Source organism: Heloderma suspectum, chromosome 1 (assembly GCF_057233095.1).
Source record: "Heloderma suspectum isolate Gila_16-S chromosome 1, 16-S_ref, whole genome shotgun sequence".
In the NCBI taxonomy this organism is placed as follows: domain Eukaryota; kingdom Metazoa; phylum Chordata; class Lepidosauria; order Squamata; family Helodermatidae; genus Heloderma; species Heloderma suspectum.
Window position 1 is genome coordinate 438,731,357 of NC_139458.1, and position 144,179 is coordinate 438,875,535.

The 144,179-nt window shown below is 50.0% G+C and overlaps 1 protein-coding gene across 1 annotated transcript; it reads right to left on the reverse strand.

Annotated features, from left to right (window-relative positions):
* Window positions 1-2,846: 2,846 nt before the first annotated feature.
* KCNK3 (potassium two pore domain channel subfamily K member 3) lies at window positions 2,847-96,996 on the reverse strand. Its single transcript, XM_084832342.1, has 2 exons — window positions 96,714-96,996; window positions 2,847-4,199 (listed from the first exon to the last, which is right to left on the reverse strand). Exons 1-2 carry the CDS (start codon window positions 96,994-96,996, stop codon window positions 3,295-3,297), a joined length of 1,188 nt encoding a protein of 395 aa, XP_084688468.1. The 3' UTR covers window positions 2,847-3,294.
* Between the last annotated feature and the right edge of the window lie 47,183 nt (window positions 96,997-144,179).

The following is a 144,179-nucleotide window of genomic DNA, read 5'->3' on the forward strand; positions in this document are numbered from 1 at the left end:
CCCGGGGAGAATTCCCCCTCCATCTCTCATCCCTCTGTGCTTTGCCACTCCTGAACCAACCCCCAGGCCTAAGGAGGCATGCTGGAGGCTTGTCTGCAACAAGCCAGCCAGCCTTGTGTTTCTCCTCTGCCTACGTGATGCTGGGCTGGTTGCCTCTCTCTCTGCCACAGCAGCCGGGTCACATGGGCAGAAATATAAAAAGCTTTAGCCTAAGACCATCTTAGCCTAATTTGCTTGCTGATGTGTGAGCCCGTTTTAGCCAGGAAGCTCTGCTGCCCTGTGATCCTCCTTCCTGCTGTGCTTTCTTTTTGTTGCCCCCCACCCCACCCTCTCCCTACTCCCAGCAGCGATGCTAGCAAATGCATGAAAGAAAAAGCAAAGGATGTTTTGGAGAAATGTAATGCTCCTGGCTCCTATGCAAGAGGTCGCCACCATCGACAGAGGGCGAAGAGGTCAGTGGGACTTGCCCCAGGAAGGTAAGGCGTGGGACTCAGCCTCTGGATCCAGTCTGGGTTCCCTCTGAAGTCACACACTGCCATTGATCTCTGCCCAGCATGCCCCACGTGCAAATGACCCAAGGGCTGCTGGTTTTCATCTTGCTTTTTATGTGGCGCGATGGAGCCCTCTTGGGAGCAGGGCATCCTCTGCTCAGGCAGGGCAGGTCGCTGCATCTGCTGGACCCACTCCGTGCACCTCTCCTTCCATTCCACCACCTGCATGGCAAGCACAACAATCTGCCCCAAGGGCACACTTGCTGGGCTTGGGGGATGCCGTGTACCCCTCAGCATCAGACTGTGGGAAGCAGCCCACAGGAGCTGCTTCTGCTGTGAGCCATCTGAGATGCTTTTAAGCAGGAAAAGTGGAGTTGTTTAAATATAAAATAAAATGAATACATTGCAATGGGGAAAATATCTCTGGCTTGGGGAAAACACCGTATATTATTTGACTCCGTCTGGAGAGGCCAATTCACACAAGCATTGGGGTGTGTCCCTTTTGTCAGCTGGTGAAGAGCTGGTCATCAGATTCTTCCTTTTGACACATCTCTAGATGGTGAGTTTTTTTGCCTGCCTGTGAAAGGATGAAGACATATGAAGGAATCCTGGCGCTTGTCCTGCACAAAGAGTGGCCAGCTGAGGCTGGGGTGGCATTGGAGCGCTACCGTTGTTTGCCTTCTCAGTTTCTGACATCTCCAATGAAACTGCCAGGGAACAAAGCATGGGCAAGGGGGAAGAGTCGCAACACATGATGGACAGAAACATGTGGCCTGTCTTTGGGTGGACTCTACCCCTTCAGATAACTGCGAGGGGGACACATGTTTGAATACTCTCCCATATAGCAAAATTGCCTGAACGTCAAAGAAGGAGACCACGTTAGAAGAGTTTAAGGCTGCAATACTATGCATAGTTTCCTGGGAGAAAGACCCACTGAACACAGTGGGACTTAGTTATGAGTAAATGTGCATAGGATTGCTCTATAAGCCTAGTTTTCTCCCTAACACGTTAACTTACTAAGCGCAGGGCTGGGTTTTTTGTTTGTTTTTTAATGTGGGAGGGGACTCAAACATGCCATCCCACACCTGGTGCTTGTAGCAGATACAGTTCAGCAAAAGCCACATCATGTGATGCTTGTGATCATGTGCTTCAGTTCTTGGAGAGAGTTGACAGAAGGACCCATGGCCTGGCTGGCACTGGCCAAACAAGAATGCCCAAAATGGTGGGGTGGATTAATCCAAGGGTCATCAGGAAATGCCCATGGTCAATGGAAGAAGCAGTTCGGTTTCTAATAGGAGAAGCTGGCTGGGGTCAGTTTGGAGCAGTTGTGTGGCTTCTGGCACACAGGAGCCATACCACGTTTGCATGGATATTATGGTTTTCATAATAAACAGCACAGCCTAGGAGAGTCAAATGTTTTTGGCTAGATGGATGGCACGAGCTGAGCATGTTCTGCCCTCACATCATATGATCAGATGCCCGCTTCTGCATCACATTGCGGGGATGCCATGTCGAGACATTGCTAGTGATATGTCTGTACAACGTTCCTAAAGAAGAGCCACCCCCCAAGTCCACACACTGGGGAAAGACAGATTTGAGAGGAAGCTGCAATGGAAACACTGCAGAAGACGAGGAGGAGGAGAAATGGATCAAGAAAGGGAAAATATGGGGTGCAGCAACTTTGAGGTCCATTCAGTGGGATGTAGTGGGTGTTACTGGAAGGAGAAAGTACTCCTGCAGAAAGATTTTTGTAATGGACCTACGTACTGGAAAGCTGCAAGGAAGATGGGTGCACACACCTGTGTTGCACGCACACAAACATGCAGACACAAAAGCAGGGAGTTGCTTCTTTCAGTTTAGTCCTCTGGAGGACAGCAGAGCTGTGAGTGTCCCTTGTGAACAGAACACAGCACATCAAAAGCAGCTTTTGCTGAGCGATGGTCCAGACCTCGCAGCAAAAGTCGCGATTTGTGCCCATGCATGCCATTCATAATTGATGCCAGTTGCACACTTGTTATACTCAGGAACAGGTTCCTGACCCTCTGGAAGATGCAGGAACCCATCTACATCCGGGATTTCCATCATGGAGGGCACACCAGCGACGGGAGGAAGGAGATACCGCACCATGGAAATAGATGGGATTACGTGAATGGAGCGGGGCGGTGCTGGCCTTCATTCCCCCTCCCCGCACACACACATTATTGGACTGGGTGGGAATAATTGCAACATCCTTCCACCAGTCCACAGAGGTATAAATCAAGATGCACATGCTCAGCTGTAACAGCCACCTCCACTCACCCCCCCCCCATACAACACTCCTGCAAGGGGGCAAAAACTTCAAGTTTCACATTTTGTGGAGCTGCTGCAAAACAAAAGTTTAGAACTTTAACCAGCCCAAATGAGCGTCTGAGCATGAGACTCCCCTCCTGTGGAGGAGAGGCTACACAATTCCGACCCTCCCTGGAGGGGTCATCTCCACTTCCCCCCCCCCCCCGATCCACATAGGAACAAAGCTGAACCCACTCATCGCTCCCGCTGTAGAGGCTTGCGTGGCTCAGTTTCCCCAGATGGCCAACCCAGTGCTTGATGCATCTGCCTACATGCTGATTTCCATTGCACACACCTGAGAGGCATGCTCCCCCTCCCTTTCTCTTTATAGGTATATTATCTGTATAAATTCTAAGTCTGGTGGTTGCCACTGCTTTCCACCTGGGTTTTTGGTGCCACTCCACTCACTTCCTCCCGTTCTCTGTAGTTAAGAATAGTGTTTTTGTTTGTTTGTTTAAAAAAGGGCTCCTACTCTTTACACAGAGCTGCGGCGCTTCATAAGTCCTTGGAAGGCGGAGAGGCTGTGGAGTCCCGTGGAGACGGAGCTGATGGCGGAACGCTGGGCATTGCAGAAGCACCTGTTGGACGGAGTCTCCGGGTAGTGCCCAGGGGAGGAATGGCTCTGTTCCATGCAGGTGTCCGAGGTGGAAAGGTCTCTGGGGATGATCATAGGGATAGAGTACTGCAGCTTCTCCCGGCTCTTGTACCAGAGGCAGGAGCACATGGACTGGAAGTGGAGGACCTCAGCGTAGACATTTCGGAGCCCCCCTCTGCCGCCGGCACTCCCCCCGCCCCCCATGCCCCCAAGCGCAGCAGCAGTCGAAGCGGTGGTGTCTGTGGTGTGTATGCTGCTGGCCTGCCCGTTGCGGGTGAGCAACGCCCGGTGTTCCGCGTCCCGCTTCTCGTCCTCGGCATTCATGGTCATGAACCGTAGCACCACCAGGTTGAGGAAGGCCCCGATGACGGTCAGCCCAGTTAAGATGTAGATGAAGCTGAAGGCCACGTACTGGGGCTTGTTCTGGAGGGCCTGCTCCTTCTGGAGGGCCACGTAGTCCCCAAAGCCGATGGTGGTGAGGGTTATGAAGCAGTAGTAGTAGGCCTGGAAGAAGGTCCAGTTCTCATAGGAGGAGAATGCTGCCGCCCCGATGCAGAGGGTGCTGATGCAGGAGAAGAACCCGATGGTGACCATGTTGGCCATCGACACTTCTGGCCGTCTCATGCCAAGGCACTTTTTGATGCGGTGGAGGAGGTACCTCACAAAGGTGTTGATCCTCTCGCCCAGGCTCTGGAACATGACCAGGGTAAGTGGGATCCCCAGCAGGGCATAGAACATACAGAAGACTTTCCCGCCATCGGTACTAGGGGCGGCATGTCCATACCCTGTGGAACAAAGACACAAAGCACAGGCAACCTGGTCAATAGCCCTGCATAGATTATGGACACCATTTGCACAGGGAGGAAAGAGGAAGAGCCTCCCCTCCTCATCTTGGCTTGATGGGTGGTGGGTGCCACTTCCTCCTCATTCAAAATGGTGGCTGGAAAGAAGGGTCACAGCTGGCTGGGGTGGTGCCGCTCTGGCCTGCAAACTCAGTGGTGTGGCAATCTGTGCCAGGGTCCTCCTCTTCTGGTCCATGTGCTCCTGCTTCTGGTACAAGAGCCGGGAGAAGCTACAACACTCCCTCACCACGATGCCACCCATAAACCCCACTCCACACAGCCTGGGCACATACAGAGCCACAACACCACATTTGCAGGCTGGAGCTGCCTCCACCTCAAGCAAGGTGAGGAGATACATACACATGGATGGTGGCAAAGGACTGAGTAGGGAGGAAATCTCGGGGGACCCAGATGGGTTCATGGTAGGACCAACCATGCAGGGAAATGAGGATGAAACTGGGCACTGTAGGGATAATTGGGGTGGGAAGAGAGAAGGTAACATTGAGTCACCTGGAGAGAACAGCTGGAGAAGCTGAAAGGGGAGAACATCTGGGTGGATGAATGTGGTGTGGCTGTGCTACAGGTATGGTCTCCTTTTCCCTGTATCTGTACCCAACTTAACTTTCTTCCAGTAGGGTTTTTCTTCTTATCAGAGCATGGTTGATTTGGTGGCTGGGACATCCATGTGAGACTTGAAAGCCAAAGAGCCTTTACCTACTTTTGGCCAAAGAAGGTAAGGGTCAGATTTTCCAGGAAACTTCTATCCCAGACTATAGCTATCCAGAGTACAGCTTTTATTCGAGCTTCAAATTAGAAGCACCCTTATACTCAAAAAGAAGATATTGATGTTCTCAGTCAGCTCAGTCAGAACAATTACAATTCTAGATCAGAGTCAAAAGGCAACTGGGCTCCTGTACCTGTAATAGTTGTGCAGAAGATGGAAGTAGTAGTAGTAGTAGTAGTAGTATTCCAGAATATTTATAAACTGGTTACATCTAAATATTATCATGCAAGCTACATTTGCTGAAATTCCCTATACGATCCCTATACAATCCCTATACATCCCATCAGCAATGGACCCTCCCGGGCATGCTTAGAAGCCAGATCTTAAGCCCTACAAGCCAGCCAGCTCTCCCCACCATCAGTTGTCCCCTACTGTCAATGGTAAGTTTGGGAACGAGAGGGCTATTGGGAGGGGTTGACTGGTGTGGGCTCATTATGAGCCTAGCTTCAGCTTTAGTGGTTTTGTGGGCTTGGCTCTTAATGAGCTTTGGGGCTCAGGAAGAAACCCTTGAGTTCACCATTGTGTACCCTACTCCCCTTCTGAACTTTGGTGACATTTTTAGTAGAGCCCTCTGGGTCTAGTTGAATATAAGAACTAACAAATGCAGTTATGGTTCTTCACAATTGGCAAATATCTTGCATGGGAAGCCAAAAATATCCCTAGACACACAGTATAGTGCTCAGAAGATTTTCAAACATGCAGGGATATACATGGGAGGAGACAGTCCTTAAAGGTAGCTTGGTCCCAAACCTGCCATCATAACATTTAAAAGGTATTAACTGCTTTTCAGAGTTAATTCTAATCAACCTCTCAACAACCCTGAGAAGCAGTTTGCTCTTGTTTCCATTTTGCAGATGGAGAACCGAGTCTGAGAAAGATCTTGTCCAGGGCCACACCATGAGGCCACAGTAGAGGAGGGATTTGAACCCAGCACTTTCAAATCCAAGTCAAATACAACCACCCACAGGATGAAAGAGTTCTCGCAGTGATCTTATTTTAACTTACTCCCATTCCTTTGACCAATAAGAGCATCCAGCCCTTTTCTAGGTCAGTTACCTGTTCTTTGCAGAAGTCTGTTTACTTGCATAAGATCAAAGAGAGAAAATCTTCATTCTGTCTCAGAATGCAAAAAGATCGTTAGCATCTTTATCCAATGAAACTGACAGTCACAAACTTAAGACAGTAGAAAAAACATTTCCATTATTTCCATCTTGAATATGTACCAAGCAGTATACATATCTATGTAAACATTAGACTAAGAGTGATCAATCCTTTGGCAGGGTGTTCTGCAGTGAGGGTGCCGCTGTAGATAATGCCTGGATTCGTGGAGACCTTTGGCTTGATCCAGAGACCAAAGGCACCTGGAACAGGAGATCCAGCCAGCAGATCCCAGATAATAAGAAATTCATATGAGACACCTGGGCCATGACAAGCAAAGCAATGATCCAGAAAAAAACAACAGCAACAACAACCCTTCATCCCTTTGGAGTAGGGATGGGAGAAACTGTCTGTTTCGCTTTCTCCTGCGATGTGTTTTTAAAAATCTCAAATTCTTTGTCTCCTGAATGTGAAGAACTTTGCGAATGTTGTAAATTCTTATAAAAAGTAAACTGAAACTAAATTCGCACCCATCTGCACAAGCCCAATCCAATAGATTCTGCTATTCCCACGGAGAGGGCCGTGGAATGCCTGCCTGCCGTGTTGCTGTTAGAAACGAGCGGCCTGTCGGAACAAAGACGTGGCAGCCAACCCTCACGCAGCGGCAACGTGGTTGAATAGGCGGGGGCTCCAACCCAGGCTTTCAAGAGCACAGCGCTCACAGCCCTGCACCTGGAGGGACAAATCTGTAGGGATGGCAGAGAATTTCTCCCCGAATCTTCGGGAGGCCGAGCGCCGAGGCATTCGGCCCCCCGAAAGTGTTGGGGAAATTCTCTGCCGGCCCCCCACCCCCCCTGGATGGGACTTACCTTCAGCGAATGTCCCTCTCGGCGGCGGGTCCCGGCGGCAGTTTGGCGGCAGTTCGGTGGGGGCGGGGGCGGCGGCCGGTCTCCCGACAGGCTGCTGCCGCTGCCATTACAAAATAAAAAAGTAAAACAACAACAACAACAACAACACCCGTGATAGGCTACGTGACGATTTACGTAGCCTATCACGGCTAGATTTCCAAAGTCAGCCATGATAGGCTACGTAAATCGTCATGTAGCCTATCACGGCTGACTTTGGAAATCTAGCTGTGATAGGCTACGTTAATCGTTACATAGCCTGTCACGGGGTTTTTGTTTTTGTTTTACTTTTTCTTTCGTGGCTGGGGAGACGGGGTGCCTCCCCCCTCGGCCTGAATTTTGGCCGGGCGAGGCGGGACACCTCCCCCCCCCTCGCCTGAACTTTGGGGGAAGAAGCGAAGCGCCTCCCCCCCACCGCGAATCACCCCTGCGAAAAGGTAAGTGACTTTCGTACATCCCTACAAATCTGTCAGTTTCAGTTTCTCCCACATTCACTTTTTTAAAACTTCAAGATCTTTTTCTCTAGAATATGGAGAACTTTGCGAATTTTAGCTAATTCAAAACCAAACTGAAATTAAATTCTCACCCATCGCTACTTTGGAGCCCCATTGCATTGTTTTTGCTGGATAACCCTTGCTATCAACTCTCACTGAGTTCATGGTAGGGTTGTCAACCAACCAGTATTTTCCTGGACCAACCAATAGAACTGTGTTCTGTTCGTCAGTTGAAAATACCAATAAAACTTGAGACCGTTCCTGGCTTTGCCCAGGATCAAAGAAGCAAAGGCATCATCAACACAGGAACAAGAGAAGAGAGGACCTCTTAGGGTGGACACAAAATATACTATTTAATGAGTCCAGAGCATACAGAAAATGTGCTGACCTGAATAAGTTGCCTCTTTTGCACACCTAAGACACTTCCTTTTTTCTCATCCCACCCATGATCAACCAGATTCTGCCAGGCTCCTGCCACCACCGCCCCATGACTGCAAAGTCCACCTTGGCCCTGATCCTGACCCACCACATCTGCACCTAGCCTATCTCTAGCCATCATCCCCAACTGGCAACCTTTGTGCAGTAAATATGCTTTCGGATTGTTGGTTCCTCAGGCTCCTGCTTGAAACGTAGACCCCATTCTAACACATGTATACATGGAAGAAAGGGCTTGAGCCTCCATTCCAGGCAAGTTTGCGTCACACTTCAGCCTACAATGCCCTCTGCCCTCTACCAGAGATCTGTTCAGGACTCTATACGTTGTGTGCTTCTGGGACAGCACCATACAAGATGGCATCTGGTACAAAATACTGTTTTCCTTAATTGAGGACACACACATTTCCGAGCCTTTTGTCCAGGGCTGGTATTGAGGGTAGGCATGGTTGGGCACCTGCTGGGGGCCCACCCCCCAGCAGGGGCACACTGATAAGACCCCCCTGGGCCCGCTCCTGCTCCTCACCCCAGCAACCTGCTTGTTCCCCTGCCGCCTCTCGCCCTGGCCCAGACGGCGGTGGTGGCGAGGAGGAGGAGTAAGCGCAGCTGGCGGCAATGGCAGCGAGGAGGCTGGCCCATGCCCGGGAGGGTGCCTGGGCAAGGGCCCTCCGGAGCCTGGAGGCGGCACTTTGGGCACGGGACTCGAGGGAGCCGGCCCTTTCTGAGTCACCCCTAGTGAGGCTAGATTAGGGGGCCACTAACGTCCTGCCTTGAAAGACGAACTGCATCATCAAAAACAAGGACAAAAGAGGGCATCCACCGGCATGACGCTCGCATATGCAAATTATATGTAGAGAGGCAAATTTGGAAATCATCATCATCATCATCTAAACAGAAACACAACGCACCTCGCCGTTGTGGAGAAGCCTGACGGGGTGAGCTGTGTGCCTGCTCAGGCTGCTGCCTGGGCGCTGACTCTGGGTGGGCCCCTTCAAGGGCCCTGCTCCGCTCTCCCCAGTGGGGTTCTGGGAGTTCCAACCAGACTCGGACCGCCCAGCCCGTCCAACAGGGGGCATCTCCAGAGAACTGTCCTCTGCCAGTTCTGCAAAACAGAAGGCCGTCCTGCGTGAAGTGACCACCGTAGTCGTCTTGGAGGAAAAACGGATCAGGATTCCCAGGGGCCAGGCACTGGGATGCCTGCGCCCTGTGAAGCTTGGTTTCCCATCTGTCCATTTCTGCCTGGACAGTTCAAAAAGTGAAGCTCTATGTCCAGCACCCAGAGCACCATTGATCCAGACGCACAAGGTCTGAGAACAGGTGGGGAAGGGACATGGGTTAGGGGAGCATTTCCCCTATTTCTTCCCCGCCCCTGCACCTCCGAGATCACTTGCTTCACGCAGGACTCAGACTGTGCTGCTCGGGAGCCTCACTCTGGGCTCCCAGGGGGAGAGAGGGACCCTGTCTGCCTAAGGCTTTGGCAACAACGGGGGGGGGGGGCGACATTGCCCCGACCACATCCACTCCCTTCCCTAGCCACACCTGTCTCTCCCCCAAGGCCAGCTGCTGGTGAAGAAGCCTTGCTGGATAGTCCAGCTGCCATTATCCACAGATATGCTGTCTCTGCCCTTGGAGGTTCTTGCACTCAGAGGTAACCAAATAGGAGACCTAAGAAGCTGCCTTATTCCAAGTTGACCATTAGTCCATCGCGCCCAGTATTGTCTACACTGAGTGGCAGCAGTGACTCTCCAGGGATTCTGACAAGGGAGTTCCCTGCCTGGAGATGCTGAGGACTGAGCCTGGAGAACCTTCTTCATGCAAAGCTTGTGCTCTGCCACCAAACTATGGCCCTTCCCCTAAAAATGAAGTAAGATCCCAGTCCTCGTGGTTCTGAATAAAGACATGATTTGAACTGGAACACAGGAAGCTGCTGTACACAACGTCAGATCGTTTAGGTCCTTCCATTCAAGTTTTGTCTATACCAGCTTTCCCCAACCTGCTGCCCTCCAGTTCTTTTGGCCCACAACTCCCAGAATCCCCCAGCCAGCCGGTCTGTCTGCAGGCCACTGGGGTACTCTACACTGACTGGCAGCAATGGCTCCCCCAGCTTTCCGGCAAGATCCTTTCCTGGCCCTACCTGGGGATGATGGGACTTGAACCTGGGATCTTCTGCACGCAAAGCAGGTGCTCCACCAGTGAGTTATGGCCCCTCCCCTGACTTCAGAGAGAGCTAGGTAGGTTCAACTGAACTGAACGGGGCTTTCTTCTGAGAGGACATGCATAGGATAGCACCTTCAATCACCTAGCACCACTTAGCAGTGATGAAAGTGGAACAAAAGTAATTCGGGGAAGCTGCTGCATTCAGAGTTTGTTCCTGTGAAAGAACAGAAGAGAAAACCCTGTGATCTCTCCTGATGGCCCTAACTAAAACAAATTACAGGAAGATAAATGGAAGATGCTTCTGCTTGAAAAATGTGGCACTGATTCTGCACACAATTTTTACAAGGTTGTGCAGTATGTAACATCAGTGCCTGTTAGTCATGGCCGACTATATGGAGCATGACTTTTCAGAGCAATATTTCAACAAAAGAACAAATTAATCTTCGTGTCAATGCAGTGAAAAGCAGTGAAAAGCAGAGCCTCAGTGCAAATTAAATTTTGTTATGTCTTGTGGTGACTTCTCTGCCTTCCAAAGCCAGACCCAGAGTTACTTAAGGCAGCTTCATCAAACATCAAATTATAATTAATTCAAATCTTCTTTCCTTTTTCTTTTTTACAGAATGGAGTCTGTGAAATCATGGAAGTTGGTGCCTATTTATGTAATCAATCAGTGGGTATTAAAAACTGGAGTCATGATTCACATTTCCCATCTCCTTGTAGAACCACCACCCCTCCACCGTGGAGGGTAGGGACCTGGGAGCAAAGCGGGGGCCGAGGGCAGAAGGCCACAACGAAGAAGGAGTCTTCCCGGAGCAGGAAACGGCCCCTCCTCAGTCCCACCTCTGCCCCTCACTCCAGGGCAAGTGCTCACACAGCTCCCCCCGGCATGGTGTGTGCGAGGCTGGAGGGAGGAAAGAGAGAATCCGTACTGTGCCCATTTCTTAAAGACTGGCTGATCATGTCCAGGACAACCGGAGCCAAGGGGGTTTCTTGATCCCCCTCTGTATGCAAAATAAGCCAGAGCATGTAATGTCAAGAAATGATTGATAAAGGAGGCAGAATCCAGGTTTTCTTGGCAGAGAATCTTGATATACTTGCATAAAGCACGGGGCTGGAGCTCAGGCCCAGGGGACAAATCCAGGCTCCTGAGATCCCAGTCTGGCCTTCTGAGGTTGCCCTTCCCCCAGTGGAGGCAGGTGGCTCCAATGTCAGTGGGGCGGTGAATCTGCTCTGGGTTTCAGTCAGAGCCAGTCAGAACTCTAAAGGAGCCACCCAAGGTGTGGAGCTGTTCTGACTGGTTCTGACTGAGACTTGGAGCGGATTCACCGCCCCACTGATGCCAGAGCCACCAGCCTCCACTGCCTTACCCACATCACCAAGTGGCCCCTGCTTTCCCTCCCTACTGCCCAACCATTTGGTGGTTTCCTAGCATTTGTGACATCTCCACCATCACCACCACCCCGCATTCTAAAAGGCTGAGATACCTTTCTGGTGGCTTTGTTACTGGCAGGAAAAGCCTCAAGCTCAAACAGGCTGGTGTTGGCAGGGGGGGGGGGGTGGCCCTGCCCCCTTTGCCTTCGGCACCATCCACCACTGGAATGCGGCCCCCAAGAGCTTCTCTGAAATGGAATCCAGCTCTCTGCACACCTGATGTGCAAAGCCCTGGGTTGGGAATCTGCTCAGCCCTGATCAGGTGTCATATCTGTGGCTATGGAACAGGGGAATGGGATTGTGGCCAGAGACCCTTCCCTCAATCCCCACACTTTCATCCATGTGGCAAAGGTAAGCAACGTGGTGCCCATGGGTACCACTGTGCCCCTAGACACATTCCTTGATGCCCGCCAAGTTGCCCTGCCCCTCCCACTTAAAAAAAGCAACGCGCTTTCTTACCAGCAGCTGGGATCATTTTGAAATACAGTTCTGTTGGTACTGAAAAATGTGGGTTGAAAGGTGTTGTTTAGTGCGTCGGCTTAGATCCTGTCTCTGCCTTGTACTCAGTCTTTGGGGTGGGTTACTCTTCCTTGCTGATGATGCTAGGGAAAGTGGAAGGCAAAAGGAAGAGGGGCCGACCAAGGGCAAGGTGGATGGATGATATTCTGGAGGTGACGGACTCGACCTTGGGGGAGCTGGGGGTGGCGACGGCCGACAGGAAGCTCTGGCGTGGGCTGGTCCATGAAGTCACGAAGAATCAGAAGCGACTGAACAAATAAACAACAACAACTCTTCCTTTGCCAGGCCTCCCATGGCACTGGCAGCCATTTTGTGGTGGTGCCCAGGACAGTTTCTCAAATTGCCAAATGTGCGTACAGCCCAAAAAGGTGGCCTTCCCCTCGTATACACGACCTGCTCAGAGCTTTCGATGAACACATGGAGGTCAGCAGATGAGACAGGGTGTGCAATCCTATTCCCCACCTTCATATCCAAAGATATGTTGCCCAAAAAGGACACTGACAGCCTGACAGTGTTCTGAGCTCCGCTTGAAGATAAGGCCAACAGACCTAAGCCTGTTATTATACTTCAGTCAAATCACAATCCTGAAGATATGCTGTGGCAACCCCTCACCCCATAAAAGGAAGACCCATAATACTGCCTTATTTCAAGGCTAGAAAAAAATGACATCTTCCTTCCTTCCTGCGGTGTTACTCTATCAGAGAGTTCAAGTATACCTTCAAGTTCTTGACACTTGTTTTGAAAGACCTACGTTGAAAGTGTTGATTTGAACCCTTAAAGGCGTAAACAGCTTATGACCTGGCGTTCTTAGGGACCCCCTGTCTCGCTACAAACCTGTGCAGGCACAAAGATCTGCAGGAGAGGCCCCCTGAGAACCACGACCAGCAGAGGCCCCTTTCTTGGGCATGCATGAGAGGGCTTTCTCCTGTGCCACTCCCACTCTGTGCAATATGGTCCCTCAAGAACTACACTTGCCCCCGCACACTCTTGGCCTTCAGCAAGGGTGTGAAGACACATCTTTTCACTTTTGCCTTTTATGTTATGTAGCTTTGTGAATGTCCTAATGTTTTGCTGTTTTTAACATCCACATTTTTATTGTTTTAAGATTTTATTGTTTTCAATTGCTGTGTACCACCGCAATGGCTTTAAAAGCAAATAAGGTGGTATATAAATATTAATACTAAATAATTAATCATATTCACAAAGAAGGTTCATTAACTCAGCATGTTAATCATGCTAAAATAGTCAATGTGTGCAAATCTAAGCTCTTAAGGAGAATTCCTATGTAGGTTTAGACAGAAGAAAAGTCTGCATTGCTGGGAGTTGCAGGACATTTTTTCTGTCTACATGCCTAGGATTGCACCCTTAGGAACATAGGAAGCTGCATTATCCCAACTCAGACTATATGTCTATCCAGCACAATATTTCCACTCTGGCAGGCAACAGCAGCTCTTCAGGGTCTGCTGTGCAACTGAGCTATGGTCTTTCTTAGAATCATAGAAGGACCCGGCCGTTCTCCTGGGTTTTTTGGACCACTGTATCCAACCCCAGTCCACTCCAATCAACTGCCCGGCACGATTCTACAAGGTTTGACCCTTGCAACATCCTTAGAAAGGGTATCTTATTCTTAAAGCATCCTGACAAATGCCAGCAGAATGACATCCATTCACGTTCAGTCGGGGAGAATTTGCTTGCCTATTTCCACCTCGCCCAGCATTGGCACTGCAAGACAAGACCTGCTTTTCTGGGGCCAGATTTTGTGCCTAGAATTATGTGTTTTGGTAAGGGGCATAAGACTGCATTCTGGCTTTACTATACATGAGTAAGAAGATCAGCAGAGGGTTGGCCTGATCATGAGGTGAGGTTAAAGTCCTGGTGCTCCAAGTGGGGCAGACATATTTGGGGCAAACTCTTGGACAAGGTGGCACTGCCCTCATCAAATCACTTAAGAATCCTGCATGCAACGCACACCAACTTGGCAGCGTCCCAACAGCACCACCGCCAAGGAACAGGGTGGATGACATTCCCTGTCATGATGCAGGGAACCAATGTGTGGCATGACTGGTACATGGAGGGGCGGAGTTCTAGGCAGTGACGTAAAGCCAGGGTATTGGCCATTTTGAGTTGACAGAGTTGCCCAGCGTCAGGCAATTTGTTCCAGCTTCATATCAGAAATCTGGCTGACAAACAAGAGGGGATGCTTAAAAGTCTCATGATGAGTGCTGCCCAGAGCAGATGTATGCAAACGAGCAAGAATTAGTCATGTGGCTCCTCTTGGCTGCCATCTTGGCTGGTCCCCAAAAAACCCAATAGCGCCAATTCCCACTAAGGGCCTCCAAAGGAGCTTGCTAAGCGCCCCCAGGGCCATCCGACCGGTCTCTGCTGACCCTCTGGCAGCTTCCTGGGCAGATGATTAGAAATTTGCTTGTAGGCTGAGCTCAGCGGCGATGAAAGTGAAAATCAGGCAGTAAAATCAGCTTTAAAGTTGCCCTGCAGTTGGAAGGCATAATTACAGATGGTTTTAAACCCTGAGAGGATAATATGACCTCAGAGAAGGGGTGGGGAGAGAGAGCAGTGTGTGCGTGTGCGTGCGCGTGCGCGCGTGGTGGGAGCATCTGCAAAGCAAGAGGGTAGCAAGCTGATGAGCTGATAGAAAAAGCAGTTCCCTGCGGGTTGCAGAGTAATAGAGGACAACACAACAGTACCTCAAGAGAGAGACTCGATGGTCCACACACTGGATTCATCTGAATTCAACAGCCCTGGAAGGACATTTCTCTACCGGCTATCTCCCGAAATCACAGCAACCCATCCTCATTCATTTATTCTTGTTAATACTAAACACACAGAGAGAGACACGTGCACACACAGAAATGCGCGCGCGCACACACAGACCTTTTACAAATAGCGCTGTTTCCCCGTGCAGAATGTGTCAAGGGGAAAATTACTTGCACTGCAACATTACCAGTAAACACATGAAGCTTCCTTTCTGGTCCCACCTGGTCCCATCTCCTTTCCTCTGGCTGGTAGGGCCTCTCTGGGGTGTCAAGCAGAGAAGGGTCGTTCTAGAGCTGGACTGAATTATTCACCTTTTTCCTTTCCGGCCCTGGGGGGTGGACTTGGAAGCTGCAAAAAGGGCAAGCAAAGACTTGCCGCATGGTTGGAGAGTGGGGGCCCAATTCCAGTAATTCCCCGTTGAGCCAATGCTTCACGTGCTGGAGGAGCAGCAGCGAGTCTTGGGCAATGCCCAGTGGGAATGGCGCCTGTGCCGTTCCCTTTGGGGCATTGTAGGGGCAAAGAGACGCACGGCCCCACAGAGCTGGGCAGGAATCTTTGGCCAGGCACTGGAACTTTCTCAGCCCAGTCCCCCGAGTCCCTTTTTTGTGGAGGTGTCAGGGGCTGTGGTGGGGGCCTTCTGCAGGCAGGGCACGTGCTTTGCCCCCAAGCTGCGGCTCCTCTCCACGGGCCATCTGGCTATTGCTTAAGCCATTGGCCCCGACACATAGAGTAAGCCGAACAGAATGATGACGCTGGTAACAATAATACCAAATCAGCGTACACAATGCTTTACAGAGTAACATCGGGAGGAAATGGGTAGGCCTCCGTCCTTGGGAGCTTACAAACTAAACTGGCCAGGTGGGGAAGACAAGAACATGAAAGGGAAGGCAAAAAACAGATGTTGATGCAATGGAGGCTGGTGGCTCTGAGGCCAGTGGGGCAGCGCATCTGCTCCGGGTTTCAGTCAGAACCAGTCAGAACTCTAAAGGAGCTGTCCAAGGTGCAGATCAATGTGACCAAATGTCTGAACACACTGTCCCCCTTCCGCTTCCCTCCCATGTGGGATAAGGAGGACTGAGGGTGGTGCAGTCCGAGGCCCCACTCGGCAAAAGGAGGCAGCACCACCCTCCCCGCCACCCCCACCCTACACCGCAGGACTGGCTTACCACATTTGGAGATAAAGAAACCAATGCACATTATCTATCCATCTCAAGAGTCTCCCCCCCGCCCCCGCACCACCGCTCTAAGACCATTAAGTCCAGAGTCTAAAATGACCTTAGTGTGCCACTATTTTGGGGGCGGGGGGGATCTGCAGGGGCAGGAAGAACTGACACTTCTCCACTACAGATGCCCCAACCCTCTGAGGCATGCATGGCTTGAGAACAGGCATCTGCGGAGATAACAGGGGTCTCTGCCTTGCAGCACGAAGCCAACGGGTCCTGGCAGAAGTGGGTGAAGAGCGCGGCTGTGTGGCGTTCTGCATCACCACTATGGCTCGTGTTTCTTCCTTACATTCTGAGTAGCTGACCTGGGGGTCCTGCCTCCCGTTCCAGCACCAAAGAGGCTGCGGCCTGCTCAGCCTCAGCTCTGGGAACAGACGCACAGCCCCCCGGCAGTTTGGGGCACATGGCAGGGAGTGGCTGAAAGCCCCATTGCCAATGCAGGATTCGTGCCTGCAGCTGGATTTCAATTAATCTCCATCCAGCGTGGCATGAACCACACGCCAAATTACCCTAAAGGGGCTTATTCCTGATATTTGCCCAGGATTATTTGCATCTCATGGCATCTAACGGCTCTGCAACAGGTCTGAGGGATGTCGTCATGCCCAGGAAGGGGGAGTGGTGGAGTGGCCGTGTGGACAGAGGTACTGCTACCATTTTGCCATGTGGACAGGGGTTCCGACTGCCATGAGTGGTCTTCTCTGCCTGCAGCACATGGCTTGGTGTGCTCTTCTCTGGAGCTGTTCTGCTCTTCATTCGACTTTCTGCAACGCACCCGTGTTGCACAGCACTGTAGATCACATGGCCACAGGAATTGCTGTGCTAGATCAGACCAAAACCTACCCTAGTCTGGAATTCTGCTTCCAATGACAGCCAGCCAGATCCCCCCGGAAGGCTCACAACTGGGGTACAATGGCCTGTAGTCTGCCCCACAGCATCTGCTATTCAGATAGACTGTCTTTGGACCTGGAGGTTCCATTTATTTAACATGGCAAATAGCTGTCCATGGAACTCCCTTCCACAAATGTCTCCAGTTAGAATTAAATCCATCTAAACTAGCCACCAGTCTCATATCTTGAGGCAGTGACTTCCATAAGTGTTTGTAGAAAACATAATAAATATAACAAAATATAAGAAATCAATGCATACATTAAATTGTGGACTTCCCTTTTCAAGTCCCAGACATACTGCCAATTTCCCCCCTCTCTCCTCTTATTAAGAGACGGGGGTAGGGGCATTTTCTCTCTATCACAGAAGCCGGGTAGGTGGCTGGACTTCCTAATTCCACTAAGTCCGGGAATTCTGCGAATAAGATTTGCAAGATGATGTGCCAGTTGTGCATCTCATGTGTAATAGTGACGTGCATTGGGATATCATTCTGAAAGATGGCTGTGATCTGAACGGGAATCACGGTTCACAATTCAGGCTATTGAGAATAGTAGTAGTAGTAGTAGTAATATGCATGGGGTCCACAACAATTATCCAATTATTGAGGAAAGCGAAACCTCACATCTGCTGTTGCGGAGGAGTCTCCTAACAAAAAATACAGAGGTGCTCGAACATGCTATACGGTTTAGTTCAAGGTCGGTACAGTTAGGCAGCAATGAGAATGGAAGCTGGCTGTGCGAATCCTCTGGGCGTGCTGGACAGGCGCCTCAGGCAGGCACTGGACGCAGATTCTGCTTTCCAAGACTCAGCTTCCATTTACACACCCACAACTGCAGACTCCCAGCCCGTGGGACAGGAGTGTCAGAGCACGGGCTCACGGGCCCCCTCCACTTCCCCCCAGCCGCCTAGCGTTTGGTTGTTTCCTGGCTTTTGCACAGGCTGAAATCCCCCTCACAAGGCCTAGTTGCTGGCAGGAAGATCTTCACGCTAAAATATGTGGCTATTGGGGGGTTGGCTCCACCCCTTTTGCCTTTAGCCCTGCCCACCACTGGAGTGTGCCCCCCCCCCGAGCTTCTCCACAACTGAGTTCGCCGCGGGGGCTGAAAGACATCCTCCAGCCCTGCCTTAAGACTTCAAGGACACCGTGCTGAAGCCAGAGGGGAGGCTGGCTGAGATTTCTGCTCAGTGGAGGTGGGATTCGGCACCCTCTGTGGCTCATAGAATCATAGAATGATAGAATAGTAGGGTTGGAAGGGGCCTACAAGGCCATCGAGTCCAGCCCCCTGCTCAATGCAGGAATCCAAGTCAGAGCATCAAGGAGGCTCCTTGGCTCTCAGGACCGTCTTAATGACTAGCCAAACAAAAATAGCAAAACTGCATGAGAAGCGATGCGAACAACACAAATCTGCACAAGCTACATCATTTGTGCAGATCACGGACTTTTCTTGGCACGGGTGTGGATTGGTCTTGAGGGAGAAGTCCTGGTCTCAAATTTCAATTGCCTGGACAGCCCTGAACCGAAGCTCTGATTTCCCCTCCGAAGCTGAGAAGCCACTAAGCAGGAGAGTCAACCGAAGAACAACAGGCTCGTCGTCCTTAACCGCAACACACTAGCAATGCAAGCAGTGACTTTCTTCTAGGGGCAGTTTTGAACTGCGTACAACGGAAAGTGTTTCTGGGCATGTCCAAAGAAGAAGCGGCCTGGCTTCCAGGCAGCTCCCTCTTTTTCTAAAAAGGAAGCCCTGCTTGCATAAGGCTCGGCCCGGCCCCCCAGCGGCTCCAGGCCGAGTTCTTTTGCTGTCCTCTCTTGAACCACACAGGGGCAGCACAGAGGCAGGTGGTTTAGGGTGGGGGGGGAGGAGGAGGAGGAGGAGGAGGTCTCCCGCCTGATTGTGTCTCCTTGGGGAGGGATAATCGGCCAGCATGGCTCTGGGCAAATGTGGAGACCTCTCCCCAGCCCCACAGCCCCCCATCCAGGAGAAGTGGGCAGGATGGCAGAGGAAGGGGAAGGGTTGAGGTGCCCCCCAGGCCTGCAGCCTGCCTGTCCTCATTGATCCCCTGCCCCCAGGGAGTCCCATCCAGTTTGCCCAAGTGCAGCGAGCAGAGATGCCTCATCTCACCCAGCCAAGAATGTGCAGGCAGAGAAAGAGAGGCTATAAAAAGAACAGGAGCCTGGATCATGAGTAGCTTGGCTCATCTTCTCGGTCTGACTGACTCAGCAGCAGTGCCCCCCGCCCCACACACACACCATTGCAACAGTTCCAACCTAAAGCTACCGTCGCTCCTACATGTTCCTGAAATGAACATCCACATTTGTTCCTTCCAGCTCAGGCAAAGCATCCCAAGAATTTCAAGCAAAGGACTTTTAGCTCTGGAACCGATTTCATTGCCGGGAGATGCAGCTCAGAAGATTGAGAACTGAGAAGCAATAATAAAAGAGTACCTTTAAGCATGTACAGAGTGTCATCACCTTATTCCCAAGCAAGCATAACTAGCCCCAGCCCCACAGGTGGATTTAGTTTTTTTAAGGAATTTTAGAAATTAAGACCAGAAAAGCTGTGCTGGATGAGACCAAAGGCCTTGCTAGTCCAGCGTTCTGTTCCCACAGTGGCCAACCAGCTGCCCCCAGAGGGACAGGAACACAATAGCATCCTCCCACTCATGTTCCCCAGTGGCGGGTATACAAAGACATCCCGCCTAGAATACCAGACACAGCCATCATGAGTAGTAGGCACCGATAGCCATCTCCTTCTCCAGGAATTTGTCTCATCCCCTTTTAAAGCCATCCAGGTTGGTGGCCCTCACTGCATCTTGTGTACAACTGACACACTGCACACAGCATCAGCACATTGCAGACGCTAAATGTTAGGAAAGTCACATTCAATGAATGCTAGCAAGACCAGGCCTCTTTTCTCTGAAAGCCCCCATGCCCGCTGGATGGTGCTACAGAAATCAAAAGAAAGAATGAAGCCGTGTTCTTGCACTCTGTTTTCAGAAGAGGGGAGGGGATCACAGCCCCAGCATGGCATCTCAGATGCTGTGTCAGGAATAACCTTTTTAAATCATACACATCCCCTCTTTTCCCCAGAGTTCCCAGTACCACATAAATCAGGTTGTCCTTCATATTGGGGAGGAAGGATCTCAGCGCAGGGGTCGTGCACCTGTGGAACTGCATGCAGGAAATCTCAGGTTTGTGCAGAATGACACAAGCTTTGTATTGAACATCCCCCACTGGGTGCCCTCCAGATGTGTTGGTCCCATCATCCCCAGCCAGCAGTGGAGTTCTCCAATCAAAAAATGCATACAAAAATGTGTATATTAGGGGAAAGGGGACACAAAGAAGCATATATTTGTGAGAATAACATTAAAAACTGCATTCCATTGGGGAAAATTTCTTGCAAAACGTGCATGTTAGGCAAAACTGCATAGAAACATGTAAACAATTTCTTGTATGAGCTTTTTGTTACAAAAACATCTCAAACGTTTGGGACAAACCGAACTTAAAGGTGGAAAACTGAGAAACTGAGAGAAACTAACATTTACAGATTTATCCATCCCTAATCTGAACTCCCATAGTATCATACACCGCTTTGAGATTATTTTATGCTGAACAGCAGACAATAAAATGTATAATTAACTAACTAAGGGTACAATCCTATGCATGTTTGGACAGAAAACAAATCTTACAACTCCCAGCATTCCTCAGCCAGTATGGCTGGCTAGGGAATGCTGGCAGTTGTAGGACTTTGTGCCTTTGATCAGTAAATAAGGAAATTTGATGTAATCCCATTTTCTTTTCACAACACCCCTGCAAGGCCGATTAGGCTCAGAGATAGTTTTGGCATTTGCACATAACAATAAACCAGAGTGGCTGACCTATCCTACTTTCATTTCATTTATTTCATTTCATGTCTATACCGCCCAATAGCCAAAGCTCTTGGCAGTTCAACAAGATTACAATCCAAAATTACAATGTAATAAAAACGTAATATAAAATCTTTGACATACTCGCTCAACTTGCTCAAGTCCACTGAGAAAGCTCTGTGGCCACCCAGTGATTCTGAGCCCAGCTTCTGACAGCAGAACTCCACCACTTTAGCCCACACCCTGCAATCCCTGTCGCTTCATCTTTCACAGACTTCATTCTTCATCTTTCACAGACTTCATCTTTCACAGACTTCATTGCTGAAAATTAGAGGTGACCATTGCAAACCAGAATAAAAAATAAAAACAAAACCAGATCCTTGGTTTCAACAAAAAAGGATTAAAACAGCACCAAAATGTATGGGAAATAAACATGCGAGGAGTATATTTAAAAAAAGCAATATTCCCCTTACAAGTTTAAAACACTCACTGGCCGGGAATGATAGGAGCTGCAGTCCAGCACTTCTTCAAGCCCTTGAAAGGTTGTCACAGGGAGGAAGGCCAGGATCTCTTCTTGATCATCCCAGAGTGCAGGACACGGAATAATGGGCTCAAGTGACAGGAAGCCAGATTCCGGCTGAACATCAGGAACAACATCCTGGCTGTTAGAGCAATACGACAACGGAACCCATTCCCCAGGGAGGCGGTGGGCTCTCCCACACTGGAGGCCTTCAAGACGAGGCTGGAAGGCCATCTGCCAGGGATGCTTTGACTTGGATTCCTGCATTGAGCAGGGGGTTGGACTCGATGGCCTCTTAGGCCCCTTCCAGCCCTACCATTCTATGATCCTGTGACATCAGGGTAGCAAGGGCAGAGGCGGTGCAGTATGTCTGCCAGGAGCAACTGGGGCAATCGCATGGAAGGGCTTCTTCACACAGCGCAGGGTGAAACTATGGAATTCGCTACCACAGGATGGAGTGATGGGCACCACTTTGGATGGCTTCAAAAAGGGACTGGACCAAAGCCTGGAGGAGGAAGCTATCGATGGCTACTAGTCCTGATGGCCATGTGCTGCCTCCAGTACCAGAGGCAGTGAGCCTGTGTACACCAGTTGCTGGGGAACATGGAAGGGAGGGTGCTGTTGTGCTCATGCCCGGCATGTGGGTTTCCTGCTGGCCACTGTGTGAGCAAAATGCTGGACTAGATGGACCCTTTCTCTGATCCAGCAAGGCTCTTCTTATGTTCTTATGGAGGATGAGGCTAGAAGTAATGAGTCATCTTCTCTACTTCCCCTGTTTGATCACCTGGAATACTGGTAAACCTCCTTTCGGAGGAGGGGGGGAGTGTGCCTCACACCCACACTGACGCTATGAAATGGCCATGTTTCTAGAGACTCAAGTTTAGTGTTGCAGTGGTTGTTTCCAGCACTGTACACCACACTGGCCAAGGGTATTGAACCTCCAGGCTGTGGGCCAAATCTGGCCCACCTGGGGTCCCAATCCAGCCCTCTGGGGTTCCCCAGAAGGCCACACCCCCTTGCCCTGACCACCACCCCTGACCATGGGGTGGTTTCCCGGCTTTTGTGCAGCATTTTCCCTGTTTTAAAGGGTTGAGATGCCTCTCTTAAGGCTGAGTTCGTGGCAGTGAGAGCTGTAAGCTACAATAGGCTGGTAGTTGCTGTATGTTTGGCCCCACTTCTTTTGCCTTCATCCCCCTCCTCCCTTCCCACTTTTGCCTTCAGAGAAGTCATTCAGAGCTTTGGAGTCGATACACTGATCCCACAATACAATACCTCAAAACCAACCCGACCAGAACAAAGACCCCCTTTACTCAACATACAAAAACAAAGTGAATACAAAAGTTATACACACACACACACATACTCACACACCTATCAGTACACAGGTGAAAATGCACAATAGAGAACTCCTATTTCAGTCTCCAGTCACAACTACAGAGTACCAGTAAAATTCCAGTACTCTGTCTGCTCTCTTGCTCTTTGCCACACAACTCCAAGGAAGCAGTCAACAGCCTTGAACATTGTCCAAGGTCAATAGTGGGCTGGATGAGGGTGAAGAAGCTGAGATTAAATCCAGAAAAGACCAAGGTATTGTTGGTCAGCCTAACCCTGAGACTGGGATTCAACCTTTTCTGGATGGGGTCTCATCCCCCCTGAAAGACTGGGAGAGCTACTGGTTCCAATATTGTCCCTGGATCTTCAGGTGGTGGTAGCAGTGGCCATTCCTGAGTCAGTCTGATCTGGCAACAGTTGCCGGTGCCTTTGCTATATCATGGTTAGACTATTGCAATATGCTCTACATGGGGCTACCCTTGAAGAGCGTCAGAAGCTTCAAGAGAGGCAAAATGCAGCAGCTAGGCTGCTAACCAGTTCACGGTACCAGAACCACATTACACCTGTCCTGAAAGACCTACACTGGTTGCCTCAATTAGGGATGCACAAACCCACACCTGTCTGGGTTCTCCAGACACCCACCCACCCCCTGCCCCTGCTCGCTTGTCCCCGGACCACGCTTGAGCCCTGTGGTCACCAGTTTTTGAAAAATAAAATGCCGAACACAAAGTGCGCATATTTGTGTAGGGGCGAAAATGCGCACTTTTACGAATGCGCACATTTGTGTATGTGTGGAAATGCTCATTTTTGCAAAAATGTGCATTTTAATGCATCCGCAAATATGTACATTGGCAAATATGTGCATTTTCACACATACGCAAATGTGCGCATTTTTGCAATTGCCATTTTATTTCTCAAAAAATGGCAACCGTGAAGCTCGGCGAGGCTGCCAGGGTGAGTGCAGGCCATTTGCTGAGCAGGAGCAGGGGCTCGGCAAGCAGGATTTAGGGGTGCGGGCAGGGGCAGTTCCCGGATTCCTGGATGGAATTGGGTGCCCGCTCCATCCCTAGTCTTAACCTTCAAAGCCCTAAACCTCTTAGGATCTAGCTATCTAGGGGACCACCTGTCTCAATGTGAACCTGCACAAGTACAGAGATCTGCAGGAAAGGCAGTTCTGAGGGAGCCAGTACCCGCAGAAGCCCGTTTGTCGGGCACGCGGCAAAGGGCTTTCTCCTGTGTTGCTCCCAAACTATGGAATACACTTCCTTCAGAGTTGCAACTACTCCCCACCCTCTCTGCATTCAGGAAGAGGGTTAAAAGCATCTTTTTAACTTGGCTTTTAAAGTGGCTGTTATGGTTTGTAATGTTGCTAATGTTTTACTATACTTTTATTTGATTGTAATGTTTATGTTTTGAAGAGCTTCGGCTATTGGGCGCTATAGAAATGTAATGAATAAATAAAGTCTTTGTAAACCGTCTTGCTCAATCCCAGAAAGGCATCATAAAAATACACTCAATCAATAAACAATTTGTTTCTGTGCGGGAGGGTGTAGCCAGAAACTGGGATGACAAAAGGGATTAATGCAAGCTCAGCTCAGCCAAAGGGCAATGGAGCATTTGTCCCAATGGAGAGACACCAACCCCATTGCTTGGGGGTGTCCCCAGTGCTAAAAATCAAACTATAAATCTGTTGTCCTTCCTGAACAGAGACAAAGCAGGAACAATACCAGGCAGGGGTGTCACAGGGACCCTCCTGGTTTCGCCATGGTGGATTCCTTTCCTCTAAAGGGCAGAACACAACGGAATGTTGCTATCCCTTATTTCAGGCATATGCTACTTGGAAGAAGAATACGTAGCTCCATCCATGTCATGGACCTTGGACCTGGCAGCTGATCTCTGTGGCTCCTTCGGGATCAATGTTCCCTTCTTCCCCTAATCCCTCTGGATTTAATAGACTTTTGAGATGGATGAAACTGGCTTGGAGAGCAGAGCACAAGGAGGTCTGAGGTTTGCTACTGAGATTTCTTACACTTTTGTTAGCGCTTGCAGGCCCCCCTCACTCCTTTCCCAGCACCACGAAAGTAATTTACTTCCCGGGCACGGCTGGAAAAGGGGTTTTGAATCTGGCCATTCCTTATCCCAGTCCAGTGCTCCCCGGCCGCTGCCCCAAGCTCCGCCTGGTTGGCATGAGATTTCCCTCCCCCTCCGCGGAAGGAAGAGGCTCACGGTGCCTCGGAGGCTCCAAAGACCCTCAAGGATCCAGGGAGCGAGAGCCAGCTGTGTCCAGCCGTCCAGCAGCCTGGTCTGCATCCAACCCAATGGAGGCTATTATGCTTTGGCCGGAGGGACTGGGGGCATGCGGGGGTGGGGGCAGGAGATTACTGTAAATATCTGAAAAGGGTTTAAATAGGTTTGATGTCTTGCAGGAGTGAGGAGGCAAACTATGCTCCGCTCCGCAGGGCCCACACAGAGCTGCTTGGAAGTTACGAAGACTGTGACAAAGTTTCTCAGCCTGCCAAGAAAAACATGCCCTCCGTCTTCCCCCTTTATCCCACCCACCCCCTGCAGTCTCATAAAACGAACAAGATTGATCTGGAGCAGAAACCAGCTCTATAAGGGCCCTCACAGTGCGCACACCATTAACGCCACATGCTCCTTAGCTCTCGCCAAGCACACCGTTCCTCTTGCCTCGTTATGGGCACCACCAGCCATAAATCAAAGTATCTCTTTCTGTCTCTCTCCCTTTTCTGTCTCTTTCAGAGCTGACTTGTAGACTGCAATTTCCTTCGGCTGTGAGAACAGCCTTGCTTCCCAGAGTCACTGCTTCCCAAGCACACCGTGCCCCCTTCGAATTCTCCAGTCTCTTCCTAGCACAGCGTTCCCCAAGCTTGCAGGGTTGTTGTGAAGATGATACTTTCTATGATACTACAACTCCCATCATTCCACTGTGGCTGGGGATGATGGATGGTGTAGTCCAACACATCTGGAGGGTGCCAGGTTGGGGAAGGCTGTCCTAGAGGTTACAGATTCGTCCCCTCAGCTGAACATAAGAACATCAGGGAAACCCTGCTGGGTCCAGCCAAGAGTCCATCAGCTTCAGCATCCTCAGGTTCCCCCACTGACCAAACAGAGACCTCCAGGAAGCCCCCATGCGGAACAATGCAATAGCAGCCTCCAATTTGTTGCCTATGTCTTTACAGAGCCCCACCAAGGTGCCTGGGGCTTTCCAGAGTGCAAGAGGACAGCTCCCTGCCCCGAGGAGCTTGCAATCCAAAATTAGACACACAGGAAAAACCAAGGAAGGGGCGTGGAATGGAGTCTCCTAGGGGTCAACAGGGAACCAATGTGTGCAGATGTGTCAGTGGCTCACGCTTATGTGGAGTGACAGTCTGGGCACTAGAGGGTTGTGCCAAAGGCTTAGGGGAGTGGCGGTGATGCAGCCCGGCAATTTTAGCCCCTGGACTCCATGATCTTAAGGGAGGCCCCTTTAGACAGCCATGTGCATTCCTTCCGTTATGAAGCTCACCACTGACGTTTCTTTCTCTCTCTCACACACACACACACACACCGCCACTCCATGCCTTACAATTGGTTTTATTATTACATTTATATCCCGCCCTTTTTCCTCTTGCAAGGAGCCCAAGCGGCTCACGTGGTCCCCCTCCTCTCCATTTTATCCTCACAAGAACCCTGTGAGGTAGGTGAGGCTGAGAGTCCATGACTGGCCGAGAGTCACCCATTGAGCTTTGTGGCCAAGGGGGGACCAGAACCCAGGTCTCCCCAGTCCCGGTCCAATGCTCCAACTGCACACTGGCTCCCGTGGTTCCACATTCCTGATAAGTCAGGACAACAACAGCAACAGCAACAGCATCGCCATTTGCCAAACCTGATTTGCCATAGCATGACCTGACATGCGCAGCTCTGCATTTTAAACTCACTGAAGTCATGGCACCATCATGACTACAGAACTAAAAGGGAGTTTGCTTCTGCTGTTCGGATGCCCTCCTCCCCTGCCACTCTCTGAGGGGCTGTTTGAGCGGCCCCTGGGCAGCTGCCCCGGACATTGGCTCCAAGTTCCAGCCCTAGAGGCACCACTGGGGAGTGGAGGCCCCAGGGGGAGGGGGCGGCCCTGAAGGTAAGGAGCCAGCCAGAGATTTAAGGAGGGCTGTCGCATGATCACAGTGACGAGAAAGGTGAATAAATTGGGCAGCTGAATAGACGTCAGGGGACCAGGCGAGACAGTGGAAGGCTAGAGAGGAAAGGATTGCAGCAGTCTAGGCCAGGGGCGGACAGAAGGTAGATCTGGATCTATTGGGTGGTTTGCGGGAGATCAATGGTTGGGGCAAAAAATCCCAACTTCACGTATACACTGATGGGATTGGAGCTAGCGGTGACCCACCAAGAAAGAGATCTTGGGGTTGTGGTGGACAGCTCAATGAAGATGTCAGCCCAGGGTGCAGCTGCTGTGAAAAAGGCAGGTTCCATATTAGGCATAATTTGAAAAGGAATTGAGAATAAAACTGCCAACATCATACTGCCCTTATGCCCTTTTCTATGGTGCAACCACACTTGGAAGACTGTGTACAGCTCTGGTCACCGTACCTAAGAAAGGATCTTGTGGAGCTGGAGAAGGTGCAGAAAAGGGCAACCAAAATGGTCAAGGAACTGGAACAACTCCCTAGCAGGAAATATTACAACCTCTTTGACTGTTTCGCTTAGAAAAATGGTAAGTAACAAGAGACATAATATAGGACGTCCCATGAAGCTGATTGCTTGGGAGATTCAGGACAGATAAAAGGAAGGGCTTCTCCACACAGTTAAACTATGGAATTCACTTCCATAAGATGTAGTGATGGTCACCAACTTGGATGGCGTGAAAAGGGGATTGGACAAATTCATGGAGGAGAAGGCCATCAATGGCTACTAGTCTTGATGGCTATATTCAACCTCCAGTATCAGAGGCAGTATGTCTATGTACACCTGTTGCTGGGGAACATGGGTGGGAGAGTGCAGTTCAAGATGTGGTGGGAGTCCAAGAGGAGGTGAAGTCTGCCCAGCTCTGGTCTAGGCAAGAGATGACAGGGCAGGGGCCAGAGGGTTTGCTGAGGAGATCCATGCAGGGTTACTGAGTGAAGAGACGAGCAAGGGAGAGGAAGAGCTCCCTGCCAAAGGGAAGGCAGCTGCTGCCAACTGCGCCTGCCCCCCATGTGCACACCTCCCCACACACCCCATCCCAGCTGTTGCCATGAAGGATAGGAGCATGACCAAGGAACGGAGATTTATAAAGTAGCCCTCCAGCACAGAATGAGGTCAAAGCTCAGCTGCCCTGTTTTGAAATGAACAAGCACCTAACCCTCATCATTTCAGAGAAAACCACAACATCTTCTGATAAAGGCCAAGAAACCAGAAGTAGGAAGTGGTGGGAGAGCAGTTTCCTTGCTCCTACATACCTGTTCACCAGAAATTATGCCCCCCCCCCCCGCCGCCACAAGCATTTGTCACAAGCATTTTCTGCAAGAGGTCCAGGCAACAGGCAAAGAACTGAGCCTCAGCCCGTCTGGATCAGAAGCTCTGTCTCCATGCTGTTTCTGACAGGGCCCCATCAGATGCTTCTGAGAGCCCCAAGGAGGGCGCGATGGCGTCAGCCCCTTAGAACTGGTGCTGACACAGCCTCAGACCACGGAGGTCCCATTTAGTTAATGTCATGGGTTAATCGTTAATAGAGTGACATCCCATGAATTTGTCCACTCCTTTCTTATGTAGCGGCAATTACCACATTTTGCACCAGTCAATCCGATAAGCAGATTGCGTTTGTTGTTTGAAGAAACGCTTTCTTCCTCTTAAGGCTTCTTGATATGATATACTAGCCTTTCCTGACCTGGCATCCTCCAGATGGGTTGGACCACAGTTCCCATCAATCCCAGCCAGCATGGCCAACACATCTGGAAGGGAACAGGTTGGAAACTGACTGTATATCAAGGCGGAATTCTCCATATCTGCATTACCCAAACACAATGGCCCAAAGACTGTAATTTATTTAATGACTTGTATGTCTTATGATGTGTTGCTCACCTTGAGACGGCACATGCATGTTAAAACACCTCCAAGGGAAAAGGCAGCCATCACTCGCAGGAGGCCACAGCCCAGCCGTCTCCCGGCTTGCCATCGCCCAGCCCAGCCAGAGATGCCGTCTTCCGAGAAGACAAAGCCGACCCTTTAGCCATATTGACTTTTGCGGCCAGAAGCCCCTGGCCCACCCCTGTGCAGCTATTAATGTCCAGCGGCGCCTGGCCAGGCAGAAGGGCAGCGTGGCGGCAGGCCACTTTGTCTGCCTCTGCTGGATGCTCCGTAGCTGGAATCTGCCCGGCTGTGACTTCAGCACGTGGCCCGTTTCCTCCAACGATTCCTTATTAATAGCAAATGCTCTATTTTCTTCCTCCGAGTTGTGAGGTTTCAGTGCCACTTTGAGGGTAAACAGTTCTTTGCAAAGAACATTAATGAAGGGTGACAGTTGGGGACGAGAGCCAGGGAAAAAAATAAGGGCAGCTGCGCTTGTTTGGGAAAATAATAGGAATGTCAGAAATGTCAGGTCAGGGGACCCCACCAGCATCGCGCAGGCTGTTGCAATCCACCAATCCCACCGGGCCTCAGCCATGAAGTTCATGCCTCTTGGGTTAGAAATACACAGCACAAAACAAAAAACACTTGCCCGTGCTCGAGGTCTTGCGCCGTGACGGTGGCGTGCCCAGGGGCACCGTTTCAGAAAGGGCAGGAGGAGCCCTGGGTGTCCTCCACCCCCGGGGTCATATCATGTGATCGCGGCAGGTCTGCCAGGGAACAGACACAAAGGAGCGCCTCTCTTTTGAACGAGCCGGCTTGCTGGCTTTGCATACGGAGCACCTCTTCTTATCAACTGATAAATGGCCCCATGTACTAGCTGGGCATGTGAAAGGTAACTGAGAGGTAGACTGCCTGTGGACAGGGAGGTTCAGCACGAACAGAACTCCCCCCCTCTGCCTCCTCCATTGCCTTTTGAAGCCATCTAATTTGGCAGCCATCACCCCATCTTACATATGCATCAAAAGGCCCTAGAGAGGCTGGAACACTGGGCCGAACCTAACGAGAAGAGATTCAACAGAGACGAATGTCAAGTCTTTCATTTAGGTACAAAATAATCAAAGACACAAGTATAGGATGGGGGAGACCTTGGCAGCAGTACATGTGAAAATGACTGAGGTGTCCTAGTGGATCACAAACTGAACATGAGCCAGCAGTGTGATGCAGCAGCTAACAAAGCAAATGCAATCTTGGGCTGCATTAACAGAAGTGTCCAGATCTCAGGAAGTAATCGTTCTGCTCTATTCTGCATTAGTCAGGCCACATTTGGAGTACTGCATCCTGTTCTGGGTGGCGCATTTTAACAAGAACATTGAGAAGTTGGAGCATGTCCAGAGAAGAGCAACCAGGATGGCAAGGGGTCTGGAGTGGAATCCAAGTCCTGTGAGGAACGGTTGAAAGAGCTGGGTCTGTTTAGCCAGGAGAAGAGAAGATTAAGGGGAGACACGAGAGCGGTCTTCAAATATCTGAAAGGAGATATGCAGGAGATGGAGCAGAACTTGCCCTCTGTTGCTCCCAAGGACAGGACTATAAGCAATGGGTGGCTCAGCGATTGGAGAAACTAAGAGTGGGAGCTGTTCAGCAGCGGAACAGAGTGCCTCAGGAGGTGGAGCTATTTCAGCAGAGGCTGGAGGGCCATCTGCCAGGGAAGCTATAGCTGCCCCTTGCAGTGCAGAGCCTGCACTGAAGAGGGGGCTGGACTAGATGATCTCTGAGATCCCTCCCAGCTCTATGATTCTAGGATTATGCATATATACATGTATGTAAAAATTATATAGCCCTTCATTCTGTTTATAGAGTTCCAAGGACGATACAACCCACTGAATCGCAACATAAAATAAAGCAATTAAAGTAAAACCAAAACAACAGCGAAAACCCTTAGACAAGAGGCCTGGGTGAGCATGACCTTGGTCCTGGAGACAGAAAGATGTGGGTGCCATGTAAGGCTCTACACCAGGGGTGGGCAACGTGTGGCCTTCCCGATGCTTTGGCCCACTACTCCCTTCAGCCCTAGCCAGCATAGCCATGAGCTGCCCACCCCTGTAGAGAGGGGATCCCATAGTCAGGGTACCAATGCCAGAACGCTCCTTTCCTTTGTTAACACATACTGCACCTCTGGAAAAGGCACTTGAGGGAGGGACTCAGTAGAAGAGCTGTCAGCATTTGGGAGAAAGGTGAGCACCAGTGCCTTGGTCTTGGATTGGCCCTGGAAGCAAAGAGGTGGCCCGTGGAGTTCTTAGAATCATAGAATGTTAGGGTTGGAAGGGGCCTACAAGGCCACCAGGTCCAACCCCCTGCTCAATGCAGGCCATTCTTCTAAAATGGCCACACCAGCCGCAAGTCTGGTGGCCGTATTCTGCACCAAGTGACACTCCCAAGTCATCTTCAAGGGCAACCCTAAATATAATGCATTGCATTAGTCCAAGCAGGACTACCAGAGCACAGATCACCGTGGCCAGACTATACACAGGTACAGGTGTCCCCAACCAGTCGTGTCCGACTCTAGGGTGCGGTGCTCATCCCCGTTTCTAAGCCGAAGAGCCAGCGCTGTCCGAAGACGCTTCCGTGGTCATGTGGCCGGCATGACTGAACACCGAGGTGCACGGAACGCTGTTACCTTTCCCGCCGAGGCAGTACCTATTTATCTACTTGCAATGTCTTGCTTTCGAACTGCTAGGTTGGCAGAAGCTGGGACTGAAGACGGGAGCTCACTCCGTCACGCGGCACTCGGGTCTCGAACTGCTGACCTGCCGACCTTCCAGTCTGCAGTTCAGCGTCTTAACCACTAAGCCACCGCGGTCCCTTAGTGGCCAGACTATCCCTGACCATAAATCGATATCCTGTGGCAGTGAATTCTGCAGTTTAACTATGCACTAAGCAAAGAAGTATTTTTTCTTTCGCCTGTCCTGACTCTCCCACCAATCAGCTTCATGGGACGACCCCCAACTTCTAGTATAATGAGAGAGGGAGAAAAACGTCTCCCTGTCCAATCTCTCCACACCCAGCACAATTTCATGAGCCTCTACCATATCCCCACTTAGTTTCAGCTTCTTTGTAACACAAATAGCCCCAGATGTGTTGGCCTTTTCTTGCTGGGAAGGTGCTCCAGCCCCTTGATCACTTTGATTGCCTTTTTCTGCACCTTTCCCAGCTCTAGCATATCCTTTTGAGATGGGGCAGCCCAAACTGCAGCCAACTTGGCTAGTGTGCTGTTGGGTTGAGAAATGTAGGGGGCAGGGTACGGGCTTGGATCGGGAAGGGAGTGGGCAGCTGACCAGCTCTCTGGGCCTCTTCTCCAGAGCCCTGAGCACCAACGCTGAGGCTCCAAAGGCTGGATCTGCACATGAACATGGGGGGGGGGTGGAGCGACGTCCCCGGGGAACAGAGCCTCTCTTGCCAGCTTTCTGTCTCTCTAATGCAAACAACATCCTTTGCAAGCCCAAATGTTGCAATCCAAAGCGTGGCCATATCCCGAGATGAAAGGGAGACGCCTTCTCTGAACTGAGCCACGGTCATTTCGCTGCCAGGGAAAGATCATGCTCTTTTTTATTTACTCTCCTGGGAAAAGATATCCAGTCAAGGGCCTCTGTGTTTTCTTACACAAAAAAGAGTCAGAGGGAAGGGGCGACTGGGAGGCGGCGGTGCGTTGCATTCACAGGCGCAGCGCATATGCTGCACACCGTCCACGAGTATCCAGACTCTCCCCTCCCTCTCTTCCCTTGGCCTAAGGACAGCCCTGCAGCAGGAGTTAGGGTGACCATGTGGCCTCTTTTGCAGAGGACAGTCCTCGGTTTCAAGGCTGCCTCTATGCGTAGGCACCCTCTCTTTGGAGGACTGTCCTGTCCTGTTCCAGCTGAAAAATAAAGAGCCGCAAGAAGGGCGAGCAGAGCAGGACCCTTGAAGGTGCCCGTCCACGGGTTGCAGCACCTGGGCAGCAGGCTGAGGAGGCGGGCACACCGCTCACCTGGCCACAGTCTTCAGCACTACAGTGAGATTTATGGCATCTCTCCTGAAATTATCATAATGATTTCTAAATTTCCATCTCTGCACATACCTTAGCATGCAGGCTTGTGTCCTATTCTGTCCTCTTTGTTAGTGATGCTTTTCCTCTTTGGGGGCAATTCGCAAGCTGCACAGAATCCCATTAATAAACTTATGGCAATGCATGACCAGTGCCTGACTCAGGAGTCACAGATCAATGGACAATGAAATGGGGTCAGGAGTTCAAGCAACAGGAAATCTGGCTTCATCTCCCAGCTTGTGATGTGCCACAGACTCCCTGTACAGCCACGGGCATCTCACTAGCAACACACGTGGCAGCTGATAACAGTAGTGAGAAAAGAGGGAGGGTGTGGCCACCGCAATCAAGGTAAGAATGGGAAAGGTGTGTGTGTGGAGGGTGCATATAGGGGAGGGATCAGCAGACAGACCTCGTAATCCACTCTGTGGAACACCTGATTCCTTACTAATCCCTCATTTCCCTGAGATGAGAGCAGGATGCCAAGGTTCTACCAGGAAGGTTTTCAGATGCTCGATCCCGCAGGCCCAGCTGCTCTCTGCCTGAGCATTTGGAAAGGCAGGATGAGACAAAGTGACATTTACCGCTGCCCCTTTGACCACACGCCTGACGTGATATCCCTGCAGCCTGCACAAAAGTCAGCATGGGAGGGTAATTGCTAAGAAGAGATCATGTGCTGGAACTCCAGCCTGTTTGGAAGACACACACTCTGCACACTCTCAGAGGCACTCTCCTCTGTATTATCCATTCACATGTCCCAGAGCTGAGCTCAAGCATTGATCACAGTCCTGGCAAGTCCTCCCTTAATCCAAGATCCGGATTTTGGGACAGGACTGATTCGCAGCCATCAGCCCTGCGCCTGGGGAAATCCAAGCCGAGGTCTGCAGGCCTGGAACCAAGGAACATGTTTTCTCTGGAGCTTTCAGATCTGTACTGGATCTCAGCAGATTGATATCTTCCAAGTATGCTGCATCATGGGATGTGTAGTGTTTGCTGTTAAATTTAAATCCATTCGTATCATTGCAACGTCTATGTAAATGCACGTGAGTGACAGGAGACAGAGGTCTGGAGAAGAGCTCAGGGGGCACAGCAGTGCTGACACATGAGTGGTTTGAGCCCCAACACCGCTCTCTTGAGCCATTCAGCCCTGTGAGTTCCTTCTTGTCTCAGTGGAGGCTGGGGTTCTGATGACAGTGGGGGCAGTGAATCCGCTCCAGGTGTCAGTTAGAACCAGTCAGAACTCTAAAGGAGCTCTCCAAAGTGCAAAGCAGCTGGCTAGGACCTTTGTAATGCAAAGCATATGTTCTAACACTACACTACAGGACTCTGCGAAGCTCCTTGGGTGGCTCCTTTAGAGTTCTGACTTGGTCTGACTGAAACCCAGAGTGGATTCACTGCCCCACTGACATCGGAGCCACCAGCCTCCACTATCTCGTCATACGAACATCAGACCATTAGTGCAGCGAGCCCAGTACTGTCAGCCCTGACCCACGGCAGCTTTCCAGGGTCCCTGGCAGAAAGAGGAGTCCCCTGTCACCTGCTCCCTGTCAGGGATTAAGCATGGGACCTTTGGCACGCAAAGTCGGTGTTCTGCCATTGAGCCATAGAATGCCCCCGCCCCCCACCCCCAGTCCTGCCTGTCTGCCTCTCAGTTTAGTTCAGCCTCCCCCAACCTGGTGCCCTCCAGATGTGCCAGGCCACAACTCCCATTATCCACAGCCAGTATGGGATGATGGGAGTTGTAGTCCCACCCATCTGGAGGGTGCCAATTTGGGGAAGGCTGAACTCCTCTGTCCTGCTTGCCTGCCTCATCTGATGCAACTGTTCCTCCAAGCTGCAACCCACAAAGTCCCAGCGGCAGCACCTTCCTCCAAACATCCAGACCTGTCAGGTCAAATCGGTCATCCCCTCCTCCCTCCCCCCTCTCCCAGCCCAACATCTCCTCTGCACGGCTGGGGGGGCCGGAGCCTTCTGCCAGGGCTGATGGTGTCATGGAAAAAGCTGCAGCTGGCCAAAGGGAGAGTTTGTGCAATTTCTCTTCTTTTTTGCACTGGCTCCTGGCCAGGCCCACTCCACACTCCAGAGCTGTTCCGAGCCCTTTACAGCAGAAAATCAAGGAAAGGCACCCTCCCCACTCCCGCTCTGGCCAGGAGGAAGACATCCCCCCACCCCTCAACTTGCTGCCTGCACCATTCCCCACCCCACCCCCAGCAGCTCGTGTTTGCCAGCCAGGGCCAGATGCAGGGGGCTCAGAGCAAGAGATGCAAGTATGTGAACCGAGAACTACCGGAAGTACAAGCTGGGTTTCGAAGAGGCAGAGGAACTAGAGATCAAATCGCCAACATTCGCTGGACCATGGAGAAAGCAAGAGAATTCCAGAAAAACATCTATTTCTGCTTCATTGACTACGCTAAAGCCTTTGATTGTGTGGATCACAACAAACTCTGGCAAATTCTTAAAGAGATGGGAGTACCAGACCACCTTACCTGTCTCCTGAGAAACCTGTACGAGGGTCAAGAAGCAACAGTAAGAACCGGACATGGAACAACCGATGGGTTCAAAATTGGGAAAGAAGTACGACAAGGCTGCATATTGTTGCCCTGCTTATTTAACTTATATGCAGAGTACATCATGAGAAACGCCGGGTTGGATGAATCACAGGTCGGAATTAAGATTGCCGGGAGAATCATCAACAACCTGAGATACGCAGATGATACCACCCTAATGGCAGAAAGCGAAGAGGATCTAAAGAGCCTCTTGTTGAGGGTGAAAGAGGAGAGTGCAAAAGCTGGTTTGAAACTCAACATTAAAAAAAACTAAGATCATGGCATCTGGCCCTATCACTTCCTGGCATATAGAAGGGGAAGAAATGGAAGCAGTGACAGATTTTATTTTCTTGGGCTCCAAGATCACTGCAGATGGTGACCGTAGCCATGAAATTAAAAGACGCTTGCTCCTTGGGAGGAAAGCTATGGCAAACCTAGACAGCATAGTAAGAAGCAGAGACATCACCTTGCCGACAAAGGTCCGTCTAATCAAAGCTATGGTTTTCCCAGTAGTAATGTATGGCTGTGAGAGCTGGACTATAAGGAAGGCTGAGCGCCGAAGAATTGATGCTTTCGAACTGTGGTGCTGGAGAAGACTCTTACGAGTCCCCTGGACTGCAAGGAGGTCCAATCAGTCAGTCCTAAAGGAAATCAACCCTGAGTGCTCATTGGAAGGACAGATACTGAAGCTGAAGCTCCAATATTTTGGCCACCTAATGAGAAGAGAAAACTCCCTGGAAAAGACCCTGATGCTGGGAAAGACTGAAGGCAAAAGGAGAAGGGGACGGCAGAGGATGAGATGGCTAGATAGCATCACCAATGCAGTGAATATGGACTTGAGCACGCTCCGGGAGAGAGCGCAGGACAGGAAGGCCTGGCGTGCTGTGGTCCGTGGGGTCACGAAGAGTCGGACACGACTGAATGGCTGAACGACAACGACAACAGTTGCATCACAGCGAGGAGCACATGCCCAGATGACCTGTTCGGCCTGTGGTCCAGGGGCTGACTGCTGATGGGCAACTTCAAGGCCCCTGCTGCTCTCCCTTCTTAGAGTGCTTTGTCTTTAATCCAGACTTGGACTAGACATCTCTTCCAACAGGGGACAACTTCAAATAGAGGCCAGCCTTCAGGTTTTTTTAAAAAAGGATACATGGCCACTCTACATTAGGGATGTACAAATCCACAAAACCCGAGCTCATCAACATTCTCCAAGTTCCACCCTGAAGCTTGTTCCGACTTAAGTTTGGACTGCAAGCTTTGGGGTTTTTTTTCTTTTCTCATGAAAATCCATGCATATTTCCATGCACATTTTTCCAAATGTACACATCAGCTGTGCACATCTTTGAAACGTACGCATTCTTCTCCCATTGATTAAAGCATATTGGTGCTCATTTTTCAAAGGTACGCATTTTTCATGCACATGTTTCAAATGTACGCATGCTGTCAATCACATATGCTTTTTGGGTCACGAATCACATTGCAAGCTCAGTAATCTACAGACTTTGATTGCGGATTGTGTCCAAGCCTACGCTCAGTCCAGAAGGGGCAAACTGGATATACCTTCACCAAAAACAAACCGAAGCCAATTTCTCATACATCCTATGCTACGCCCAGTGATGTCGCCAGCAGAGGCCCAAATGGCCTTGGCGGCAAGGAGCCCTTTCATCTGCTTCAGCTGGTTGCCAGCTGTGGCCATTCCTGGCCAGAGTTAGTCTGGCATGGTGGCCCATGCTCTGGTAACCGCCCAGTTGGTTTACCATAACGTGCTATACATGGAGCTGCCCCTGAAAAGGACCCACAGCTCCCATCAGTGCTGCTGGAATTTAAACGGGGACTGCCAGGTTGGTTCACCTCACTCCAGTCTTAAAAGAAGGTGGGCTGGTTGCCTGGTTGCTTCCAGGCTCAATTCAAGGTGCTTAACTTTAAAGCACTAAATGTCTCAGCATCCAAACACTTGGAAGAGCACCTCTTCCCATACCATCCTGCCTGTTTCTTAAGATCTCCTGCTGACATCCTAGTCCAAGTGCCTTCCTTATCAGGATGGTGCTGTGCAATCACAAAGCAGAGGGCTTTCTCAGCGGTGTGGTGCCCTGGCTTTCGAGTGTCCTTCCTCAAGAGCAGAGGAAGCTGCCATAAAGGAGACTGAAGCAGTTCCCTCAGGAAGCAGATGCTGGGAGATGGCAGCAAGGTGTTGAAGGAAAGAGCTGTGGACCATGCAGCCAGCCCTGAGCCCCCTAAGCAAGCCTGCTGCCTTCAGGTGTGGGGGAGGATGCTGCCCCAGGGCCAGTGTCTAAGAAAGATTCAGCTGCCAGTCCAGTCAGCTTTTGTGCATGGAGTGGGTGGGGGGCATCTTGTTTTGCATCACAGGCAGCAAAGAGTCGTGGGCCGGCATTGCTCGAGAGGCGTGCCTGGTACCCAATTTACAATCTTTCTGGCACAAACATGGAATCATAGTATCATAGAATAGCAGGGTTGGAAGGGGCCTATAAGACCCTTGAGTCCAGCCCCTGCTCAGTGCAGGAATCCAAGTCACAGCATCCCTGAAAGATGGCTGTCCAGCCTCGTCTTGAATGCCTCCAGCATGGGAGAGCCCACCGCCTCCCTGGGGAATTGGTTCCATTGTCGTATTGCTCTTACAGTCAGGAAGTTTTTCTAGAAGTTCAGCCGGAATCTGGCTTCCTGTCACTTGAGCCCATTCTTCCGTGTCCTGCACTCTGGGATGATCGAGAAGAGATGCTGGCCTTCCCCTCTGGGACCACCTTTCAAGTACTTGAAGAGCGCTATCCTATCTCCCCTCAGTCTTCTCTTCTCAAGGCTAAACATGCCCACTTCTTTCAGTCTCTCTTCATAGGGCTTTGTTTCCAGTCCCCTGATCATCTTTGTTGCCCTCCTCTGAACCCTCTCCAGTTTGTCTGCATCCTTCTTAAAGTGTGGTGCCCAGAACTGGACACAGTACTCCAGGTGAGGCCTAACCAGTGCTGAGTAGAGGGGAACTAGTACGTAAGATGTATCTTTTTATCCAGGCATTTTAATTTGTGTAACCCCTCCGTCTGCTTTTGCCATCAAAATTGTGATTAAAATTCTTATTGCTCTCTTTAATTATGGCTGCTGGATATTAGTTTTACAGTGCTGTGTTAAGTTTTAAAATAATTTGTTATTTATAGCCCACAGCGCCCTGGACTCTCATGTGACAAACGGTGGTATAATGTAAAAATGTTTTAAATAAAGGAGGAATCCAACCAGGCGATTATTTGTGGTGTGATAAATAGATAAGACTGTCCCTGTATTCAGCCTTCCCCAACCCATGTTGGGATCATGCTGCTGGGATGATGGGTGCTGTAGTCCAACACATCTGGTTGGGAAAGTCTGGTGTATAGGCTGGTTGCTGGGGAACATGGGCGGGAGGGAGCTGCTGCACTCATGTCCTGCTTGTGGGTTTCCCCTGGGCAGCTGGTTGTCCATTGTGTGAACAGAATGCTGGACTAGATGGACCCTTGATCTGATCCAGCAGGGATCTTCTGATGTTCGTATGTATATATCATCTGTGAAGTGTTAGAGAGAGTGCTATTAGTTACTAGGGCTGTGCACCGCTTCGGCCCAAGGCCCGAACCCTGAGTCAAAGCGGGCTGCTTCGACTCACTTTGTGCCCCTTCCGAGGAGAAGCAGAGGGGGCACGAAGCAACCCGGGGCGGACTGGGGGCTCTCTGAAGCGCACAGTGTGCCTTGGAGCTTCGCCCCCCGGCCCAGCACCCCTGGCGCTTCCAGGTCCTTACCTGAGCCACCATCGCTGCCGCCGCTGTCATCCTCACCACCGCCGCCTCCGCCACCACCTCCGCCATCCTCGCTGCCGCCGCCATCATCCTCATCGCTGCCGCCACCTGCTGAGGCCTGGACGTGAGCGGTGACTCTTACTGCAGGGAGTCGTCATTTTTAAAATGGCAACCTCCAGGAAGTTCCAGGAGGTTGCCATTTCTAAAATGGCGACTTCCTGCAGTAAGAGTCGCCTCACGGGTCCAGGCCTCAGCAGGGGGCAGCAGCAGCGAGGGCAACGGCGGCGGAGGCGGCGGAAAGGTAAGGGGGTTTGCGCGGGGGGCGTCGGTGGGGACCTGAAGCAGGGCTCGACATCCAAAGCCCACTTTGGGTTCAGGCCAAGGCGGGTCGGGGGCCCCTGAATCTTCCCAAGCCGTATCAGGCTCTCCTCGGAAGCTGCGAAGTGGCTTCTGAGTCGGAGCGGGGGGGCCTGCACAGCCCTGTTAGTTACTACTATTTTATGCGGGCATTGAAAACAAGGTCCAGCTAAACCATAGCACAGGGTGCGGGGAGGTAAAGTCATGTGCCTCAGGAGAGATTGGAGCATTGGGAGGGTGAGTGTGCGTGGCAAATTCCGAGCTTTCCCTTAGAAGTTCTTCAGAACTGGACACTGTTCTTGTGAAGGAACATTTAATTGAATGTCTTACATTCATCCTCCTTGAACATTTTTTAAGATCCACTGGCGTATTCTCCATACTGTCTTGAGCTGTTTTAAGCTGCCCCTTTTCATTCCCCCTCTCTCCTTCCTTTTCTTTTTTCTTTTTTTGGATGAGGGATTCTATACTGTTCTTATTGTTCTATGCTTATTTTTAAAATGTTTAAATAAAGCATTATTTAAAAACAACAACACCCACCACCACCAGAGCCTGGTTTTAAAAAAGGTCTCTGTCCTGTGTCAGCAACACTATTATAGATACAACGAGGACTAAAAAAAGAAAGTAATTGCAACAACTACTCTTAAAATAAACAGCTTTTTTGCAACGTGGAATCAGGTGACCTGAGGAGAGGGTTCTATCCTGTACCCTTAGCAGCAGTTGTGTCAAACGTGCGCACACCCACACACACCCCAGGTGATCAAGCCAAGGAGCATCTGTACTTGACTGCCAGCCTCCTTCCATGCCCTTTTAACTGGAGATGCCGGGAACTGAACCTGGGGACTTCGGCATGCAAAGCAGGAGCTCTCCAGCCGAGATGCATGCAGCCCCTCTCCCAGCCAGGACTGGTAGGGGTGTTCGAGAATTTTGTCTCAGTTTGGAATTCATGTGAACATGCCCTTCTCCCAACCCGAATGCAAACACGAGCAGGACAAGTGCTTTCTTTTAGGAATGTCCACAAATTCCTGAATTAGCAATCACGTTTAGCACACTTTGAAATGCACATTTTCATGGTTTAGTCAAAGGGGAAAGTGCACATTTTTAAAACATGCACAAAGAAGTGCACACCTTCCCCATTTGGAATGTGCACATTTCTCATTCGAATGGGCCAAAAGAACAGGTTGAAAATTAAGGTTTATTTTGCTGCCTCCACTGCGTCCTCAAGTAGCCGTCCAGCGGAGCTCTTCCGGGTGGTCCGGCGGTTGTTAACATCTTCCCCGGTAAATGGGGCCCCGGCCCCATTGAGGACCCACTGTGACCTTTTTGCATTGCACTTTGGGGGCAACATCGCTTGTCTCTGCAGTGACCTTGATGCTGTTGTTAGTGCAGTACCAGTCGAGGTGTCTGATGCCACCATCTGCCTGACTTTGTGGGATCAGTTCCAGTTGTTACGGCCTGATGATGTGGACAAGATGCTTGCAATAATGCAACCAACCACGTGCCCTCTTGATCCCTGTCCCTCCTGGCTAATAAAAGCTAGCCGAGGGGGTATGACTGGGTGGGTCCAGGGAGTGATAAATGCTTCCTTACAGGAAGGGGTGGTCCCTGCTGTCCTTAAGGAGGCAGTAGTACGGCCACTCCTGAAGAAGCCCACCATGGACCCAACGGTATTAGACAACTACCACCCAGTCGCAAATACCCCTTTTCTACAGAAGGTACTTGAGAGGGTCATGGCGAACCAATTGCAGGCACTCTTGGAGGATACTGATTATCTAGACCCATTTCAGTCTGGGTTTCGTTCTGGTTACAGGTAGGGATGTACGAAAGTCACTTACCTTTCCGACGGGGTGATTCGCGGTGGGGGGAGGCGCTCCGCACCTCCCCCCGAAATCCTAATCCGGCCGGCTCCGCTTCACGGACATTCCACGGAGCCGCCGGCCAGGGCTGCCCACAGCTGGACATCCAGCAAGCAAAACAAAAACAAACAAAACAGCGTACGCAAATGGCAGCGGCTACAGTGGCCGCCATTTGCGTTCCCTTTTTTTTGCTGTTTTAGCCTACATAAATATTTACATAAGCTATTACGGCAAAAAAAAAGGAACGCAAATAGCGCCCACTATGCTATTTGGCTCAGTCTTCTCCCAAAAGATGGTCTATGACCCCCCTGGCAAAGGCGAAGTACAGGCTGAAGGGGCAGGATTGCAGCTTGAGATTGATAGGCATATGGTCAAGGAACACCTAATGACTTTGAATGAGTTCAAATCTTCAGGGCCAGATGAACTGCATCCTAGAGTAACAAAGGAACTGGCAGAAGAACTCTCAGGACCACTGTCTATTCTCTTTGAGAAATCATGGAGGACGGGGGAAGTGCCAGATGACTGGAGGAGGGCTAACGTTGTCCCTATCTTCAAAAAGGGTAAAAAGGAGGAACCTGGGAACTACAGACCAGTCAGTCATACATAATCCCTGGGAAAATTCTGGAGCAGATGATAAAGCAATCCATCTGGAAGCACCTTGAAAACAATGCTGTGATTACTTGAAGCCAACATGGATTTGTCAAGAACAAATCCTGCCAGACAAATCTGATCTCATTTTTTTGATCAAGTAACCTCCCTTGTAGACCGTGGGAATGCTGTAGACATCATATACCTCGACTTCAGCAAAGCTTTCGACAAAGTGCCCCATGATCTCCTGATAAGCAAACTAGCTCAAAGTGGGCTAGATGAAACAACGATCCGGTGGATCCACAGTTGGCTACAGAATCGGACTCAAAGAGTGCTTCTCAACAGGACCTTCTCCAACTGGGGAGAGGTGACAAGTGGGGTACTGCAGGGCTCAGTCCTGGGCCCAGTGCTCTTCCACATTTTTATTAATGACTTGGAGGAGGAGGTGCAGGGAATGCTGATCAAATTTGCAGATGACACAAAATTGGGAGGGATAGCTAATACTTTGGAAGACAGAAACAACATTCAAAGTGATCTGGATAGACTGGAGCGCTGGGCAGAAAGCAACATTTAATTGGGATAAATGCCAAGTTCTGCACCTAGGAAAAAGAAACCAAATGCACAGTTACAAGATGGGGGATACGTGGCTCAACCACACTACAAGCGAGAAGATCTTGGAATTCTTGTCGATCACAAGCTGAATATGAGCCAACAATGTGATGTGGCTGCAAAAAAGGCAAATGCTGTTTTAGGCTGCATTAACAGAAGCATAGCTTCCAAGTACCGGGAAGTACTAGTTCCCCTCTACTCAGCAGTGGTTAGGCCTCATGTGGAGTACTGTGTCCAGTTCTGGGCACCACACTTTAAGAAGGATGCAGACAAACTGGAGAGGGTTCAGAGGAGGGCAACAAAGATGATCAGAGGACTGGAAACAAAGTCCTATGAGGAGAGACTGAAAGAAGTGGGCCTGTTTAGCCTTGAGAAGAGAAAACTGAGGGGAGATATGATAGCCCTCTTCAAGTACTTGAAAGGTTGTCACAGAGAAGAAGGCCAGGATCTCTTCTTGATCATCCCAGAGTGCAGAACACGGAATCATGGGCTCAAGTGACAGGAAGCCAGATTCGGGCTGAACATCAGGAAAAACTTCCTGACTGTTAGAGCAATACGACAATGGAACCAATGACCTAGGGAGGTGGCGGGCTCTCCCATACTGGAGGTGTTCAAGACGAGGCTGGACAGCCATCTGTCAGGGATGCTCTGACTTGGATTCTTGCATTGAGCAGGGGGTTGGACTCGATGGCCTTGTAGGCCCCTTCAAGCCCTACCATTCTATGACTCTATGACTCTATGATTTGCGTTCCCCTTTTTTTCGCCGTAATAGCTTACGTAAATATTTACGTAGGCTAAAACAGTGAAAAAAAGGGAACGCAAATGGCGGCCGCCATAGCCGCCGCCATTTGCGTACACTGTTGTTGGTTTTTTTTTAGCTTGCCATGATAGGCTATGTAAATACTTGCGTAGCCTATCACAGCAAAGAGCAGGACGCAAATGGCGGCTGCGGCAGCCGGTCGAAAGACCAGCCGCCACTGCCGCCGGAGGCCAAGCTAAGTTTCGTTCCAGGGCTATTCTGCGAGGTGGGGGGGTGGGAGGCCATTCCGCCATGGGTTTGGGGGGGCTGAATGCCAGTGCATTCAGCCTCACTGAAATCCGTGGCGGAATTCTCCGCCATCCCTAGTGACAGTACTGAATCAGCCTTGGTCTCCCAGATGGATGACCTTCATCGAGAGAGGGACAGGGGGAGTGCAACCCTGTTAATTCTGCTCAATCTCTCATTGGCTTTTGATACCATTGACCATGATATTCTCCTGGATCGACTCCATGGGATGGGTATTGGAGGCACTGTGCTACAGTGGTCCTACCTACGGGGCCGATTTCAGAGAGTAACGGTGGGTGACTATTCCTCGGCCCCTTGGCAATTGAGCTGTGGGGTGCCGCAGGGTACCATCCTGTCCCCAATGTTGTTTAACATCTATATGAAGCCACTGGGAGCGGTCATTAGGGGATTTGGAGCTAAATGCCATCAGTATGCTGATGACACGCAGCTCTATCTCCCTGTGACAACTGAATCAGGAGAGGCTGTGCAAGTCCTGAATCAGTGCCTAGACTCAGTAATGGGCTGGATGAGGGCCAATAAACTGAAGCTGAATCCTGGCAAGACGGAAGCCCTGTGGGTGAGTGGTTCCCGGGTCCAGGAGAGAGGCTCATTGCCTGTTCTGGATGGGGTTGTACTCCCTCTGAAAGGTCAGGTCCATAGTCTGGGGGTACTCCTAGATCCATCATTGTTGCTGGAGGCCCAAGTGGTCGCAGCAGCTCAGAGTGCCTTTTACCAGCTTCGGCTGGTCCGCCAGCTAAAGCCTCTCCTGGACAGGGATAGCTTAACCACAGTGGTCCAGGCATTAGTAACCTCAAGACTGGATTACTGCAATGCGCTCTATGTGGGGCTGCCCTTAAGGCTGGTCCGGAAGCTGGAGCTAGTGCAGAATGCAGCAGCTCGGCTGTTGTCGGGCGCTGCCCCTTTTCAGCGTGTAACTCCTTTGCTGAGGGAACTGCACTGGCTGCCTATTTGCTACCAGGCCAGGTTTATGGTATTAGTACTAGTGTACAAAGCCCTAAACAACTCGGGACCAGGATACCTGAGAGAGCGCCTCCTTCCCTACCAACCTGCCCGGTCACTGAGGTCATCAGAGGGCATGTTCCTGGTGGTTCCACATGGACCTATGGCCTGGTTGGAGTCCACCAGGAGAAGAGCCTTCAGTGTGGTGGCCCCCTTCCTGTGGAATTCCCTGCCTTTAGAAGTCAGGCAGGCACCAACATTGTGTTCTTTCCAGTGCCTCCTGAAGACGTTGTTCTTTCAAGAGGCCTTCCTTGCATGACCAGCCATGGTTTGTTGAACCCCACTTCATTGGGATTTGTCTTTTTAAAAAATGTTTTAACTTTTTTAACTCTTTTAACCATTGTTTTATTCTTATCATGTTGTTCAGCACTCCGAAATCTTCTGATGAGGAGCGGTATATAAATATTGTTAATAATAATAATAATAATAATAATAATAATAATAATAATAATGAGGGAGCAACCCAAAAAGCACTTCAATGTGAATTTCGGAGAATTTCAGCAAGCTCAAAAATCTCTGGTTCTCCCACCTCTAGTTTCCGGTCATCCTATGAACTCCTTTAGCTGAAATACCAGGGACACAACCTCAGACTTCATACACAGAAAAAGCATAGTTCTGAAAAAGAGGGAGCTTGGACAAGTGCAGCTTCTTATGCAGGGATGAGAACAGATGCACATCCACAAGTAGCTCCAGAACAATTGAGATAAAAAATTCCCTCCTCAATTTGCAAGTGGAGAATTTGGGAGGCATTTCGTTCAAGAGGGGGCCAGAATTTTCCCAAAAGTTTTCACTGGGGCACTTGCCACGGCAGTGAGCGGCAGCCGTCTCCCTCTCCCACCTTGATAAAAGCATTTAGACTGTAGTCTTGACCCTGCTTGCAAAAACCCCTGATCACTATAAAACAGCCTTCCCCAACCTGGTGCCCTCCAGAAATTTTGGACTGCAACTCCCATCATCCCCATCCATGATGGGAACTGCAGTCCATCGCAGGTTGGGGACAGCTGTGCTACATCACAACATAGATTCTAGGGACTTTGTGAGAGGGGAAATGTGTCCACCAGCAGCCCTCCAGGAACAGTTCTCTAATGCCCTTCAAAAACCATCCAAATTGGCAGCCTCCAGCACACCTCTTGGCAGTGAATTCCATAGTTTCACCCCGATAGGGCCTTTTAAAATATAAGAGCAAATTGGACCTCCAATTTTAACTTAGAATAAAACAAACAATCTCCAAACCGGATATCAGGAGTTGGGGAAACACCTCTGTAGAGAAAGCAGTCTCTCTCTTGCCTCTTGACAACCATCCTTTCAACTGTCTTTTACAACTGCTTGCTAGTGAGCTCTTCACTTTCCTCCTGCTTTCCAAGCCCAGTTTGGGTTGAACAATCCCAGTTCCTTCCACCTTTCCTCATTGTTTTGCCTAGGGATGTCAGAGAATTCCGCCACAGATCCCAGGGAGGCCAAATTCCAGTGAGGCCCCCCAGAATCCGTGGCGGAATGGAGCAACCTGCCCCACCACCCCGCAAAAGCCCTGAGAAACAGAGCCTACCTGGCTGCAGCTCCCTGGCTCCCTCCCTGCGGCTACCTGGCTGCAGTCCCTTCGCTGAGCCATGATAGGCTACATAAATATTTATGTAGCCTATCACGGCAAAGCGCGGGGACGCAAATGGCGTCCGGCAGACCTGCTGGATGTCCAGCTGCGGATGCACCCGGCCGGAGGCTCCATGGAGTCGCTGTGGAGCGAAGCCAGCCGGGGAGGATTCTGGGGGGGAGGGACGGAGCACCTCCCCCCCCACCGTGGATGCCACTTACGAAACAGGTAAGTGGTTTCGTACATCCCTAGTTTTGCCTCTCTCTCTCTCTCTCTCTCTCTCTCTCTCTCAACCTCTCTCTCACTGTCACTGTCTTCCAAACCTCTGCCAAGTTATCGCTAACGTTTTCTCAAGTCTGGCAGGAGGCCTGGCCAAGCCTGGACGGCGTGCATTGGCCAAGAGCGAGCACCTTGAAGGCTGACGTCGCTACGTCCTCTCCTCCCTCCCCCAAGCACCCAATTATCCACCATCTTTCGCAAAGGCAACATTGCACTGATACCTATTCTATGTAAGACTCAGACAAGCTAGATATTCGGGTGAGGGGAACAGAAAAATCCCTCTCCATATAAACAATTGGGCAAGGGAAAGGGCATGTTAGGAAACATCTTTCCAAGTCTGCATAAAAGAAAAGAAAAAAACTTGTGCACGCTACCAGCCTGGCCAGTTGGTGCAAGGGAGGTCTCCCTCTCCCCGCCCCCCCCCCCACCATTACAGGGCAAAGGAAGCAAAAGCTGGTTTTCCAGCTCCCACCTAGTTTTCCAGCAATGTTTATATTTTTAAAATTTTAAACAGAGGCGCCACAAGCTTTGAACGGGGTCCGGGCAAGCTGCTTTCCCTCCCCTGCCCCCCCCCCCGCCAGCCCTCCTTTTTCTTTGCCGGGGATGGCACTGGAGCTCCTCCTCCTCCTCACCCCCCCACCTGCAAGAGGAACGCAGCCGGCCAGGTGAGGCTGCAGAGAGGGGTGCATGAGCATTCCGTGTATGTCCACAAATCAGGCAGTCGTGTCCCATCCGCCACCCTGAACGTGAACGCAAGCAGGGGAACGTGCTCTCCTCAAAAGTGCACAATCCCCAAACTTGCGTTTGTGCTTGAAAAAGATGCACCTTTTCCCCCCTTCAAAATGCGCACTCTTCCCATTTGAACGAATCAGAAGAAGAGTGCAAACAAATGTGGGAAAGAAGGCAGGGTTCAACTTGGTGTTCGGAGACTCTGACCCTGTCCCCCCATCCATAGCCACACCCTCGTGGTGCACCATGTCAAATGTAAGCTTCCACCCCCCTTAATGTCTGAGTAGCAGCGATCTGAACCAATCCAATGCAGCTTGGGGAGGGGGGGCATGGCCACTGGGGGCACAGGAGCGGCAAAGGGGAGCTTTTTCCTCAGAAACCTAATGTTGGATTTTCTCCTTTTGCCACCAAAATGTCTCAGGCTAACACTGGCTCTAACCACTGCACTGCATTGCCAACTACGGTTCTTCTCCTCCCCCGTGCCACTTGAGCCCCCCTCTCTTCGTACAATACTGTCATCATTTGTCCTTCCTGAATGTCATGGTCTTGCTCTGAGGCCCCTTGCCAAGGCCAACGGGCACCCTCTAGCCCCCTCCTCTACATGAGTGACCCCTCCCACCTGGCCTCCGCCAGGCCCCGCTGTGCAGCCTGTGAAAATCTCATTCCAGGCCCAGCATTACGGGCAGCCTGCGGCTGAGCAAATCCAAGGTTGGATCTCAACATGAATAACCCACTCAACATCCGTCCAGCTTCGGTACAGAAATATTTGAAAACCCAGAAAATGTATTGGTTTGGGCACTGGCCCGCCATGACCCTTCTGCCCTCCTATCCCGGTATGTAGCAACCCTTCTGACAATACTTATTCATCCTGCTCCACCACCCTCTGCTGCCCAAAGGCCTCCTGTTCCCTCAAATGACTCCGCCCTCTCTCCCTCGCTGCCCCATATGCCTGGAGCGGCCTCCCAGGACCCCAGCAGGATGCCACCTCTCTGGCTTCCTGCAAACCTCTCCTCAGAACCCACTTTTCCCATGAACCCTTTGGCACAACCCTTCTGCATCTGAACCCACCCTAGGGTGGCTGCTCATGCTCTGCCTGCAAAGAGGACAAAAGAGAACACCAATCTGCATGACATTTGCATATGCAAATGTATGTGTATTGGTGCAAAGCTAGAAACAATCACTGTAATTTATATAGAAATACAAGATGTCTTACCATAGTGAAAAAGACTGACCGGGGAGATGTGCTCTCTAACACATCTGGAATGAACCAGGTTGGGAAAGCATGATGTATCAAGTCAAACTGGGAGAGGTGCGTTTGACGTGTCTTAATTAAATCAATACAATGTCATGGCTATTTTTATGGGGGGCATTAATCACTTGGTGTTTTAATACGTGTCGTTACCTGGCCTTGTGATGGGGCAGATTGTAAATCCAAGGAAACACACAATAAGAAGAGCCTTGGATGAAATCTGGATATCTCTTCTCTGCCCCCCCCCCCTGCCCTTTCTCTTGGGTTCAGTTTATATTTCCAAAGGCCAGAATGACGCATTTATGGCCTCGTCCCTCCTGACTTGCCCTCTCGCTTGGCAGGACAAAAGAGCAATAAACACACAAGCTATAGCACCTGCTGAGTTTTCTTAACAAGATGAGCCTGGTGCAAGATTCCATGGCATGGGGGCTTCCCTGGTGTATGGAAGCAAACAACCCCCCTGCCACCACTCTGGGCACAGACAGTTCTCCAACCAGGGTGGTTTTTCTGCTGCACTAGAAGAAATGTGGTTTAATGCCAGTAATCAAACTTTCCACTTCTACTTCTGGTTAGGAAGACACACTGCCACTCTACAGCTTTGGTGCATGGCAGGTGCATGCCTGACCATCTTTGAACATCTAAAAGGGGGAGACATGTAGGTTGCCTTTGAATGCACCAGACTTCCCCAACCTGGTGCCCTCCAGAGGGTGGGCCTGCAACTCCCATGGGGGGTGGCCAGGGCTCCCACTTTACAGAGAACAGTCTTCTCTTGGAAGGATAAAAAAAAGTCAGAAGGTGAGGCAGAGCCAGGGCCTTGAAGCTGCCCATCTACAGGTAGCGCCCGGACGGCAGACCGAGAAGCAAGTACGCAGGAGGTCACCTGGTTCACAGTCTTCCCCACTATGGTGAGATGTCTTATATTTCTATTTAAATTCTATAGTAATCATCCCTAAATTTTTATCTACATATATTGGTTAGCACATGCAAATTGTATGCAAACTGGAGTCCTCTTTAGTCCTCTTTTTTGGTAATGCATGCCTACTTTTTTGGCAGTGCATAAGCGGCCACTCTAATCCCAGGATGGAAGTTGGGCTGAGGTTCAACATCCCTGATGAACAGGATTATGTTCTCAGCCTGCGATTCTATCCCCACTTTCCTGGGAGTGAGCCCGTTGAACTGAATTGGACTTACTTTTGAGTAGACATGGACTCAATTGGGCTTACATTTAAGTAGGATTGTGCTGTAAACCTCCCTCCATATATTACAGTCTCCTCTCCTTGATGCAGCATTCAAGCTTCCAGGGAGTTTCTCATCCAGGATGTATACCCACGGTGGAAGTGGCATAGTTTTCATAATACAAATGCTTCATCTACTTTCATACCATTTTATGGATCCCTCAAAACTGCATTCATTCAGATCGCTGTCCTAAGTGTCTGCCAAAAGCAAAACAACAACTACAGTAAAATAAAAGCTCCATACATATGTGCTGAGAGATCTACATGCAGGGCCTTTGATTTGAACTGTCTTCCTGCTTAGATTAGGCGAGTTTATAATGGAGCAGCTGAAATCTTGCAAGAGCTCAATGTGAGGTAACAAATAGCTTAGATTTAGGAAATTCTTTCAGTTAGGTCAAAAAGGAGTTAAAGCCTTGTAAGAGTCTCTGCTTTAAGCCCTGAAGAACATGCTTGCTTATGTCTCTACAAAACGGCTCATCTCCCTGGTAAGCTAATTAAAAGGAGAGCCTGAACTGCTAGATACCCCACTGTAAGCTAATTAAAAGAAGAACCTGAACTGCTAGATCATTTTAATTGGCTTGCAAACAAACTGAATTGGCTTGCAGAGTGTTCTATTTTGATCTAACAAGCAACGCAGCTCTAGGAAGCAATTGACTTTAATTGCCAATAACATGGTTCAATAAAGATGTTTGAAGATAAACATAAAGAACCAGAGATCAGGAGGAAGAGAGATCAGCTTTGCAATTTGATTTCATCTTTGCAGCCTCCACAGCATTGCAGAGGGTTAGATTCCTATGTGCCACCGGCACAGTCTTCAGTGGGCAACGCTTTGATTCTGCACCCAACATTTGCCACTGTGTTCTTCAAAAGCTGTGCTAAGGAAGTTGTCAAGTTCCCACTCATTCACAAAATCACTGGATGACAGCATTTTGAAGCATGGATTCAGGACTCATCCTGGCCAGTTTTTATGTAGCCAAGAGGGCGGGAGGGCAACCAATTTTCTGTGCCCCATGAAGGCAGAGTTACTTTGGGCCCAGTGGTACATTTGGCCCCACACACCACTGGAATGCAGCCCCTGAGAGTTTCTCTGAAAAGAGAGAGGTTCAGCACCCCTGGGCTACAGGGCTGCTCCTCCACCAACATTTGGCCCCAAATCTGTGCTGCTTCTTACCGCACTAACTGCTCTTCCTTCCTCTCCCCCTCCATTCTGAGCCTTTTGCCCCCAATCTTTAATGCTGCTTGCATAGCGAAAGACAGGGAGAGATGTTTCCACCTGCCAGGTGATGGTTGTTCACTGTAACACACCGGAGGTCAGCGTGAAGGGATTGGTCAGTTTTACTCATGTTCTCATTTTTCCAGTGCTAAGATTGTTCTTTTTTATTTTATTTATTACATTTATATCCCGCCTTTTTTCCTCCTTAAGGAACCCAAGACGGCATACATAATCGTCGTCCTCCTCCATTTTATCCTCACAACAACAACCCTGTGAGGTGGGTTGGGCTGAGCGTCTGTGACTGGCCCAAAGTCACCCAGTGAGCTTCCATGGCCGAGTGGGGACTAGAACCCGGATCTCCCAACTCCCAGTCCAACACTCTTGCCACTACACCACACTGGCTCTTATTCCACATCCAATTATGGGGCGGGGTGGTGCAGTGGGGGGTATGCCGGATGAAAATTTGCATGTATTTGGGGGCCACATGTGTTGTTAAAAATCAGCATTATATACACATTTTTGTGCCCATTTTTGGAAATTCACTTATTTTTATATGCATTTCTTTGTTTTATGTTATCTATTTATTTATTACGTTTTTATCCTGCCTCTCTTCCAAGGAGCCTAAGGCAGCATACCTGACCCTCCTCCAGTCTATTCTATCCTCACGGTAACCCTGTGGGGTAGGTTAGGCTGAGAGTCAGTGACTGGTCCAAAGCCACCCAGCGAGCTTTGTGGCCAAGTGGAGACTAGAACCCAAATCTCCCGAGTCCTGTCCAGCACTCTCACCACTGCACCACACTGGCCTTGCAGACTGCATCACAAACTTCAGAAATGTATGGATTTCAGTGACAAACTGCATTCCGGTTTGGGTTTAGGTTTGTGAAGTGTGCATTTGGTGACTTTACCTTGAAATGTGGACCTCAGGTATTCCTCACCTGCCGTAGCATGAAAGGTTCTTGCACTCAAGCCAAACTCTTCATGGTGGGGCTTGATCAAGAGTCTGCCACTCCTCACTCAGATCACAGAGCTCGGTCGAGCGGCGAGGTGCAGCCGTTGCTAGCCGAAAGAAACCATCACTTCTGCCCAGTGAAGTGGGACTGAAACCTCAGGCCCTGCCCGCGACAGCTGACTTTGCTGCAGGCACACACTCCAGCAACTGCCAGTCTCTGTGACTCGCCACCCGCGCTGCTCACACAGACGCAGGAGAGCTCTCAAAGTCAGTTGCTCGAGTCCCGGCTCAGAAGCCAGCCGAGGCTGGCAAGAGGCCGCTTGCCGAGAGGAGACGCCACCTTCACCATCCATTCCTTGGCATGTTTGGAATATTGGATCAAGTGCTAAGTAGCACTTGTGCTCTGCATCCCGGGAGCTCCGGTCCGAAGGACACTGTTCACGCCAAGGCGCAGCTGCAGCCCATGCCAGTTTTGCTATGACAGAGCGACTCAGGGGCAGACAAGAGCAGCAAGCGAAGGATAACTTAGATTCCCACACTGAGCAGGGGTTTGGCCTCGAGGGTCTTGTAGGCCCCTTCCAACCCTACTGTTCTAGGATTCTATAACTGGGTTGGGGGGACGGGGAAGAAACTGAGTTGGGAGAAGCTAGAGCAGCCTTCCCCAGCTCGGCTCCTTCCTGATGTGTTGGACTAGATTTCCCATCTTCCTCCACACTGGATGGGGATGATGACAGTTGTAGTCCACCACCTCTGGAGGGCACCAAGTTGGGGAAGACTGGAAGCCCCCGCCTTCTTGTACTACAAATGACACTTCAAAATGGTGGCCAACCTCACTCCAACCACCACCCCTGTTCCTGTACATCTGGGCTCCCACCTGGAGTTCCACAGGGGGCTCCTGGGCATACCGGCAGCTTCCCAGTCCACCTGCAGAGGCTGCAGCTCCCACCTGCCTTGCCCTTGAGGCCTTCTCCCTTGGAGGGCGCAAGCAGACCTTGCTGGAGCGGAACCTCAGCACGCCTGTGCTAGTTGCGAAGGAAGGGCTGGGCTGCAGTGACTGTTGCAGGGAGGCTGCAAGAGCCCACATGGGCCTCGCCAGCCAGGCGGACCGATTTCCACTGGCACAGCGCTTTCCTATTGTCTTTAGATCTTGAGGCCACAATCCTCCACCCACATACCCAGAAGAAATCCCATCCCCATTGAACTCAATGGGACTGCCTTCTGACCAGATATATACAGCAGCCTTCCCCCTCCTCAGGCCCTCCAGATGTGTTGGACTAGCTGGCTGGGGTTCCTGGGAGTTGTAGTCCAACACATCTGGAGGGTCCCTGGCTGGAGAAGTTGATGCAGCGGACCGCACTGTAAGAAGTTAAAAAACCAAAAATCGAGGTCTGCCTTTTCTGCTTGACAACAGGCACTCAGGGGGTGGCTTAGAATAAAAACCGTTAAAACTGCACCCTGATAACAACAGGAGACAACATGACTTGCTTCAGCAAAACCACCAGCAAGCCCGAGACCACGGCCGGGCATTGCGTCTCCTCACGGAACAACGAAAGAAGAAACTCTGGGCAAGCTGTTGCATAGAAAGGCCCCCAGCGATGAAGCCATCTGGGCTTGCTTCAGACGGAAGGGTGAGCAAAGCCAGCCCCATGGACCCCAAGGAGTGATCCGCTCCCAGCAATTCCAGGGGTGGGTTTCTGAAGAAATTCAGCCGTGGATTACACCCCCAGATTTGCCAGTGTCCCTTTGCAGAAGTTTCCAGCGAAGTCAGCGCATCATCAGGCTGCATGACGGCCTGGCACAGCCTCCCCTCATCTGGTGCCCTCCAGATATGTGGGACTGCAACCTCCATCATCCCCAGCTAGAATGGCCACCCATGCTGGCTCAAGATGATAGAAGTTGTATTCAGATGTTTCAAGCACAAATTCATCCTGTCCTTTTTCTGCATTAGCTTGCAAGTTTTGGGGGTACTCATGAAAATCCATATGCATTTTCATGCACAATTTGAATGCATTTTTGTACACAATTTTTTATTTCAAATCTTCCTCGCAAAATTTGGAAGTATGGAAACCAATGGATAGCTGCGTTCAGGTTCATGTATTCATTTGGGAAGTGTGAATTAGGTCAACTTATCTTAAAATGTAACCCCAACGAATTTGGCCCCCATCCCTGCGCCCAAGTGTGAGGCCAACCCAGGTTCCCTTCCAGGTGTGCATGGAGAATTGCATCTGGAATTCCCAACATTCTCTGCAATGTTACAGGAAGAGATCCTGGCTGGAGTCACTTGTTCGGATCCTTGGGAAGTCAAGCAGGCCCACTCATTCAACCACTTCTGAAATACCATCTTTGCCATAGAGAGTTAGCAAGCCCATCAGTTGCGAAGCACATTTCCCTTTCAGACAGTGTGTTTAGCAAACATTAATCATCATATTCCTCCAGGGAGGTCAATTGGCAAATATTTTCTCTCTTGTGTGCAGATAATTAATCAAATAAAAATATGACTGGGCACTTAGAAAGGGCTTAGCAACAGCTGCAGCCTGACCATTTTCTGTGCACGCATGCATACACACACACAATCTACAGAATTTAACAAAAGGTCACACATTGAATATATAGCACTTGTGAGGACTTCTTTAAAAAAAACAGAAATCAGGGATGTGCCTCAAATTTGGGTGAAGCCTGAATGGAATCAGGACACTTTGGTCCAGTTCTGTGGGGCCCCAAGGCAAAGTGGGCTTGCCTCAGAAGTCAACAGAACTGCAACCACTCTGAAACGAGGCATCGCTACTGACCCATCTTTCAGACAGGTATGTACCCACAGACTTTATGTCTCCAGACAGTGTCTTTTGGTTTCATTTCTCTAAATGCTGCAGGGGGAGGAGGGAGGGAGTGCAGCTGAGTGATTGACAGGTCCACCTTCTAAGCCTAGGGCTCGTTTTCCCATGGTCTCCAATCACTGTGCTTTGGGGAAGGGGAAGGAAGGGACTGTGCGATCGCTGTTTTCCCAATGCCACTATGAAAGAAGCCTTAAACTGGTTTCCAGGCATTCTAGCTCCCTAGCCCTAGTCCCTAGCCCCTTCTGAAACTTCACAAGTCTCTTGCTTAGGGACACCTCTAGGCTGCCTGTAATTGTCAAAACAATGGGCCCAATAATCATCGGAAGATAAGCGCATCCTCTTCTTTTGGAGACCCTAAAAATGACTGAGCAAAATCAGGCCTGAGTAACAGGCCCTGAGCGGCAAGGACTTTAATTTGATTTGAGTGGGGAGTTTTTTACTGGATTGCAGAATCAGAGAATGATCCCCGTGGGCGGGGCTGGACCAAGACGTTACCAATTTATTTTGAAAATCCCACAAGCGCCTCTCCCCCTCCCTGGAAAAACAAAATACAACCATAACAGTTAAATAACTAGAAATGTGCTGCCCTTTCATGACACCCAAATTCTGCTGCCTGAGCCGGCCATCTTACCCTGTCTCATGGCAGATAGGGCGTCCAGCTGGGGCTTAAAGCCTGCCGATAAATCACTAGCTCATCCCCTCAGATGCCAGTCCACGGACCCCAAGCTTGCCTGACTCGGCACGCACCAAGTCAGGCAAGCATGGGAATCCCCAATCCTTTGCTGAGCCGTAAAATGACAGCTTGGTCTTTTTTTGTAAAGGCTGATTTTACACAAATGGTGGCCATAAAGTGACCATTTACATAAGATTATAGGCATAAATGGCCATTCGTGCCTGTAATCTTGCATAAACAGCCACTTTACAGCCACCATTTGTGTAAAACTGTCCTCTACAAAAAGGGCCGAGCCACCATTTTTATGCAAAATGGCAGCTCGGCGAGGGATCAGGAGGCCGTGCACCACTTGCAGACCACCCAGTGACTCACCACACATGGCGAGCAGGGGCGGGCAGCCAGTGGGGGTCCGGTGAGTGGTGCAGGATTGCAGCCTATGGTGAGTTAGCCCGTTCCTAACGGCTGGCCCTGCCCAGTAGATCAACTATAAGCCGTGAGGCAGGACGTCCTATTCATAGTGGAGTCATGTGCAGTTGAGGATGTCACTCCACGGTAGATCCCCTGCTTTGCATGCAGAAAGTCCCAGGTCCAGTCCCTGGCACCTTCAGGTAGGGCCTGAAACGCTTGAGAGCTCCTGCCAGTCGCGGTCAACACTACTGGGCTAGATGGACCAAGGGTCTGGCTCCGTATGAGGCAGCTGCCTGTGTCCCTATGTGCAAGCATATCCCATAATACCAGCAGAAACTCCACAGCACCATCTGAGCACAGTGGTCAAGAGTGTATGGGAGAGGCCGCCATGAGCCCTATATGCCCACCTCCACAGTAGAGACAGAGTCCTGGTACCGATCTGCTGCTGAACTCATCCTGCCTTGGAGCGCTGCAGTAGCACGGTGGGCATCAAGGCTCCAGGGATGCGCCCTTTCCCGGGGATCTTGGTGTCCCGGACACTCCGTGAGCTCAGGCCAGGCTGCGGCAGTAACCCTGTGCCGCCGCCACCACCAGGCAGGATTCGGTGAGAAGGGATGACGTCAGCAGTCACCATTATCTGCCAGCACTCTTCAGAAAGGAGAGAGCTGCCAGTTTTTGAGGGGGGCAGGGCTCGTGTGTCTTTGGCAGCCACAGGGGGTCAGAAATTCAACAGGTGAAGCCATGCCCAGCGCTGCATCTCCATGTTGCGGAAAGCACTACGTGCTTTATTTTATTTATTTATTTAATTTATTAATTGCCCATCTGGCTGGTCACCCAGCCACTCTGGGCGATGTACAACAATAAAACAGTTTAAAACAATACGATTCTGCATTAAAAACATCACATTTCTAAAAATACCCTAACCCACCCCAAATGCCTGCCTGAACAACCACGTTTTTAATGCGTGGCAGAAGCTCATTAAAGAGGGGGCATGGCAGAGTTCCCTAGGGAAGGAGTTCCATAGAGTGGGTGCTGAATTTTTGCCGGTCACACTGCCTTTGAAAATGTAGGAAGCCACCAAGAAGAAAAGATGGCAACTCTGTGGGGAGAGGGCAGATGCCAGCCAGGCAGGATTTCTGCCATGGCCGGGGTGATCTGCATGATCCAGGACAGCGTGCCCGCTGCCCTCCCCCCTCTGCTCGTTTCTGTGATTTGCCTGAGGCTCTCTTGCACTTCCCACCGGGAATGATCCAATGAACGATTCATTGGCAAAGTCAGCACCTCGCCGAAATCCAGACAACTGCAGTCACTCCAGCACGAAAGCCATTTGATAAATATTTAATCGAGCCCATAAATCAAGCTGCTGCAGCAGCAGCACAAGATGCTCTCAAAAGACTCCGTCTGCCTATTAGACGTCGACGGATAGGGTGAGGTGCCACACGCGGCTGCACGCAGGGCTAAAGCGCACGCACGCGTGCGTGCGCGCGTGCACACACACACACGAGGCACAGACTACTGTTATTTGGGGGGGACTGGGAAGAGGATGTGGGACGGGAGAGGCAATGGGGTGCCCAGGAGCACCGATGTGCTCCTAGATACCTTCTTTGGTGCCCACTCCTCCCAATTGTTATTTTAAAGACAGGCAGACAGACAGACAGACATGCTTATTGGCAGCTGGGATTGCTTCAGGCGGAAGTGGGAGCCTCTAGCTGCTGCCATCTTAATTTCCCAGGAATGCCTCTGGGCAAGTGACTTGTCCTTTGCAACTAGCCATGCCTGCCCACGGCAGCCATTTCAGGGTTGTGCACATGACAGTTTCTCACATTTCCAAATGTGCCACAGGCCCCAAAAGATTGCCTACCCCAGATGTAGGATGTGGCAAGAAGACTGGCGATGCAATCCTATGCATGTCTGTTCAGAAGTAAACCCCACTGACTGCTCTGGGGCTTACTCCCAGGAAAGTGTGTGCAGGATTGCTGCCTAATGGGCTTTTCCTTTTTTCATTGTGTGATACCACAAGCATCACCAGTTCTAAGATTTCATAGAATCCTAGAATTGGAAGGTACCATGGAGATCATCTAGTCTAACCCCAGACTCAGTGCAGCTACAGCATCCATGACAGATGGCCCTCCAGCCTCTCCACAACCCTCCAGAGAAAGAGAACCCACCACCTCCTGAGGCAGTCTGCTCCACTGCCAAACAGCTCTTACCACTAAGAAGTTCTGTTTAGTCGAAATCTGCTTCCCTGCCATTTCCACCCATTAGCTCTAGTCCTGCCCTCGGGAGCAAGGGAGAATGAGTCTGCTCCATCCCTTGCACGACAGCCTTTCAGGCATTCAAAGACTGCAATCAAGTCTTCCCTTAATCTTCTCTTCTCCTGGCTGCCACTCAGAACTGGACACAGTACTTCAAAAAATGTGGCCTGATCAGTGGAGAATAAAATGTAAGTATTACTTCCCATGAATTGGACACTGTGTGGCCCAGCATTGTATTCACCTGTTTAGCAGCCACACACTGCAGGCTCATGTTCAGCTTGTGATGAGCTGGGACACACGGATCTCCCTCACATGTCTTGCTGCCAAGCCAGGTCTCCTTCGTCCTGTACTCAGATCTTTGATTTTATTTTAGTTCTTCCTCTTTTTTGTACGTAACTATAAACTCTACATCTATCTCACTTGCATTTCATCTTGTCATGTTTGGGCCCAGTGTTCCAGCCTGTCAAGATCCGTTTAGGGAATGGCCATGTCCTGCTCTCCACCCAGCACTGATAAGGCCCCATCTGAGCAGCATCAGTGTATCTCCCTGCCCGGTAGGGATGCTGGAGAAATTCGAGATGGACTAAAATGAGTTTGGATTTCTAAGAATCTGATCTGCAGAATCTGCTGTGGACCATCCGCTCAGACCGCACCGGGTCCATAGACTTTTGGATCATTTAAAAAAAACTTTCCTGAAATTTACGCAAGTTTAACCATAGGAAAATACCCAAGTTTCTGCTGAGACCTATGCCATTCTGGAAAATATATGCAGGGAAAAGCTGAATGGAGTGGGGGACAATATGCTAAATGTTATGTATAATGTAAATTATATAAATTGTTGCGAACCCTCTTACAAAATTATGTGAGTGATGGGGAAAAGAATTGAATCGTCTGTGAACGGGCACCAAAACAAACCACACTGCACGATCCACGCAACACACATGGGAAAAAATCCAGACATCCCTACTGCCAGGGCTGGCCAGAAATGTAAGAGTCTTTGGCTGGAGAGAGGCTGGTGGAATTGACTTCCGCTAGATCTGGAGCCGGCGGCTCGCTTAGGTGGAGGAGGGGCATTCCACAAACGGCGATTCACTTTGTTAGGGATGGAGCCTCATATCCAGAGGCAGGAGACCCCTGATTACCAGATGCTCAAGGCAAAGAACAGAGGAAGACCCTCAGCTTCGTGCCCAGGTGCTTCCAGGTTTCACGGTGTCTTCTGCGTGGATGTCAGGACTGAAAGGGAAAAGGATGTCGGAGGAGGTGGAATTTGGTTTCCGGCTAGCAAGGCAATTCATGCAGATTGGGCCACTTTCATCACTGACTAAAAGTGTGCAGGTCATGCACTGAGCCACGACTAGGGATGTCTGGATGTTGTTAAATCCATTCCAACACCTGCTCATTGAGGGAATCGGAAGGGGGTGGTGTATGAATATTTCGTTCCTGTTTGCAAATGCTTGTGTGACCCCAGATATTTTCCCCTCCACCTCTGATGCAGATCCCTTTGAAGCAATGTCCACTAAAAGTGGGCTTTGCAGATGCAGAGAGCAGGGGACTCACACAGCAGTGAGCAAAAGCACCAATCCAGGAGTGGGGGATTCCCTGTAGTAACCGATGGCTGCGAGAACTGGACCATAAGGAAGGCTGAGTGAAGGAAGATAGATGCTTTTGAAGTGCGGTGCTGGAGGAAAATTCTGAGAGTGCCTTGGACTGCAAGAAGATCAAACCAGTCCATACTCCAGGAAATCAAGCCAGACTGCTCACTTGAGGGAATGATATTAAAGGCAAAACTGAAGTGCTTTGGCCACATCATGAGAAGACAGGATCCCCTGGAGAAGATGCTGATGCTAGGGAAAGTGGAAGGCAAGAGGAAGAGGGGCCGACCAAGGGCAAGATGGATGGATGGTATTCTGGAGGTGACGGGCTCGACCTTGGGGGAGCTGGGGGTGGCGACGGCCGACAGGAAGCTCTGGCGTGGGCTGGTCCATGAAGTCACGAAGAGTTGGAAGCGACTGAACGAATAAACAACAACAAGGAGTGGGGGGCAGGGTAGCTGCTTATGCACTGCCAAAAAGGAGGAATTTTATCACCAGGAAAGAGGACAGGAGAGGGCAGCAATGTGCGTATCATTTACATATGCACATTTCTATGTGTCGGTACAAATTTAGAAATAATCGCTATAGTTTAAATAGAAGCACAATGCATCTCGCCGTCATGGGGGGGGACTGACCAAGTGCCCTGTGTGCCTGCCTGCTGGTCAGTCTGCTGCCCGGCGCATGAGCCATTTCGAGGCCGACCTGCTGCTCTCCCTCCCCATGGTTCTTGGACTTTGAACCAGGCTTGGACCAGGCAGCCCCCACATACAGGACTGCCCTCTGCCAGATCTCCAAAATGGAGGACTGCCCTCTGTGAACTAGGCCACCCGGCCACCCTAGTGTCTGCCACTGGAGGCTGCTGGCTCCGATGTCTGTGGCACAGTGAATCCGTCCCAGGTTTCAATCAGAACCAGTCAGAACTCTGAAGGAGCCAGCGGAGGTGAGCAGCTTCTGCTGGCGTCTGCTCTGTTCACCGGGTGAGACTTAAGCACAGGGGCACTCGGATGTCCACTGTGCCACCTTCCCTTCTGCCCTCGCAGCCCAGCCCAGCATAGCCGAGGCCTCCCCCCTCCAGCTCTGCAACTCCAGCAGCCCAAAAGCCTCCCGCTCTCTCAGAAAATCCCACCCCTCTCCGGGGCTGCTCCTGCTGCCTGACACCCCGTCCTTGAACGCCAGCCCCAAAGCAGCCTCTCTCTTCCTTCAACCCCTCCTCAAAACCAGAGCTGAGCCATGGCGAACTTTCTGCTCCAACTTGGGGGTGGGGCCGGGTGGGACGGCCGAAACGTGCCCTGAAACTGCCCCCTGGCCCACTTTTCCCCACCACAGCCTGTTGCTTGAAGGCACCAGGGCTCCCCCAGCTCCCCCAGGCAGTTCCCTCAGAACAAGGCGTCACGGCTCCCTTCTTGGACAGAGGACTTTGAGGGCTGGGGGATCAGTGGCTGCCAGCCAGCAAGAGAAGTCCCCAGATGCTGGTGAACTGCTTTGCCAGCATTCGTGCCCTCCGCCCATGAAAGCTCCACAATGGCCCCCTCCCCGATTTTGCTGTTGATGAATGGGGTGGCAAACCCAGAGGGGGCATTCTGGGGCGGTGACCAGTGCCCCCTCCAGGTTTAAGGAGGCCATGGGCAAAGTGCTCACCGGTGGTCCCCTTGTCTGTTGCCGGGCCCTCGTGGACACGTCTGGCACTGGTGGCTGGCAGCCACGGCAGCAGCAGCACAGCTCTGGCTGGGTGGCTGGAGTCACGCTGGCTTGGGGACCTTGTCAGAAATACAAGACATGGCCAAGATGAGGGCCTGCATCGGCAGAGGGTCGCCCTGCCAGGCGCTGGGGCCCAGCAGATGCCCAAGCATTCCAGGCGCTGAGGATGTGCAGAGCCCATCCCTTCCATGAAGCCGCTGGCTTAACTCCTGACTTTCTGGCCCCAGCTGAAGCTGCCTGAATATGTAGAAGCAGATTTCTCCATTTGCATCTCCTGCTCCCTTCCCTGCTCTGCAGTCTCCTTGCTGTCAAAATGTAGACTGCAGCTTCCTCAGGGCAGAGATCTGTTGCCTGCAAGCCACTGTTTAGATCAGAGCTGGGCAACTTGTTGGACTACAACTCCCATCTTCCCTCACTATTGGCTGTGCTGGCTAGCTAGGGCTGATAGGAGTTGCAGTCTGTCAACATCTGGAGGGACACAAGTTGCTCGTACCTGTTAAGCTCCTGAAGGCAAGGATCCTGTCTTCTCTTGGGCTTGGTGAGGCACCTCGCACATCAGTCAAATAATAATGAGGAGGAGGAGGAGGAGATAATAATGCCATGATAATAATGCCACTGTATCTGCACACTGTGGATACAGTTAGTGAGCAAGGGGCGGCCTGTGGCAAACCGGTTTTGTGGGATCGGTTCCAGCTTCTTCCTCCTGATGAAGTGGACAAGGTGCTTTCATCTGTACAGCCGACCACCTGCTTACTTGATCCTTGCCCATCTTGGCTCATTATGGGCTGCAGAGAGAGACTGGGTGAGGGGATCAGGGCGGTGGTGAACGCCTCCCTTGAGGAGGGAGTGATGCCATCAGCCCTCAAGGAGGCAGTGATAAGGCCGCTCTTAAAGAAGCCCTCCTTGGATCCCCAAGTTCTGAACAACTTTCGCCCAGTCTCAAATCTGCCATTTTTGGGCAAGGTGATTGAGCGGGTGGTGGCGGTGCAGTTGAAGGCACACTTCGAAGAAACTGATTATCTAGACCCATTTCAGTCGGGCTTCAGGCCTGGGCATGGGACAGAAACGGCCTTGGTTGCCTTGGTGGATGATATGAGGAGGGCTCTGGATAGGGGTGAATGCTCCTTCCTTGTTCTCCTCGACCTCTCAGCGGCTTTTGATACCGTTGACCACGGTATCCTCCTGGACCGCCTGGAGGGGTTGGGCATTGGAGACACTGTATTGCAGTGGTTCCGGTCCTTCCTCTCCGGCAGGTACCAGAGGGTAGCACTGGGAGAGGAGGTTTCGGACCTGTGGCCACTTACTTGTGGGGTGCCACAGGGTTCCATCCTCTCCCCGATGCTATTTAACATCTATGTGAAGCCGCTGGGGGCTATCATCAGGAGGTTTGGGGTGCAGTGTCATCAATATGCGGATGACACGCAGCTCTACCTCTCATTCAGATCTTCACCAAGGTTGGCCGTAGAATCCCTGTCCAAATGTCTGGAGACGGTGAGTGGCTGGATGGGGAGGAATAAGCTGAAGCTGAACCCTGACAAGACCAAGGTACTTTTGGTGGGAGACAAGAGGAGGCTGGGGGAGGTTGACCTGGTGTTGAATGGGGTACGGCTACCCTTGAAAGACCAGGTCCGCAGCCTGGGGGTCATTTTGGACTCCCAGCTGTCCATGGAGGCTCAGGTGTCAGCTGTGAGCCGGACAGCACTGTATCAACTCCATCTGATACGACGGCTGCGCCCCTTCCTTCCCGACCATCTGCTCCCATCGGTAGTACATGCCCTGGTCTCCTCTCGTTTGGACTACTGTAATGCGCTCTACGTGGGGTTACCCTTGAAGACGGTTCGGAAACTGCAGCTGGTACAGAATGCGGCGGCTCGCCTGATTAAAGGCAGCCGCCGGCGAGATCACATCACTCCAGTGCTGAAGGAGTTGCACTGGTTACCAGTTGTTTTCCGGGCCAAATTCAAGGTGTTGGTTTTGACCTTTAAAGCCCTATATGGTTCCGGCCCAGCCTATCTTAAGGAGCGCCTCCAGCAACACCAGACAGGCCGCTTAACAAGATCAGCCTCGGATGGCCTTCTCTCTGTCCCATCAGCCAGGACAGCTAGACTGGTGGGGACGAGGGAGAGGGCCTTTTCTGTGGTGGCCCCCACTTTGTGGAACTCCCTTCCTAGGGAACTCCGTCATGCCCCCTCTTTAATGAGCTTCCGTCGTGCATTAAAAACGTGGTTGTTCAGGCAGGCATTTGGGGTGGGCTAGGGTATTTTTTTTAAAAAAAAAAATTATGGTAAAATTTTATTGTTTTAAATTGTTTTATGATGGGTTGTACATCGCCCAGAGTGGCTGGGTGACCAGTCAGATGGGCGATTAATAAATTTAATAAAATAAATAAATAAATAAATAAATGCCATGTACACTGATAATGCTAAGGATCCGTTATGTCTTATTATGACTGGGCCAATCCATATTTGCCTTACTCAGGAGGGTTGTGTTGCAGCATCTCTGAAAAGGTCTCTCTGGGAATCTGCATTTGATTGCCTTGGATGACTTTTCCGGCTTACCAGAGGAGAACCATATTCCCTGCAAAGCTGCCAGAAAGGTGCTAAGCTGTATGAGAGACAGAAATTCAATGCATAAAGCTCCCCGCCCTGCCACAGAGATGCTGACATGGGGAGGGCTGCACCTGTCGAGTTTCTACAAGTATATTCATTGACTGATTTGATTTGTACCCCACCTTTCTAAAAACAAAGATGACACTCGAGGTGGCTTACAGACACAATTTAAATTGATTAAAACAATAAAACAATATATAAAAATGCAATAAAAAGATAACAATTACAAAATGAAAAAAATAAAAATAAAGGTAAAAAAACAGCACCCAACAAGGCTGTTCAAGGCAGAGGAGCCCTGCCAGAAGTAAAGGTGAAACTGTCACTACTGTCCTGACACATGCAGAGGAAGGAGCATAAGGGTGACAGCAGGGAGCTGTGCGGGTGGGGAGGAACCCTGCTGCAGCTGTCCCGCTTGGCCCCTGCTTGGCAGCGGGGGGGAAGGTCACCCGGCAGATAATTTTCCATTTTGGCAGAGAGGGAAAACGTGACATATGCACATTCTTTCAGATCTGCTCTGAGCCCTCACGCTGCCTTTCTTCTGTCAGGTCCGGAGCTGATCCTACTCATGGTTATTTATTGTTAACATGTTAACAAATATTGCCACTATAAGAACAACACGCCACTTGGGTCCATCCCCTTTTTTGTGTTTCAGCCCTGGTATTTTCTTTCTCCTCTTTTCTCTCCTCTCTCATGCTTGGCTCATATATCATTATAAATCATATATATCTCATCCATACACAGGCACATACAGCTAAAAGGAGTGTCTGTCCTGCAAGCATAGATCTACATTCCTGGCTGCTGTTGAGAGCCCTGAAATATGCAAAGGAGCAAAACGCGTTCCATTTCATGTGTGCGGTGGCCCTGCCCTGTGGGCCTCAGAGGAGCCCTGCTAGGGCAGATCTTCGATCGCTTTAGTCCAGCATCCAAAAGAGATGCTGCTGAGGTTTGCCAGCCTCAGGTCCAGAAAGGAGAACAGGGGGCTGGTAATGCTCACCCCAAAGGAGAGGCGAGTGTTCAAAGACCCCAGGATTCTTCTCCAGCAAAAATTCAGGTCCAAGCCAGGACAGACTTCCCAGGCTGGCTTACCCGGATTTGAAAGGGTGCAGCCAGGGAAACTGGTGGTGGAACTCAAGTGCCCAATCCTTGCAAGGGATCCTCTTGCCCCACATACCTTTGCCCCTGGCAGCAGATTCCCTGGGTGCGGTCTTGGCAAGCAGCCCCTGTCCAAATGGGCAGAGATTATGACTGTTTGCATCCATTTTTGTAAACAGGATTGTTCCAAGGCTATGCCCAGAAAAAAGGCTGCTGGGAGGCAGAGAGGGCTCATTTTCTGAGCTTCGGGAAATTATCTAGGTTCTCTCATATTGTTTGGGGAGGGGGGATTCAGGCCCTTTCAGAGCTAATCTGAGGTGGGCAAGGAAGAGCTTGCCCACAGATAGCATCTTGCAGTAGCCAAATGGATGCCTTTGCAAAGTCCTAACTAGGCCAGCCCTACCATTAGGTAGCGTGAGACAGCCAACTCGGGCAGCTGATTTTGGGTGTTAAGAAATGGCAGCAAGTTGTTCATTATTTAATTAATTATATTTTTTCTGCCAAGGGTGGGGAGAAGTACTTATGGGATTTTCTGCCTCAGGTGAAAACTAAATTGGCTAGCCTTGACCATGCACCTTGGTTTGGGGAGAAGGCCCCATTTACTGCTCCATCTCAGGCAGCAAAATGTCTTGAGCCAGCCCTGGCTTGGAGGTAGTACTCCCTCCCCCCCACACACACACCATTTGTACCCAGTATTGACATGAAAAGGTATACTGATTCTGAACATGAAGGTTTAGCTATCATGGCTACATGACTATGTTTCATCTTTCTTTACTGCCTTCTACATTAGTGGCCATCACCATATCTTGGCCATTATGTTGGCCTGTTTTGCTGTCTCCCACATTCAGATCTTTAAAATCTCAAGTCCTTTCTCTCCCAAATATGAAGAACTTTGCAAATTTTGGTAAACTCTGATAAAAAAAAAATGAAATTCCCACCCATCTGCACCAGCCACATCCAATAGGTACAGCAGTTCATGGCACGGAGCGGGCCATGATGTGCCTGCCTGCCATGTAGCTGTAACAGATGAGCTGCCTGTCAGAAAAAGAGGTGGCAATCCTCAATCAGCACTAACATGGCTGCATCCACAGGGATCCAAACCCAGGCTTTTAAGAGCACAGCACTCACAGCCCTGGGCCTGGATGGATGAATGTGTCAGTTTCGGGTTCTCCCACATTCATTTTTTTTAAAAAAAATCTCAAGTTCTTTTTCCCCTAAATATGGAGATATTTGTGAATGTTGCTGGATTCTTATCAAAGCTGAACTGAAACAAAATTCTCACCTGTGGCTAGTGCAAAGACTTCCTGCTGGATTGTGCCTTTAAGGAAGCAGTCCTACGGCCGCTAGTCAGTGGTTTTCCGGAACCGACCTTGGAGCCTGTGCTCTGAGGTCAGTTCCCGGAGAACTTCCACGCTGCCTCACAGGCAGCATGGAACAGCCCCGCACTCCGTGCTCAGAAGAGGAGCATGGAGGGGCCAAAACAGGGCATTCCGGGGGGAGTTCTAGGGCGGGGAAGGCAGAAATGCTGGTATGACGCATCCTATGAGTTGTCTGGCAGCCTCCTCCCCTGCTCTGCCTTTCCGTGGCTGTCTAGCCAGTAGCCACAAATGCAGGGCAGGAGAAGCATGGAGGGAATTATCCCCTCTGTGCTTCTCCTGCACTGCATTGGATAGGTGGTCACCTCCGAGTTCGGAGGCGGCTGCCTATCCCCATAGGATTGCACCCTAAAATACCCCAGTTGAAGAGCACCCACTTCGTATGCTGGTCCTGGCTCAATCCATGGCATCTCCAGGTTAAAGGGATTAGGTAGTAGGCGATGGGAACATAAGAACATCAGAAGAGCCCTGCTGCATCAGGCCAAGGGTCCATCCAGCCCAGCATTCTGTTCACACAGTGGTCAACCAGCTGTCGACCAGGAACCACCCAAGCAGGACATGAGTGCAACATCTCCCTCCCGCCCATGTTCCCCAGCAACAGAGAAGGATCTCTCTCTGCCTGAGACCCCAGAGAGCTGCTGCCAGCCAGAAGCATTGATACTGGGCTGGATGGACAGAGAGTCTATGGCAGCTTCCCATGCGCCTTACATCTCTGCTCTCCTGGAAGTCTGACAGAGCTCACTTTGTCCATTAACATAGCTGGTCTGGCTATGTGCTGCAGGCGACGTCTGATGATAGACGGCCCGAAGCATTTCAGAGTAATGCAAATAACAGCCCACGTCACGCATTTCCTGCAAAGGGTTGTCAGCCAAAGAGATCCTTGAGTTGGAATTCTCAAGCTTCAAAAACCCACATCATATCAATTCAACCCATAGCTACACAAATGGGCGCCCTTTAATATTGTGCGGTGCCATCAGGCAGACGCAATGTGAAAAATACACATGCACACTCACACAGACCATGGTTCAACTATGGGAGGCGGCATTGATCCTCTCCCATGATCCAGCATCCTCTCCTTCTTGGGGATGAACCACACCCAACACTGCCAGAGAGAGAGAACGGACGCCTCACATGCAGGCACCATCTGGCTGCGTGCAGAGTGGCCGATCTCTCCCGAAAGCGGTTCAGGCCGAGGTCCCAGCTGACGTCAGTGGCATTAGCAGCTACACCCTGATGAGAAAATCTGCTTAGGCATGGGCACAAGGGAGGGGAACGTGCACACCTGGGGTGGCAGGAGAGTGTGAATGGGTGGGCGGCAGGTACCATGTTTGGGATGCCCAGCTTGGAGCAAGTGGGGCACGGGCAAAGAGGAGGGGAGGGTGGGCCATCTCCGCCAGTGATGGCTGAGGAGTGCACAGCCTAAAGGAAAATCCACATCAAAAAGCAGGCTTGTTTTTCAAACATCCCTGCTTTGAGAGAGATGGGCTTCCCTGCACAAATCTGAATCAGCAGAATTTAAAATGGAAGTTCTCCCTCTCCCCCGCCCCGAAATCTTCTATGTTTGTCTCTGTTGTGAAAATATCATCAGCACAAAAAATAGTTTTCCATTCCTCAGTAGTAACAACAGTCTGAAAGATGATGTAGGAATATTTAACATTTAAGGGTACCAATATTTCTCTATTTATCAGATTTATATAAAGTGTAGGATTACTAGGGCAGTAACAGACAAGAAGAGCATTAAAATACAGTAAAACATCAGCAATCCTTAAAACAGCAGAGTAAAAGCAAGGTCCAAAAGAATCAGAGCTCCTCAAATAGTAAGTGCCTGGGAAAGTAGGAAGTGTTTTTGGAATGTGGGCATCAGTCAAGCTTCCCTGGGGAGAGCATATTCCATTAACAGGGTGCCACAGCAGAGAAGTCTCTTTTCCTGACCACCATTCGCCACCCACTTCAGATGACGTGTACAAAGTACAGTAAATAAACATCTGGATGTCAAAGTAATGACATTGCCTTGAGTTCTGCGATGGAAGAACTGCAGGATAGAAATGTCATTAAGTCAAAACAGCCACTTTGGGCAAACATTGTCACAGAGGTGCACGTTGTCATCATCATTCTTATGTATTTATTCCTGGTGCCCCTACACTGACTCTGCACTTTATATATAAAATGAAAACAAGGTGCAGGCTGAGCCCTCAGGGTTACAATCTAACGAAGGGAGCAATCCTATGGCCGCTAGACAGCGGCTAGATGGCCATAGGATATGCTGTTTTCCGGGAACTGACCTCGGAGCCTGTACTCTGAGGCTGGTTCCCAGAGAACTGACCTCCGCCCACTTCCGCGCTGCCTCGGAGGGAGTGCGGAAGAGCCCCGTCCTGCACACTCACAAGAGGGGCGCAGAATTGCTGAAAAGGGGAGTGGCTGGGGGCGTTCCAGGGCGGGTGGAACTGCCTGTATGATACATCCAGCGTGTTGTACAGCAGCCTCCTCCCCCACTCCGTCCTCCTGCGGCTAGACAACCGCAATCGGCTGTCTAGCCAAAAATGCGGGGCGGCTGAAGCACAGAGGGGGCCATCCCCTCCATGCTTCTCCTGCCCCGCTTTGGATAGGCAGTCGCCTCCATGTTCAGAGGCTGCTGCCTATCTGGATAGGATTGTGCCCTAAGACACCAAATACCCAGGGGAAGGGAGGGGAAGTCATAGGAAAAGGTAGGCAGCCAAGTTCAATTTGAAAGCTGGGATCTCATCCGGCCTTTAAAACTTCCATGGAAAGAGCCACTTGGCTACCAGGAGACAGAGCCTTCCAATGGCAAGAAAGACTGGGTGGTCATGGGCCATGGGGGGCATCTTCCTGGGTTTAAAAGAGGGCTTTGTGGGCGCGTGTGAAGGGGCACGGAGGGAGAGAAACAGGTGGACAAGTGGGAGCAAGAGGAGGAGGACCTTTAGGCATTACTGAGATGTTTAAATGGGGAAGAAGAAGAAGAAGAAGACGGAGGAGGAGAAGAAGAAGACGGAGGAGGGGGGGGGAGCCAGTGCAAAGAGCAGAAACATGGTAATCATGGCAAGCAGAACAGATGAGGTAGGTAGAGGAATTCCGGGCAGGGTGAAGACCTTTGAGAGAACAGACAAGAAAGCCAAGCGAAAGAGTACTGACATCGTCTATGACAGAGATGATGAGAAAGTGAGCAAGGAGACTGGCAGGGGATTTTTTACTGAAGTTATAGAGACGAAGGGGAAAGGTGGATGATTTGCAAGATCAGTTTAGGAACTCCAGAGAGGCAACGTTTCTTCATGCATTGAAGACTCCAAGGGAAGGCACGGGATGGGCCAGGCGGCCAGACTCCCAACAGCTGAGCACAGCAAGGGAGACCCGGTGAAGTCACGCAGTGGAGGAGGAGGAGAACGACCAGGAAACCGGGCGCAGAGGTCATGAAGCGACTGTGTTTGCAGCTCCTGGCGTGATTTGGTTTTTCAAAAAAAATAGAAAGGGAAATTTGTGGGGGAAATTTGCTCCCTCGAAATTCATAATGCGTATATACAGTATACTGTAAATCACTAACATGCAAAAAGCTCCAATGGGAGGCTGCCCACTACATGACAAGTCGCAACACAGCATGAAAAAGACGTTGAGTGTGGCACTGGAGGGGCAACAGGGTGGGCACAGACCTGTGGGGCTGCACCTCCATGGCAAAGCAGGTCCCAGGATTAATTCCCAGCAGCTCCAGAAAGGGGTGTGTGTGCGGGGGGGAGGGGCTGCCTAAACCCTATGGAGCTGCTGCCAGTCAGTGTAGACCAGGGGTGTTGAGCTTCAGGCCCAGGGCCAAATGCAGCCCACTGAGGTTCTCCGGGCTGCCACGCCCCCTTCCCCTTGGCCACTGATCACCCGGTGGTCTCCTGTTTTTGCATTGTTCCCCCTTCCCCCCTTCTAAAAGGTTGGAACCAGTGGAGGCCAGTGGCTCCGATGTCAGTGGGTTGTGAAACTGCTCAGGGTTTCACTCAGAACCAGCCAGAACCCTGAAGGAGCTATCCCAGGTGGCATCGTAGGTATCACAGGGAGCTGCCTTATACTGAGTCACACCATTGGTCCATCCAGCCTCATACTGTTGACACTAACTGGCCACGGCTCTCGGGGGTTTCAGGCAGGGTTCCTTCCTAGCCCTGCCTGGAGATGCCAGGGATTGAACCAGGACCTTCTGCATGCAAAGCAGGCGCTCTGTCACACTGAGCTCCAGCCCCTCAGAACCCTACCCCCAAAATGGGCTCAGCACCTTGGAGAGCTCCTTTGGAGTTCTGACTGAAACCCGGAGCAGATTCACAATCCCACTGACATCACAGCCCCCAGCCTCCAGCAGTGGAAATGCCTCTCCTAAGGCTTAATTACTGGCAGCTAAACTAGGCTGGCGTTTTTTATGTTTTGGCCTGACCCGTTCAGCCATTGGCCTCACCCACCACTGGAATGCACCCTTCCCCAAAACTGGATTTAGCCATCAGGCTGAAAGAGGTTCCCCACCCCTGGTGCGGACAACACTGAGCTCTATGCACCATTGCTCAGGCTCTCGCTATAAGGCAGCTTCCGAAGTTCCTTGTCATACCTCTCGCACCATTATACTTGTGAGTGAAAAGGGCATGACTGGCCAGTTCCAGACCGGGGTCAGACTATGTGTTCCTATCAGACCCCCTTTCTGGCTGCAAGGCTCTGAATGCATTAACAGCCCCGGAGATCATAACAGCTTCCAATCCTTTGCTGTAACTCAACAAACCGGACAGGATTTGGGTGCCGCTAAAGCCCAGGGATCTGGACTGTGACGGACAGCAGCAGCTGCCAGCCACAGCATGCCAGCTGGGTTAACAACACCACACGGATGTCCAGGTTCATGCCATGGCTGGAGGGAGAGCTAAAATTAAGCCAGCAGGAGGGGCCGCTTGGCATGGCCCTCGGCAGCTGTGAGCGAGGGACACCACTCTCCTCTCTTGGTCTTCTGCCCTCATCGCTTCTTGTCTCAACGGATGTGCCGCCCAAGACTCAAACCAGTTTCAAATGCTGCACTCTCTGTGGCCTGGGTGTAGGGATGTATGAGAAATTTGTTTCAGTTAATTTCTTATCAGGATTTACCCGGTTTACACTTTCTGGGCCAACCATGGACTCAGACGCAATCTGCGGCTGACATCCGTACATTTCCCACCTTGCAATGTGATTTCCAGACCCACCCACCCCAAATACATTTGGCAGCACACATACATTTGAAAAATGACCACAAAAAGGTGTACTTTAAAAAAATGCACACAAATATGCTTTAATCAATGGGAGAAGAATGTGTACATCTCAAAGATGTACACAACTGATGCACACATTTGGAAAATATGCATGAAAATATGCACGGGTTTTCATGAAAACAAAAAAAAGCTCACAATATGATACAGACTCAAGTCAGAACAAGCTTTGAGATGGAATTCAGACAGCTTTGGTGAACTCGAGTTTTCCTGATTCATGCATCCCTACCTGGGAGCTGTGTTTCCTAAATTGTGCCAGATGCATTGGGGCTGGTCAGTCTTCTTCAGTGAGGAGGGAAACACTCTGTACATGCTCAAGTGAGCACTCTTATTACAACTTGTGTTCTTAGCACGTGAACAGGTTCTGGGGCTAATGCCTGGTCTTATCAACTCTCCTGGAAGCCTCAACCCTCACGCAGTCCTGGATGCTCACTACTCAAGGGTAGAGACAAGTGAGAATTGAATTTCATTCATTTTTTGATAAGAACTTTCCAAAATCAGCAAGCTTCTCCATAAACAGGACAGAAAGAAATTGAGATTAAAAATATTTGAATGTCGGAGAAATCAAAACTGGCATTCGTCCATCCAGGCCCAGGGTCCAGGGTTGCGTTCCTGTGCATTCAGCCACAGCTGTGGTGCTGAGCGAGGGATGCTGCCACCTCTTTTTCTGACAGGCCCCTCATCTTGTACAGCTGCAGGGCACACCATGGCCCTCTCCATGCTGGGAATAATGGGGCCTATTGAACTTGGCTGGTGCAGATAGATGAGAATTTCATTTGGTTCCTTGTTGGATAAGAACTTATCAAATTTGGACATTTCTTTAAACAGGACAGAAATAATTTGGGATTTTTTAAATGTATCTGGGAGAAAGTGAAACTGGCAGATCCCTATTCAAGGCTAGGGGTAGATAAATCTGTCCATTTTTATTTCTCCCACTTCAATTCTTCCCCATCCCATTTATGAAGAAATTTGCAAATTTTGGTAAGCTCTATTTGTTATCTTACCCCAAAAGGAACTGAATGAAATGCTTACTCATCCCTGCTCAGGGGTCTATCTTCCTCTGAAGTTCCGTGTCCCAGCCGTGGCGCTGAAAATAGTTCCTGAGGCTTAGCCTCAGGGAGGACTGGCTCCAGTTAAGCCCCAGATGCCCCTTTCTTGGACCTCCTCTTTCTACCTTCCTTCTAGGGGTGCCCTGTTTTCCCTGACAGAGCATGAAAATAGAAATCCAGCCACCTCTGCATTTCCCTATTATTTGAAAGATCCTACCCTTTAGATCCTCAAGGCGGCTTTCAGACATCATTTAAAACAAATATAAAATTCCAACAGTAAAAAACCTGAGGACTCTATATGAAGTTAAAATCCCACAACTTTGTCGGGGCTTCTACTTCCAGATTCCTTGCGGGATTATGCTCAGCTCCTTTCCATGGTGTGTTTTTCTTTCCTTTTCTTTCTTTCTGGGCCAGTTCTATATGATTCATTATAAAAGCCACTAGATGGAGCTGTACTATTGCTGCAATAAAGCCCCATTTCATCAGTACACCATAAATTTACCATGATTCATAGCAGGAAGAGGGAAAATGCCCAACTTTTGTCATCATGAAAAAATCTGCGATGGAGGATGACAACGTCATGCACAGGACCCGCAAACTTCCGTGAGTGACCAATCACGAGCACACAAGAAATGTCTCATGTAGAAATGGCCTCAAACAACACAGTCTTTAAAAACCCAGAAACAAACAAACAGGTAAGCAGCAGCTAAGAGGAGATCAATCATTTTCACCAATTGCTACCTTTCTATGACAGCAGTCCTGTGTTTCCAACACCTGCAGGACAATTTATTTATTTTTATTTATTTAAAATATTTCTTGGCTGCCTTTCAGGGCAGAAGCCCTCCCAAGGTGGCTTACAACAATAAAATACATAAAGACAATTAAAATATTAAAAGTGATTATATATATATATATATATATATATATATACACACACACACACACACACACACACAATAAAAGCAACAATAAAAGCAAGGAGAAATTCACCTGATGGATTTTTTCCAAGCACACAACGATGAAATACAGCTGCACCTGTTGAATTTCCATCAGCCCATGATCGCTATTAGCTGTGATTGCGGAATGAAAATTCCATAATCAAAGACAACCTATCTCTGCATAGCAGTTGCTGTGGGGCAACCAACAGTGGGGCTTTGGCCACTGCATTTTCCTGCATTGAGCAGGGGGTTGGACTCGATGGCCTTGTAGGCCCCTTCCAACCCTACCATTCTATGATTCTATGACTGTGGGAAAGAGGGGACTGGACCAGATGGGTCTTTAGATCCAGCAGGGCTTTTCTTGTAGCATCCCAAAACACTACACGAGTGACTGCTAAACTGTAACTCCTTATTAGTAAAGCAACAAAATACATTCCTTAATCAGACATTTGAAAAGGATGTACTAAGTGTGACATTGTAAATGGCGCATTATTATCCACTATGCCAACTTTTTCACAGCCTCCTGCTTCTCTGCCTTTAACAGCAGCCTTATGTCAGCCTCAGTTAAGCAGGGTGTTCATGCTTATCTGTATGCCATGAAAAGTTTCACCAGCTGATTCAATTATGATTAATTCAATTGCAAGTCACCTTGAGGGCCCTATTTGGCCCCAAAGGTGCCTCATAAATTTATAAATAAAATAAAAATAAATAAGTTGCTGTTACAGGTGTAGGAAAATGTCCACCTAGTTTTCTTCTGGTCAGTTGGCAACCCTGCCAGGATCATACTGTTTAAAAACAACAAACCCAAACTAGATCAATATTTGCCCCCTTCCACCCAATCTTCTCTCTGGGAACAGTAATTCCACCGCAACTCAAAATGAGTTGGCTTATAAGTCAAATCTAGTAGGTTCACAGTTCTGAGATGTGTAACAACCCGTGCTTTCATTCCAACAAATTTCAACAGTTTTTGTAATTGAAGCCAAGATTGATTACGAGTTCATTTGTATTTTCTGCACATGCACGTTCTGCACAAATAAGTATCCAAACTCTGCCCCCTGCACAAGCTCAGCCATTGGTCACTGGGACCCTTTGCTTTCCAAAGGAAATGGAAAATTCCCACGTGCAATGCACTGTGTGCAGAATTGCTTTACTTTGACCCTTAAGTGTCCTCTTCCATGAGCAACATGCCAACTCCTCCCACGATGTTGATGGAAACCACAGCTTCCACAGACTCTCCATCTACCGACTGCTTTGCCCCCATGCTAGTATACTGCTGTGAAGAAACCACACATGGTAACAGACAATCCGAGAAGGATGTGTCATAATGCATTATGTTGTGAAAAGAGGCAGGAAAGAGCACCATACTATGCATGGCCCGTTCCCATGCACATGGCACACGCTGCGCTTCCATGATACACCCGTGCAAAATCATGAAGATAATTTTAAAAATGCATAATAACAGAGGACTTTGTCCAAATTTATAACTTTGGATCCATAACATGGCAAGGAAATTATGGGTTATAATGGGGCCAGTTCACCCACCACTATCCGGGGCCATGCTGGCATACAGGCTAAACTTCTCATCTCTAAGTTTCTCAAAGGACATATCTTCCAACTCCTGCAGTTGTATTTTTGAACACTGTGGTCCTGGGATATCATGATGTAAAGAGAGCGGCTCTCTGGGAGGTTTACCTATCAGCGCTTAACAATTTTGGGAAGTACAGGATGAAACAGCAGGCTCCATTCCAGAAACTGGAAGGAGACACATCATAGTTAATGACCCTAAGAGAAAAAGGACAGGAGGAATTTGCAGAGTTTATTTCTCCACCATGAGCCCAATTGCATAAGAAATCCAAGCGGTCTCATGCAAAGAACAATGTGATTCAAGAGTTGCGTCCAGTTATCCTCTGTGACATTGCAAAGGGCCCTGGGGCACACCTTCTAAGCCTGTTTGGTGGGGCTACATGGGGTGAGCCAATGGTCTGAAGCAGCCCTGCATGTCCACAAGCAAGGTTAGCTTAGGTGACTGCTAGGGCTAAACTTATGGAGAAGAACACAGCTGAGTTCCCTAAAGGTTTCTTAGAAGTCACCAAAGTGATGCTTCATCTTTCCCACACAGAAGGGCAGCTGGCCATCTGGAAGCTGGGCCTTCAGGCAGCTTCTTGACAAACACCTGGAGAAACGGATTTATTCTTGGATCCTCTCCCCTCGACTTGGGCTCTGTTCATTAGCTTGCCAAAAATATTCATGCTACGACTGAACCCGGCTGCTCTGGCATAACCACCCAGGCTTAGAATCATACAATCATAGAATCATAGAATAGCAGGGTTGGAAGGGTCCTACAAGACCATCGAGTCCAACCCCCTGCTCAATGCAGGAATCCAAGTCAGAGCATCCCTGACAGATGGCTGTCCAGCCTCCTCTTGAATGCCTCCAGTGTGGGAGAGCCCACCGCCTCCCCAGGTAAGGCTTCACTAGGTGTGTCTTTCCTGAACATCATCATAACAGCAAGAGCTCACTAGGAAAAGCAGCTGGTATGAAGCAGCAGAACTAGTTTAAGGTGAGGGGGGGTGCACTGCCACCACCACCACCAGGCCCTCTGCAGGCTGGATGATGTCAGCAGCCATCATTTAATTAGGGATGCATGAGGAATTCATTTCAGTTTGGTTTTGATCAGGATATTCCCAGTTCACTGCTTCTGAACCAAGCGTGGACTCAGACACAATCTGTGGTCAAAGTCTGTATATTTCTGAGCTTGCAATGTTATTTGTGGACCCAAAAAATGCATTCAACTGCATGTGTATATTTGCAAAATGCACACAAATATGCTCTAATCAATGGGAAAAGAATGAGTACATTTTAAAGATGTGCACAACTGATGCGTACGTTTGGAATAACATGCATGAAAATATGCATGGATTTGTTGCCAAAAAATGCTCACAGTCTGATATGGACTCAAGTCGGAACGAGCTTCAAGATGGCATTTTGAGAACTGGCAAGTTCAGGTTTTGCTGATGTGCACATCTCTACATTAAATGAGTTTGAATTAGTTAATGCCATTTAGAAAACAAAATATCCGTGAGGTGCACGCCCCTAAGTCCCCTTAGCATACATGCCAAGTGTCAGATGTCTACGGCCCCATCCACATGGCACCGCTTTCACCCTTCACTCCCTCGCAGCTGCGCAGCATCTCAGCTTTGAATTAGCTTCTGCTGGATACACTCGCGATTTACTGTGGGCTTTTATCTTTGCTGTTTTAAAGATAAAAAAGATTTTAAAAAATTATCTTTGCTGTTTTAAATCTGTATTTTAAACTCTTGCACTGCTGCTAGGTTTTATTGTGGTTGTATTGTTATATTGTGGTGTTAATGTTCTGTATATTTTAAATTGTTTTATTGTGTGTTGTTTGGATTTAATTTTTGTGAACCGCCCAGAGAGCTTCGGCTATTGGGCGGTATAGAAATGAAATAAATAAATAAAATAAACTTCCCTAACAGACTCCACCATGCCCTCTTTTTGCCATTATATATTAATGCGCAGCTGTGCAGTCCGGTGAGCATGGGGGCGTGATGCTTCAGTGGCTGTTTTGTATTTAGAGGCTTCTGTTGGGTCTTTCCATCCCTTGTTAGGTAAAAACTGAGTGTTTTGTGCTCCTTCATTTCCACGCCATCTGCTTGGCAGTTCCCCAGCCCGAGACTCTCACAATGGTTTGCACTCACAAGTGTGAGCAGTACATGCCTACCCATTGCTCCAAAATGGTGGCCAGAGCAAAGTTGGTCCTCCCCCAAGAACCCCCCAGCCCTGGGGCACTGAGTCAAAAAGCTACCACTGAGAAGATACGAAGCTGCAAAAGTGTGACTAAATAAATGAAAACGCCTCTCTGTGCCTCTGTAACTGCGCAGCTGGGAAGGGACGGGGGGAGTAAAGGGGTGTCACCGAGTGCCGCAAGCACTGTGCATGCCTACAACACACCCACCACAAAATGCAAAGTCAGTTTGGGGAAGGGACAGATGGCAACCATGGGAAACCTGTGGCAAATGAAAAACATCGCAGGAAAACACCTCCTTGGAAATCCACATTTTCTGGGAGGAAACCATGGATGGCTGCAAAGTGTCATCTGTCCCAAAGGACCTCAACTCACAGCCACCCTGGAGTAAAAGCCTTGTGTAGATGGGGCCTAGGTTTTATGGTCTTGGTGCTGCCACACAGGCAGGCAGGCAGGCAGACAGACCGACAGACAGACAGACAGACATCCTCTTTTATTATTAAGACTATCGGAAGAGCCCTGATGCTGGATTAGACCAGGGGTCCATCTAGTCCAGCATCCTGTTCACACAGTGGCCAACCAGCTGCCCATAGGAAACCCACAAGCAGGACAGGAGTGCAACAGCACCCTCCCACCCATGTTCCCCAGCAACTGGTGTACACAGGCATACTGCCTCTGATAGTGGAGATAGCATGTAGCCATCAGGACTAGTAGCCATTGATAGCCATCTCCTCCATGAGTTTGTCCAATCCCCTTTTAAAGCCATCCAAATCGGTGGCCCTCAGTGGATTTTGTAGGGTGGCTTTCGGGTTGGGGGCGGGGATACTGCTCAGACTCATGGCACATGTTACGGGGTCCCACCATGTTCTCCATGCTCTTTATCATCTGTATGGAGCTGCTAGAAGAGGTCATCAGTGTGCTGATGACTCAGCTCTATTTCTCCTGGTCATCTGAATCAAGTGGTAGAAGACGTGAACCACTGCCTGAACCTGGTTGTGGGCTGGATGAGGGCTAATAAACTGAAGCTTAATCCCAACAGAATGGAGGCGGTGCAGGTAGATGGCTCCCTAGATTGCAAAGATTAAGGTGCCAGATTAAGACATTTCTTTTCTCTTAAGCATTTTAGTAGTTTCATATGTGATTTTTTTTCACTGTGCTGTTTTATTAATTTTTAATTTTATCATTTGTATTGTATATTGTAGATCTTTATTATGTTTTGTATTTACACTTTTTGAAGGGTGCTATATGAATACCTTAAATATATATGGATACATTATGAAGCCACCTTCCATTGGGTCAAACCCTTGGTCCATCTAACTTCCTGCAGAAGTCTTTCTCAGGCCCTTTGGAGGTGCTGCTGCTGCATGTTAGGGATGGATGAATCTGTCAGTTTCACTTTAGCTTCCCCATTTTTCCAATCTTAAGTTTGTTTCATCCTATCTCCGCATCAGCTTGTGAATTTTGAACAAGTCAGCACAAATGTTTGTACACTACTTTGCATGAATTTCTCCTAATATGCTTGTCTTTATACATGCTTTGCCTAATACGTGCATTTTTAGCAAGCAGTTATCTCCCTACCATAATGTGCTTTTGTATGTTATCTTTTTACATGTTGTGCATGCACTTTCCCCTAATGTCTGCTCTCTCTCTTTTTTTAATGGAGAACTGCATTGCAAAATTTGTAAATGTGCAAATATCGTAATCTAAGTGTGTTTCAGTTTGCATATTGGTTCAGGAAGTGGGAGCAAATTTCTCCCCCATACAGCATCGAAACCTGGGACCTCATACATGTAAGCCATGTGCTCTACCTCTGAGTTATTGGACAGGCTTATTGGTACAAGATTGTGCTTGTACTGTGTGACTCACAGACAGAAATGTGGGCCTTCCAAATGCTCTGATCATAGTCATTTCTTTTTCCTTCCACCTTTTCCCTATCTAGCAATCAATATTCCATATGTACATTCATTTCAAAGCCAAGGGTCCCTGGTGGGACATCATTTTCCCTCTCAGACAAAAGCACAGAAATGCTGAGCCTTGTACAGAGAACAGGTGCTGGCAAGGAAATGCACAAAGGCAACACTGGTGATGACAATCAGAACCGGCCAGGCAGCAACATTGCAGAGAAGAATCTGTCGGCTTTCGCCCAAATGGGTTAGAGGCTGGCAAGGAGGGAGAGAATCTCAGTTTGGCAAGAAGGAAACCCTAGAGCCTTGTTCAGACAATAATGTGTCTGTGTCATTGCTTATGGGTAGAACTGTTTGTCCTCCATGATTAAAAATAATAATTAAAACATAATAATATTGTGACTAAATGATCAACATTTTGCGCCCAGAAAAAGTGAATTCTTATTTATTTATTTATTCATTCATTCATTCATTCATTCAATTTCATTTCTATACAGTCCAATAGCCAAAGCTGTCTGAGTGGTTCACAAAAATTAAAACCACAGAGCACAGCATAAAACAGTATAAAATATGAAAGCTTAAAACCACAATATAACAGTACATCCAGAATAAAACCTAGCAGCAATGCAGAGATTTAAAATACAGATTTAGAACACCAGAGCTAAAAAATTAGGAAGCTAAAATGCTAAAATACTGGGAGAATAAAAAAGTCCTCACCTGGCACCAGAAGGAGAACAAGGTAGGTGCCAGGAGAACCTCAGTAGGGAGGTCATTCCACAGCCAGGGTGCCACAGCAGAAAAGGCCCTCTTCCTGGTAGCCACCCACCTCACTTCCTTTGGCGGGGGCTCCTGGAGAAGGACCCCTGAGGATGATCTTAGGGTCTGGGCAGGCACATATGGGAGGAGATGATCCTTCAGATAACCTGGCCCCAAGCCATCTAGGGCTTTGAATGTTAATAACCGCATTTTGAATTGGGCCCAGACATGGACTGGCAGCCAGTGCAGTTGGAAAAGTACTGGCGTAATGTGACCTCATTGGCCAGTCCCTGTTAACAATCTCGTTATCCTATTTTGGACCAGCTGAAGTTTCCAGACCATTTTCAAAGGCAGCCCCACATATAACACATTGCAGTAAACCAGACAAGAGGTTATCAGAGCATGGATAACTGTAGCTAGGCTATCTCTGTCCAGATAAGGGCGTAGTTGGTATACCAGCCTAAGCTGATAAAAAGTGCTCCGTGCCACTGAGTTCACCTGTGCCTCAAGTGACAGTTCTGGGTCCAAGAGCACCCCCAAACTATGAACCTGATAATTAAAGGGGGAGTGTTGTCAGGGTGGAAACTGAGCTGATAGAACCCCAGAGCAGTTCTGATTCTGAGGAGGATCAGCAATCCGTGGGAGAGGAGCCAGCTCATCCCTCACAGCTGGCAGAGATTCCTCCTGCCGGCATTCCTGAGATAGTGATCCTAACAGTGAGAAAGTGCAGGACAGGGCTTGCTAGATGCTCGACGCAGATGCAGGGAGCGACAAGCGATGGAGGGCGTGGAAAGGAGGCGTAGCACCCGTTTGGCGCGCAAGCAACGGCCGCCTCCCGTGGACCCAAGGGAAAGAGGGAGGATCTCTCCCTAGCCCATAAGTTCAGGGTCTTCAAGTGACTCTCCTTCAAACGGGGATCAACTGCCTACTCGGAGCATAGGCTACTCTGCTGTTCCTTGCTTAGTTGCTGGTGCTTAGCATCTGAAAGAGTCATTAAGTTGTAAAAGGATTAAAGCCTTGAAAAGAATCCTTTTGTCTGTGTCTTGAGTTGGCTATTGGAGTCTGCTGAAAGAGGCCGCTAGGGCGCTCCTGACAAGTGCAACCCCCTCCAGAACAGGTTGAACATCACCTAGCTGGGCAGATGAACCACCCACTTAACAGTACCTCCGTCTTGTCTGGATTGAGTTTCAGTTTATTGGCCTCATCCAGTCCATTACTGTGCCCAGGCCCTGATTCAGAAACTGATTCAGAAACTGAAGAGAACCTTGCCTCAGCCCCTCAGGCTCTTCACTGGGTCAAGATAGTCTGGCATGTTCACTGTGACAGACACCAAAGTCCTTGGCAGGCCAAATCACAGTTCTGGCACACTTGACCCAAAAATAGACACTGGGACCTTGTTAGATGTTCATCTTCAAGTGGAGGTTTCCTCAGCCGTCAAAGAATTAGATCAGGAAATGGCTGGGGAGATCAGCAGAGCCCCGTGAGAGGAGCCAAGGGTGACTTGGAGCGGGCGGCACAGTGGTGTGGTGCAGTAAAGGCCAAAGCAGGGATGCCAGAGATTGTGGACATTCTGTGAGGGGGGGGTCAGTTTTATGAGCTACAATGCCCCAGGGGCTTGCTTCACCCAGTGGAGGCTGGTGGTTCCGATGTCAGTGAGGCAGTGAATCCACTCCGGGTTTCAGTCAAAACCAGTCAGAACGCTAAAGCAGTTCTAAGGTTTCCTTAGAGTTCTGACTGGTTCTGACTGAAACGTGGAGTGGATTAACCACCCCGCTGACATCAGTGCCACCAGCCTCCACTGGCTCCACCATGTCACTCTTCGGAGTTGCCATGGCCTGGCCGTCTCACAGACCAACCACAGATAAAAGTGGGATGATGCAGCACTGTCCCTGCTTTTCCGACATGCTTGCTAGCATTCCTGCTAGTTAAAAATTCTTCGGCAAGAAGGTGTGTACCAGACAGGGATGATGGAGCAGTTGGACCCATCACCCAAATGGTCCTGGGAGATAAGGATGCTCAATTGTACAAGCTCAGAGGTGACTCCATGAGATCCGTTGGACAGGAACACCCATCATTCCCAGCCAGCGCAGTTGTGGAGGGCGCCAGGTCAGGGAAGACAGCTCCCAATCATAGGAAGCCCCCTTTGTTCCATCAGAGTGCTCCTATGGCAGTCGGCAGGTCGCCAGGCCTTAGGCGGACAAAGGCTCTTTCCCAAAGGCATATCTGTGGATTCTTTCCACTGGAGCTGATGGAGACTGAACCTGGGACTGTCTGTGTGCAAAGCAAGCGCTCCACCCATGAACAAGGGCCCTTCCCTTACAGGACCCCTAGAGAGCCATCAAGGACGATGCCTTTCCCCCCCAAACGTGCATGACTTTGAAAGGGGGCAAGACCAATTCATGGAGGGGGAGGGGCGTGGGGGGTCTGCCAGTGGCTACCGGTCCTGATGGCCATGTGGAACCCTGAGCTCAGAGGCAGCATGCTTCTGGATAACGGATGCTGCTGGGAGCGAGAGTGGGAGTGGGCTTTGCCCTTGAACCTTGGCTGTGGGCCTCCTGGGAGCCTCTGGTTAGCCACTCTGCAGAGGAGGACATTGGGCTGGACAGCCCTTTGGCCTGAGCCTTCAGTCCTTAACTCGTGCGGGGCCAGCCCAAGGCATGCTGCTGCCCGAAGCAGAGAACAAGGTGGCGCCCCCTCCCCCTCCATGCATAAAAGGCAACCAGACGGGCAGATGAATCTGTCTTCAACACGGATGATGAGGCAGCATCTTCCACTGCGCTGAAGGCTGCAGGCTCATTGGGGGGGGGCAGAGCAAGGGCACATGGGTCTGCCTCCAACGCCTTGCTGCCCCCTCCCAGCATCTGCCTCCTGAAGTGAATGGCTCACCCTGCCTCATGGCAGGGCCAGCCCTGAACTCTTGGACCAAGTATAGCTTGCACGGCACAGCTGCATGGGCATGAGGTAGGTGGGAGACAAGGTGTGTCGGGCTAGCCTGGCAAGACACAGCCAATGGGCAGGATTTGGGGGCTGCCAAATGAGTAATGACACTGAGTAACATCAGCTGTGGTGGTTGGACACAGAAAGAGAAGTTGAGGGGGCTGTCAGAACTGCCCTGGCCTCGCCCCTCCTGGCCTTGCACACACCACAGATCCACGTAGTGCCCCGACCAGGCCTCCCCAGGCATCGGCCTCGCTGCTCGCAGAACAGGTGAAGGCATAACGGAGGGGGGAGTGCTCTGGGCCCATGGGAGGCAAAAGGCAGATCACCAGGCAGAAGGCGCAGCAACATCCAGAAGCCTCTGCCACCGTGGCCAATGGTCAGGAATGCTGGGAGCTGAAGTCCAAAACACGGGGAGAGCCGCTTTCTGCCCAGCCCTGCTCCAAACAGCACCCGCCGATGACATGCAAGATGGCTGCAACATCAAATGACAACATCTTGTCCATGCGAATGCACCATCTCAAGCTAGGAGCACAACACACACCAGGCAGAGCTTTCACACGCCACCTCCCATTCAATACTTGTGGAACCGGTGCGCACACGCAGCTAGCAGACTTCAAGCAGAGAGAAACCAAGCACAGAGAATCAAATGATGTGTGTTCACCACATGTAGGAATAAGAACATGCAAACATCAGAAGAGCCCTGCTGGATCAGACCCAGGGTCCATCTAGTCCAGCATTCTGATCACACAGTGACCAACCAGCTGTCAACCAGGAACCTACAAGCAGGGCATGAGCGCAACAGCACCCTCCCGCCCATGTACCCCAGCTCACTGCCTCTGCTTCTGGAGGTAGCACATAGCCATCAGGACTAGTAGCCATCAATAGCCCTCTCCTCCATGAATTTGTCCAACCCCCTTTTAAAGCCACCCAAATTGGTGGCCATCACTACATGCTGTGGTAGCCAATTCCGTAGTTTAACTATGCGCTGTGTGAAGAAGTCCTTCCTTCTTTTCTGTCTTGAATCTCCCACCAATCAGCTTCATAGGAACACCTCGGGTTCCAGTATTTTCAGAGAGGGAGAAAAATGTCGGCCTATCCACATTCTCCATACCATGCAAAATTTTGTACACCTCTGTCATGTCTCTGTGGTAAGTCACTGCCACAGCGAACTTCCACAGAGCCAGGATCAGAAGGAAGGCCACTGAGTTTAGAGCCAATTGATAGGTTGCCTTTGAAATTTGGATAGAAACAATGGGATGGCAGGGCTGACTTGAAATGACAAAACGCACTGGTGGTGCCCTCAATTATGAATGGTACGTATGCATTGAAATGAACATAAAAATACAGGAAAAGCCATGCAGGATCAGGCCAAAGGCCTGTCTCCTCCAACAACCTGTTCTCACAGCAGCCACCCGGATCCCTCTGGGAAGCCTACAGCTAGGGTGCAACAGCACCCTCCCGCCCATGTTTCCCAGTGACTGGTTCACCAAGGCATACTGCCTGGAGATACTGGAGGTAGCCATTGATAGCCTTATAAAGCCATGCAAGTTGGTGGCCATCACTACATCTTGCAGTAGTCAGTTCTGTAGTTTAACTATGCGCTGAGTGATCAGCTTCATAGGACGACTAGTATTATGAGGTTCTACAACCATAGGAGAGGGAGAAAACGGTCCCCTTGTTCACCTTCTCCACACCATTGCGGTGGGTTTCCTCACAATAAAAATGGGGGTGGAGCCCCAGCCCTTTTCTTTTTGCCCCTTCAATGGAGGGGCCCCACCCACAACTGACGGTGAGATGCATGTGTATAAACCCTGTCTTCCAGTTTAAAAAGTGAAACAGGAATCAGCCCTCGGGAGGTCATAACCTCAGTCTGTCCATTTAAAAGTTACGCTCCGGGTTTGATTGCCCAGGCCTCCATCGCTACTGCTTCTTTGCTAGCCCTGCACTTCTTCCTTCACTTCCCCCACTCAATAATCCCACCTAATCTCTTTCTCTCTTCACATTTTGTTTCACATCCAGCCCTCCCTCAGCTTCCTGGATTAACCAACTTGACCAATTTACATGCAAGGATAGGATTCTGAAACATCAAGAATGTGGCTTGAACTGGGCAGCCTCTGCAACTGTGCACTGAGACGGAAGAAAGGAAGGACCAGCTGGAGCAAAGGCTGGTCCAGCACATCATAGTATGGCCCAGATGGGTTAACTTCCAATGGGTTAATTGTAATCATCATCGAGCCCCTTCCAACTCAGAAATTCTAGGTTCTAAGACTGGGGTCTGGGCAGGAGATTAATAGCCCTGGTATCTGTCTCCTTTGTTGGGGATGTTATAGGCTGATGGCTCTTAATGGCTGGCCTTATCAGTAGCCAGGAAAGAGGTGAATGAGGAAATGCTTTTCTCCTCCCTCCAGGGGAGGGCAGGATTCTTGTAAAAGAAATCAGATGGATGTGCCTGCAGTTTGGGAGGGGACCAAGGAGGGCACCGGAGGAGAGCTGAGTGTTGGGGTTGGCTCCCTAGAAGATCTGATGTGGGAGCCATGGATTTTGGACTAGCCGCTAGAGTGTCCACGACAGGCCTCCACCTATGCTCAACCTGTATAATCTGTAAAGAAACGCAAATATTAGAAAATGGCAAAAATGCTCCAGCGGCCTCCTTGTGGAGGAAACCAAACCCGGGTATGCCCTGCACTCCTGAAACTTTTTGTGGCTCAGAGAAGTGGGGTGAGCATAACAATCCCATAATACCACCTCTGTGCATGGGGGGAAAGCAGCCTTCCCCAGCCTGGTGCCTTCCAGGTGTGTTAGGCTACAAGCCCCAGCAGGCCCCAGCTGGCATGGTCGTTATCTGTCTGGGAATGATGGGAGTTGCAGTTCGGCACATCTGGAGGGCCCCAGGTTGGGGAAGGCTGGTGCACAGTAACAGCAAAACATTTCCCACCTTGAGGAGCTTGCGATCCAAAATTGGATCTAGCAGGAAACTCCAAAGGGAAGGGAAGATGCAAACATCAGAAGAGCCCAACTCAATCAGACCCAGGGTCAATCTAGTCCAGCATTCTGTTCACACAGTGGCCAACCAGCTGTCGACCAGGAACCCACAAGCAGGGCATGAGCACAACAGCACCCTCCCTCCCATGTTCCCCAGCAACTGGTGTACATCGGCTCACTGCCCCTGAGACTGGAGGTAGCACAGAGCCACCAGGACTAGTAGCCATTGATAGCCTTTTCCTCCAGGAGTTTGTCCAACCTACTTTTAAAGCCATCCAAACTGGTGGCCATCAATACATCCTGTGGTAGCAAATTCCACAGTTCACTGTGCGCTGTGTGAAGAAGGACTTCCTTTTCTCTGTCCTGAATCTCTCACCAATCAGCGTCATGGGATGACCCCACTGGGTTCTAGTATTTCGAGAGAGGGAGAAAAATGTCTCCCTATCCACATTCTCCACACATGTATGATTTTGTAGGCCTCTATCATGTCTCCCCTTACCCTCCTTTTTTCCAAGCTCAACAATCCCAGCTGTTGTAACCTTCTCTCACAGGGAAGATGCTCCAGCCCCTTGATCCTTTTAGCTGCCCTTTTCAGCACTTTTTCCAGCTGTACAATATCTTTGTTTAGGTGTGGCAACTAGAACTGGACACAGTATTCCAACTGTGGTCGCGCCATAGATTTGTATAGGGGCAGTATGATATTGGCAGTTTTATTCTCAGTTGCTTTTCTAATTACGCCTAACATGGAGTTTATATCAACCCTGAGTGCTCATTGGAAGGACAGATCCTGAAGCTGAAGCTCAAATATTTTGGCCACCTAATGCGAAGAGAAAACTCCCTGGAAAAGACCCTGATGCTGGGAAAGACTGAGGGCAAAAGGAGAAGGGGACGGCAGAGGATGAGATGGCTAGATAGCATCACTGATGCAATGAATATGGACTTGAGCACGCTCCAGGAGAGAGCGCAGGACAGGAAGGCCTGGCGTGCTATGGTCCATGGGGTCACGAAGAGTCAGACACGACTGAACAAGAACAACCTAATTTAGCACTTTTGAAGCAGGACACAAACCAAAACTCAGTTATCCTTCCAAATTTGCACTTGTCTGAATTTTGCAGTGGAGTTGTCCAATTAAAAAATGCATTGTTGTTGTTCAGTCGTTCAGTCGTGTCCAGCTCTTCGTGACCCCATGGACCATAGCACGCCAGGCCTTCCTGTCCTCTGCTCTCTCCCGGAGCGTGCTCAAGTTCATATTCATTGCATCCGTGATGCTATCTAGCCATCTCATCCTCTGCCGTCCCCTTCTCCTTTGGCCTTCAGTCTTTCCCAGCATCAGGGTCTTTTCCAGGGAGTTTTCTCTTCGCATTAGGTGGCCAAAATATTTCAGCTTCAGCTTCAGTATCTGTCCTTCCAATGAGCACTCAGGGTTGATTTCCTTTAGGATGGACTGATTTGACCTCCTTGCAGTCCAGGGGACTCGTAAGAGTCTTCTCCAGAACCACAGTTCGAAAGCAAAAAAAAAAAAAATGCATACAAAATGCATATATTAATGAAAATTATGTTCAACAATGCATTACTTAAGGAAAATTGCTTGCAAAAATGTGTACTTCAAGCAAAATTGTGTACAAAAATGCATGTAGTTGGACAAACGTGCAGATAAATGTATATGAAATGTCTTGCAAATGTTTTTGTTTGTTTGTTTTTTAATTCTCAAAGTTCAGGATGAACCAAACATAAGATGGGGATGGGAATCCCAGAGTTCAAGATAAACTGAACTTGAGACTAGAAAAATGAGAAACTGAGCAAAACCAAAATTAACAGATCCATCCATCCATCCCTAAAAATGATTGATGCCCAATGGCGGGGGGTAAGTGGCTGTGGGGGACACAGAGAATCCCTCCACCTCTTGCCACGCTTGCTTACGTGTCTTCAGAGCTATTGTGAGCTGACCTGCTTTTTAAGAGAATAAATGCCAACAGTTTCAGGATGCTGAAATCATCACCAGATTCCATACACAAAATTCCTAGGCCACAGATATCCTAAACTTGTTTGCAACATACAGTCTTAGGGAACAAACTATGTATTTGCAGAAACGTATGTCATGGAGCCCCAGCACCATTTTTAAAATGAAAAAAGCAGCCGGGCGGGGGGAGGCATGTTGGATGAAGAAACAGCTGGGGGAGTGCTATGCCTTTTTTCTGCTTGCACTTTCTCTGCTCCAAATCAGCCCCAGCTCTTCCCACTCCATCCCAGGGCTTGAAAATGGAAATTCACCTGTATTTTCAAGGCCCCCTTGGAGCATGGAGCTGCATGTGGGGAAAATCTTTCATGGATATCCCCCTGCTGCTTCTCTTCTCAAATCCTCTCACAGTTTGTGTGTGTGTGTGTTTTTAATTGGGAGTCAAATATCCATTAAGATGCATTTCTGCATAATGTGTGGCTAGCCTGCTCCTAAGCATCTTTACACTAAAGGAAGCCCCTCAGATTTCAATGGGGCTTTATTCTTAGTAAAAAAATATGGCCAGGACTGAAGCTGTGCAGCATAATTCTATGCATATTAATTGGAGAGAAGTCCCACTTGTTCAATGGGGCTTCCTCTCGGGTCAGGTGTCCTCACAATTGCAGCTCAATATCATTTTCTTATCTCAGACTCAAGTGATCACTGATTTGAAGGCAAGGCAACCTCTCTTGTGCTGTTGTAGATCTGAAGCAGACCTAGACTGCATCTCTCTAGCTCAATATTGCCACTCAAGGCAACTGCAGCATTTCTTCAGGATCTTTCTCGACCCTGCCACCAGGGAGGGATCCTTTTGCACAGAGGTACTGGGGATTATGGTTGTTGCTGTTGTTACTGAACAGTACATGCCACCTAGTGCTGTGCCAAAAATGTCAATTCTTCCAATTTTGGCATTTTGTGGGCAGGTGGGGGCAAAGCAAAAACTCTGGCAAAAGAGGCTGAGAGAGGTGAGACTTCTGGAGTATTTTCTCCTTGGGGAAGGGGACAGGGTTTCCATGTAACTTTGTAAGTGTAGACGGTTGCTGAGGGGTCTTCTTTCTATATTTTTAAAACACGCCCTGCTCTTGCAGGAGCCCAGGACTATTCTCCAGCTGGGAGTTCTTCCTGAATGCCTATGGGAGAGGGCGAGGTCACATGGTCTTCTGAGAGTTCAGAAAGAACTGCCAGGCTGGAGAAGAGTCCTGCTGGCTCCGGCAAGTGCAGGGGGTGTAGAAAGAAAGAAAGAAAGAAAGAAAGAAAGAAAGAAAGAAAGAAAGAAAACCCCTCAAGAATCGCCTACACTTAAAAAGGTATGTGGAAACCCTGTCCCCCTCCCCAAGGAGGAAATTCTCCCCCTCCCTGCAAAAGAGGCAGAAAAGAGAATGCCTCTTTCACAGGGAGAGAAAACATTCCCAAAAAAAGGGGGCAGGATTCGTCACACCACTAATTCCACCTTTCCACCAAAAATGGTGCTCAAGGCAGCTAGCAGTAACAAAATCAAGATTAAACTTGATTTTAATCACAGCTAAACACAACAATATAAAAAACAGCAGCCAGCCCAGTCAAGCCCCGTTCAACAGCAGACCAGTTTAGATGCCAAAGGTCTGCCTGAATACAAATGCCTTTGCCTCCTGGCAGAAGAACAAGAGAGAGGAGGCCCGCTTAGCCTCCCTTGGCAGGGAGCTCCAGAGCCTGCGCACGGCCCTCTCTCACATCCCCACCAAGCGTGCCTCTGATGGAGGTGGGACCAAGACAAGGACCTCCCTGGAAGATCTTAAAACCTGGGCAGGCTTGTATGTGAGAATGTGGTCTTTCAGATAGCCTGGTCCCAAGTTGTATGGAGTTTGACAGGTCATAGCCAGCACTTTGAATTGTGCCCAGAAATGGACCAGTAGCCAGTGAAGCTGTTGCCACAAGGGAGTCACGTGCTTCGTATAACTGGTCCCAGTCAACAGTCTGGCCACGGCATTCTGGGCTAGCAGACATTTCCTAACAAATGTAGCCCCACATAGAACCCGTTACAGTTGTCCAATGGGATGTCATAAAGGCATGTGCCACTGTGGCCAGATCTGATGTTTCTGGAGATGTGTACAGTTGGTAGAGTAGCTGCTGTGCTAACTCACTGCTGGCCACTGCTGCAACCTGGGCACCCAGATTATGGGCTGATTCCAGGTAGGGATGTATGAATCCCTTACCTTGTTCCAGCCCATCAGCGGTGGGGGGGAGGCAATCCATCCCTCCCCCAGGAATCCTCCCCTGCCAGCTCCACTCTGCGGCGAGTCCATGGAGCTGCCGGCCAGGGCCACCCACAGCCGGACATCCATCCACTGCCGGGCTGCGGCCACAAATGGCAGCTGCCATAGCGGCTGCCGTTTGCATCCCTGCATTAGCCGTGATAGGCTATGTAAGTATTTACGTAGCCTATCATGGCTAAAGTAGCAAGGGAAATGGTGGCCACAAACAGGGGCGGCCATTCACGGCCACAGACCAGGGACAGCGGATGGACCGGACGGCTGACGCAAGGTAAGATCCATCCCGGGGAAGTTTCATGGGGTGGCGGGGGAGATTGCTCCGTTCAGCCACAGACTCCGGGGGGCCGGATTGGAGTCTGTGGTGGAATTCTCTAACATCCCAAATTCCAGAAGTACACCCAAGCTGTGAACCTGAGTCTTCAAGGGGAGTGTAACCCCATCCAGCACAGGCTAAGCCTTATTCTCTGATCTGCCTTTTGATTGACCGAGAGCAGGCCTGGATTAAGCTTCAACTGATTTGCCTTCATCCAGTCCATTAGCAACATCAGACACTAATTTAGAACTTGAGCCACTTCCTTGGATTTAGATGGGAAAGAGAAATAATAATAATAATAATAATAATAATAGATTTATATCCCACCTTTCTATGAAGTATCTAAGGGGGCTTGTAAGCAAGGTAAAAATACACAGACTATAATAAAACACCAACAAAGAAGACAGTATCAAAGAACATCAGACTTTTTTTTAAGACTAAAAGGCAACAGGATTACAGAGGGGGGCTGGGACTTTCTGTCTGCCAGTCAGGAGCTCCACCCCAAGCCAGGGTCCTCCCCTGACGACATGACCTTCCAAAGCACATCTCAGGGTGGTGTGAATTTTGCCATAAGGCACCAACCAATTCATGCCTCAGCTTGAAAGCCCCCACAGACAGCAGCGTGTACAGCTACATCCTTTATTTGTGTTTCACGATCAACATGAGGGATTTGCAGAAGTGAAACAGCAAATCACTTCATTCACTCTCTGGCCCCCACCACAGTGTTTCACTTTCAGTTTCAGTAGAAAGAAACACCGATCAGAATGAATTGCCAGCTGGGTTCCAGCTCCTCCTTTGCCCTTCAGAACATAAGAAGAGCCTTGCAGGATCAGACGCAGGGTGATCCTACTAGTCTACTAGTCCAGCATTCTGTGCGCACAGTGGCCAACCAGCTGTCGACCAGGAACCCACAAGCAGGGCATGAGCACAGCAGCATCCTCCCATACATGGAGGAGAAGGCTACCAATGGCTACTAGTCCTGATGGCTATATGCTAACTCCAGTATCAGAGGCAGTATAACTACGTGCACCAGTCACTGGGGAACACGGGCAGGAGGGTGCAGTTCCACTCATGTCCTGCTTGTGGGTTTCCTGTGGGCAGCTGGTTGGCTATTGTGTGAACAGACTGCTGGACTAGATAAGCTTTGGTCTGGTCCAGCAGCGCTCTCATGTTCTTAATTTGTCAACCCTCCATTTAAAGCCATCCAAATTGGTGGCCATCAGTACATCTTGTGGAAGGGAATTCCACAGCATAACTCTGCACTGTGTGAAGAAGCCCTTCCTTTGATCTGTCCTGAATCTCCCACCAATCAGCTTCATGGGATGGCCCCATTGGGTTCTAGCATTGTGAGAGGGGAGAAAAATGTCTCCCTGTCTCATTTCTCCTTCCCCAGCCCTGTAGCCCAAATCCTGAGGCCAGCAGCACATCCAGTTTGGGACACTCGTAGCCCAAGCACCACCTCCTCCCTGCAAACCCACTGGCATGCTTAGAGACCCAGCACCATATCCCACGCCTGGTTGAGATTGGTGGATAGGTAAATGGGGCAGGGTCTTCTCAGTGGTAGCACCCACATTGTGGAATTCCTTAAACCAGACTATCCACTCAGTTCCCCCTCTCTGCCATATCAGGTGATTCCTATTACTTCAGTGTGCTTTTGGCCTAGACAGTAACTATATTTGTTTGGTCCTCTTAGTGGGGTTTGTTTCCTGTTTGTTTGTTTTTATTGACTTGGGCTGATCAGATTTTTATCTTTAATGGGGATGTATTTTCTAAATTGATTGTTAGACGGTCCACTTCGAAAGCTGGGCTAAAAATGTTTTAATTCATGAACTCCATTCACCAGTTCCCGGAGCAGCTACTCTGCATAATCCCAGTCCCGGGCCTTGGCAGCTGTTGAGCCGCTGCAAGAGATCTTGAGCTGTGTCTCTAGAACAGCCTTCCCCAACCTGGTGCCCTCCAGATGTGTTGGACTATCCATTATATTATTATGAATAATAATTATTATTGTTATTACTATTCTGTATTGCCCACTGGCAAAGCCCTCTGGATGGTTTACAGTAGATTAAAGCTTTAAAAATACAATATAAAACATAATATAGCAACCATTTACATACAAAAAAAAATTAAATCACTCAAGCATCCCAACAAATAAAGGTATTTATAGCCCCTCCCCTCAAACAGCTGGCTGGGGGTTCTAGTCCAGCCTGTCTGGAGGGTGGGGAAGGGTGCTCTAGAAACTCACATTGCTTCACTGAGGCCCCACTGCAGCCACAGGAGGCACAACGGAATTCGACCCTATCTCATTACGCTTCTGCTCATATTTCCTCGTGGCTTTCAGTGAAGTTTGGCCAACAAGCTGACAATAACAAAACAAGGCAGCAAGAGTGGTAAACTGAGCAGAAGGTAGGGTTCAAACCTGAAAGGCCAGGATTCGTCCCCTCCCAGCCACCAGACTTGGCCAACAGGAAGTCTGCCTCTCCAGGGCAATGTATATGACAATTCCTGCACATGCCTGCAGTGGGGGAAACTTTTACCTGTGGCTGTGGCCCGTTTTCTGCGGCTGAGGCAGCTGGGATCCCAGCAAGGGCCCTGGGGTCATGTGCTGAAATGGCAGTGGGAATTGGCCTTTGGCCTCAGTTTCCCAAATGATCGTGTTTTGCAGCTTCCATGATTGACTACCGCAAGGTGCCTTTTACAAGGGGCTTGAAGCCAACTAGCACAGTGATTGTCTCCTTGTAGAGGATGGGAGACAGGGTCACATTCAACCTATATTTTGACAACAGCTCTACCAATTCTGAGTCCAGTTCCAGGACCTTTAAAGCCCTTCCTAGCCTGGGACCCAATCCTTCAGGCGGGACTTTTCCCTACATGATCCCAGCTGCAGTTTGCATTCTGCAACAGCCTTGTTGCCCCAGAGATGTGTTGGGTCACCATAATCCCCCAGCCAGCTGTTCGAGAGGGGGTGGGTGAGCTAGAAATATTTCAAAACAGGATTAGCAGTGGCCTCCCTCACAAGGGTTTTGTGAACATGAACAAAAAGAGATGTTGCAAAATGACGTGAAAATAGTAAAAAGTGAAATATTTCAAAGCAAAGGGAACATAGTAAAAACAAAGCCAAAGTAGAGAGAGCAAATGCCGTATAAGACTCTGCAGAGCAGAGCTTGTAAGAGCCTGAGATTTGTGAAATAATTTGGAAACACTGCAAGCAGCTTCAAGGCTGCCTGGGCTCTGAGGGTCTTTGGCCAGAATTCCACTCCTGTTATATAGCAGCACCATAAATCAGGAATTAATCTGATTGCAAGCAAGAGTTAGGAGCTTACACTGATCTCTTCCTCTGCACGTCAAACTGTGCCCAATTGCATTGGTTTGTCCTAAAAAAAAAAAAAAAGCTCTATTTGTAGCTGGCTTAATATGTTGTAAAGAGAGATGTATAATTTCTAGTTTTTAAAAGCGTCAAAGTAAAGCTTTTTGGCCTCATTAAGAACAGAGATGTTGGAAGGGATGGGGAATGTTCATGGTGTTCACTCAACGGCCAATATGATTCAACCCATGTTACTCAAAGGTAACTCCCACTGCATTCAGTGGAACTTACTCCCAAGTAAATGTGAATAGAACTGCAGCTTAACTACATAGCTATCTATTTAAGAGAATAATATTTACAGTAGATATTTTCTGACTTTATTATATGAATGCAAGAGAGAAAACTTGAGATACAGTTTGAAAATCGATGTTTTTCTGTCCCTCTGCCATTTTCCCACAGAAAGCCTCAGTTTTACAATTAAGCTTGGGGGGAATCCAAGGTAAAACAAGATAACACAAGCATATTTACAAAATATGCCTCATAAAACTTCAAATGTGGTACAGTTCTGGACCAAAGAAGCCTGGCTTTTAATTTAAGCTGCTTCCTGTCCACCTCAGTTTTCCATCTGCAAAATGGAAACAATCCTACAACATCTGGCATCTTTGCTACATCTCGTGGCACCATAGAGATGGGCACATTTATTTATTCTGGCATAAACTTCTGTGGACACTGCCTCATGCATATGATGAAGTGGATCATGTCCATGAAAGCATATGCCAGAAGAAATATATTTGACAGTCCTTAAGGTGCCACAAGAGTCTTTGTGGGTTTTTCTGCAACAGACGAACACGGCCGCCCCTCTGGAAATTGTTACAAAACAGTTAGGAAAGCTGGATTATGGAATGTATGGTGGGATACGACTTGGACAGTGCAATCCTGTGCATGTTTCCTCAGAGGGAAGTCCCACTGAACTTAATTGGGCTGACTCCCTAGGAATTATGTCTAGAACTGCAGCATTCATATGGGACGTAAAAGATGTCCGGAATGTGTAAGGCTGTTGTGTAGCATGGAGCACCTTCTTAAGCTTAATCGAGGGGGGAGAAGGTGATTCCCAACTATTCATCTCACCGTGGAGGACCCCCCCCCCCACTCCCAACATGGTGCTACTCACACTCTCAGGAATCCTACGCATTGCAGACACTGTGAGATGAGACTCCCCCCCTTCCGGCCCCCTCCCCCGCTTAGGTTGTTCGGAAACTGGCAGAAAGACCGATTGGGTTTCCCCCCGAATCACAAGCTTGTCTGCTCCTTTTGAGAACCAAAAAGTGATTCCCTTTGCCCCTGAAGAAGCAGAAAGAAAAAATAATCCCTAGAGAGCAGCATAATAGTACGGAATGGGCTGGGGGCTTCCATGTGCCTCCCCCTAATATGCCAGATTAATTAACCTGTAGCCTCCACCCCTGTGTTTATCGCAGCAAGGCAGGGGCGGCGGGGCGGGGTAGAAAGTGCTTGACCGCTCTTTAAACTGCAGTCCAGTGCCCACTTCTTGGGGAACAAACCCCACTAAACACCGTGGGGCTTACTTCTAAGTAAAGATGCGTAGGATTCATCTGCAAAGCTCTGAAATACATTCTGTGAAAAAGAGACTGTAATGGCACAAGCCGACTGTAATGGCACAAGCCCAGGTGCGTTTACTCAGAAGTTAAATCCCCCCAGTCAGTGTGTATACCAGATTTCAGTTCAAGGACACGATTCTCGGCACATTTACTCAGATGTGGGTGCCCTTGGGTCCAATGGGGCTTACTCCCTAATAAGTACACTTCGGATTGCAGCCCAAGTGTGGCAAACCACCCTTCTTCCTTTATCTTGAAGAGGGCCCCCCAAAACAGAGGTTTTGGTGAGGGGGGTCACTCCCTGCACTTGGACCCTTGCTGTTTTTTCTACCATCACCCTAAATAATTTACCCCACAACTGATCTCCCCCCACCCCAAGGATCGTGCAGCAGTAACTGCTGGAAGGAGAGACCACATCACACTTTCAAATACTACCAGCAAACTCATTTGGTTATCTAATGGCGCGGGGGGGGGATAGAGGAGGGGGCTGCTTTCAGTGAAAGACCCTTTGTCTCTATTGTTCCCTGTGCAATCACTTGAGGCTTCCTTCCCCCCCCCCTTCACAAACCGGCTGCGGAGGGGGCGGGGGGAATGAAAGCCAACACCACACTTCGCGTGAAGCGGGTTTGATTAAATAGGGCAGTGGGGATAAAAGGAGATTTCCTTCCAGGCGCTGCAGACAGCGTGACATCTCCCCAAGGTTGGCTTTTCAAGGGAAACGAAGGCGCCAAAGCAACGGGAGAAAACCGGGGGCGGGGGGCTGTATTAAGCGGTCGAATCAGCCTTCCCCCACCTGGTGCCTTGCAGATGTGCGCGACTACTGATGGGATGGTAGCGAAGGGAGGATTCATCTGTCTATTTGATGTTAAAGTGAAATGTGATGGGACACACACACACACCCCTCCGGACGCAGTGGAGGGTACCTCTGCCCAGTGGCAAGCGGTGTCCCCGCCGTCTTCAGAACAACTTGCACAACTCCTTCGGCCCTTACCGACCGATTCCCCCCGCCTCCCCAGCCCCGGCTGCCTTAAACACAGCAAAAAACAAAACCCAGAAACTGATCCGGCGGCACCAAAGCAAAACTGAAGACAAACTACGGGGTGGGGGGGCAGAGAGAGAAGGGAACGGCTCCCTCCTTCAGGCGAGCCCCAGAACCCCGCGAGGGAGAGCGGGGCGTCCGGTTCTCGGGGGGGGGGGGCGCCGCCGGCTGCGCCCAAAGGCCGCGGCGATGGGCGCCGCCGGGCCCCTCCGCGGCGCCTTACCGATGGTGGTGATGACGGTGATGGCGAAGTAGAAGGAGCCGGCGAACTTCCACTGGACGCCGGCCTTGTGGGGCTTGAGCTTGAGCACGACGCCCTCGAGCTCGCAGTAGCCGGCCTCGGACAGGTTGTACTTGCTCTTGAGCTCCAGCTGCCGCCGCTCCAGCCGGGTGCGGTCGGCCGTCTCCGCCTCGGACTCGAGCGCGTCGAAGACGGCGGCGCCCACCAGCAGGTAGGTGAAGGTGCACAGGATCAGCGCCAGCGTCCGCACGTTCTGCCGCTTCATGGTCCCGCCGGGCAGGCGCAGGCGAGGGCCGGCTGCTGGGGGCGCCCGCGGGGGCCGGCGGCGGCAGGCGGCGCGGCGGGCGCGGCGGCGGCGGCTGGCGAGGAGGCGGCCGCTGCCTGGCTCATGGCTGCTGCTCCGGCCCGGCCCGGCTCGGCTCCGGCGCTGCCGCTCGCGCCGCGGCCCCGGCTCCGGCTCCGGCTCCGGCTCCCGCGACGGCGGCTGCGGCTGTGCCGGCCCAGGCGGAGCGCGCGCGCGCGGGAGGGCGGGCAGCGCCCGGCTCGCGGCGCCCTCGGGGCGGGCGCGAGCGAGCGGGGACGGAGCTGTCCCTTCAGCACCACCCCGGGAGCACCCCGCGCCGCCGCCCGCTGCGCGCCCGCCGGCCTTATAAGGGCCCCGGGGCGGGGCCAGGAAGGCCACCCTCGGCATGGACGGGGGGGGCTTTCGGGGGCGCCCCCTCTGGGGCCCGAAGGCGCCTTGTCCTTCCCTGCCCAGCCCTCCGTGGCTTGCCCCCCATATCCCACCGGTGGCTTTGCCCCCCGCCCATATCTCCATGGCTTTGCCCCCCACCCATATCTCTCCACGCTTCTGTCCCAAGACATCCCTGCCCCGATCTTCGCACCTCCAGCACCACCCCCCTCCACTGTCCAAAGGACCCCTGGAGCAATTCTGCCCTTTCTCCCTTGCTGCCCCGCATGCCTGGAACTGCCCCCCAGGACAACTGAGTGATGCCAGCTCTCTTGCTCCCGCCCCATCCCCCCTCAAGCCCACCTTTTCCATGGAGCCTTTGGCTCAAGCCTCTCACCCCGTATGGTCGCTAAGCCTAAGTGGGTGGAAATGAAACAAGGTGGGTCGCTCGCCTGTTTGCCCCCTCCTTCCCCTCCTTCCCCTTTCTCGTTATCTGATGAAGTGGACTGGAGTCCATGAAAGGCTGAGCCACAATAAACATGTTAGTCTTTAAGGTGCCCCAAGCAAGACTTTTTGAGGTTCTTCCCCTGTTGTTTCCCCTCAGCCAGATTTGAGACTGTAAGCCCCTTCGGGCAGAGACTTGACCCCTTGTACTTTGTAAAGGGCTGTGCACGCTGCTGGTGGTAAGCAATGCATTAATGAATGAGGCAGACATTGCATAAGCACCTGAACCATTGCAAGGGGGAGCAGCCCACAGCTCAGGGTTAGAGTCCATGCTTGCATGCACCTTTTATAATTTTATTTGAATATTTATTTATTACATTTCTATACCTCCCAACAGCCAAAACCGTCTGGGCAGTTTACAGCAATTAAAACCATAAAATGCAAGACAATAAAATACAATATAAAAGTTTAAAACTACTATATATATATATATATATATATATACCAAATACAACCTAGCAGCAGTGCAAAGATTTAAAATACAGTACCAGATTTAAAACAGAAACTGAAAAGCTACAATGCCTGGAAAAATAAGGCCTTCACCTGGTTCTGAAAAGAGCATAATGTAGGTGCCAGGTGAGCCTCTCTGGGAGGCTCATTCCACAACTGGGGTGCCACAGTAGAAAAGGCCCTCTTCTTAGTAGCCTCACTTCCTTTGGTGAGGGCTCCCAGAGAAGGTCCACTGAAGATGATCTTAGGGTCTTCGTAAGTATATATGAGAGGAGACAACCCTTCAGGTAACCTGGCCAGAAACCATTTAGGGCTTTGAATGCAAATACCAGCACTTTGAATTGGGCCCGGACATGGACAGGCAGCCAGTGCAGCTGGAAAAGTACTGGCATAATATGTCATTGGCCAGTCCCAGTTAACAAGCTCGCTGCCCTACTTTGGACCAGCTGAGTTCCTCTAGTGACTATACTGGATCCAGGACCACCCCCAAACTATGAACCTGATCCTTCAGGGGGAGTGCAACCCCTTCCAGAAAAGGTCAAACATCACATAGCCAGGCACATGAGCCACCCACTAACAGTACCTCCATCTTGTCTGGATTGAGTCTCAGTTCATTGGCCCTCATCCGGGCCATTACTGCACCCAGGCACTGGTCCAGAATGCCCACTGCCTCACCTGGAGTTTATGGGAAGCAGAGATTGAGCTGGGTGTCATCCGCATATGGGTGACACCTCAGTCCATATCTCCAGATAACCTCCCACAGCGGGTTCATGTAGAATAGCATGGGGGATAAAGTAGAGCCTTGTGGCACCCCATGGCCTAACTGCCAGGGGACAGACAGAGCAATAACCCCCAGCAATAATCCTTCTGGAATCAGCCATCCAAGTATGAGTGGAACCACTGCAGTGCAGTACCTCAGCCCAGATAGATATCCAGAAGGATACCATGGTCGATGGTACTGAAAAAGGTGCAAGAAAATCAACAGGGTCACACTCCCCCTGTCTCTTTCCTGGCAAAGGTCATCCCACAGGGTGACCAAGACAGTTTCCATTCCAAAACCAGGCTTGAAGCCCGATTGAAATGGATCTATTTCTTTCAAGCATCTTGCCCAGGAAGGGGATGTTAGCCACCAGCCTGTAGTTGTTAACATCCTCCAAGTCCAGGTTAGGCTTTTTCAGGAGTGGCCTAATAACTGCCTCGTTTAAAGTTGCCGGCACCATTCCCTCTCTCAAGGAGTTGATAACCTCCTCGACTGAGTTGGACATCCTCTCCCTATTAGATGTAATAAGCCAAGAGTCAAGCACACAGGTGGTTGACCAGACTTGGTCAAGCACCTTGTCTTCATCCTAGGTCTCAACAACTGAAACTCCTCCAATAAAACTGAACCGGATGGCACTCTGGACACCGTTAGTAATGCATTAACTGTTGTGTCCAAGTTGTGATGAATGCGAGTGACTTTATCTTCAAAGTGTCGTGCAAACTCATCACAAAGTGCTTTTGAGGTTTCCACTAGGGCTGTGCACCACTTCAGTCAGAATCCTGATTCCGGAATAGCAAAGTGAAGTGGGCTGCTTTGGAGGTGCCTCTGCATGATCCGAAGCAGATCAGAACAGCACAGAGGCTCCCTGAAGGGAAGTGGCTCATCGCCAAGGTGCCTCAGTCCGCCTTGGAGCTTCGGAGCTACAGAAGCCATTCCCAGACAGCCTGTCTCTCAGTGTATCAACTTGCAAAAGATGGGGGGGAGAATGGAGGGGGGAAGGGGAGAGGAGGGAGGGGGAAATGGTGAGCTGTGAGGAATGGCAGCTCTAGTTGTCAAATTAGGGCTGAACGTAACCCAGCAGTCTCCAATCAGTGCCCGGGGTGGGGGGTGGGGGATACTGGATATATTGGAGAGATCACCCTGCTTTCATTTCATTGTGTGATACAGAGCACTGGTTGGAGCTAGAGGTGGTGGTTTATTGTTGTTAAAGACAGTTGGCTAGATCTGTGGGGTGTGTGTGTGTGCTTTGTCTTTCTTCTTCCTTCCCAATTCAACTATTCTCTTTCTTTCTTTTGTAGATTCTTTATTAAAAAAACAAACATTGAAAAAGTACTTAGTTTGAGTTTCCTCCTTTCCTTGCCTGCTTCTTTGTCTCTACCCCCCCCCCATAGGTTTTACTTTTCGTTCTTTTCTTGATAGTTTGTTTTAAAACCTGAAAAATTTAAAGAAGTACTTTAGTTTTCCTTGCCTTGCCTTGTTCTTTAGCTTTCCCCCACATACACACACACACCCTTCTCAATTCTCAACCAGTAGTTTCCCTTTATTTTCAGTCTAGATTTAGAGAGAGACTCTGTGAGTGTGTGTGTGTGTGTGTGTGTGTGTGAGAGAGAGAGAGAGAGAGAGAGAGAGAGAGAACTTTCCTTTCCTTGTTTTTGGCTCCCCTCCACCACCCCATCCTTCTCAATTCCTGTATTCCCTCCCTTCCCATTTTTAAGGGGTGTACAAAACCCCTTTACCTGGAGTCCGCTGGGGGGTCTGTGGGGGGAAGGTGATCCGGTCCTCCCCCCCCGCCCGGAATCCTCCCCAGCCGGCTCCGCTCTGCAGCAAGTCCACGGAGCCACCGGCTGGGGCCAGCCGCAGCGGGACTTCCGGCCACAGCTGGTCTTCGGACGCAAATGGCGTCTGTCCTAGCGGACGTCATTGGCGTCCCTTCCCCTTCCCGTGATAGGCTACATAAAGATTTACGTAGCCTATCACAGGAAGGGGAAGGGATGCAAATGGCATAGTGCATGCCATTTGCATCCCTGGTCTTTACCATGATAGGCTACGTAAAAATTTACGTAGCCTATCACTGGAAGGGGAAGGGACTCCAATGGTGTCTGCTAGGCAGGACGCCATTCGCATCCGAAGACCGGCTGGGGTTGGACCTGGCCAGACCTGGACCCGGTGGCGCCAAGTAGGATCCAGCCAGGTCGGACTTCATGGGGCGGCAGGGTGGGGTGGTCTGTTCCGCTATGGACTCGGGGGGGGGGGATTCTAATAATCCCCCCCCCCAGAGTCCGTGGCAGAATTCCCGGCCATCCCTACATTTTTGATCACTTTTCCCTAAAAACCCCCCAATACACACACAGTTTCTCTTCTGTTAGGATTATAGATAGTCGTCCCCACCCCTTGCTTGTAAGTACTTTGGTATTTGCTTTTCTTTTGTTCTCGTCTGTGTGTGTGTTAGGGATGGCGGAGAATTCCGCCACAGATCTCAGTGAGGCCGAATGCCAGTGCATTCGGCCCCCCGAAACCCATGGTGGAACGAAGCCCCCCACCACCCCACCCCATGAAAGGCGCGCGAAATGGAGCACTCACCTGCTGCCGTTTGTGCTGCTCTGCGAATGGCAGCCGTGTTTGTGGCTGCCATTCACTTCACCATTTTAGCCGTGATAGGCTATGTAAATACTTACGTAGCCTATCACGGCTAATGCAGGGACGCCATTTGTGTCCCTGAGGAGGCTGTGATAGGCTACGTAAATATTTACGTAGCCTATCATGGCAAAAAAAAAAGGGAACACAAATGGTGGCGGCTATGGTGGCCGCCATTTGCGTCCCTGCACAGCCCAGCAGCGGCCGGATGTAGCTGAGGGCTGCCCCGGCTGGCAGATCCACAGAGTCGCCGCAGAGCAGAGCCGGCCATCGAGGATTTCGAGGGGAGGGACGGGGCACCTCCCCCCCCACCACAGATGTACGAAACGAAACAGGTAAGCCGTTTCGTACATCCCTAGTGTGTGTGCACGTGTGTGTGTGTGTGCGCCTGCTTGTGTTGTGGACAAGCAAACCGTGTGTGGCAAAGCACTACCCTGTCCACATTTCAAAAAACAGTGAGTGGGCAAAGCACTACACACATTAATATATATTATTTAAATTTTATACTAATACACTGTGTGGCAAAGCCCAATATGAGGCAACTTTGACGACTTGGCAGGGGCAGAGGTGGGCAAGGTGCTGGTGGGACCAGCAGCACCGGTAGCCAAACTGGGTCATCCCCAGTCCACATAGCGCATCCTGGTGTACAACCTCCCTTATGGACTGTGGGAATAGTGCTCTTCAAGTCCTTGAAAGGTTGTCACAGAGAGGAAGGACAGGATCTCTTCTCCATCATAGGGATGGCAGACAATTCCGCCACAGACTCCAATGAGGCCGGATTCTAAGAATCCAGCCCCCAGGAGTCTGTGGCGGAACAAAAGACTCGCCTCCACCACCCAGGGGAATCCGCTCCGGTCGGATCCTACCTGCCGCCAGCCGTCCACTGCCACCTGTCCCACCCGCTGCTGCCTATCTTCGGACGCAAATGGTGTCCGGCATAGCGGACACCATTTGTGTCCCTGCCTTTTGCCGTGATAGGCTACATAAATCTTTACATAGCCTATCATGGCAAAGGCAGGGACGCAAATAACACCCACTACGCCATTTGTGTCCCTGCCTTTTGCCATGATTGTTGTTGTTATTGCTCTAACAATCAGGAAGTTTCTCCTGATGTTCAGCCGGAATCTGGCTTCCTGTCACTTGAGCCCATTCTTCTGTGTCCTGCACTCTGGTATGATGGAGAGGGGTGTACAGATTGTACTCACCATCGTACGCTGCGGAGTCTGCGGGGGGGGGGGGAGATGTGATCCAGTCCTCCCCCCAGAATCCTCCTCAGCTGGCTCCACTCCACAGCAAGTCCATGGAGCTACCGGCCGGGCCTGTTCACAGCCAGACTTCCGGCTTGTTGTTGTTCAGTCGTTCAGTCGTGTCCGACTCTTCGTGACCCCATGGACCATAGCATGCCAGGCCTTCCTGTCCTGCGCACTCTCCCGGAGTGTGCTCAGGTTCATATTCATTGCATCGGTGATGCTATCTAGCCATCTCATCCTCTGCCGTCCCCTTCTCCTTTTGCCTTCAGTCTTTCCCAGCATCAGGGAAAGAGTCCTCGAGAGTGAAGTCAAGTGGGCCTTAGGAAGCATTACTAACAACAAAGCTAGCAGAGATGACAGTATTCCAGCTGAGCTATTTAAAATCCTAAAAGATGATGCTGTTAAAGTGCTGCATTCAATATGCCAACAAATTTGGAACACTCAGCAATGGCCGCAAGACTGGAAAAGGTCAGTTTACATTCCAATTCCAAAGAAGGGCAATGCCAAAGAGTGTTCAAACTACTGCACAATTGCGCTCATTTCACATGCCAGCAAGGTGATGCTCAAAATCCTACAAGCTAGGCTTCAGCAGTATGCGAACGGAGACCTACCGGAAGTACAAGCTGGGTTTCGAAGAGGCAGAGGAACTAGAGATCAAATCGCCAACGTTCGCTGGATCATGGAGAAAGCAAGAGAATTCCAGAGAAACGTCTATTTCTGCTTCATTGACTACACTAAAGCCTTGATTGTGTGGATCACAACAAACTGTGGCAAATTCTTAAAGTGATGGGAGTACCAGAACACCTTACCTGTCTCCTGAGAAACCTGTACGAGGGTCAAGAAGCAACAATAAGAACCAGACATGGAACAACCGAGTGGTTCAAAATTGGGAAAGGAGTACAACAAGGCTGCATATTGTCACCCTGCTTATTTAACTTATATGCAGAGTACATCATGAGAAACGCTGGGTTGGATGAATCACAGGTCGGAATTAAGATTGCTGGGAGAATTATCAACAACCTCCGATATGCAGACGATACCACCCTAATGGCAGAAAGCAAAGAGGATCTCAAGAGCCTCTTGTTGAGGGTGAAAGAGGAGAGTGCAAAAGCTGGTTTGAAACTCAACATTAAATAAACGAAGATCATGGCATCTGGCCCCATCACTTCCTGGCATATAGAAGGGGAAGAAATGGAAGCAGTGACAGATTTTACTTCCTTGGGCTCCAAGATCACCGCAGACGGTGACTGTAGCCATGAAATTAAAAGACGCTTGCTCCTGGGGAGGAAAGCTATGGCAAACCTAGACAGCGTAGTAAGAAGCAGAGACATCACCTTGCCGACAAAGGTCCGTCTAATCAAAGCTATGGTTTTCCCAGTAGTAATGTATGGCTGTGAGAGCTGGACTATAAGGAAGGCTGAGCGCCGAAGAATTGATGCTTTCGAACTGTGGTGCTGGAGAAGACTCTTACGAGTGCCCTGGACTGCAAGGAGGTCAAATCAGTCCATCCTAAAGGAAATCAACCCTGACTGCTCATTGGAAGGACAGATAGTGAAGCTGAAGCTCAAATATTTTGGCCACCTAATGCGAAGAAAACTCTCTGGAAAAGACCCTGATGCTGGGAAAGACTGAAGGCAAAAGGAGAAGGGGACGGCAGAGGATGAGATGGCTAGATAGCATCACCGATGCAATGAATATGGACTTGAGCGCGCTCCGGGAGAGAGCGCAGGACAGGAAGGCCTGGCGTGCTCTGGTCCATGGGGTCACGAAGAGTCAGACACGACTGAACGACTGAACAACAACAAGCCGGAAGTCTGGCTGTGAACAGGCCCGGCCAGTAGCTCCGCGGACTTGCTGTGGAGTGGAGCCAGCTGAGGAGGATTCTGGGGGGAGGACTGGATCACATCTCCCCCCCCCGCAGACTCCGCAGCGTACGATGGTGAGTACAATCTGTACACCCCTCTCCATCATACCAGAGTGCAGGACACAGAAGAATGGGCTCAAGTGACAGGAAGCCAGATTCCGGCTGAACATCAGGAGAAACTTCCTGATTGTTAGAGCAATGCGACAATGGAACCAATGACCTAGGGAGGTGGTGGGCTCTCCCATGCTGGAGGTGTTCAAGACGAGGCTGGACAGCCATCTGTCAGGGATGCTCTGACTTGGATTACTAAGTGGGGGACTTAACATCTGTCCCTTTGTCATGGTCAGATCACTTCCTGCTGAGGTTTAGACGCCTGGCGGCCTTTCCCCTCTGCAAGGGTGGGGGACCTATTAAAATGGTCCGCCCTCGGAGATTAATGGATTCCAATGGATTCCAGAGGGCTCTGGGGGATTTTCCTGCTGGTATGGCTGGTGCTCCTGTCAAAGCCCAGGTCGCTCTGTGGAATGCAGAGATGACTCGGGCGGCTGACACGATCGCGCCCAAGCGCCCTCTCCCTCTGAGCAGAGCCCGGCCAGCTCCTTGGTATACACCTGAGCTGAGGGCAATGAAGCAAGAGGGGAGACGGCTAGAACGCAGGTGGAGGAAAACTCGTGCTGAGTCTGACCGAACACAGGTAAGAGCCCGCTATCGAGCCTACTCTGTGGTGGTGAGGGTGGCAAAGAGACAGTTCTTTTCCACCAGCATTGCATCTTCTCAGTGTCGTCCAGTGGAGCTTTTCCGAGTGGTTCGTGGCCTGTTACATTCTGGGCCAGGGAGAGAGATGGTGGAACCCTCGGTAGCACGCTGTGACAAGTTTGCACGGCACTTTGAGGATAAAGTCGCTCAGATTCGTCATGAATTGGACACCACCATTAATACAGTTCCATTGGTAGAGGCGTTCAGAGCACCGTCTGGTCCAGTTTTATTGGATGAGTTTCAGTTACTGAGGCCTGAGGATGCAGACAAGGTGCTTGGCCAAGTCCGATCGACCACTTGTGTGCTTGACCCTTGCCCTTCATGGCTTATTAAATCAAACAAGGAAGGGATGTCCGGCTGGGTCCAGGTGGTTGTAAATTCCTCCTTGAGAGAGGGAGTGGTGCCTGCCGCTTTAAAAGAGGCAGTAATTAGACCACTCCTGAAAAAGCCTAACCTGGACCCAGAGGATGTTAACAATTATAGGCCAGTGGCCAACGTCCCCTTCCTGGGCAAGGTGCTTGAGCGGGTGGTTGTAGGACAGCTCCAGGCACTCTTGAATGAAACGGATTATCTAGATCCATTTCAATCGGGCTTCAGGCCTGGTTTTGGAACGGAAACTGCCTTGGTCGCCCTGTGGGATGACCTCTGCCGGGAGAGGGACAGGGGGAGTGCGACCCTGTTGATTCTTCTGGACCTCTCAGCGGCTTTCAATACCATTGACCATAGTATCCTTCTGGATAGGTTGTCTGGGTTAGGAGTTGGAGGCACTGCACTACAGTGGTTCCGCTCCTACTTGGATGGCCGATTCCAGAAGGTGATGCTGGGGGATTATTGCTCTGTGCCATGGCAATTGTGCCATGTGTTTCCACAGGGCTCTATTTTATCCCCCATGCTGTTTAACATCTACATGAAACCGCTGGGGGAGGTTATCCGGAGGTGTGGGCTGAGGTGCCATCAATATGCGGATGACACCCAGCTCTACCTCTCTTTCTCATCAAAACCAGGTGAGGCAGTGGCTGTTCTGAATCAGTGCCTGGGCATGGTAATGGACTGGGTGAGGGCCAATAAACTGAAACTCAATCCAGACAAGACGGAGGTACTGTTAGTGGGTGGTTCGTCTGCCCGGCTAGGTGATATTCAACCTGTTCTGGAGGGGGTTGCACTCCCCCTAAAGGATCAGGTTCGTAGTTTGGGGGTGCTCTTGGATCCAGAACTGTCGCTTGAGGCACAGGTGAACTCAGTGGCACGGAGCACTTTTTATCAGCTTAGGCTGGTATACCAACTACGCCCTTATCTGGACAGAGATAGCCTAGCTACAGTTATCCATGCTCTGATAACTTCTCGTCTGGATTACTGCAATGCGTTATACGTGGGGCTGCCTTTGAAAACCGTCCGGAAACTTCAGCTGGTCCAAAATAGGGCAGCAAGATTGTTAACAGGGACTGGCCTGCGAGCTCATATTACTCCAGTACTTTTCCAGCTGCGCTGGCTGCCAGTCCATTTCCGGGCCTGATTCAAAGTGCTGGTGTTAACATTCAAAGCCCTTAACGGCTTGGGGCCAGGTTACCTGAAGGATCGCCTCCTCCCATATGTGCCTGCCCGGACCTTAAGATCATCCTCAGCGGCCCTTCTCCGTGAGCCCCTGCCAAAGGAAGTGAGGCGGGCGGCTACTAGGAGGAGGGCTTTTTCTGCTGTGGCACCCCAGCTCTGGAATGAGCTCCCTAGTGAGGTTCGCCTGGCGCCTACATTGTATTCCTTTCGGCGCCAGGTGAAGACCTTTTTATTTTCCCAGGCATTTTAGCATTTTAGCTTTCTAAATTTTTATCTTTGCTGTTTTAAATCCGTATTTTAAACTCCTGCACTGCTGCTAGGTTTTATTGTGGTTGTATTGTTATATTGTGGTTTTAATGTTCTATATATTTTAAATTGTTTTATTGTGTGTTGTTTGGTTTTAATTTTTGTGAACCGCCCAGAGAGCTTCGGCTATTGGGCGGTATAGAAATAAAATAAATAAATATAAATAAATAAATAAATAAATACTGCACTGAGCAGGGGTTGGACTCGATGGCCTTGCAGGCCCCTTCCAACCCTACTATTCTATGATTCTATGATTCTATGGTGTAGGGCAGCAGAATGTGGAGACCAATGTTTGAGGAGGCTGGTGCAGGCAGCAGCAGTAGCCCTCTTACCAAAGGAGCAGCATCTCCTTCTGAGTGGAAGAGGGGAGCCTGTCGCTGCTCTCAGTTCAAGTCAATGTGCCCACCTGGCAGGATTGCTGTGTCTTTCTGCCTCTATCAGACAAGACAACTGTCGTTGTTCTTAGTTCATGTCAATGTGCCTGCCTGGCAGGGTTGCTGTGCTGCCTGCCTCTGTCAGACAAGACAACTGAGAGCCTGAGATCATCAACTGTGATTCTGAACAGGAAAGTACTGGGGGAAAGGTGTTGTTTGCACTTCAAAGAAACCTACAGTAGAGATTAGGCATAGTGACATCTTCCACTTCAACACCTAACTTCTCTGATTATTATCCCTTCTGAGTTTGGTTTAAGTTTCTGAGAACAGCACATTTTCCTGTGCCTAGCAGAAAAAAACTCAGGGTTGAACCATCTAAAATTTGGCAGGTGGGATGAATCCCATCCACGGGGAGTGACAGTTCTCCAAATTTCTTGCACTTCTGTGGAAACAGTGACAAGTTATAGCTCTTTGCTTTAAGACTTTTTGTTGAAAAAAAATCAAATTTTAACTCCATCTAGCACAAAAACAACTGGGCCAAGCTCTCTGAATTTGGGCAGGTGGGATCCCCTTCAAGGGGTCTGAAAGAACTCCAAATTTCATGTTTTAATCATGAAAACTGAAAATGTTATGGCCATTTCTGTTTTCCAGTGCAAGTCAATGAGAAAATGTCAAAATTGAGTTGGAAACATAGGAAGCCGCCTTATACTGGTCAGACCATTGATATATCTAGCTCAGTATTGTCAGCACTGACTGGCAGAGGTTCTCAGGGGTTTCAAGCAGGATTCTTTCCTTGCCCTACCTGGAGAAGCTGGGGATCGAACCAGGACCCTCTGCATACAAAGCAGGCGCTCTGTCACACTGAGCTATGGGCCCCTCCCAAAGTGAGATATCCAAACCTCACTTTGGATCCAAATCTGGAGCGAAATGGTTGGGGTCTGAATCTGTCCGAAGTAAAGCGGGGTTGCTTCAGAAGGTCCGAATCAGCATCCAAAGCAAAGCGGGTGGGTCCATGCACAGTCCTAGTTTCCACCATCTCTCCCCCTGGCCCAGATTGCAAAAGGCCATGAACCACTCAGAAAAGCTCCACTTTTTCAGAAAAGCTCCACTTCGACACCGAGAAGAAGCAACTCAGGTGGAAAAGAAGCCCCGTTTTGCCACTCTCACTCCCAGAGAGTTAGCTCGATAATGAGTAAGGATGTTAGAGAATTCCGCCACGGACTCCAGTGAGGCTGGATTCTTTAGAATCTCCCCCCCCCCCGAGTCCATGGCAGAACAGAGCAATCCCCCCAGCCACCCCTCAAAATTTACCTGGGATGGAGCCTACTTTTGTCGGCCATCCGCTACCCCACAAATGGCTGCCCTGGTCTGCGGCCGCCATTTCCTCTCTACTTTAGCCATGATAGGCTATGTAAGTATTTAGTAGCCTATCATGGCTAACACAGAAACGCTATTTGCGTCCCTGCCTTTTGCCGTGATAGGCTACATAAATATATACATAGCCTATCATGGCTAAGGCAGGGACGCTAATGGAGCAGCAGTAGCCATTTGCGTCCCTGCGGTAGCTGTGATAGGCTACATATATATTTACATAGCCTATCACGGCAAAAGGCAGGGACGCAAATGGCGTAGCAGCCGCCATTTACATTCCTGCCTTTTGCGATGATAGGCTACGTAAATTTATACATAGCCTATCATGGCTACTGCAGAGATGCAAATAGCGGCTGCAGCCCAGCAGCGGACGGAAGTCCAGCTGCAGGTGGCCTCGGCCAGTGGTTCCATGGGCTCCCTGCAGAGCGGAGCTGGCCGAGGAGGATTCTGGGGGGGAGGGATGGATTGCCTCACACACACCCCAGCAGACGGCCCCAGCGGAACGGGGTAAGTAATCTGTACACCCCTAATAATGAGCTCTAACTTGTGTTTGGTCAGACTCCACATAAGTTTTCCTCCACCTGAGTTCTAACCATCACCTCTCTTGCTTCATTGCCCCCAGCTTGGGTGTATACCAAGGAGCTGGCCAGGCTCTGCACAGAGGGAGAGGGTGCTTGGGCATGATCGTGTCAACTGCCGAGTCATCTCTACATTCCACAGAGCGACCTGGGCTTCGACGGGAGCACCAGCCATACCAGCAGGAAAATCCCCCAGAGCCCTCTGGGATCCATCAGAATCCATTAGCCTCTGGGGGCAGACCATCTTAATAGGTCCCCCACCCTTGCAGAGGGGAAAGGCTGCCAAGAGTCTAAACCTCAATAAACCTCATGACAAGAGGATAGGTGTTATTTTCCCCCACTTTCAGATCACCGTCCTTCTGTCCAGTTGAGAAAGCTAAATTTAATGCAGGCACCACCACCGAATGCCTAATCCGTGGATTGCCACCTCGGCATCTACCTGTTGCCTCTGTGGATCTTAGGTTGCATCTTATCCAGCAAACCCTTTCATTTCATGTCTATTGGACACTGCAACATCTCTGTAATAAGGGATTGTCTGATTCAGCTAATTGCTGGCCGTGCAATACAGCTAATGCTTCTTCTAAACATGTGTTTTGGCAATGGCCACTAGTTGCTTCTTTTGGAGGGGGGGAGGTTATTACATGGATAAACAATAAATTTTGTACTGGAACAGTCTTTAATATTCACTGATGTACACGCTCTTTTAAATTATTTACTTTCTTCATGGAAATTAACAAATGATCAGCATAAATGGATTCTCCATGCCCTCTTGACAGCTAAAAGGCTAATATTACAACATTGGAAGGATAAATGCTCACCTCCTATAATGCGATGGATTGAGCTTTCAACGCTTACAATATTTGGCATATGGATGCCACATTCAAATGGATACTTATTTGAATATTTGGTCCACTTTTGTTGAAACCCCTGTATAATTGCTAGGAATTTGTATAAATTTCATATGAACACATGTATGTATATTACAAAATGGGGGGGGGAATCAGGTACCCATGGGCACCATGTTGGGGACCCATTCACAGGAACCATTAAAGTTGCCTGCAGGTGCCATGGCACCCAGAGGTACAACATTGGAGACCTCTGGAGTAGATGGTCTGGGTCTTCTACATAGACCAATGAGAACAGGTGGCTTCATGGCTGCCCATGTCTTCTGCATCCCAAAGCATGCATCTGTTGCATCTTGTGGGCTGGGCCCTACAACCTGCCCCAGCCAAGCCTGTCTGGCCCAAAACGCGGAGCTGGCACTAACAGCTTTCCTTGGAAACTAAACCCTTTTCTGGGCCCTGCAGCTCGAGTTATCACCAAACTCCCCCAAGTGGGATTCGTTCAGCAAGGTGCCAGACACAGAGCAGCAGCCCAGGCCCTGCACAGCTGGGTTGATCCACTCATTAAAATCCACAGTGTTCTGGTGGCCTGATCTATCCTGTGCTTGCCTTCAGCGCCACCCCTACAATGGCCAGAGAAGGTGCCGCAGGTGATTGGCTCAGCCAGACCAGGTGACCTGAAAAGATGCTGGAGCCCTGGCTGGCTTTCGATGACCGCTGCTCCACGCTGGACTCCTCGGCCTGAGCAACTCCTTTGCACCCGGAGCAATGCAGAGCCCTGTGCCTAGCCCTGCGTGCGCCTTTCAGTCCGTCCCCGGGGTCACATTTCCTGTGATGCGTTTGACCATCAGCTTCCGGCGTCAGACTCAGACGCTGCTGCAGGCCACTGCACAGTGAAGCCTCAGGCCTGTCAGCCCTCTGTCTCAGTGCAGCTACATCCTCACGCAGGGGATATGGGCGTATCCAGAGGGAAGGCCTACGAAGGAACCAGGTTCAGTGTTTAGTTGTTCCACATGACCACTTAGCACCACAGTTTCCCCCACCCCAAATGCATGTTTTCCCCGCTGTATCCATGCATGAGAATATATCTGTTCATGGAGGCTGACACTTCATGCATTTGGTGAGAAGTGGATTCTAGTCGCAAAAGCATCTGCCTCCATCAATCTGCTAGTCTTGAAGTTGCCAGAAGACTTGTTGTTTTGCTTTCCTCATCTGCTCATCCTTGTATAAAGTCTAAACTTAGCATCCCACAGGACAGGAAGTATGATATCCCTTGGTCGTTATAGCTGTGGGTGATTAGTCAAATGTTTGGAACTCATCCTCTTTGCTCACTTGTGCACACGCACCCCATGTCCAAACAGCGAGACATTTCAGGGTGCTTGCCCAGGGCTCCATTCCCTTAGAAGGCGGTCACTGGAGACTCATGGCATTTTGGCAATATCAGGTTCATTTACACATAGGTGCAGGCTGAGCATAAGGTGGGGTTCGCAGCCTTGGCACTGTAACAGAACTCTATTCCCCATCAGACTGCAAGGGGGACGCATCGTGCCATAGGATTTCCTGCAGAGAGCAAAAGCCAGCTCTTTGCCTTCTCCAATACCTCCTTCCCGCTCAGAGTGCCCAAACTGAAAAACTGGCTTGCTTCTGCTGTTCTTGCAGACCGGGGGGGGGGGGACTTTCAGATCAGCTGGTCTTTCACCCTCTCTGGGGGCAGCTCCTGCCACTGAGCTAATCTCCATAATAGCAGGGAATCTGCCAGGCTAAACTTGCCCAGCCAGTTTGACCCATTCCAGCAGCCTCTTTCCACAACCACAGACTCACAAGGCTGTAGTGGGATCTTAGAAAGATCATTTAGACTAACCCCCACCCTCCAATATTTTTGTCCCTCCTCCACCTCTCTCGGGATTCAGGCCCTTCACTTAGTTTTGTTAGTTTTTTACTTTATTTTTAATTTTCAGACTTAAATTCGGGGGAATTAATTAAACAATGAAGATTTTTGCAAATGAATTCAAGTTAGGATACTTTGCTTGGCTCTGCCTACATGTGTCTTGCGAGGGAGATTTACAGTGGGTGTCTCGCATCCCTCCCTGCACTGACCCAGGAGTCCGGTTGCTTGCAGTCTTGTTTTGCCCGCGGTAACAAAAGAAACACTTGAGTCTTCCCCTGAATGGTTGCTTCCAGGGCTCCCTCACCAATTCCCTCCATCACAGAGACAAAAGCAAGTATGGCCATGATTCAGCAGTGATGACCCTCCATTTCTGGAAGGGACCTCAGTGGAATGTAGGCTCAATGTACTTATAACAAATGAGGTGTGCTTGGCTCGTGTGGGATGTTTCCAGGCACAGAGAGACAGCAGTTTGATCATAGCTGCCACCTGAGGAACGCTGCCAAACTCCACAGCTTTCTTGCCTGGCGTCACGGGAGTGCTGTCCTGCTGCAGGGCAGCTTGGCTTCCATGAATGGTGCACAAGATGAGGGCAGAGATCGCATACTTTTTTTCAAGCCAGGGAGCTGCCACCCAGTGGAGGGGAAGGTACTGCCAGGTACCGCCACCAGTGCCAGGTACCACAACCAAGGAGGAGCACAGGGCACCCTTCCCCAGTCTAGTGAGCGCATGATCCAAAGACCAGGCGCTCGGAAGAGGAGGAAATGATTCAGGACCAAGGAGAGCTCATAGGAAGCAGCTGGGCTCCAGGAAAAGGGAGCCTTGAGCAGCCTCCTCCACCCTGGTGCCGTCCAGATGTGGTGAGCTACAACTCCCAGCATGGCTGGGTGGGGATGCTGGGAGTTGTAGTCCACCACCTCTGGATGGCACCTGGTTGGGGAAGGCTGGCTATGAGAGTTTCTCCAGCACTGATCAGGAGCCCATCATGGGCTGAAAAACAGCCACAGGGAAGGGTATGGTGTTGATCCTGCCCCCACCCACAAGAAAATCAGCTTCCAGTTAAAATGGTGGCAGAGATTCACAGGTGCTCACTGTGACGTTATGGAGGTGTGCCAAACTAGACAAGGTGGTGGGAGATCCATGATCCAAATTCCACACTTTTTAGGAAAGTTATAAAGGGGGGGATTGGGGCTGCAGTGCTAGGGGAGGGCTTCCCTCTTTCCCCTGTACTGTTTGCCTGATGTAAACCTTCCTCCCCTTTCTCACAGCTGCTAAGGAAAGAGACCGAGCTCAGTGGAAAAGCAAGCACATCTTTGGCATACCTAATGTTCCAGGTTCAGTCCCCAGTGCCTCGAGATATGGCTGGTGGGTGGGGTGGGGGAAACCTATCTGAAACCCTGGAGAGCTGACTAACTGGAAAGATCCTCCAATCTAGATGGCACCATGGATATTTTGGATAGGGGAGGGGATTACCCACCCCCTTGATGGTGCCATCAAACAGGAGTTAGATGGCAAGAATACATTTTTGGCATCCTTAAGAATATCTGTGGAAGTTATTATGGTACCAAGTTAGTTGGGCTTGGGATTTTAAAAGAGAAACTGTCTCCAGGGTAACTGACTATCCTAGGGGCAAACTGTGATTGTTTGCCCCAGAAGGGCCCTGCAAGGCTGCAAGAAACCCACAACAACAGGCCAGGCAGTACATGAAGGTGTGCTATCCATTGTCCATTTTGATCCAGGTTCAAGCAACTGGGCTCCAACACAGCGGACTTGACATGACCCAGCAGTTTGCATTTATCAAGTGGCCATATGAATTGGCTAAGCAAAGGCAGCCTGAAGTCACCAAATAATTTCTGCAGGAAATAACTGCGTAAAGACCAGGGTCAGTGAAGAAGAAAACTAATATTAAATAATGGAACAATCAATTTTCACAAGGGGAGGGAGGAACCAGGAATTCTCAACAACCTAAATAGTCAATGAGCAATTTCCTTTGTGCATTTGGTCGTTTATTTTAGATTTTTGTCCTGCTCAGAGCTGTTCAATTTATAGAAACTCATAATCAAAACAATGAAATCTCTAATAATTATCAAACAATTAAAAACAAAGAAAGAAAGAAAGAAAGAAAGAAAGAAGTACTTAATGCTCCCACAGTAGTAAAATGTTTGACAAAACCAAAGGGTCATGTATCACTTCTCTATGACATGAGGAAGTGAATTCCAAAGTCAGAGACTGTCCAAAATTTTTTGCATTCCTTTGCTCTTTAGTCCTAATATAGGGATGTCAGCACCGATAGACCATTATAGTTGCACCCACTGGCCATCTATAGCAGACTATAGAGATAATGATGCCCTGCAGAAAAGAATCTTGGAGGTATGCAGGTCCCAAAGTATTAAACATCTAGTTCTATTGATGGCTGGCTGGCTGGCTGGCTGGATGGATGGATCAATCAGTATAAATACAGAAGATGCACATGTGTAAGAGAGAGGTGTGGGTTCTGAAACTTGGTCATGCTTAATTTTCAACACTTGATTTTCAGAGGAAATGATACATTACTAAATTTCAACATTTAATGGTAAATCACAAGGTCACCCAAATGCCTTCTATTGCTACCTCAGAAGGTTTATGATGGTTTGTCTTCCTGTCCCTTATTCCAGGGATGGAGAATGTGTGACCCTCCAGACGTTCTTGGACTGTCACTAGTGATGCTGGAGAAATTTGAGACGAACTAAAGTGAGCCTGCATGTCTAAGAATCCAACCTGTGGAATCTGCTGCAGGGTGGCCCCCTCAGGCCACTCAGAGTTTGTGGACTTTTGGATTTTTTTTTTAACTTTCCCAAAATTTACACATATTTATTCGTCGGAAAATACAGATGTTTCTGCTGAGGAAAAGCTGAATGGAATAGGGGACAATATATTAAATGTTATGTACTAAGGCAAATTATGTAAATTGTTCTGAAACCTCTTACATAATTATTTGTGCATTTTTCCACATGACCAAAAAAAATGCGTCCATCTGTGAGTGGATGACGGAACAAAAGGCACCTGACGATCCGCAAAACACAGACGGAGCGGATTTTACACAGTCCATACATCCCTAACTGCAACTCCCATCATCCCTGGTCATTGGCTATGGTAGCTAGAGCTGAGAGAAGCCGCAGTTCAGCAACACCTGGGGGGGCACACAGTTCCCTGCCTTATTCAAACAGTATAGCCATAAGGTGAGATATAGCAGTAGCGTCAAAATGAGCTGGAAGTGTAGTCACTAAGTACAAATTAGGGTTCTCCTAGTAGCTAATTCTGCATTATCAATAGGCAAACCAGATGTCCACATAGTTACCAAAGCCAAGAGGATGCTCTTGGTTGCCAAGCCCATCAGGATAGTCAGGAACATCTGTTTGGTGTGCACACCATAATCTCACTTCCAGTCCTGTATATTAATATGTCTTCTGAACTGGTGACATTTTGGCCATGGTCCGGAGTTCACCATAATTGGTCATTGTGACGGTGGTCGTGGTTGTTATGCCAGGTATCGGTTGCAAGTAGTGCCCCTCAACTTGCTAAGGTTGCAATCCTATGCATGTTTAGACAGAGAAAAGGCCTACAACTGGCTGGGGAACACTGGGAGTTGTAGGCCTTTTCTCTGTCTAAACTTGCATAGGATTGCACCCTAAGTTGCTGATTGAGCATTCTTATTTGCACCAATATTGTTAGCTGAGTGTTCAAACTACCGTACAATTGCACTCATTTCACATGCCAGCAAGGTTATGCTCAAAATCCTTCAAGCTAGGCTTCAGCAGTATGCAAACTAGGGATGTATGAAAGGCACTTACCTGGTCCCGCAGCTTGCTTCGCGGTGGGGGGGGAGGCGCTTCGGTTCTCCCGCCGAAGTTCAGGCCCGGAGGGGAGGCGCCCCACCTCGCCTGGACGAAATTCAGGCCAGGGAGAAGCGCCCCGTCTACCCGGCCACGAAATAAAAAAGTGAATGTTAAAAAAACACACACACACACCCGTGATAGGCTACGTAACGATTAACGTAGCGTATCACGGCTAGATTTCCAAAGTCAGCCATGATAGGCTACGTAAATCGTTACGTAGCCTATCACGGGTGACTTTGGGGGGAAAGCGCGTACGCAAATGGCGGCGCCCATGGGCGCTGCCATTTGCGTTCCTTATTTGGTCCCAGTATTTTACGTAAAGATTTACGTAGACTACGGTGAAAATAAGGGCAACGCAAATAGCGTTGCCCTTATTTTCGCCGTAGTCTACGTAAATCTTTACGTAGACTACCAGGACCAAATAAGGAACGCAAATGGCGGCGCCCATGGGCGCCGCCATTTGCGTATGCGCTTTCCCCCCCCCCCAAAGTCACCCGTGATAGGCTACGTAACGATTTACGTAGCCTATCATGGCTGACTTTGGAAATCTAGCCATGATAGGCTACGTAAATCGTTACGTAGCCTATCACGGGTGTTTTGTTTTTACTTTATTTTGTAATGGCGGCAGCGGCAGCCGGTCGGAAGACCGGCCACCGCCCCCACCCCCGACGAACTGCCACCGAACTCCCGCCGGGACCCGCCACCGAAAGGGACATTCAAGGGAGGTAAGTCCCATCCCGGGGGGGCGGGGGGGGCGGAGAATTTCACCAACAATTTCAGGGGAGAAATTCGGCCTCCCCTGATTCGTGGGCCAATGCATTCGGCCTCCCCGAGATTCGTGGAGAAATTCTCCGCCATCCCTAAATTGCGAACCAAGAACTACCGGAAGTACATGCTGGGTTTCGAAGAGGCAGAGGAACTAGAGATCAAATCGCCAACATTCGCTGCATCATGGAGAAAGAAAGAAAGAGAATTCCAGAAAAACGTCTATTTCTGCTTCATTGACTATGCTAAAGCCTTTGATTGTGTGGATCACAACAAACTGTGGCAAATTCTTAAAGTGATGGGAGTACCAGAACACCTTACCTGTCTCCTGAGAAACCTGTACGAAGGTCAAGAAGCAACAGTAAAAACCAGACATGGAACAACCGAGTGGTACAAAATTGGGAAAGGAGTACGACAAGGCTGCATATTGTCGCCCTGCTTATTTAACTTATATGCAGAGTACATCATGAGAAACGCCGGGTTGGATGACTCACAGGTAGGAATTAAGATTGCTGGGAGAATTATCAACAACCTCAGATACGCGGATGATACCACCCTAATGGCAGAAAGCGAAGAGGATCTCAAGAGCCTCTTGTTGAGGGTGAAAGAGGAGAGTGCAAAAGCTGGTTTGAAACTCAACATTAAAAAAACGAAGATCATGGCATCTGGCCCCATCACTTCCTGGCATATAGAAGGGGAAGAAATGGAAGCAGTGACAGATTTTACTTTCTTGGGCTCCAAGATCACCGCAGACGGTGACTGTAGCCATGAAATTAAAAGACGCTTGCTCCTGGGGAGGAAAGCTATGGCAAAACTAGACAGCATAGTAAGAAGCAGAGACATCACCTTGCCGACAAAGGTCCATCTAATCAAAGCTATGGTTTTCCCAGTAGTAATGTATGGCTGTGAGAGCTGGACTATAAGGAAGGCTGAGCACCGAAGAATTGATGCTTTCGAACTGTGGTGCTGGAGAAGACTCTTACGAGTCCCCTGGACTGCAAGGAGGTTAGATCAGTCAATCCTAAAGGAAATCAACCCTGAGTGCTCATTGGAAGGACAGATACTGAAGCTGAAGCTGAAATATTTTGGCCACCTAATGCGAAGAGAAAACTCCCTGGAAAAGACCCTGATGCTGGGAAAGACCGAGGGCAAAAGGAGAAGGGGACGGCAGAGGATGAGCTGGCTAGATAGCATCACTGATGCAATGAATATGGACTTGAGCACACTCCGGGAGAGAGCAGAGGACAGGAAGGCCTGGCGTGCTATGGTCCATGGGGTCATGAAGAGTCGGACATGACTGAACGACTGATCAACCAATACTGCTAAGCATTTTCTCTGACCCTTTACCCAAGGATGTGTTTGCTCACTATTTGATCTCTACTAAGCTACATGTGTTGGTCAAGTGTCTTAATACTAGCAGTGGGTGAGCTCCTGTAATGTAGCTGCTGATGGCTGCATATTTTCACATATTGATCAGATGTGACAGTTTCAGTCTGTCTGGGACATGGGCACATGGCTAGCAACATTTCTGGAGTGGGCTTGTGGCTTAAGGTAGCTCAGGCTCCCCTTTTTCTGTAAGAGTCTGCTGTCCTTAAGGCTGATGGTTAAACCAAAAGCAGAACAAAACTGGATTCTGGAGTGAAGGCTATTGTACTACATACTGTGTATGTTTTTATTTGCCACACTGCTGAGAAACAAAGGGCTCCATGTACAGTTTTGGGCTCTGTGTCTATTGACAGTGTCATTGGTGTTTCCAGCGATTACCATGCCAGGCTATAAAATGTCCAAACCAAACCTTAGGACACAATCTTGTCTGACATTTTCTAATACATCTCAAGAACCCTCAAGTTCTATCAACAAATGACTGAAGCTGCACCAGTGCCCACTCATTTTGGTCTGGAGGGCAATAATGTTTTCAGGGGTTCTGAAATACTTTCCAGAAAACCTACCAGGGAGAATGTTTACCTTTGTTGTGTCTGTTTTCTGCCATTATTTCCCTAATCTGCTGCAGCTGCACCATTAATTTGTCATTAGTCCACACTTCTTTCTCTTTCATATTGTGATCCCAGCCAATCAGGGATCACGTACAATCCTTTGTAGGCTATGTGCTGATGTTATCAATTGGTAATGTAAAGTGAGGGCAATACTCCCAAAACTGGAGGGTTGGCTACCCGAGTCAAAGAGGAATGTGAGGACAAACCTAGTAACAATACTAATAGAAATCCTGCAAGAAGCTCCCCTTGGGCTTCAGACATAATCTTCCAGGAAGTTCTCCTCTCTAAGCCTCACTGAAATGAACGGGGGGGGGGGGCACAAGAGTAGCCCCATGCCACTGCAGAGCTCCCATCCATTTCAGTGAGGCAGACACAGGAGAAGTTCCCTGTGGATTGTGCCCTTGAAGACTAGGGCCCCATCTACACAGGGCATTTACTTGGGATTTACTGCACCCCCACAATTATCATAGCACATGATTCGGGATGGGGGAGAAATCCTCCACGGACCCCAGTGAGGCATCTGGCACCCTAGAGTCCGTGAAGGATCAGAAGGCTTACCTCCACCTCCTGGAGGAATCCTCACCAGCTGGATCCTCCCTGCTGGCCGACTCTGGAGCACCAGCAATACGGTCGCCATTGCTGTATCGCTGGCTGGGCGGATTGACTGAGGACGCAAATGGCGTTTACGGCTGCATTTAGCTTAAACTAAGACCTTTACGGCCGCAAATGGAGTAGTGGACGTCATTTGTGTCCGCACTCAATCCGCCCAGCCAGTGATATGGCAATCAATGGTGGCCATATCGCTGGCGCTCCGGAGCCAGCCGGCAGATCTGCGAAATCGACATGGAGCGGAGCCCGCCAGCTAGGATTCGGGGGGGGGATAGATCACCTCCCCCCCCGGACACCCCTCTGTCCCTGAAGGTAAGCGTTCCACCAATCCCTACACATGATACATGCTCCTCTACATAGCAAGTGTGGTTTTTCATGTTTTAAAAACCACGTTATTGTAAACTTGTTTTGTGACAGATTTTCCCATTGCCGCAGCTCACAACTGCATTTTGGGAGTCTGTGTGACTTCAACTGCCCTTGGTGCAGCCTGGGTGGGGAGCAGCCTGACTGTGGGAAGGGAAAGTTCCATCATGAAAGGGTGGACATGGGAGGAGAGGGCTAAACATGTCTACTCGGAAGGAACTCATTGCCTTCAATTGCACTTTTCTGTGTACGAGTGGAGAGAGGGGTCAGGACAATTCCTTTGCTCACTCTTTTTTAAATCCCCAGACTAACGAATGGGTTTAAAAAGTAACGATTATTCTTGCCGAGAAAGGGTGGACATGGAGGAGAGGTGTCAGCTAAACATGTCTACTTGGAAGTAAGTTGTCCTCCATTGCAATTCACTGCACCTGGGGGGGAGGGAGCCTCTGCTCATTTGCTGCCCCACACCTATGCAGTCCTTGACTTTCACTTCTACTGGCAGGACCCCACCCACCCAAGCCCCCACTAAAATGGCTTAAGGTGCCATTTGCCCCATAAAAGCGGGTTTTTAAAACGTGTATACACACCACTTCACTGACTACGTTTGCCACAGGAGGAGCAAACCTGATTTCATGAAAAACCGGATTTAAACAGAATCACGTCAGAAGCCATCTTCGTCTAGATGGGCCCTAGGAGGCTTTGCAAGCAGGGAAGTCGTGTGTGAGTGGCACTCTCTGAGCACAAGGCATCTGTTCTTCTCTCCTGCAGCAGCCCCCAGAAATTGGACCTTAATTCGTAACATAGTTAAAAGCAGCAAAATGGAGATTTGATTAAGGCAGCATCTGGCACCGGTTTGCTTAAATGCTCAGAAGCCATTCATCACCTGGTAGCGCGCCGCCGCCGCCGCAGGGGACCAGCAGCAGGGGAGCAGCCCAGGGAGACACGGGGACAAAAGCCACCTGGAACATGTGAAAGGGCTGCTTGGCCATGCTGGCGTATGGATCATTAGCCCCATTCAAACAGCCAGGCTCAATTTCCAGGCAGTGCCAGCTAACAAACGATGCCCTTGCACAGTCACTTCAAAGGGGCTTGGGAGAGAGAACTACCAAGGAAATCAAGCCCTCGCATTTTTAGCCATAGAAGGCAGAACCTTTGAAGGCTTTTTTCCCCCAAATGTTGATTTTAAAATGTCATGTTTTACAAATGAGAGGCATGACCCATCCTAGCATTGCAGTCATGATTATGCACAGATGGATCTGTGTTGGGTTCCACAGACCCCTGCTGCTTCCCCCCACACACACTCCAGCGTTCACTCTCTGGAAGGGAGGGGCTGGGTGTGCCCCTGTCCTCGTTCAGCTGTCCCTCTCACCCAGGTACAACTGACTGGATCACCAGGGCCTTTCACCAGGGCAGGAGGAAGGCCAGGTACACACAGACTTGCTGTTTCGGATCACAGCCCAGGGGCTGCTGTGAGCATGCAGCAAGGCGGGAAGGGGAACCATCCTGCGCAGATCCCTTTGCACTGCATCACACAGGGTGGGCATGCCAGACATCTTTAAGCATTGTGGACAAGCATTTTCAGTGCAATCGCCTTGCCAAATTATGTACATTCAGTCTGGCTTCTGGTGCATGTCTGAGACAGCCTGCCTTGGTCATGCTAGTGGGTGGCCTTTGCCGGGAGACAGACAACAGGAGTGCAAATCCCTGTTGATTTTCCTCAGACCGCTCGGCATTTTTCACTACCATTGCCCACAGGATCTTTTGGGGCCACCTGACTAGGATGGGAATGGGGGGACCCTGTTTTGCAGTAGTTCCAGTCCTCCCTGGAGGGTAGAATTCTGAAGGTGGTGCTGAGCAACTGCTATCCATCTCAGTGGCCTTTGGCCTGCAGGGTGCCACAGGGCTCCATCTAGTCTCCCATGCTCTTGAAGTCTACTTGAAACCTCTGAGGGAGGCTTTCCCAGAGATTTGGGATGCAAGGTCATCTGTATTCTCATGAGATTCAACACTATTTCTTAGAAACATCCGGAATCTGCCTTCTTCTGCATACGCAAGTGTTTGTCAGTTTCATCAGTACTGCCGTAGGTCCTGCTCTCTGGGTAATATTGGTTCACTTCTTTTTCTCCAGTTTTATGCAAGTAGTAATTTCTGCTGCTGTTGTGTAAGGTTTATCATCCGTGTGAGTCTACTTCGGTTTTATTCTGTTTCAAAATTATGGTTTTATATTATGTTTAACTGTGGCTTTCTCCACATGGAGCTTTTATCCTGCGACTGAGTTTGCTCCTTCACAGAAGTTTGCAGGCTCTTTACATGATGCCGTGATCATTCAAGGCGTCTCCTGCACTAAATGCCCTTTGTTCCATTTTTAAATAGATCACAGATAATGAGCTATCAAATTACCCTGTTGTGTTCTGCTTGAGTTCCCTCCATGAAAATAGGAAAAGTGGCAAGAAGACGAGTGAGATTAATGAAAGATAATGGAAGGCTCAGATATGGGGGAAAGGGGAGGGGGGAAAGGAAGCGCATGAAAATGGGCATCATTGTGATCCTGCATTTAAAACGGGAAACAGAAAGCCCTGTTTTAAATGCAGGATTTTAGATTGGTGTAGAGATGTAGAGTTGACCTCAGTTATTGTATTTTATGGTTTTGAACTTTGTCTTGTAAACCACCCAGAGAGCTTCAGCTAATGGGTGCTATAGAAATAGTGATGGTGATAATGATGTTGATGATGATGATGATGATGACGACGACGACGACGACGATGGGAAGTTGCCTTGTACAGAGCTCAGTATTCTCTGCACCAGCCTTCCCTAACCTGCTGTCCTCCAAATGTGTTGGACTAAAACTCCCAACATCTCCAGCTATGCTGGCTTGGGGGATGCTTGGAGCTCTAATCCAACACACCTGGAGGATACCAGGTTGGGGTGGGGGGACTTCTCTACATTCACCAGTAGCATTAGAACATAAGAATACCCCAGCTGGACCAGACATGAGGGGGCCTCTGTAGTCCAGCATTCTGTTCACCCAGTGGCCAACCAGATGCCCCAAAGGGAAGCCCAGGACATGAGTGCGACAGCACCTCCTGCCCATGTTCCCCAGCAACTGTTTTTTAGAGGTACACTGCCTCTGATACTGGAGGTAGCATGTAGCCATCTGGACTCATAGCCATCTGGACTCGTAGCCATTGATAGACTTATCATTATAGCAGCTCCTGAGGCCTCAGGAAGGGCTAACTGGTCCATGAACTGGGTGTCAGGGTTCCCTTGGCCCCCCTTCCTTCCTCAAGCACTCACAACACACAAAAAGAGAGGCTTCAGTCTCACGCCTTTAATTCATTATTCTCAGGTTAATTACAGGTGCAAATACTGGAAGACTCTCTGGCTACAGAGGAATGCCTCCAGGGCATTCAAAGGGGAATGAACGAAAGTTGCCTGCATTTTGAAAGGGCAGCGCCTGACTAGGCTAAGTTAGAGAGGGAGGTCCCACCCCTCGCCTGCTGCTTCCCTGCGCAGCCTCTCGCGCATCGCTAGCCGGTTCGAACGTCTGAGCGCCGCCCCGACGTTTCCCTCTTAGCTCTGCATCTCCTCCTGGCGTCCCTCAGGGCAGAGACCTCATGCCCCTCATCCTCCCGCCTGCTGCTTCTCACAGAGGGGGGTAAGGATGAAGTTTCATGCCCCGCGATCTGGGAGCTGGTACCCTGAGAAGCACGCCTACCCATCTCTGAACTGGCCTGTGAAAAACCTGCCCCGGTTCTGGCTAGGGATGGTGAAGAAATCCACCACGGACTCCAATGAGGCCGGAGTCTTTAGAATCCGGCCCCCTGGAGTCCATGGAGGAATGGACTACCCCACCACCACCACCCAAAATCCCCCCGGGATGGAACCTACCTGGCAGCGGCTGGTCCAGGTCGCCGTCTTCGTTCCGCAGCCATCCGCTGCCGGGCTGGAGAACAAAATGGCGTCCAGCGTAGGGGACGCCATTTGTGTCCCTGCCCTTGGCCGTGATTGGCTACATAAATATTTACGTAGCCTATCACGGCAAAGAGCAGGGACACAAATGGCGTAGCAGCCTGGCAGTGGACAGAAGTCCAGCTGCGGGTGGTCCCGGTTGGCAGTTTTGCAGACTCGCCGTGGAGCGGAGCTGGCCGGGCAGGATTCTGCGGGGAGGGACGGATCGCCTCCCCCTGCCCCACAGATGCCCGGATGGAATGGTAAGTGGGTTTTGTACACCCCCAGTTCTGGCTGCTCCTCTTCTGAATCTGAGCTGCTATCTCCCTGCACTCAGAATCAGTCCCAACACTGGGCCTTGGAGTCAGGGATAGGCTGGATTCGGATGGACAAACGAGCACTGGTCTGAAATACTGAATCTATGCCAGAGCGTTTTCCAGCAATTTGATGAGGTCCAGGGAATGAAAAGGGAGAGAGAGAGAGAAAGGCTGCATTCGTGGCGGTGAGGTCCCGGTGTTTTGCACTGACGTCAGCGGAGGCATCTCTCCCTCTTTTTCCTCTTCCTTCTGAAAGATGTTGGCAGCAGCAGCACTCCTCGTGCTCTCTGGGGCCACTTCTCCCCACAATACCTCCATGGAGGGGGGCCCCCAAGTACCCCCCACAACAACGCCCCTAGAAGTGACATAGTGTCCTTCCAGGGGCATTGTTGTGGCTGGAACGTGGTACTCCCAGTAGCGTAGCAGGGGCAGCCCTTCCCCCCAACACTGCCCCGGGAAGGGTGTAACATCATGACGTGGCACCCTTCCACAGTGGGAGCAGGGAGGAAGGCTCCGGAATGCGCTAGGAGTGAAGTCATCACCTGGCTGCTTGGCACAACAGCAAAACATCTTTCAGAAAGAAACAGGGGGATGACTTTGCTATAATCAGTGCAAAATGCAATGACAACACCCCTGAAATTTCAATCAGTTTTCACCAGCCTGTCCACTGAATCAGCAGAAAGCGCCTCCCCACTTTCACGGCAAGAGAATGAGGCTGAGGAGGCAGGGAGGTCCTTTGGCCCCACTCTAAAAGGAACAAAAGCTTAATGCAGGCAAGATGGACATGCTTTTTACTGGGAATACAGTCAGAGCCAGAAATATTGGAACAAGGATAACTGTTTTGGCAGTTGGCCTCTGTACACCACCACATTGGAGTTGAAAGGAAACACACCCAGATGGGAGCGAAGTCAGGACTTTCAGCTGTAATTCAAGGGGTTTGACAAAAGTGGGGCACTACCCATTCAGGAAGGACAGCCAGGGGCATACACACACACCCATCGTTGGTGGCTCATAAGCAATGGAACAAACCAAGATCATTTCAAACTTAAGGATTGCCTTTAATACCTGGATGAAAATCCTTTGCAGTCAATGACTGCCTGAAGTCTGGAACCCATGGATATGACCAGATGCTGAGTTTCCTCCCTCGAGATGCTTTGCCAGGCCTTTACTGCAGCTGCCTGCTTTCAGCTGCTTTTTTTGGGGGGGGGGGTCTTTCTGCCTTCAGTTTTGTCTTCAGGAAGTGAAAAGCATGCTCTGTTGGGTTGAGATCAGGCGACTGACTTGGCCATTGAAGAACATCCCACTTCTTTGCCTGGAGAAACTCTTGGGTAGCTTTTGCTGTATGTTTTGGGTCATTATCCATCTGCAATATGAAGCGGCGCCCTATCAGTTTGGCGGCATTTGGCTGAATCTGAGCAGAAAGTATAGCCCTGTACACTTCAGAATTCATCCTGCTGCTTTTATCAGCAGTCAGGACATCAATAAACACCAATGACCCGGTTCCATTGGCAGCCATACATGCCCATGCCATAACACTGCCTCCACCATGTTTGACAGATGATGTGGTATGCTTTGGATCATGAGCTGTTCCTTTCCTTCTCCATACTTTTCTCTTCCTATCATTCTGGTACAAGTTAATCTTGGTCTCATCAGTCCAAAGAATCTTATTCCAGAACTTTAGTTGTCTTCCGTGGTCTTCCAGGCCTTTTGCTGTTGCTGAGCTTGCCAGCTAATTCCTTCTTTTTCAGGATGTTCCAAACTGTTGTGTTGGTCACTCCCACTGTTTTTGCTATCTCTCTGATGGGTTTATTTTGTTTCCTCAGCCTAATGATGGCCTCCTTCACTCGCATGGACACCTCTTTGGACCTCATGTTGGGAGTTCCAGTGAACAGCTACCAAATGCAAATGTAACACTCAGAACCACCTCCAGGCCTTTCATCTGCTTGATTGGTCATGGGGTGCCCAGGAAACAGGCCACACCTGGCTAGGGTTGGTGGACAATTCTGCCACGGATCTCAGTGAGGCCACCATTCGCTTCCTTTTTTTCCCATGAATTGCATCCCTGCGGAGGCCGTGATAGGCTACGTAAATATTTATGTAGCCTATCACTGGGGAAAAAGGGAACGCAAATGGCAGCAGCCATAGCCGCCGCCATTTGCGTCCCTTTTTTTCACCATGATAGGCTACGTAAATATTGACGTAGCCTATCACGGTGAAAAAAAGGGACGCAAATGGCGGCGGCTACAACAGCCACTATTTGCGTCCCTGCACAGCCCAGCAGTGGCCAGATGTCACTGCGGGCGGCCCTGGCCAGCAGCTCCATGGAGTTGGCCAGTGAGGATTTCGGGGGGAGGGATGGAGCGCCTCCCCCCCACCGCGGATGTCACAAAACGAAACAGGTAAGTCATTTCGTACATCCCTACACCTGGCCATGCAGCTGCTTGTCAGCCATTTGTTCCATTGCTTATGAGCCACCAATGATGGGTGTGTGTGTATGCCACTGGCTGTACTTCCTGGATGGTTAGTGCCCCACTTTTGTCAAGCCCCTTGAATTACAGCTGAAAGTCCTGACTTTGCTCCCATCTGGGTGTTTCCTTTCAGCTTCAATGTGGTGGTGTACAGAGGCCAACTGCCAAAACAGTTATCCTTGCTCCAATATTTCTGGCCCTGACTGTATGTCCAGGGGATATGAATTCATCCTGTGCTGGGTGGGGTCGCACTGCTGCTGAAGAATCGGGCTCATGGCATGCAGACGCCCTGGGAGCCCGTGCCTCACCTGAGTGTGCAGGTAGTGTCAGTAAGCCGGGAAGGCATTTTACAAGCTCAGGCTGGTTCACCAGCTGTGACCTTTCCTGGAAGGGAATGACGAGCCACAGTGATTCATGTCTTCGTCACATCTAGATTAGACTACTGTAATGTATTCCATGTGCTCACACAGGGCTTCCTTGGAAAAATATCCAGAAACAGCAACTGGTTCAAAAGATGAGCACTAAAGTCTCAACCAATGCAAACTGCATTGAGCGTGTAATGCTAATTTTTCAGCAATCAATTAGGTCCTGGTTGGTTTACAGTGGGGTGTCTCCATGGTCAAAACTGGCTCAGTTTTGAGGTCATTCGGGGTATGTCATGGCCATCCTGCAGCTACCCTGGAGCTTTTCATGGAAAAAACAGATTTCTTGAGACTACTTTAAGTCTGATTCCTTTCTTTAAGACAGGTTCTCCGCAGTATCATTGTTGTTTGCCCCAACCCCTGCATTTACCTCAGGTATGCTAGCCCTGCCCATGGTTGTGCCTTTCATAATGACCCCAGTCAAGGGGTGTTTCCTGTCCCTGTGTTTCCCAGCACAAACCAAATAGTGTCTACTCAGAAATAACTCCCATTGTGGTCAATGAGGCATATCCCCTGAATGCCCACTTCAGAATTAACAGAGATCCCCCTCAATTGATATAGCACATTTTAAAGTTATATCAGTTAAAGCTATATCAACTTTAAAGCTATATCGATTTGTTTCCTGCCTCTAGGGATGTACAAAAGTCACTTACCTTTTCGAAGGGTGACATTCGCGGTGGGGGGAGGCGCTCCGTCCCTCCCCCCGAAATTCCCTCCAGCCGGCTCCGCTCCACAGAGGCTCTGCTGAGCCACCAGCCAGGGCCTCCCACAGCCGGACATCCGGCCACTGGGCAGCCTGCAGGGAACTAGAGGATCGGCTATCCTTGACTTGATCCTAACCAACAGAGATGACTTAGTGGATAAAGTAGCAGTTACAGGAACTCTGGGGGAAAGCGACCATGTTGTACTTGAGTTCTTGGTTCTAAGGGAAGCAAAAGCCGAGTGTAGTCAAACACGTACCCGGGATTTTAGGAAAGCTGATTTTAATAAACTCAGAACAATGATCAGTAAGGTCCCATGGCAAGCGACTCTAACAAGAAAAGGAGTCCAAGATGAGTGGGAGCTTTTAAAAAAGGAAATTCTCAAGGCACAATTACAAACAGTTCCAACAAGAAGAAAAGGTGGAAGACAACAGAAGACGCTAATGTGGCTTCACAAAAAGCTTAGACATGACCTGAAAACAAAAAAGGACACATACAAGAAGTGGAAGGAAGGCCAAGCAACAAAGGAAGAGTACAGGCAGGTAGCACAGAATTGCAGGGATGGCGTCAGGAAGGCTAAAGCTGAGAACGAACTGAGGTTAGTGAGGGATGCTAAAAGCAACAAAAAGGCTTTCTTCAGCTACGTGCACAGTAAAAGACAGAGGAAAGAAATGGTGGTTCAGCTATTAAATAAGGATGGCAAAATGATAACAGATAACAGATGACAAAAAAAAGGCAGAGGTGCTCAATTCCTACTTTGGCTCAGTCTTCTCCCAAAAGAGGGTCTATGACCCTCCTGGCAAAGGCGAAGTACAGGCTGAAGGGGCAGGATTGCAACTTGAGATCGATAGGCATATGGTCAAGGAACACCTAATTACACTGATTGAGTTCAAATCTCCAGGGCCAGATGAACTGCCTCCTAGAGTAATAAAGGAACTGGCAGAAGAACTCTCAGAACCACTGTCTATTCTCTTTGAGAAATCATGGAGGACGGGGGAAGTGCCAGATGACTGGAGGAGGGCTAATGTTGTCCCTATCTTCAAAAAGGGTAAAAAGGAGGAACCTGGGAACTACAGACCAGTCAGTGAGACATCCATCCCTGGGAACATTCTGGAGCAGATGATAAAGCAATCCATCTGGAAGCACCTTGAAAACAATGCAGTGATTACTCAAAGCCAACGTGGATTTGTCAAGAACAAATCCTCCAGACAAATCTGATCTCATTTTTTGATCAAGTAACCTCCCTTGTGGACCATGGGAATGCTGTAGACATCATATACCTCGACTTCAGCAAAGCTTTCCACAAAGTGCCCCATGATCTCCTGATGAGCAAACTAGCTCAAAGTGGGCTAGATGGAACAGCAATCTGGTGGATCCACAGTTGGCTACAGAATCGGACTCAAAGAGTGCTTCTCAATGGGACCTTCTCCAACTGGGGAGAGGTCACGAGCGGGGCACCGCAGGGCTCAGTCCTGGGCCCAGGGCTCTTCAACATTTTAATGAATGACTTGGAGGAGGAGGTGCAAGGAATGCTGATCAAATCTGTAGATGACACAAAATTGGGCAGGACAGCTAATACCCTGGAAGACAGAAACAAAATTCAAAGTGATCTGGATAGACTGGAGCGCTGGGCAGAAAACAACAGAATGACATTGAATAGAGATAAATGCCAAGTTTTGCACGTAGGAAAAAGAAACCAAATGCACAGTTACAAGATGGGGGATACGTGGCTCAACAGCACTACAAGCGAGAAGGATCTTGGAATTGTTGTTGATCACAAGCTGAATATGAGCCAACAATGTGATGTGGCTGCAAAAAAGGCAAATGCTGTTTTGGGCTGCATTAATAGAAGCATAGCTTCCAAATCCCAGGAAGTACTAGTTCCCCTCTCATCAGCGCTGGTTAGGCCTCATCTGGAGTACTGTATCCAGTTCTGGGCACCACTCTTTAAGAAGGATGCAGACAAACTGGAGAGGGTTCAGAGGAAGCACTCTTCAAGTACTTGAAAGGTTGTCCAGAGAGGAAGGCCAGGATCTCTTCTTGATCATCCCAGAGCTCAGGACATGGAATAATGGGCTCAAGTGACAGGAAGCCAGATCCCGGCTGAACATCAGGACAAACTTCCTGAGTGTTAGAGCAATACGGCAATGGAACCAGTTCCCTAGGGAGGTGGCAGGCTCTCCCACGCTGGAGGCATTCAAGATGAGGCTGGACTAGGGATGTACGAATCCCACTCACCTGTCCATTCCAGGGCATCGGCGGTGGGGGGGAGGCACTCCATCCCTCCCCCCAGAATCTTCCCTGGCCAGATCCACTCCACTGCAACTCTGCAGAGCCACCGGCTGGGGCCGGCCGCAGCCAGAATTCCGGCCGCTGTTGGAAATGGCGGCCACTACACTGGCTGCCGTTTGCATGGCTGCCAAGCCGTGATAGGCTATGTAAGTATTTACGTAGCCTATCACGGTAAAAGGCAGCGACACAAATGGCAGCCACTATGACGGCCGCCATTTGCGGCCGCAGCAGTGCGGCAGCGGCCGGGAGACCAGCTGGAGCTGCCACCGCATCCGCTACAGCATCCACCACCGCCGGAGCCACATCCGCCGCCACGTAAGCGCCGTCCTGGGGGGATTCCGCGGGGTGGTGGGGGAGGAGGCCATTCCACCACGGATTCCGGGGGGGGTGTGGATTCTAAAGAATCCAGACTCACTGGAGTCCGTAGCGGAATTCTCTGACATCCCTAGGCTAGACAGCCTTCTGTCAGGGATGCTCTGACTTGGATTCCTACATTGAGCAGGGGGTTAGACTCGATGGCCTTGTAGGCCCCTTCCAACCCTACTTTTCTATGATTCTATGATTTTATAAAGCACTAATTCCCTAAAGGCTGTAAAACGCTATCTCGAAGCTGTGATTCTCTGTGGTTTGGTTTATTGACATTCGGAAGTAACTAATTCGCACTTTCAACCCTGAGCTGCTGCATCGGATTAGAACGGGGGCTGATTTCCCATCCATGTGTTTCCCATCCCTGACTTTCCCAGCACAAACATATGTGTGTCTACTCAGAAGTAACTCCCATTGTGGCCTGCTACTATTGTAAACAAAGTACATGTGATGGCAGGCAATCAGAGAAAGGTGCACCATTATGTCATGACATGTGGCTGGAAAATGATGCCAAATTGCACATGTCCCAAGATGCACTTTGGTGATGCACATTTGTAAAAAAACAGAGATACTGTGAACTGTCATAATAACAGAACTTTTGCCCAAAATTATTACCTTGGATTTGTAACTTTGTGAGAAAATTGGAAATTATGATGAGGCTAGTTCACCCATCAATACTCTTGACTTTTAAAGCCCTAAGTCAGGGATGGGGAATGTGTGGACGGCAACTCCTATCATCCCTCAGTATTGGCTATGCTGGCTAGGGCTGATGGAAGCTGAAACCTGGTTGGGACCTAGGATACCTTAAAGTCCCATATGACCTTACCCATGCATTGAGCACTACCTTGAAGGCCCCTGCTTCTTCTGCTCCCTGCACCTTCTGAGCCAAGTTGAGGAGCAATGTGCAGCAGGGCCTTCTCCACAGTGGCACCGGAGCTGTGGAACTCCCTCTCGAGGGAAGGTCACCGCCCTCCTTCCCTCTTGGCTTGCAGAAGCTTGGCCAAGGCAACCCTCTTCTAGAAGATGTTTGCTTTTTTCGTGTTTCTGCTGCCCAGCTCAAAGTTGCTGCTAATTAGCTTTTATAGGACATTTTAAAAATTCGGTATGTTTTCATTGGATTTGTAACTATTTGCTTATATGTTTGCTTGGAGACTTTCAGTTGAAAGTCTATACATGTTTTTATGATACATATAAATGCTCATTTAATTTTTTCTTAAATCAAAGCTGTAAATGCAAAATACATAATATCCACAACTGCAAATGAGGTAAGAAATGATCCAACAGCTGCATCAGGACCTTGGCTGAAAAATGTAGGATTAAAAACAGAACGAAACACGGAGCTAAGAAATTAATTTTAAAAACTGAGTTTGAAGAAAATGAATTTGAATTTGTGCAGGCCAATTCCAAGCGAATGGATTGTCCCCCCCAGTGTTAGTGTAACTCCCCCACGTCATATTTAACATCAGTAACAAGTGTGGTGGTGGTGATGATGATATAACACCATCCGTGTTCACATAGTGCTTTATCTAGAGATGCCATCGGTCATATGACCCCATCTCCGTCACGGAAAGAAGCTCTGTTTTTTCCCCAGACCCTCTCTGCTGTTTGCCAAACACGGCCTGTTGGCTTTCCAGGAGGACGTGCAACCAGCTGGTCTCGGCAGCGGCCGTCTCGCCCACCGCCCTGCACAGGAGGCACCTTTTGCCACGGGTTCTCCTCTTCTCTGCCCCATGCAGAACTCACATGCCCTTACTTAGGCAAAACTCCCAGTGGCATCAGCCTAAGAATGCTCTGGAGCCAGATTCTTTTAGTGCCTGGGTGGATCCACCATGCCCCTCTGCCCCCTGGGGTGTGACGAACTCAGACAAGCATCCAGGGTGATCCAAAGAAGTCTCCTTGCGCTCCATTGCCCGAGCACGGGCATCACATTCAGAGAGAGGCATCGAAAAAGTCACCCGCTGGGTGATCCTGTCAGTGTGGTGGGGAAACTGGCATAAGCCAGTAACCAAAATAAAGGACCTCAAGGTGACGCGATGCAGCATCCCCTCTGTTTCTGATGTTCAGGCATGAGTGCCGTTGCTTATGTAGCCAAAACAGCACCACCCGTGTACAAGACAGAGGTACAGTACAAACGATTACTGGGGGCAGGGGGGGCGGATTCTAAGAGGGGGACCAACAAACCGCTCAGTGAGAACTGAGCATGCTCAGTTGGCACAGAACATTGACTGGCTGTTGTGTGTAGGGGCCAGAAAACTAGGGGAGGGCGGGGGGAATGGAATAGCGAGGCTGGAAGGCTGAAGAGGAACTGCAGGAACAGCCACATTTTGTTCCAGGGCCTCTGGTTAAGTCCAGGTAGTCACTTGTTTCCAAGATTCTCCCCCTGTGGTGAAGTGTTTGGAAAGATGCCCCTCCAGGATCACCTCTCCACATCAGGCAGCCTGTCCGGGAACCCTTTGCTGTGCATCCACCGCAGGGCCTCCCTGAGCGTTCTAGGGTGTACGACCCTCTCGCTGAGCACACAGGCGCTGGGCCTCACCGTTGCTCTCTGCAAACCACGAGAGTGAGCCCTAGCAGATGCCCCGACCCTTCCCTGAGCCTGCGTGCTTTCAGGGGGGGTCTGGACCGGCGGACCAGCGCTCTTTCAGGGAGCTTGTCCGCCACTGTGTCCTTTGAAGTGAGGAACCCTCGATGGCACCTCCCCAGGGTTTCCAAGAAAAGCTTGCAAACTATTCATCTAGACTGAAGCTCAACACAGCTGCCAGTGCAAGATGTCGTGTGCCTGAGCTGGGAGGGCCGGCCTCCTCCTCCTCCGCTTTTGTTTCTTTTCTGCACTGTGCATTTTTCTAATATTTGCAGCGGAGCACGGCCTGGAAGCAGAGGAGGGGAATTCAGCTGGTGACGCTTTTCTCAGCTCACACCTGCCAGAATTCCTGCCCAGACATTGCAGGTGAGCCCCACACATCCCCTCTGCATTTAGTCACGCCACAAGACCTTGTTCCATTCAAGCGTCTCCGAGGGACAAGGCCCGGCAGGAGGGAAAGCACCAGTCTCGCCTCCTCTTGTTGGGAACAGAGAGAGGTAAAGGGATGTGGTTGCCTTGCTCCACCTAGTCCCGTCCTGTCTGCTTTGGAAGGCAGTGGGTCTCCAGGGTTCCAGTCAGGGGTCTTTCCCAGCAGTGCCAGCTCCAGGTTTTTGAGGGCCCTTGGGCAGGACACCCGCCATGGGGCCCCTCCCTCGGGGAGTCCACCTGCTCACCGCCATGGTCCCCAGCTGCTCTGGCTCCCCACCCTCTTCCCCATCTGTGCTCCCACTTGCTTGCGTAACAGGCAGAGAGCGTCAGGGAGCGAGGAGGCCGCGGCATCTGGCGCTTCTCCTTCTCACCACCGCCATTGTCTGGGCCAGAGTGAGAGGCAGAGGGACAAGCAGGTTGCAGTGATGAAGAGGAAGAGCCTGTCCTGGGGGCTCTTCTCAGTGGGCCCCTGCTGGGGTCTGGGCCCTGGGCAGGTGCCCAACCATGCCTACCCTTGATGCCAGCCCTGTTACCTAACCGTAACTGTTGATGCCAAAGATTCAGCCCGGGAGCATCTACATGCAGAGCTGGTCTCCTCCCGCCCCCCGAGCTATGGGTCCTAACCCCCCCACATACACACACACGGCAAAGAGAGAATGGAGAGGCTGGGGAAGTGAGGGGCAGTGGAAGTTCCCTTCTTGATTTGAAAGAGCCAGTGGTATATTTAGGCTTCAGGACTGTAGTACAGCGAGAGTACAGTTGTCAGAATTTACTGGAGTTCTGGTGAGTCACCCTCCTCCAAACCATTCTCCTTCTCAGCCCAAATGCACGGCTTGACAACAGTGACCCCCAAGGCCTTTGAAGAACGTGATCCTTCCAGGCCAAGACGTTCCCACAGCCTGGAAGCCATAGATGTCTTTGGACTCAAGGGAGGCTGTTCCTTCTGCAAAGGATGGGCACTGCCGTGGCTCTTTAGCTGGACTCTCTCCAGGCTTGGGACCAAGATATTTACACAGCTCCATGGTCCTTCTCTGGAATCAGAATCTGGGAACAATTACCCCAAAGCCCTTTCACATTTCTGTGAGATGCTGCAAGGAGCCAGTGAGGCTCAAACCAGGGACTGTGGCAATTGGGCTGAGGCACCCTAGGAACTTCAGAGGCTGCCTGATGCCAGGTGAGGCTACTTGTCCTTTGAGCTCAGCTGCACTGACTGGCAGCGAAGGCTCTCCAGGGTTTCAGACAGAGGTCTTTGCCAGCCCTACCTGGAGATGCCAGGAACTGAACCTGGCCCTTTCATGCAAAGCAGGTACTCCAGTTCTGAGCTACGGGCCCTCCCCTTATGCTCTGCACCACCAGGGCAGCTCACAGGAGGAGGAAATGGCTGGCCTCAGCCTTGCTCCTCCACAGCACCCCCCGACAATGGCAGCAAAGTGCACTGCAGCCTTGGGGGCCAGCTGGATCAGGTGATTTGGGCAGCCACTGAAATACCTGCTGGGCTCATATAACTGCTGCCTTAGGCCTGGCTTCCCAGTCTGTGCAGTGTCTCCAGGAGCAGCTGCTTCACAGCCTTGCCTGTGCTGTTGACCTCGTGGAACCCTGCCTGCTTTGGGCTGCTTTGATGGCTGTTTCCGTGCCTGCCTTAGGCCAATGCCCAGTCCCCCTACGAAGCTGCCTTCTTCTCGATGGCGCAGCCCAAGGTGCTCTGTGCCACTGGCAGGACAGGAGCCGGCCGAGATGCAGCCTCTTCTCAGGCAGAAAGCGCAAGCCATGCGTGGCACAGCACCGCCCAGTGTGCAGATCTCTAGATGCTGGCATGCAGCTGCATGGGGAGCAGCTCCACAGCCTTAGGCAGAAAGTGGCAGGATGTGCCATATCTGGGGGGTTTGCATTTGGGTCTACAGGTGCCCACATTCTGTATCAAAGCAGACCACATTCCACTATCCCAACAGCTTTATGCTGCGCTGTTATCATTAGAGCAGAGTTGAGAGTTCTTTTAGAGCATTTTGTATCAAAAACATGAGAGCTGGGGTGTGCGCGTGTGTGCGCGCTCCATGAAGCTGCTTGCCTCTTGCTTTTTTCAGCACCGCTTGGTCTGCGGTCCTGTTCGTGGCCATGCCTGTGCTCCCGGCTACTGCTGGACTGCTTTTCTTCTTTTTCTGGTCCCAAGACTTCAGAATGAGGGCAGGGCACATTCCGCTCGCTCTGATTTAGCTTCAGCCACTACACATGGCATCTTCATGAACCAAATCCAAGTGAGGGTGTGACAAAATCACAATGCTTGCCATGTGGAACCTATAGTAATGTTTACATGTGTTTGTTGTGTTAAATAGAACCCAGGTAGGTTAGGGTTAACTGTTTGGTAGTGGGTGAGTAAAAGGTGGGAGGGGCTTGTGCATGTGTGCGTGTGTGCGCGCACACGCATGCACACACAGGGGATGAGAACAAGTTCATAAAAGGCAGGACCAGACAGTAGGTTAGATAGGGTTTGGAGAGAGGGCCTTATGGGTTGATGAAGATACATCTAGATAGTGGGCTTGTGGGAATAGGAGTTAGAAGGGGTGGAGCAGGCAGGGTAAGGCTGGGAACTGAGTTAATTAATTATAAGATATAACATCTGTTGTATTAAATAAACTTTAATTTGTTTTTAAATTATAGAATCCCACATCTTGTTCATCTTCCTGCGCCACCAATAGTGTTCATCTTTCCTGGTCCTTCTCCTGGTTAGGTAAAGGGAACACATTAGGCATCCTGGGCATCTCTTTTACCTGGTGAATTTAGGGGCTGAAGCCTGTGGGACAGTGAGGACAGCTGTCCCAAGGTGGAGACAGGTGGACCTGAGGGAGGGTGACGTCACAAAGGGCACTGTTGTTTGCGGCCCTCGCTCTGGAGCATTGTGGATAAACCAGTGGTGTCCAGCAGCAGCCACTAGAGCAGGATCACTGTTCAATCCATACTTTGCCCCTCTTCACGAATAGGAATTTCTTTCCTAGGCCCCTTGCGACTCCTGACTGCCCTTCCTTCCCTCGGCCCCTCGCCTCTGCCTGCTGCTCCCTCCACGGCTCCCTTGGCCACTTTTGTCTCAGTCTCTGTGCAATTCTGATGCCACATCCTGGCCCTCAACCCCCGGGAGCCCCTCTGACATCACAGCCACTGAGTCAGACAGGCTTCCTCAGGTCTCAGAGCACTGAACATTTTAAACATTTATTTAATGGTGAGGTCCATCTGGTCCTGCAGGTGTCTGTCAGGCATCACAACAGCGCCAGAACATATCCACTGAATCTGTAGCATTCTAGTTTTCTCTTTCCCAGAGCACCGAGCGAAGCCCCCAATGTACAGATCTCTCTCTACTCGCACGAAGGCAACATGTGTTCAGGCGAGAGCGCTGTCCTCCGCCCTCTCAGCATCCAGGGCGGGTCCCCAAATATCCCAGCATACGCCACGGCCTCTTCATTCTGACAGGCAACGCCAACGCCAAGCCGGCGCAGAAGAAAGCAAGCCGGCCCCCTCCAGCATAGAGGTGGAGAGAGATTTTTCCATGACCACTGGGTGTCGGAGGCATTGTGGCCACTGACTCCCGGGGGGCGGGGGGGTAGACCTCTGCCTCCCAAAACAGCTTTCGTGTTGTTCCTGGACTTGCCACCTGTTGTGTCTAAATATAGGCCTTCCCAGCTGGCCATTCTTGCTTTTTATTGGCAGGCTGTGATCTGCCCAGCTCAGATTTCCTCTGGAAAATGGGAACACAAACAGCCTGAGAATTGTCTGTCCCATGCCAGCAGCATCCTGGCCGCAAGAGAAGCAGCTGGCTGGAGCGGAGAGAGCAAAAATATCCGCCACTTGGACTTGGGGCTTTCAGTGTCCTGGCCGGTTCCCAAAAGCTCAGTTGAACAAGCCCAGGCTGGTTCCAGGCACGAATGGAAGACGGCCAAAGAGCACCTGTTGCAGGAAGAGGTGCTTTTGTTCCTGAGGGCATTGCCAAGGATTGTACTAAAGGGTTGGGGGGGGGGGTGCTGGGAGTTCCTGGAAGCTGCTTTGGAAATGCCACTCTGTGGCGGTCAAGGCCAGCCTGAGATATTTTGGTGCCTGCCTGTGCAGGAAGTCCAAACAGCCCCTGCACCCCATTCTATGTATCTATATCTAGAGATAGATCTGGTCTATCTTCAATGCAAGATTCCCAGCAGGGCCCACCATTTATAATCAGATGGGAGAAATACTATAATTAATCACGGGGCGGGGGGGCACATTGGCAGCATTAGATTGTTGACACTTCCTGGCACTTAATACCCAAATATCAAAAGACCGTCCAACAAGTCTAGCTTGCGCGTCATCAAAACTTGAAGTCTGATTTTGAAGCCAAACTCCAGTTTCAGAATCTGAACTCTTCACAGCTTTTGACCATTTCTTTTAACATGTTGTGGCTCTACTTGGAATATGCATCAGGCCTTCACTTCTTCTTTATTATTTCACCTATTCTAGAGTTGAGCACAGCCACTAAAACTGATTCTGAGGTGCAAGTTAAGCCCGGAGCAACTCCAACTTGGAGGATGGGGCCGTGGCTCAATGGCAGAGCCCCTGCTTTGTCTGCAGAAGGTGCGAGGTTCAATCCCCAGCTTCTCCAGGTAGGGCTAGAAAAGAATCCTGCCTGAAACCCTGGAGAGCTGCTGCTGCCAGTCAGTGTCAACAGTATTGGGCGAGATAGACCCATGCCCTACTCAGCACAAGGCAGCCTCTTGTGTTCCTATGTTCCTATGATGGGTCTGCTCATCTGCTCCTAACATGGGTCTTAAAGACTTAGCAGAAACCTCTCCTGCCTTCAGTATGTGAAGCTGCAGCATCAACCACCACCATCCAACACTGTTTACTGTCACCAAAATCCAAATGGGATGCCATTCACTGCATCTCGCCTGGAACACAAGGAAGTGGCCGTTTTGATTTAGAACGTATGGGCTACCCAGTGTGGCTCATCTGCTTACCAGAAAAGGTGGGCTTGATTCGATATCTGCCGAGGTCTGCGAGACGGTCCTGTGGAGTTTAGCAGGCACTGGGCAGGATGTCACAGCATTAGTCATGATGCACCCAGGGCTGCTCCTCTAACAGCAGGCCAAAGAGCTGGTTAGAAATCTGCCTGCATGGTAGCAGGCTGTGTGGAATAGTATAGGTGGGTCCTGATTCCAAAAAGGCCATCAAGTCCAACCTCACCAACAACACCCAGTGTGCAGCAAAGTCCACCACAGACCAAAGAACTTACACCGACTATAATATCCCACTTGCAGAGAAGAGATGTGCTGAAGGAAGATGCTCAAATGTCGAAGAGCTCTGGTTCTCTGCAGGTAGCACAGAATGCAGTCACCTTATTTTTCAATGTCTACCCCAGCTTTTAGCCGAATTAAAATAAAGCAGGGGACAAAGTGGACACCATCCTCCCATAATCTTTGGGGTACATTTTAGGGTGCTTCTGCAGACCTTCAGAACATCTTGGGCCCCACATGCCTAAGAGACCACTTCCTCTACAGTGACCCATTGTGAGCTCCATGGCGGACCCAGGCTGCCCTCTTGAGGTCACCATCCGTGTGCTGACCGAGTGAGGTCAGTGAGATGCACTGAAGTATTCCCACAGGCTGCCTCAAAAAGGACAGACTTTCCTCCCTTGCAACTTGGAGACTGTGGGCATTTCCACATTAAGGAATGCAGGGGGAGGGGAAATAATCCCATTAGCATTTTAATGCGAATTTACCTAATTTCACACCTTTGAACTAATACGTGAACTAAAACCCAGTTATCCTTCAAAATTTGCAGTTCTCTGAATTCTGCAATAGAATTCTCCAGTCAACAAATGCATACAAATGCATTTTTATATTAGGGAAACGTGCACATAAAATGTGTTCATTAGTGAAAATAACACTCAAAGATGCATTGTATTTGGGAATTTGCTTGCCCCCCAAAAGTGTATATTAGGCAAAATTGCATACATAAATGCATGTTATCAGGGGATATGTCCACAAAAAGACATGCACTTCTTGATGCAAACTGTTTTCTCAAACATGGGGGGGGGGGAGACTGAACTTATGACTGGAAAAATGAGAAATGGAGAACCTGAGAGCAACGGACAGATTCACCCAACCCTATTCACAGGTGAGGCTTAGAAGGCATTTGTGCTGCACCTGACCTGTCATGCAAATGTAAGACCAGCGCTGGAGAGTGTTTGTCTCCCTCGTTCTGTCCCCCATGAACAAGATGAGGCACCAACAGCCCAGGGGCGGGGTCCAAAGTGCTTTAAGACTACCTTGCTTGCGCCGTCAGTTTCATGTGGACATACGAAGCTGCCTCCGGACGTCAGGTGGCCATTGGTGCATCCAGCCCACTGAGGCCTTCTCTGGCGGGCAGCAGCTCTCCGGGGGCTCTCAGCCAGAGAGGGTCATAGAATCATAGAATCATAGAATAGTAGGGTTGGAAGGGGCCTACAAGGCCATCGAGTCCAACCCCCCGCTCAATGCAGGAACCCAAGTCAGAGCATCCCTGACAAATGGCTGTCCAGCCTCGTCTTGAAGGCCTCCAGTGTGGGAGAGCCCACCACCTCCCCAGGTAATTGGTTCCATTGCCGTATTGCTCTGACACTCAGGAAGTTTTTCCTGATGTTCAGTCGGAATCTGGCTTCCTGTAACTTGAGCCCATTATTCCGTGTCCTGCACTCTGGGATGATCGAGAAGAGATCCTGGCCTTCTTCTCTGTGACAACCTTTCAAGTACTTGAAGAGTGCTATCATATCTCCCCTCAGTCTTCTCTTCTCAAGGCTAAACATGCCCAGTTCTTTCAGTCTCTCTTCATAGGGCTTTGTTTCCAGTCCCCTGATCATCTTTGTTGCCCTCCTTTGAACCCTCTCCAGTTTGTCTGCATCCTTCTTAAAGTGTGGTGCCCAGAACTGGACACAGTACTCCAGATGAGGCCTAACCAGTGCTGAGTAGAGGGGAACTAGTACTTCCCGGGATTTGGAAGCGATGCTTCTATGAATGCAGCCCAAAATAGCATTTGCCTTTTTTGCAGCCACATCACATTGTTGGCTCATATTCAGCTTGTGATCGACGACAATTCCAAGATCCTTCTCGCTCGTAGTGTGGTTGAGCCACGTATCCCCCATCTTGTAACTGTGCATTTGGTTTCTTTTTCCTAGGTGCAGAACTTGGCATTTGTCCCTATTAAATGCCATTCTGTTGTTTTCTGCCCAGCACTCCAGTCTATCCAGATCACTTTGAATTTTGTTTCTGTCTTCCAAAGTATTAGCTATCCCTCCCAATTTTGTGTCATCTGCAAATTTGATCAGCATTCCCTGCACCTCCTCCTCCAAGTCATTAATAAAAATATTGAAGAGCACTGGGCCCAGGACTGAGCCCTGCGGTACCCCACTCGTTACCTCTCCCCAGCTTGAGAAGGTCCCATTGATAAGCACTCTTTGAGTCCGATTCTGTAGCCAACTGTGGATCCACCGGATCGTTGTTTCATCTAGCCCACTTCGAGCTAGTTTGCTCATCAGGATATCATGGGGCACTTTGTCGAAAGCTTTGCTGAAGTCGAGGTATATGATGTCTACAGCATTCCCACGGTCTACAAGGGAGGTGACTTGATCAAAAAATGAGATCAGATTTGTCTGGCAGGACTTGTTTTTGACAAATCCATGTTGGCTTCGAGTAATCACGGCATTGTTGTCAAGGTGCTTCCAGATGGATTGCTTTATGATCTGCTCCAGAATTTTCCCAGGGATTGATGTCAGACTGACTGGTCTGTAGTTCCCAGGTTCCTCCTTTTTACCCTTTTTGAAGATAGGGACAACGTTAGCCCTCCTCCAGTCATCTGGCACTTCCCCGGTCCTCCATGATTTCTCAAAGAGAATAGACAGCGGTTCTGAGAGTTCTTCTGCCAGTTCCTTTATGACTCTAGGATGCAGTTCATCTGGCCCTGGAGATTTGAACTCATTCAAAGTAATGAGGTGTTCCTTGACCATATGCCTGTCGATCTCAAGCTGCAATCCTGCCCCTTCAGCCTGTACTTCGCCTTTGCCAGGGGGGTCATAGACCCTCTTTTGGGAGAAGACTGAGCCAAAGTAGGAATTGAGCACCTCTGCCTTTTCTTTGTCCTCTGTTATCATTTTGCCATCCTTATTTAATAGCTGAACAACCATTTCTTTCCTCTGCCTTTTACTATGCACGTAGCTGAAGAAAGCCTTTTTGTTGTTTTTAGCATCCCTCGCTAACCTCACCTCGTTGTCCGCTTTAGCCTTCCTGACGCCATCCCTGCAATTCTGTGCTACCTGCCTGTACTCTTCCTTTGTTACTTGGCCTTCTTTCCACTTCCTATATGTGTCCTTTTTTGTTTTCAGGTCATCCCTAAGCTTTTTGTGAAGCCACATTGGCTTCTTCTGTTGTCTTCCACCTTTTCTTCTTGTTGGAATTGTTTGTGATTGTGCCTTGAGAATTTCCTTTTTTAAAAGTTCCCACCCATCTTGGACTCCTTTTCTCGCTAGCATTGCTTGCCATGGGACCTTACTGATCATTGTTCTGAGTTTATTAAAATCAGCTTTCCTAAAATCCAGGGTACGCGTTTGAGTACACTCGGCTTTTGCTTCCCTTAGAACCAAGAACTCAAGTACAACATGGTCGCTTTCCCCCAGAGTTCCTGTAACTGCTACTTTATCCACTAAGTCATCTCTGTTGGTTAGGATCAAGTCAAGGATAGCCGATCCTCTAGTTCCTTCCTCTACTTTCTGTAGGAGGAAGTTATCCGCCACACAAGTCAGGAATTTCCTGGAGGGGCCATGTTTTGCAGAATTTGTCTCCCAACAAATATCGGGGAAATTGAAGTCCCCCATTACTACTACATCATGCTTCCTTAAAACATTGGCTATTTGCTTTTCAAAAGTTTCATCCTTGTCTTCTCCTTGATTGGGTGGCCGGTAGGTCTTTCGCAGCCCTGCTACCAGACACGCTTGAGTGGGAGAGGCAGGGACTGGGCCCCCTACAGAGAAAGCAGCCTTCCCAGCTGGGTACCCTCCAGATGTGCTGGACTGCAGCCCGTTGTTCCCAGCCAGAAGGGCCAATGGTTCAATGTCACACAAGCCCACCAGATCAGTGCGGGGGCGGACAGCGAGAGCCAGGTCTGTGGGGCGCAGGAAAAGGCAGGTCCACTGTTCCGGAGTGAGTATGAAAGAGATACGCGGAGAGCTGGGCTGCTCTCTGCAAGAAACCTGATAGGGGGGACCCTCTCCGCCAACACAGATGCCTTCTTGGGCCACCATCACTCTTGCTGAGACACACTCCGGCAGAGACACGTCACCTGAATGTTACGGTCTGTCAAGGATCTTCTGTCAGCCCTTAAGAGGTCTAGCCTCAGGATCAAGCACACTGATCGCTCTCCTCAATGTAAATTGGTTTATGATTTATTTAAATGCATTCTTAAACAAATAATAAAAGAAGCACATGAAACTCAGAGTCAAGAATCACTGAGCTGGAAGGGAGCTCTAGGGAATCATCCAGACCAACCGCAAAGCTCATTACCATTTTATGGGCACGATCCAACTGAAGTTAAATACTTTAGGGCACAACCCTACTGGATCTGCCCTTGATACTCACAAACCTCTGAACCCGAGTACCCAACGCAGAGCAGCCGGGCCTCCCGCTCTGCAGTTCAGCTGGACGGGTGTTTCTGCCCATCTAGCTGAGGCATGGGGGGGGAGGCTGGGGAGGGCGGGGGATACAGTGTAAGCTTCCCCCTTCCCCAGCCCACTGGCGCCCCCCCTTTCCCCTCCTCTCTACGCTCATGTTTGTGAGCTCATAGAGGCAGCCGGGGTGGTTCTCTGCCCAACAGCTGGGAGGCGGAGGGGGAGGGGACGGGGAGCTCCATTTTCCAGCTCTGAGATCATAGCACTGTTTACAACCACACTGCTGGGAATCCAAAAAATCCCATGGCCCCCCAATCCTGTGACACTGTCTAGGGGCCATAGGATTGCTCTTTCCAGCTGCAATCCTATGCACACATGCCTAGGATTAAGTCCCATTGAACACACTGGAATGTGCATCTGGTAGACAGGCACAGGACTGCATTTTTATGCTCCCATTACGCATAAAAATGGGGGGGGGAGTGTTAAGTGTATGGTATCACTGCCCCGAACAAAAGCAACTGATGCTAAGCTGTTTACTGGGGGGGGGGGTATTTTTCCTGGGCCCTGTAACAGGTGTTGTTGTTTTTTATTCGGTCAGTCACTTCCGACTCTTCGTGACTTCATGGACCAGCCCACGCCAGAGCTTCCTGTCAGCCATCGCCACCCCCAGCTCCCCCAAGGTCGAGTCCGTCACCTCCAGAATATCATCCATCCAGCTTGCCCTTGGTTGGCCCCTCTTCCTTTTGCCTTCCACTTTCCCTAGCATCAGCATCTTCTCCAGGGTCTCCTCTCTTCTCATTATGTGGCCAAAGTACTTCAGTTTTGCCTTTAATATCCTTCCCTCAAGTGAGCAGTCTGGCTTTATTTACTGGAGTAT

What these genes read in the sequence shown, in the direction of transcription:
- KCNK3 (XM_084832342.1), bottom strand. Translation starts at nt 96,996, where the DNA reads ATGAAGCGGCAGAACGTGCGGACGCTGGCGCTGATCCTGTGCACCTTC. An exon ending in CACCGTCATCACCACCATCG is followed by an intron (nt 4,200 to 96,713) that starts GTAAGGCGCCGC and finishes TTTGTTCCACAG; the next exon opens with GGTATGGACATGCCGCCCCT.